Source organism: Arvicanthis niloticus, chromosome 20 (assembly GCF_011762505.2).
Source record: "Arvicanthis niloticus isolate mArvNil1 chromosome 20, mArvNil1.pat.X, whole genome shotgun sequence".
In the NCBI taxonomy this organism is placed as follows: domain Eukaryota; kingdom Metazoa; phylum Chordata; class Mammalia; order Rodentia; family Muridae; genus Arvicanthis; species Arvicanthis niloticus.
The window spans coordinates 41,048,096-41,189,236 of record NC_047677.1 but is presented as its reverse complement, the minus strand read 5'-3'; the positions used below and the strand labels follow the sequence as shown (position 1 = coordinate 41,189,236).

General features: G+C 47.8%; 6 protein-coding genes across 16 annotated transcripts in view; 1 reads left to right on the top strand and 5 right to left on the bottom strand.

Annotated features, from left to right (window-relative positions):
- Ftcd (formimidoyltransferase cyclodeaminase) overlaps positions 1 to 8,908 on the bottom strand; it is a 12,499-nt gene extending 3,591 nt beyond the window's left edge. The window contains exons 1-10 of the mRNA XM_034524672.2: positions 8,756 to 8,908; positions 7,792 to 7,975; positions 6,783 to 6,911; positions 5,340 to 5,428; positions 5,032 to 5,211; positions 4,136 to 4,273; positions 3,929 to 4,060; positions 1,965 to 2,026; positions 1,544 to 1,673; positions 1,154 to 1,315 (exon numbers count right to left, since the gene is read on the bottom strand). Of these exons, the coding sequence (XP_034380563.1) occupies positions 1,154 to 1,315; positions 1,544 to 1,673; positions 1,965 to 2,026; positions 3,929 to 4,060; positions 4,136 to 4,273; positions 5,032 to 5,211; positions 5,340 to 5,428; positions 6,783 to 6,911; positions 7,792 to 7,975; positions 8,756 to 8,809 (1,260 nt within the window). The 5' untranslated portion in view covers positions 8,810 to 8,908. The remainder of the gene's footprint in view (positions 1 to 1,153; positions 1,316 to 1,543; positions 1,674 to 1,964; positions 2,027 to 3,928; positions 4,061 to 4,135; positions 4,274 to 5,031; positions 5,212 to 5,339; positions 5,429 to 6,782; positions 6,912 to 7,791; positions 7,976 to 8,755) is intronic.
- Positions 8,909 to 21,005: 12,097 nt separating this feature from the next.
- Spatc1l (spermatogenesis and centriole associated 1 like) lies at positions 21,006 to 31,125 on the bottom strand. Its single transcript, XM_034524153.2, has 4 exons — positions 30,819 to 31,125; positions 28,131 to 28,478; positions 21,812 to 21,963; positions 21,006 to 21,541 (listed from the first exon to the last, which is right to left on the bottom strand). The coding sequence occupies exons 1-4, from the start codon at positions 31,018 to 31,020 to the stop codon at positions 21,215 to 21,217; spliced, it is 1,029 nt and encodes a 342-aa protein (XP_034380044.1). The 5' UTR covers positions 31,021 to 31,125; the 3' UTR covers positions 21,006 to 21,214.
- Positions 28,457 to 65,462, bottom strand: Lss (lanosterol synthase). 7 transcript variants are annotated; one of them, XM_034524152.2, is made up of 23 exons: positions 65,310 to 65,462; positions 64,965 to 65,133; positions 63,126 to 63,264; positions 61,527 to 61,635; positions 60,812 to 60,933; positions 58,523 to 58,619; positions 57,216 to 57,351; positions 56,578 to 56,686; positions 56,057 to 56,175; positions 55,100 to 55,197; positions 54,528 to 54,555; positions 53,081 to 53,137; positions 52,408 to 52,479; positions 51,449 to 51,499; positions 50,763 to 50,912; positions 50,172 to 50,268; positions 49,480 to 49,585; positions 47,138 to 47,203; positions 46,377 to 46,457; positions 45,411 to 45,581; positions 41,846 to 41,924; positions 41,165 to 41,300; positions 28,457 to 28,478 (listed from the first exon to the last, which is right to left on the bottom strand). In XM_034524152.2, the coding sequence occupies exons 1-22, from the start codon at positions 65,321 to 65,323 to the stop codon at positions 41,169 to 41,171; spliced, it is 2,202 nt and encodes a 733-aa protein (XP_034380043.1). In that variant the 5' UTR covers positions 65,324 to 65,462; the 3' UTR covers positions 28,457 to 28,478; positions 41,165 to 41,168. The 7 variants fall into 7 exon arrangements, with proteins under 7 accessions (XP_034380043.1, XP_034380041.1, XP_076772843.1 ...); XM_034524150.2 differs by lacking the exon at positions 28,457 to 28,478 and adding an exon at positions 38,204 to 38,397; XM_076916728.1 differs by lacking the exon at positions 28,457 to 28,478 and adding an exon at positions 40,297 to 40,481.
- Positions 65,463 to 70,638: 5,176 nt separating this feature from the next.
- Positions 70,639 to 117,290, bottom strand: Mcm3ap (minichromosome maintenance complex component 3 associated protein). The gene is made up of 29 exons (XM_034524216.2): positions 116,890 to 117,290; positions 115,129 to 116,448; positions 114,777 to 115,000; positions 112,313 to 112,391; positions 111,997 to 112,141; positions 108,089 to 108,279; positions 105,122 to 105,261; positions 103,328 to 103,525; positions 102,778 to 103,046; positions 101,158 to 101,320; positions 98,413 to 98,573; positions 97,369 to 97,610; positions 96,887 to 97,086; positions 96,042 to 96,142; positions 93,830 to 93,961; positions 93,271 to 93,384; positions 90,383 to 90,535; positions 87,345 to 87,542; positions 85,864 to 85,932; positions 85,646 to 85,780; positions 84,159 to 84,312; positions 82,651 to 82,909; positions 82,344 to 82,441; positions 80,956 to 81,346; positions 80,046 to 80,303; positions 78,928 to 79,057; positions 76,299 to 76,502; positions 73,716 to 73,866; positions 70,639 to 70,908 (listed from the first exon to the last, which is right to left on the bottom strand). Exons 2-29 carry the CDS (start codon positions 116,339 to 116,341, stop codon positions 70,750 to 70,752), a joined length of 5,931 nt encoding a protein of 1,976 aa, XP_034380107.1. The 5' UTR covers positions 116,342 to 116,448; positions 116,890 to 117,290; the 3' UTR covers positions 70,639 to 70,749.
- A 20-nt stretch (positions 117,291 to 117,310) lies between these two features.
- Ybey (ybeY metalloendoribonuclease) lies at positions 117,311 to 123,688 on the top strand. Of its 2 annotated transcripts, none has more exons than XM_034524448.2 (5): positions 117,311 to 117,396; positions 117,764 to 117,993; positions 119,512 to 119,640; positions 121,769 to 121,837; positions 123,055 to 123,688. In XM_034524448.2, exons 2-5 carry the CDS (start codon positions 117,784 to 117,786, stop codon positions 123,139 to 123,141), a joined length of 495 nt encoding a protein of 164 aa, XP_034380339.1. In that variant the 5' UTR covers positions 117,311 to 117,396; positions 117,764 to 117,783; the 3' UTR covers positions 123,142 to 123,688. The 2 variants fall into 2 exon arrangements, with proteins under 2 accessions (XP_034380339.1, XP_034380338.1); XM_034524447.2 differs by having other exon boundaries at positions 117,323 to 117,396; positions 117,733 to 117,993.
- An 841-nt stretch (positions 123,689 to 124,529) lies between these two features.
- On the bottom strand, positions 124,530 to 139,221 carry C20H21orf58 (chromosome 20 C21orf58 homolog). Of its 4 annotated transcripts, XM_034523734.2 has the most exons (9): positions 139,093 to 139,221; positions 137,482 to 137,568; positions 136,379 to 136,415; positions 135,251 to 135,324; positions 134,252 to 134,416; positions 130,145 to 130,256; positions 129,160 to 129,275; positions 128,576 to 128,858; positions 124,530 to 125,541 (listed from the first exon to the last, which is right to left on the bottom strand). In XM_034523734.2, exons 2-8 carry the CDS (start codon positions 137,542 to 137,544, stop codon positions 128,616 to 128,618), a joined length of 810 nt encoding a protein of 269 aa, XP_034379625.1. In that variant the 5' UTR covers positions 137,545 to 137,568; positions 139,093 to 139,221; the 3' UTR covers positions 124,530 to 125,541; positions 128,576 to 128,615. The 4 variants fall into 4 exon arrangements, with proteins under 4 accessions (XP_034379625.1, XP_076772588.1, XP_076772587.1 ...); XM_076916473.1 differs by lacking the exon at positions 139,093 to 139,221 and having other exon boundaries at positions 136,379 to 136,510; positions 137,482 to 137,781; XM_076916472.1 differs by lacking the exon at positions 139,093 to 139,221 and having other exon boundaries at positions 136,379 to 136,429; positions 137,482 to 137,781.
- Between the last annotated feature and the right edge of the window lie 1,920 nt (positions 139,222 to 141,141).

The window sequence follows — 141,141 nt, the reverse complement described above, 5'->3', positions numbered from 1 at the left end:
GACTTACACAAAATTCATTTCATATCATTTTATACATTCTCGTGTGCTTTTGATGTTTATTGACTCTGTTCTTTGCCAGCTTTCAATAAACTTTCATCTAGCTGACTTCAATAGTTGGCTTTTTTTGAGTATTCATCTCTTATTTCTTACTTTTAATTTGTAACCTGAGGGTTGTCTCTGAATTTCTAATGTTTATATCAAAACTTATTTCTCTTTAAGTCTGTCTCTGTGTGGTTACATCTCTGTCTGTGGCTGTGTCTCTCTGTCTCTGTGTGATTCTGTCTGTCTGTGTATTCGTGTGTCTCTGTCTCTCTCTGCCTCTGTAACTTGGCTCTTATCTCTCTGTCTCTACCTCTACCTCTCTGTGTCTCTGTTTATGTACGTCTCCGTCTCTGTGTGTCTATTGCTGTGTGTGGTGGTCTCTGCGTTTCTTTCTACGTGTGTCTCTGTCTCTGTAGCTCTCTCTAAGTCTATCTGGATATGTGTGTCTCTCACTTCTAATCATCTCTTTCATCTTTTCAGCATCAGGCCCTGGACCCTCACCATGTCCTCTAATCTGCTCACAGCCTGTAATTATTTCTCAAGATGGTTCTTCCACCTCCAAACTCCCCTTCTGTTTCCTGTGATCTTATGCCTGAGGGACTCTTTCCAGTCTAAGGTTCTAATCTCCAAGTTTGTTCTATGATCTCCTGGGAGCTCTGGCCTGCTGGGGTGGTCAGGAGAGGGGGTGGGGCAGCCCCTACAGCTTGCTCCTTACCGTGCCAGCCACCATGGTGGGCCAGATGATCTACAAGCAGTAGGCTTCCTTCCTGCAGATCTTAGAATCTAGAGTCCAGCTCTCACACATCGCTGGCCTGGAAGCCAAGATTCTGGCTGGCCAGCCTGTAAGAAGTGTTTGCTTGGGCACTCAAGGTTACCAGCCTGTATCCCTTCATAATCCCCAGTTCCATGGGACCCTCATTCTGGCATCCTGCCCTCCAAAGCTTCATTCCTTGGGACAATGTCCATGCTATTCAGGACTGGACCCTCAAGCTTGCAGAAAGTAGGGGCTCCTGGGATAGAGGCAGATCTTGACACCTCCCCAGTGCCCCTGGCCTCTGGCTGCAGATTTGCAGACTACTGTGGCTAGCAAGCTTCAGTTCTGCACACTCACCAAACAGGCAGCAAAAGCCTGGGCATCTGCATCCACCAAGGAAGTCAGCTGGGCAGAGGCTGCGTGGAAGGGTGGGATCAGGCGCCGCATTGTGGAATCCAGGTGATCAAACTGGCGCCGTCCATAAGTCATCTGGCCCACCATGGAAGCCAGGGCTGCACCCTGGTATGGGGAAAGGTTTGGAAGGGGGGATCCTGATCCAGGGACTGCTCTGTCCTTTAGCGGGGAACCCCAAATGCAGAAGGATGAATTGTAGAGTCTCAACCTGCAGGGCCCCCCACTATGGAGTCCCCCATCCTGATTCCTGCCCTCCAGGATCTCCTACTCGGACCCGCATGCCCCACCCCATCCTGGGTCTTGCCTTCTATAGCTCTTCCCTCAAATGCTCACCAGAGCTGCAACAGCTGCTGCTACAGAACCTCCTCCTGGGGCAGCAGAGCGGGCTCCCACCTCCCGAACAAAAGCGCGCAGTGACGTGTCCAGCAGGCTCTGTTCTGGTCCACTATCAGGGACCAGGTACCTACCCCGTGGGAGAGACTTAAAGAAGGGGAGACAGACACTCTTACCCCCAGCCCCAAGCGAAGAGCCAGGAGAGAAGAGAAGCGTGCAGGCCAGAAGGGGGCGGGACTGAAGCATGAGGGGGGCGGGGCGCAGAGGGAGGAGAGGATCAGGCATCAGGCTCAAGGTATGGGGACCAGAGATGTGAAGATGAAAAGAAATAGAAAATGTGGGAAGAGGGGTAAAGCAAGTAAAGAAGGGGCAGGAAGGGGACAGAGCATAGGACTTGGGGTAGAAAAACGTGAGGCCTCACTCGATGATCCGCTCCTTTGGATCGAAGGGCGCCAGGGAATCCAGGCCCAGCCGGTTCACCACCTGGAGAGCGGGCATCCCACCTTAGCCCACTGCTTAGCTTCACCTCGACTAGTTCTGCCCACATTCCCTTCCCAGGAACCTAACCAGTTCGCTTCCTGACAGGTCGAGATGCACACAGAAATACCTCATGTTCCCAGGGAAAACAAGGGAGAGAAAGGGGTCTCTCACTCTTCCCTCACAGAGGAGCCTCCAAGGCCATGGGAGGGGCAGGGGCCAACTAAACTGTCTCCTTGGGACAAGAATCTAACTCTTCTACATATGTATCTGGAGAGGGGTGGGGCAGGAGTGGGGGAGTGGGTGGAGGAGCACCATCATAGAGGAAAAGGGGAGGGGAAGGGGGAGGGGATCACGGGTTGTAGAGGGGTAACCAGGAAAGAGGGATATCATTTGAAATGTAAATAAATAGAATAATTAATATAAATAAATAAATAAATAAAAAGAAATTGTATTTAAAAAAAAAAAAAGAACCTAACTCTTTCAGAATCTAACCGAAGACGTGGGGATGTAGCTCAGTGGTAAAGCACGTGCTTTGCAGAATCTAACCGATTCTCAGTCAGGGACAGTCTTGATTTAACTCAACATAAATATGAGGAAAACTGTCCCATTTAAGATTAGAATTCATCTCACTGAAGACCATCCAACCCTCTCTAACGCTATACAACAGTGTCAGCATGCCTCTCGTTCTAAAAGCAGGAAGGGAGGGACACACACCTGAAAGACACAAGCCAGGTACACCCACCCCAAAGGTGGTTATGGAGATGGGTAAAAAATGCCACCCGAGAGTTGGGACACAGAATCGGCAAATGGTGCGGAATAGTTTCTCATGAAAGGATGAGAAGATAAAACAATATCCTTGGAAATACAGCCCCCTCCCCCAAGCAGATCAAAGATGCTGACTGAATTGACACCTTTGGTGTCATAGATTAACAGAAATGCTTTGGAAGAGAGTCATTCGTAGATGGGACCAGGGGAGGTATGTGCCTGGGACATATGTATCCAGATCCACAAACTGTCACGTATAGGGGTGTAAGGAACCTGACGGAGAGGGCTAGCAGCAGACATGGCTCCTCACAGGAGTGGCCAGCCTGGGATTTAAGAAGACAGGGAACATAACATTTATATAGCACAAGTCACAAAGGAAGCCGGGGTAATGTTCTAAATAGATAGTGATAGTGGAAACTCTTCTAGGGCTGGTGGTAGAGCTTGGTCACTGAAGTGCTCGCCACTCAAGCACAGAACCTTGAGTAAGATTCCCCAGGTCCCATATCGAAACTAAATAAACAGAGAAAGAAGGAAAGAAAAATGTAAAGCCCTGTCATGGTGGTAAGCACCACACTTGTAATGCCAGTGCCAGGGAAGTGGAGACAGGAGGCCTAGCCTACTTGGTGAGTTCCAAGTCAGTGAGAGACCATGTCTCTAAACAAAGGTGGACAGCACCTTAGAAATGACACCTGAACCTGTCTTCTGTCTTACATGTCTTACACATACACACACACAGATACACACCCACACACATATGCACACAGACACGCACAGACACACAGATACATACACATAGGCACACAGACACACAGATACACATACACATATGCACACAGACACACACACACAGATACACATACACACAGAGACACACACACAGACACACAGACATACACACAGATACATAATACACATATACACACAGACACACAGATACACACAGACACACATAGACACACACAGACATACACAGACACACACACACACACACACACACACCACACCACACCACACGTGCACACACTCAGATTTGGGATTTTGGGTGGACCCTTCTGGAGTTATCAGCTTGCTCCTGGGGCCGTTCCTCCAGGCCTCCCTTTGACATCTCCCTCCACAGCTCCCAGAACAATCACAGCCTACCAGCCGTAACCGGTGCTCCTCCTCCAGAACAAACAGCTTCTCCTTGTCGCAGTAGAAGGCTGCAGCATCCAGTAAGGCCTTCAGAGGCACCAGACCCACCAGCTGTGAGCCCACCACTGGGAGATTCAGCTCCTGGGAGACAGAGGTGAGGTCAGCGTCTCGGGGTTTCCGAGTGTCAGAGGCTGTGGGATGCATGCTCTTACCCACCTGAGCCTCTCTTCGGGCCTCCTCATACACTGTGTGCAGGGCTGTGACCTCAAAGTCCAGGAGGTTTGTGGACACCTGAGCCAGGTTCTTCTCTTCCAGGTACCAACCAATGCCCTGAACCTTTTTCAGACGGCCAGGCTACAAAAGAGATGCATCCCCCCGGGCCTGGGCTAAGAATTTCATCTCTGGATGGCTCCTGCCCAGCTTCCATAATGCCCGACTCTGAGAACCTCTTATATTTATGTTCTCTAGTCAGATGAGTCGGGCAAGGTGACCCTCCAGGTATATCTGTGTCACCTGGGTCTGATATGGACTCTGGAGAAGCGATGCTCCAGCTAGCTGGTGAGTTCTATGCAGACCTGGTGGGAAAGCTTCCCCTAAAACCTGAAGATTTACAGAGGCATTGTGTGTTGGGTGAGGGTGGGAGTAGGGACTGGGGGGGGGGGGTTCTTAGAGCATCTAAAAGGACATGAGGATGTGAAGACTTTTGGGACTGCTAGGCAGCTATTTACACAGAAGCCTGCCCCTGTCTGCTTCTGTGGTAATGTCTGTTAAAAAACGAGGGCTGCTGGGGCTGGAGAGATGGCTCAGTGGTTAAGAGCACTTGCTGCTTTTCTATAGAACCTGGGCTTCATTCCCAGCATCCACACGATGGCTCATAACCAGATGTAACTGGAGGCTCAAGGGACCCAGTGCACTTTCTGCACCGAATTCAAGCCAAACATATACAAATAAATATTTGTTAAGGGGCCCCTCAATTTCAGGCAGTGAACTCTGATTCTGAGACCCCCCCACAGGGCTGTAATACTAAGTTGAACAATTTCCCCAGGGGGTTCCGAGGAAGATCCTTGGGGGTCTGGGGGAGGGGGTGAGACAGCAAACTGGAAACTACTCACCTGGTCTTTCCCTCGGCCCTGCTCCCGCAGGTTAAGAGCAATCCGGTGGGCCTGTTCCTTGGTGCTCAGCAGGTTGATATTGAATGCAATGAGGAATTTCCGGGCACCTGTGACAGTGGCGCCCCAACTGGGGACAAAGGAGCTAGGGCCAAAGTCAGGCATCCACTCAGCCTGTTTGAGCTGTGGAAATATTCACCTGGGAGTGAGGGGGGGGGCCCTGTACCTACCCACTATCCCCAGGGAAGGGGAGAGGTGGAAATGGCAGGGATGGCACCCTCTCACACCCAGCCACATATGTGGGGGAGCACCTTCTCAGGCAGGGCCTCGTACTCTCCAGCCCGGATGGCCGGGAGGGTCTGCCGACTGGGCGTCTGAGCTGCCTCTCCATAGAGGTACACTGCAAAGGAACCCAACTGGTCAGGTGCTTAGCTGGGTAGAATCCAGTAGTCTCAATCCCACAGGGACCCAGGCAAGGTGGCTCCTTCCAGCTTCAGCTGAGGGTAGATCTTTCTCGGCTTTACTCACTGGGGTGTCCTACCTTCTCAATACTCTTAGAATGGGTTTTCCAATACAGATGCCTCCCGCCTACCCAAAAACCAGTGCCACTGAAGAACACACATACTTATAGGAGTTAGGGAAGAATGTGTGGGGAACACTGATGGAATCCTCTCGGGTTTCTTTTTTTAAAATGTTTGTTTGACTGTGTGGTAAACCTGTCCTCAGAGGAGAAAAGACAGAGCTTGCTGTACACATGGGTCCTGGCCTCGGCTGCTAGCTTGTATTTACAGCAGCAACAGGGCCTGGCTGGATCCTGCCTATGCTGCTGTCCGGACTGCCTACCCTAGTGTCTCTCTCCCCACAACACTATGCTATGCATTCTGTGCCTAGTTTGTCCCACATCGTTTTCTTGATCTAATTGGTTTCCCCAAATAACCCCTCCCCCATTTTCACACATGTATCATATGTATTGTGTGCACTTGTGTGTGTCTCTTCCTCCATTTGTGTGGGCTCACGTACATGTGTACATAGGAATGTAGAGACCCAAGGTTGACGTCAGGAATCATTCTTGATCATTCCCCAGCTCAATTCATTGAGACGGGTCTCTCACCCTGGTACGGCTAGCCTTACCTGCTAGATGATTCTGTCTCTGCCAGAAGACTGGCATTACAACTGGGTCACCACTCCCATCTGGCATTTACGGAGGTTTCTGGACATCTGACCTCTGGTCCTCATGCTTAAGTGACAAATGCTAAAACCACTGAGCCATCTTGCCAGCCCCCAAATTCTTTCTGTTTTACGACACATGGGTTTCTTTCTCTCCAGGCTCAGCAAGCTACACTGCTTCATCGTGTGGTCAGACAATGTCCAACAAGCAGAATGGGACATGCCGCCTACATGCTGCTGTGGTTATGATTCCGTCTGATACTTGTTTTTTTAAGATGCTGGGACTAGTAATGGGGCTTCATTTTTAGTATTAATCTGCATTGTTTTTGCTTTGTTTTATTTTGTTTTGTTGAGATAGGGTATGTAGCCCAGACTAGCCTGAAACTGGCTGGGAGCAAGCTGGCCTTGAACTCATTGAGATCTGCTTTCCTCTGCCTCCTTAGCGCTGACTGGGGTTAAAGGTGTATGCGCACACCGTGCTGGGCATGATCTGCACTCTTAAAAGGTGTCGAGCTCGGAGAGCCAGAGCGTGCATCAGAGCCTGGAATCCAGAGGTGCACCAGAGTCGATCCTCCCAGGACACTCACCTGGTACATTAAGTTCCTCTGCCAACTGCTGCCCAAATGCCTTGGCACAGAGCACACACTCCTCCATGCTGACACCCCTCACTGGGATGAAGGGACACACATCTAGAGCACCCATTCGAGGGTGCTCTCCTGCAGAAGAGGGGGCAGGCTGTCATCCTTACAGCTGACCATAGAGACCATAGAGAGCAGCCAGCCTCAAGTGGTTGATAGCAGCTTCAACCAGGGTGGCGTATTAGGGATGCCACAGAATGGGAAGACTATCCTTGTTGCTATGGCAGGCAAGAGAAGGCCCTTAAAGCCATGGAGAAAGGTTAGAGCTTGAGGAAGCTGGATGTATATGTATATACATATACATCATATAGATATACATAATAATATACATATACATTCATATATATTCGTATATATTCATATATATATATATATTCCTTTAAAAAATGACAAAACCAACTCTCTTAATGAGACCTTGCCATGCTGAAAGTATCTGGCTTGGAGTGCCCCTACCTTCGCTGGCAGCAGAGCATCCAATGCCATACCCAGAATACTGTGCCTGGCTCCTCCTTACCTTGACAAACCTGTTATCTACTCCTTACTGTGACCTCTGAAAACTGCTCCCAGAGAACAGACAGAGGCCATGGCCTTTTGCCAAGCTCTGAGCGTCCACTAACCTTTGACTCTGCCCACTCTGCCACTGTGTTTGCTTTAGAGGCAGTTGACAAGTTCGCTTCCTAGCAGAGTGTCCTTTTCTGGCTCCCCCAGGCCTTAGTCTAGTCAAGATCTTGGGATGAGTGAGCCCCTGTAGATCCACTGGATCCAAAAAGAGAGGTACCCACACTAGAGGGTGGTTGATCTCCATAGCCTATGTCCTAGAATCATCTCTCTGCCTTCCCCCCAACCTGTTCCTAGGACTAGGCACCAAGGACATACTTGACATATACCTCATGTCTATGCCCAGGGCCTGCCCCTCAACCAGAACACCTTGGCACGAGCTCAGTCCGAGCTGCCTCACCCTTGTGCTTGGTCATGTCAATGAGCTGCGAGGCTGTACGGGCAGCGTTGAGGGCTCCCTCAACCACACACTCCGGCTGCCCCACGAAAGTGTAGACCGTGCGGTTGGTGGAGGGCCCAGCATCGACGTCCAACAGCACACAGCCTGAGGTCTGGGAGATGGCTCGAGAAATGGCATCAATCACCTGGAGATAGAGGCCCCACACCATGCCTCAGTATCCACGTGGAAAGGCTGTAAACCCACCCCCACGTGTGATCTCAAGAAGGTATTTTGTTTGACCAGTCCTCCAAAGAGCTGACCTTCATTCAGTCCAAGAAACCATATGGCACAACAAGGAAGGCCCCATGGCAGTGGCTATGACCACCCCAGGCTCAGGTTGGCCCAGAAAAATAATGGGCCTGTTGCCAATACCCAGATACTCAGAGAGGGTGATGGAATGACAGCCCTTCCAGAGGAAACAGCCAGGGTAGGGACTGTCTGCTAAAATGAGAACAAAGGCAGATGAACTCTGAACCCCTAGAGGTCAAAACTGGAGCTCAGAGCTCAAACCCTATCCTGAGGACTGCTCTGTGCCTCAGTTTCCCTATTACGTAAGGAGGTTGATAATACTGCCTGCCTCTCAAGGCTTCCGGGGTGAGGCAGGAGTTAATACAAGTGGGGGATGACCTTTCCTGTAACTTTTGCCCTCTGCCTCTCTATTCAAGGTAATCCGTTTTCAGGTAGGAATATTGCAGTCAAAGGATTCACCAGGCCCCCACCAGGAGCACTCCAAAATCCCCAGGTCCACTGCCATTCCTCCAGAGTCCCCAACATCCATGAAATGTTCCAGAGCTGACAGAAATGGCTCCTGGGAGAGATCCTATAGTCTGTGGCTCTGCCTGTTCTGGGAAGACAACCTTCTCCCACACCAAACTCACTCCCTTCCTGGGACCAGAGCACCCACAAAGCCCTGCAGGAGCCTCACCTCCTGGTTGTTCCCCTCTGAGAAGTTGGGGACACATTCCACCAACTGAGACATGGCCAGCACTTGAGTCCAGAGGCTCCTCGTGAGAGGCTGTAGAGGGACACAGAGTAACAGCTCTCTGGTGGCCCTGGGGCCTTTATACCTTCCCACAGCTAGTTTCTTATTAACCAGGGACAGAGCGAAGGGAGCTGGAGAATGAAGGGGTGCTCTCCAGGATGAGATCTCCAAAACGCTCATGATCAATGTCAGAGGAGCACATGCTGAGGACCCTAGGAGGTCTAGAGGGACAAAGTTCAGGCTAGGGCATCAAGCCAACTTAAACTCAAGGCTCAGCTTGGGCCAGGGTTGCCTACTGACCCAGCCAGGTGACCCTGTATTGTCCTCACAGTGTGGCCTTTCTGGAAGAGGCCCCATGGGACTTCTGAGTTAGTAACTCTTTATATTGGGCCTGGTCCTCAGGGATGTAGGGGAGGAAAGACCATGTGTGAGGCGCAGCATAAAGCCTGGACCTCCCCAGAAGTCAGCTTAGCTCAGAGAGGCAGAAGAGAGGGTGGGGTGGGAGGAAGAATGCATTTAACCATGAGCATCTAAGTGTGTGTGTTTATATGTGTACAATTCATGGGTTGGGAGGCAGAGGCAGGTGGATCTCTGAGTTCGAGGCCAGCCTGGTCTACAGAGTGAGTTCCAGGACAGCCAGGACTACACAGAGAAACCCTGTCTCGAAAAACCAAATTAGATAGATAGATAGATGTGCCGCGCCGACCACCCTGACCAGCAGGGAAGAAAGACTAGCACACCAGTTCCTTCCAGAGACAGTTTTACTCAGGAATTGCCTTTCAGTTACAAGATCAAGGGGTGTGCCCCCGTGCCTCCCGTGAGTGCAGCTTAAGTAGCCTCCAGTGGACTGCCCATCAGCCCATACTACGTTTTGCTCCACCATAGGTTCACACTCATGACGAGAGATCAGGCTACCGGCAAAGTGCAACCTCCTCACCAAATAAGGACTTCTTCCCCCAAGAGGGCTAAGGCAGTAGGCACCATCTTTAGGGCGCAGCAGAAGCTTTCCACATCTCCCCCTTTTTTTATTTACTGCAAAAGCAAGCATTGCTTGATCAAGCAGGCTCCATTCCGTAGGAGCTCACGATCGAAAGCAAGCAGCTAAGACTAGAACACTCACTCTACTGGGTGCAATGGGTCAAACCCACCAGGTGCAAGAGCTGAGGTCTACACAAACAGGTAGGACACCCATCCCATGTGCAATGAGATCACAAGTCTCCAGGGGTACAAGGGCTGTCCAATCCTGAATATAAGGGGTTATAGAGAGTTACTGCTTCAAAGCCGTCAGCCAAGCTTGAGGTGAGACACCAGCCTCAATGGCTTGAAAGGCATGCACCACCAAGGCTCTCCCTCGTCTTTGAGATCTAGCCATACGACAGAGACAAAACAAGCAGAGCAGACAGACACCCACTAGGGCAACTGCTAACACTCCTATCCCCGCATACTCTTTCAGATGTTGAACTGCTTGCAGGATCAAGCCATCTGCCAATGATAGATCCATTCTGGTCGAATTCACCATGGTGATGGACACACGAAACTCCTGCATGAGGGAATCAAACCTCCTTGACCAATTTCCTAGCAATCACTGAGATAATTGTATAGATAAATTGGCATCTCTGGACATATTATTATAATGCAAAGGTCTGTCATTTTCCATTCACATCCCAATTGAGCCAACTGCCAAAGGGTATCTACTTGTTATTGTGGCAGCTGTTTGATTATACATTAATATAAATACTTGAGCATCATGCCTTATGGGCATCGGCATCAGGAATGCTGATAGGATCCCCCATCGCAATTCCGTCATCACAGGATTCACCAGAGGCAGCAGAAGCAGGAGAATCAGCAACATTGCACCAGCGGACCAAACATTCTGGTACCCACACCGGATCTTCACGGTCCTGCGGAAAAACGCAAACAGAGCCTCGGGACCAGGCCAACACTGGATCCGGGCCACACCATAGGCCTGTAAGCACATCCTTCCATTTAACAAGGCCTTGAGCTACAGGCTTCCAGGTGGCATGACGCTCCGCTGCTGAGCGGCCGTCCACACCTAGTTGCAAAAAATTTAAAGTAAATAAGGCAAGGGATAATCTTTCTTTTGGGGTGCGGCCATAGCCAATTCCCCCTTTCTGTTTTTGCAGACTTTCTTTAAGGGTGCGATGTGCACGTTCTACAATGCCTTGCCCTTGGGGATTATAGGGCAATCCATGTTTAAGATATACATCCATCTGTTTACAGAAGCTCATAAATTGCTGAGCTGTATATGCTGGGCCATTATCAGTTTTAAGCTGCTGTGGCTTCCCCCACGCAGCCCAGGCCTCTAAGCAATGATTTATGACATGGCGCCCCTTTTCTCCACTCAAAGGAGTTGCATGAATAATGCCAGAGCAAGTATCCACCGAAACATGAACATATCTCAATGTTCCAAACTCAGCAAGATGAGTCACATCCATTTGCCAGATTTTCAAAGGTAAAAGTCCTCTGGGATTGACTCCCACACCTGGGGGGTGGTGAAAAATCACACATTGAGGACAATTAAGAACTACTTGTCTGGCATCAGCTCGAGTCAAGTGAAATTTTTGCTGTAATGTCTTAGCATTAACATGGAAATCTTTATGAAATTGAACAGCTTGATCAACGGCAGAATTTAAAAATATACATTCCATTCTGGTCCAAGCATCTGCTACGGCATTCCCAGCACTCAACGGACCAGGTAAATTTGTATGAGCCCTAATATGGCAGACATAAAAATGATGTTGTCTCTGCCAAATCAACATTTGTAGTTGTTTCAATAAATTACACACTGTACTGGTATTTTTAATGGGACCAGCCAATTCCAAAACTTTAACTGCATTAACCACATAATGCGAATCTGAAAGCAAATTAAAGGGGAAATTACATTGTTTAAAGACCTCTATCACTATTTTCAATTCAACGATTTGAGGAGAAGTGATTTGAAACTGACATAAAACTGGTTTCTGACCCTCTACCATATAGGCTCCACAGCCAGTTTTTGATCCATCTGTAAATATGTTAGATGCCCCCTTAAGGGGAGCACTAGCTGTAATCTTTGGAAAAACAACAGGATGTTCCTTAAAAAAGGACAAAAGGGGATGTTTGGGATAATGATTATCAATATCACCATCATAACTACATTTTAATATTGCCCAATCATCTATTGTGGCACATAATACTTTAACTTGTTGAATGGAATAGGGAATAATTAAGCTTCCTGGTACAACTCCAAAAAATTGCACTCATTGTTGAATACCATGCATGGCCAAAGTGGCAACAGCTGTTGGATAATGTTCAATGGCTTTGCTTGGAGAAACATGTGAATAAATCCATAATAATGGACCTTCCTGCCATAACACCCCAGAGGGTTGCTGATATGTGGCCAAAATACACAACATAATTAATTGCCCTTCTTTGTATCTCTGTAAAAAGGCACCCTGCAACTTTTCCTCAACTTTAATAAGGGCCAATCTAGCTTCTGGAGTTAATTGGCGGGGGGAGTCCAAAGCAGAATCACCAATTAAAATATTATATAGGGGCTTTAATTCATAATTTGGCAAATTTACATAACCTCGTATCCAATTAATATCTCCCAATAATTTTTGAAAGTCATTTAAAGTTGTTAAATGATCTTTCCTAATTTCAACCTTTTGTGGTACAACTTTCATATTATGTATCCTGGCTCCAAGATAATTCACTACCTGATCTCTCTGTACTTTCTCTGGGGCAATATACAATCTTTTACTCTCTAATAATAAAATTAATTTTCCAAAAGCCAATTCTAGTACCTTTTCATTCGCAGCAGCCAACAAAATGTCATCCATATAATGAATGCACCTCATTTTTGGAAACTCTCTTCTCAATGGTTCAATGGCTTTTCCTACAAATAACTGACACATAGTTGGACTATTTGCCATCCCTTGGGGCAGAACCACCCATTCATACCGCTGATCTGGTTCTTCATGATTACAGGATGGAACAGTAAAGGCAAAACGTTCACTATCTTGGGCACATAATGGAATAGAAAAAAAGCAATCCTTTATATCAATAACTATTATAGGCCAAGAAGCAGGCAATGCCGATAACAATGGCAATCCCCTTTGCACGGGGCCCATGATCTGCATTTGTTGATTAATAGCACGCAGATCATGTAATAATCTCCACTTTCCAGACCTCTTTTTAATTACAAAAATAGGCGTATTCCAAGGTGATACTGATGGTTTAATATGCCCCAAAGAGAGTTGCTCTTGAACTAATTGTGTGGCAGCTTGTAACTTTTCAGAGGATAATGGCCACTGAGGAACCCACACTGGATCCTCTGTCTTCCAGATTATGGGAATGCCTTCCTCAGTGGCCCCTAGGAAAAACCCAGGCCCTTTCTATCATTCCTTGGGACATTTTCTATTGGCTGTGTTCTCCCTTGCAGATGTTTTCCTAAGCCCTTAGAGGGATACCACCCCATGTCCTGCATCATCCTTTGAGAAGGCAAGGAATACCCTTCATTAGTAAGGCGATAATTCATGTCTTTCAAAAGATCTCTTCCCCAAAGGCTGACAGGCAGTTCCAACACATAAGGCTGAAAACGGCCTCCATGTCCTTCATGATCTTTCCAAGGGAGCTCTCTTGCACTCATGTCCAGGGTCTTGGCATAACCTAACCCTTGCAATGTTTGTGAGGATGATTGAACAGGCCAGCCTTTAGGCCAATCCTTTAAGGCCACAATGCTGCGGTCCGCTCCAGTATCCAGCAATCCTAAGATTGCCTTGCCATTTACCTGAAGCTCCACTAAAGGGCGTTGATCCATATCGAGGCTAAGGAACACAGAATCTACTCCTGTGGATCCAAATCCTCGATTTCCTCTTTTTTGGTCTCTAGAAGGAAACATATCATGCATGCTGGGCAAAATGAGAAGTTGTGCAATTCGGTCTCCTGGAGATATTGCCGAAACTCCCCTAGGGGAGGAGACTAAAATTTTTACCTCTCCTTCATAGTCAGGATCGATAACTCCTGGATGAATGACTAATCTTTTCAGGGCTGATGATGATCTACCAATTAATAATCCTACTGATCCCGAAGGAAGAGGCCCCTTAAAATCTGTAGGGATAAGCTGCACTCCCATTTGTGGTGTTAATACGACTCTGGCGGTGCAGTGGAGGTCCAACCCTGCAGAGCCCGCTGTGGCCCTCCTCGGGGTTTCATATTGGGCAAGTTGCTCTCTGGACTGCTCTGATCTTCCATGGCCCCATATATTCGAGGGCCCTGAGGCCTGGGGCCCTGCATCCCGTTTTTTGAAACAGGATAAGTATTTATCTGTCCAAGAGGTTGTCCATTGATATCTTTCACTGACCTGCATTCATTTGCCCAATGATTACCTTTCCTGCATCTAGGACATAGCCCAGGAGGACGTGTCGTGGCCCCTTTTCCTTTATCAGGACACTGACGTTTCAAATGTCCTTGCCTACCACAGGAAAAGCAAGCTCCAAGAGCTTTGGTTTTGCTTTTAGAATGCTGCACTATCCCCTGTACCACTGCAGCTGCTAAGCCAGTATTAGAGAGAGGACCGCCCAATTCCCTGCATGCCTTCATCCAGGCTGTCAAACCTTTAGACTTCCATGGAGTTATTGCTTGTCGGCACTCTCTAGTACACTGCTCAAATATGAGCTGTTGTATCAGGGGCATAGCGGTATCAGGATCCCCAAATATTCTGCCTGCAGCCTCCATCATTCTGGCTACAAAATCTGAGAAAGGCTCTGTAGACCCTTGGACAATCTTTGTCAGATTACCTGATACTTCCCCTTTATTTGGTAAGGCCTTCCATGCTTTCACTGCCATAGCATTTATCTGTGCATATACTTGTGGTGGATATGCTGTCTGATTGTTCAGCCATTGGCCCTGCCCCATTAACATATCAAGGCTCCATGCAGCCTGACCTTGAGCTGCATTTTCTCGAGCCTGCTGTTGAGCAAATTCTGTATATAAGGACTTCCAATCAAGGTATTGTCCCATGGACAGGCAGGCCTTCACAAGAGACATCCAGTCTGTCGGTGTCATGGCTGAGTTAGTAAGCCTTTCTATCTGCGCCTGAGTAAAAGAGGCATTGACACCATATGTCTGCACAGATTCAGATAAATTTTTGAGAATCTTAAATTCTAGGGGCTCATAAGACCTCACATGATTAGCATCCTCAAAGACAGGGAAGGCGGCTGCCGCCTCCCGCCAGGTCTTGGGACAAAACGTACAGGATGACTTTGGAGCTGTCCAGCCTTGTGCACCTTCTTGTTCCGCATAAGGCGGCGGCGCACTCGGTTCTATCCTGTCTGCCCTGTCCCACCCTGCTTCCACTTTTTTCTTGCTAGGTGGCTTCTTCTTCCTTTTGGCTATAATATCCTCCATCTTAGCTAGCAGCCCTTGTACTGCCTCTTCTAATTTTTCTATTTCATCCTCTGAGCTATCCTCTGACCCTGACTTCAGGCTTGGGTATAGCCCTGGTAACTCTCCCTTTTCTCTCTCTTTTGACTGTCTTGAGTTGGTAGATCGAGTCTCTGACCGCATCTCTTTCACTTGCTCTAACGCCTCCGTTGTTGCTTGAATGGCAGGAACACACTCCTCACTAGTCAAGCAGGTTCGAATAACCCTCCAGATCCCTCGCACCCCCGTCTTTCCCTTTTTGTCCTGTAGAGTACTCTCCTCCCATGCTCGGTCCAGATCCCTTCCTAACTTATCCCAGCAGGCTAATGACAGGTTTCCTGACACTGCAAACCACGGAGCCACCGCTTCCACCTCGCTAAGAAATTGAGCCAAAACTCGATCTTTAAATTTCAAGCCCTTACTATCAAGAAGCTCATGAAGAGCTACCTTCACTGGGCAAGACGGCGAGGTCCCCATTTTAGTGGCTACGCTCACGGCGCACCAAAACCACAGCTAAGAAAAGGATCCCTCTTGGACTTTCACTTTTATTCGCCTCCTTCCGAGGACCTTAACAAATGCCGCCTCCTTCCGAGGACCTTGTCTGTTGATGGGCCCCACTTACCGGCCACTTACCGATCGATCGCCCTGTCTGTCCCTGGTTCTGGAACTCCGGGAACTCACGCAGAGAAGCTCCCCGTACGGGCCACCAATTGTGCCGCGCCGACCACCCTGACCAGCAGGGAAGAAAGACTAGCACACCAGTTCCTTCCAGAGACAGTTTTACTCAGGAATTGCCTTTCAGTTACAAGATCAAGGGGTGTGCCCCCGTGCCTCCCGTGAGTGCAGCTTAAGTAGCCTCCAGTGGACTGCCCATCAGCCCATACTACGTTTTGCTCCACCATAGGTTCACACTCATGACGAGAGATCAGGCTACCGGCAAAGTGCAACCTCCTCACCAAATAAGGACTTCTTCCCCCAAGAGGGCTAAGGCAGTAGGCACCATCTTTAGGGCGCAGCAGAAGCTTTCCATAGATAGATAGATAGATAGATAGATAGATAGATAGATGATAGATAGATGATAGATAGATAGATAGATAGATAGATGATAGATAAATAAAATTCATGGGTTAGATGTACATATGGGTGAACTGAATAGATAGTGGGTGTGGGTGTGTATACAAGAGCATATGGGAATATGTAGGGGTTGGTATGAATATGCATGAGGGTGTTAGTGTGCTCAGGCAGGTCAATGGTAAACCATATGCACCATGTGACTATTGGCATATATGTGGATGCTGGCATTTGCAAGTGGATGGATATTAATGTGCACATAAACCATAATGTAGGAAAGAGGGTGCTGGTGCTGTATGTGGGTGCTGATGTGAACATATCCATGATGTATATGTGACCTTGCTTTTCTGTTGCTTTGATAAAACACCCTAACCAAAAGCAACCCGGGGAAGGGAAGGGTTTATTTCATCTTACGCTTCTAGGTCCCAGTGCATCAGGAATAGGTCTGTCCATAATAAACTGAACCCTCCTACAGCAATCAATAAAATCAAGCCAGTTCCTGGCGCTGGAAAAAAATGGTTCAAGTAGTTAAGAGTACTTATTCTTCAGAGGATCCGGGTTCAATTCTCAGCACCCACATGGTGGCTTAGAACCATCTGTAACTCTAATACCAGAGGATCTGACACCCTTTCCTGGCTTCCGTGGGCACAGGCATGCATATAGTCCACGTATGTACATGCAGGCAAAATATCCACACACATAAAATAAATCTAAAAAAAAACAAACTTAACACAATTCCCCACGGACATGGCCACAGACCAGTCTGATCTGGACCATCACTCAACTGAGGTTCTCTGTTCCCAGGGGACTCTAGGTTGTGCCAAGGCAATAATAAAAAACTAACCAGCAGAATGTATATGTTACATTATTAGTATAGGTGCGGTGTTAGTGTGAGCGTGTGTGGGCATTGGGATGAGTGTTCATGTATGGATGTTAATGTTTGCATCTCTGTGGGTGTTGGTGGGTATCAATGTATGTTACTGTTTGTATATGAGTGGTTGTTGGTATGAACACATATGGATAGTATGTGTGTATATATATGTGTATGTGTGTATGTACATGTTATGTGTGTGTTGATACATATATACATATATACATCATATATACATCATATATACATATATACATCATATATACATATATACATCATATATACATCATATATACATATATACATCATATATACATATATACATCATATATACATATATACATATACACATATACACTTATACACATATACACATATATACAAATTTGAGTGAACATACATGTGTTTGCATTGATGCTGCATGATTGTATGGATGTTGGGGAGGGTGTAGATGTGAGTGTACACATGGTAGTCAATGTGAGAGTGTAGCTGGTGATGCTGTGTGTATATGATGTTGCTGTGTGGGACTGAGCTCCCCAGGGCAGGCAGGTGAAGAATTCTAGAGCCAAAACTCCTTATAATTTATAGCCCCAGCTGCATGAGAATGGCAAGACCCAGCTCATGGCTCCAACTCCCGGATGCCTCCTTCCAATTCTTACAAATTCTAGGTAGAGACAGGTGTATCCCTTCTGTATGTGGTCCACAGACCTTAGGACAGTCCTGGACATACATGAACATCCCTGTCCTAGAGATGGCACCCTTCTCAGGTGCCTTCATTAGCCACATACTCCACAAAGAGGCCCCCATACTCCACAAAGCCTTTGGGATATGTGAGTGTCAAGATACACCTCCCCACAGCATTGCTGGGCCTAGGTGAAGGGATTCCTGGGGATGTGGAGACTCAGTCTTCCTTGTGGCCATCTGGAAAGACCAAGAACCACTGAATATATTACAAAGTTGAATAACTGGAAGTGAAGTGCTGGGCCCAGGCACACATGCAGAGCAGATATCCAGGAGTCCGTAGATAAATGACAAATTGCCCATGCAGAAGCATCCCAAAATCATTCATTCATGCGGGCATCGGCCCTGGGCAGGTGACGCATGACTCCACCCCTCCAATGTGTGATGTGGCCACAGGTAACCAGTCAGTCCTAAAACCTGTACTCACCTCCAAGGGACTCAGCCAATTATACCACTATCAAAGTTTGCCTGAAACACACACACACACACATCCTTCATTAATGCCTTATCTTTCCATACGGGAACAACTCTCGAGCCTTCTAAACAACACACCAAACACCACAACCTGAGAGGAGCTGAGCCCCTAATCTCTAGGCACACTCAGAAGCCTGGGCCCACCATGTGCACAGAAGATAGTCAAGTGGACACATAACAGGCTGGGACCACACAGAGCTGAACTCAAGAGCTCAGGGACACCAGTACACCAATGTCCTCTGGGGTTGAGTTTGGAGTGTTCCCCAAAGGTTCATTATTGAAAGCTTGGTCTCAACAATAGCCATGGGAAAAGAAAGGGCTTTGGGAACATGACTGGATCACGAGGACTCTGATTAGGCCATTGATGAGTTCTCATTGAACTTGGGGGGGGGGGGGCGGGGGGGCAGGGTCTGGTTGGAAGAAGTAAATCCCTAGAAGTGAGTTTGCCCTCGATCAGAGTATAATTGCCCCATGACTGCATTCTTTGTTTCCTGGACACTGAAATGAGCAGCTTGCCAGGGTATCTCACGCCATCCTAGGCCCAGAAACAACCAAGCCAGCCAAGCATGGCCTGAAACCTCTGCATATGAGCTAAGTAAGCCCTTCCTCACTAAACTGACTTTCTCGGATATTTTGCCAGAGACAGAAAGCTGACTAACACACAGGCTTAGTCAAGTCTTCAGAGCCTGAAGCCTGGGGGTCCAAATCACTCTGTGCCTCCTGCTCCCCGGGTTACTTTTGAGTACTTATTTCTGTTTACTCTTTTATGACACCCTGACATCTTGGGTGCCTTGCTATTTAGAAAAACAACAACGACAATCTTTCTACTGTGAGCTAGCAACTCCTGGTGTATAAACACATCTCTGTTAGGCACAACAGAGGAGCAACTCAAAGCCTGCTTCTTCATTCAATTCTCTCCAAGCCAAGGATCTGCCCTCCAAAGCACACAGGGCAAAGCACTTGATCGGTAGAGACAACCTCCTCTATCATGGTCCAAACCTCTCCAAGTTAAACTCTGTTCTTGCTCATGCTTACCTACCCTGCTCCTCCTCCTCCTCCTCTTCTTCTTCATCTTCCTCCTCCTCCTCTTCCTTCTCTTCTTCTTCCTCCTCCTCCTCTTCCTTTTCCTCCTCCTCCTTCTCTTCTTCTTCCTCATCCTCCTCTTCCTCCTTTTCCTCCTCCTCCTTCTCTTCCTCATCCTCATCCTCCTCTTCCTCCTTTTCCTCCTCCTCCTTCTCTTCCTCCTCCTCTTCCTCCTTTTCCTCCTCCTTCTCTTCCTTTCTCATCCTCCTCTTCCTCCTCTTCCTCCTCCTCCTCCTCAATCTCCTTGAAGATTTCTCTCTCCTTAGAAGTATCCTGCTCATCCCCCACACAGCCCTGCGCAGAAGCACAGGATGTTTCCTAACTCGAATCGTGAGCAACACTGTCTCCTCTCATTCCATGTCCGCAGCCTGCCGTACCTGATGAAACAAATCTACATATAGATTTACCCTTACTCCTTACCTCATGTTTGCAGGAAGCAACCAGTTGCTGTCTTCCAAGAGAATTGGCTAGGACAATAGACACAGCTCCAGGCCTGTGGTCTGACAGCTCCTATTGCATGCTATATGGATGTGGTCATGCTCTGCCTCACCTTAATCACCCCAATGATGACTCCAAAAGGGGGACACTGATGACGGCAACACTGAACCAGACCATCTCAAGGACTTAGGCAACTCCAGGCTGGCTAGCCCCGTCCCCTGGTATCAGGTTTCCCTCTCCCTTCATCAGGACTCCCTTCAACAGGTAGGCATCTCAGAACTGAACAACTACACCAAGCAGAGAGGGGTCCCTCAAGGATGTTGCTCAGTTTTCTGGCTCCAACAATTTGGACCTAGATAGAGGTCCTACTCAGAACTCAGGGGATAGCACAGAAACCAGCTTGGGGTAGCTACCTGCACTTGCCTGAGCCACTTCCTCTCTCAAACTTGCCAAGTGTCATAACACCCTGGGTCATTGTGTCTGGATTCCCAGTCTCAACCCTATTGATTCGTTGAAGGTTCAATCCTTTTATTGTAAAGCTGGCTCTGGAGCTCTGTATGTGCACATGCTGTGGGGTCGGAATTGGTGTGAAGTCACAGTAACCTTGACACTCTGGTCAATGTCCCAGAAGAACAGGCTTCCTGGGTCCCAAGAACAAAGCCCCATCATCTCTTAGTGGCCCCTTCCCTATGTTGCTGCGGCTTCCGTTAACTCCTGCTCCACAGAGCTTATCCGTGGGCCCAGCACATGCGCAGTCCTACAGGCCAAACAGACTCGACACCATCCGCGGACATAGTCCAAAGTCCCCAACTTTGACCGCAGGGCCGTGTTTCCATTCTGATAGGCTCTGCTGGTTCCACGACCATACTGCCTCCACCTCTGCATTTGGGGACAGCCAAATTGGAAGAGGACTTACTGGCCCTTTCAAGGGGGGAACTGAGGTTTTCAAGGATGCTGTGCTAAGAAGCAGTCGCAGAATTCAGCCTGGGCAGCGGCTGAGCCCCAGGTTCTGCTCATAAACACCTACCCACAGCTCTTGCAAGCCAGCAGAGACCAAGACACCTCACCACGCCCTCAAAGAGCCAGAGGTAAGGCAAACAAATAAATAAGCTTTTAATAAGGCAACAGGTGCCCGGTGGCTGTGCGTAGCCCGGGCTGCTGGATGCCCTGGGCAAGCGCGGACATAAAGGAGGCCTCTCCCCACTGTAGCTGGGCAGACAGCTTTCCATGCGGGAGGACGCGGTGGCCCCCGGGTTTGGAACAAACACGTTTATTGCCGGAAGGGTGAAGCGAGCGGCTCACCAGGCAAAGAGTGGTTTACTGTCCTCCTTGGAGAGTTCACACAGGCAATTCAGCAGTAGCAGGGAGTCACCCAGGAACTTGGGCGGCACAATGTCAATGACGAGCTTGCGCAGCGCAGCTGGGCTGCTGTGCAGTGGGTTGGCCCGCAAGTCTGGACGCTGCTTCAGGATGCCGTAGGTATTGATGAGAAACTCACTAAACACCGGGTGCACCTCGCGGCTGTAGCCCAGCTTCTCCAGCCGTGCCGTCAGAGTCAGATAGCGATGCGTCAGTTCACGCAGCTTCTTCTCATCCACGGAGCCGTCTAGGGACTTGATAGACGTCTAAGGGACACAGAGCAGATGAAAAGAGGCACCGGGTCAGAAAAGACTCTGACCCAGTGGAGGTAGGTGGGAAAAGCAGGCTTGGAGGCTTAGGGGAAAACTGGACCCCCTTGGCCCCTTCAGCACTTCAGAAGGATGAGCCTTTGTCTCTTGTGGGGGAGGGGAAGGTTACACTTGGACCCAAGGAGAGTCAGGTGTCTGCAAGGATTTGCCAATACCAGGATATGCCTGTCCCAAGTACCAGGCGTGAGCTGGGGCAATAAAGCTTACCTGCTTAATTTTCTCAGGGATGTTGGACACTGTGAAACCGTAGAGGCGAGTCACCCCTGGGAACACATAGGCCAGGATACGCCGGTCAAGCTGGAACGCGATCTCACCAACGATGCGGCCATCCTTCTCAGCACCGGCAAAACTCTGGATCTCTAGGTAAGACCGGTATCATCCTGACCATTTCAAGGTACCAAGGTACCTTTGCCCCCACCCCCAACCCCCATTGCCAGAGTATAGGAAAATCTTTTTTTTTAAACTGAGGTATTTGGAGCCGTAGAGGGGGACCATCCTTCTCTGTTTGCTCTCAGCATGTTCCCCTGGGACCTGAGCACACAGCTCCCTCTCTGTCTGAGAAGCCAAAAGCCATGTGAACCTGCAGAAGACAGTTGGACCCCTGGGAAGGATGATACCCAAGTCTATCCAGAGAGAGTGGGGCTCTCCCCTGGTGTTCCCACATGCTGCTCTGCCACCCCACTAACTCAGCCTTCTCTATGGACAGCGGGGGACATCACAGCCTGGCTCTGGAATGAGCCAGACTCGTCCAGTCTACAACACTGCCACCAAAGACAGGCCAATGTCTGAAAGTTCAGTATCAACTCTATCTGCCCACATCTATGGAGAGGATGACAGACTGACAGACGATGCTCTTCTTCTTCAACTTATCAGGACTACCCTGAATCCCCCTAAAAACAGGCCCCAAATAACCCCTCTCCATATAACAGCTTCTGGTGTCATAGAAATCACTATTAAACAATGTAGTACATATGCGAATTCTTTCAAAACCTTGTGCTCTTTAGAAAAAGAACCTCGTCTGAATTTAAAAGACCTGTCATTCATGTGGAAAACACTGCTATATCTACAGGGACCCGCTGACCACTCACACTCGGATGAATGTAACCGAACAGTCCCTCTCAGTTCAATTCCCACATTACAGAGCACAGGACAGCAACACAGGTGACTTAGCCTAGGGAACCCCTCATCTCACATCCCACACCCCACATCCTACACCACACATGCTGCACCCCATATGCCACACCCGACACCCCACACCCCACACCCCACATCCCACATCCCACACCCCACACCCCACACCCCACATGTTACACCCCACATCCCACATCCCACATGTTACACCCCACATCCCACATCATGTTACACCCCACATCCCACATCACATCCCACATCCCACATCCCACATCCCACATCCCACATCCCACACCCCACACCCCACACCCCACACCCCACACCCCACACCCCACATCCCACACCCCACACCCCACATCCCACACCCCACATCCCACATCCCACACCCCACACCCCACACCCCACACCCCACACCCCACACCCCACACCCCACACCCCACACCCCACATCCCACACCCCACATCCCTCACCCCACACCCCACATCCCACACCCCACACCCCACACCCCACACCCCACACCCCACACCCCACACCCCACACCCCACACCCCACACCCCACATCCCACACCCCACATCCCACACCCCACATCCCACACCCCACATCCCACACCCCACACCCCACACCCCACACCCCACATCCCACACCCCACACCCCACACCCCACATCCCACACCCCACACCCCACATCCCACACCCCACATCCCACATCCCACATCCCACACCCCACACCCCACACCCCACACCCCACACCCCACACCCCACATCCCACACCCCACATCCCACATCCCACATCCCACACCCCACACCCCACATCCCACACCCCACATCCCACACCCCACATCCCACACCCCACACCCCACACCCCACATCCCACATCCCACACCCCACACCCCACATCCCACACCCCACACCCCACACCCCACATCCCACATCCCACACCCCACACCCCACACCCCACACCCCACACCCCACATCCCACACCCCACATCCCACACCCCACAACCCACATCCCACAACCCACACCCCACATCCCACATCCCACACTCCACATCCCACACCCCACATCCCACACCCCACATCCCACATCCCACACCCCACATCCCACACCCCACATCCCACACCCCACATCCCACATCCCACACCCCACATCCCACACCCCACAACCCACATCCTACACCCCACATCCCACACCCCAAACCCCACACCCCACATCCCACACCCCACACCCCATACCCCACACCCATCCCACACCCCACACCCCACACCCCACACCCCACACCCCACACCCCACACCCCACACCCCACACCCCACACCCCACACCCAACACCCCACATGCTGCTCTCATTTAGAGGCATCATTCCTCACCTGCATACTTCCATCCTGACAGAAGACATAGGACAGTATGCTAATACCTAGGAAAGACCTGAGACTCAGACCCCTGACAGGATGTCAGTTTGGGGAGGTCCTGTGGGTCTGACCCAAAGGCTTCAACAGTGTATGAATAGTGCCCACATGGCTCAGGAAGTCCAGGCCCTGTGTGCATTATGGCAGCTCAGCATCCATATTCAAGACACTGATAGCTGCATAGAGGTGTGAACCCTGGACCCCCATCCCTGCTGGTAGTGCCTTGTGACCTTGAGATTTTGGGTGGTGATGCAGAATGATTTGTTATCCTCCTCACCATCATGGGGACACGCCCAAGGGCTAGCTCTGCCTATATGACCTTGGTCAAGCAGTTGTCCATCAAGTATCAAGCCCTGAGCCAGGGTCTGTGATATACACTGACCAGGACATTACTGTGCTGAAAAGCATGCATAACTGTGAGTAGCAGTAAGTGAGACAACCAGGAAGAAGCTTGGATAGACAGGAAAAACAGGAACCCCAACTTGGGCTCACAGAATAGGGAATGGAGCAGACGAGAAGCCAGGCCATTGTTCTATATAATTGGGCATTTGGAAGTAGCATCAGCTAATACTTCCCTTGCAGCACCAGCCTTTCTCAAGTGTGCTTTCAGAAGCACTGACAATGCCGGTCAGTGCAGAGAGGTTGAGGACACATCTCCTGCCTTCCTGCAGAGTCCCAGGTGGCAGAAAAGACTTTGGGTTCTTGGTACCTGCAGAACTATACTCTCCCCAGCAGCTTCTGAGGGAAAACAACCAGTAGGCATAGACCAGTATAGAGAGTAAAGTTTGCTATTCTCTGTGACCTTGGCTCAGCTACTTGGAAGAAGAGATCTCTCTCTCTCTCAAAGAGAGTAACCGTCTTGACAGGTAATGTCCTTCCCAGCATAGGAAACTAGCAAGCAGCCAGGCCAACAGCCCTCAGATGTGGAAACTTGTTTCATTTCTTAACATTGGAACAGTCGGTTCGTCTGCGTGAGAATCCTTTGAGGGACCCTCGGAATCCAGTACAGCTGAGGCTGGGGTCACCTGATTGCCCAGCCAATTGAAAAGCCCTTACCAGACTGCAACTCACATACTATAAAAGCCCTCCCTCTCGATTCTCATAGAATCACGCAGCTGATTCTATGGTCACTATTATACACAGAGAACCATACAGCCATCACCACTATCTCTTTCTGGAAGTTTCCAAGACCTCCCAAAGCAAGCAAATGATGTCCTATTCCCAATCACTTTTCAATCTCCAGCCCCTGCAACTACCACTCTCATGGATTTATCAAAGATGGACATGTTACATAGGTGGGCACCCTTTTACGTCTGACATCATCCAGTTAGCATAACCTTTTCAGGGTCCTCCTTGCATGCCAGCCCTTCCTCATCTCTATTGACGTTTGAAAAATACCCCAGCGTATAAACAAGCACAAGCAACATTTTATTCATCGGCTTGTCAGTTGATGGGTGTTTGTGTTGCTTGTCTCTTTGAACTATTATGAGTGAAGCTGTGGCGGATGCCTGTGTCAAAGGTTCTGTGTGAACAGATGTTTCCGTTCCCTAGGATTTCTGGGTTGTAACTTTATGATCTTTTGAGGGATATGCCAGACTCTCTACCTCAGTCAGCCGCCTATCTTGCGTTCCCATCTGTGCTCAAAGAAGATCCCTTTTTCTCCTGTTTTACAGCCGATGGAGCTGGGACACGGAACCCCCTTGTGGTTCTCCTTACATTGTTAGTGATGCATATTGGCCGATCTGCCCAAGCCCTCTGCACATCTTTTAAAGACAGTCTTGCAGTGCAACCCAAGCTGGTCTAATACTAGAGACTTTTGTCTCCATCACCTAAGCCAACGGTTCTCAACCTGTAGGTCAAAGACCCCTTTGTGGTTAAACAAACCTTCCACAGGGGTCGCATATGAGAGGTCCTGCATATCAAGATATTCATACTGCGATTCATAACATTAGGAAAGTTCCAGTTATGAAGTAACAACAAAAATAATTATATGGTTGGGGGGGTCACCACAAACTGAGGGGCTATATTAAAGGGTCGTGGCCTTAAGGAGATTGAAAACCATTTTTCTAAATGATGGCAGTCCCGGGGTACACTACCACCCCTGGAGGCTTGTCCATTTTTAATTGGATTGTTTGGTTCTTTACTATTGAACGGGTTCTTCACTGTTGAACGCAAGGAGGTTTTGTTGTGTTTTAATCAGTTTATTTGTTTTTTTCAGACAGGGTCATATTCTATAGCCCAGGCTGGCCTAGGAATCACTATATAGCCCAGGCTGGCCTAGGAATCACTGTATAGCCCAGGCTGACTTGGAACTCAAGATGATCTTCCTGCCACAACTTCCTGTGACCTGAGATTATAAAACTGAGCCACCATATCCGGCAAGAGTCCTCATAAACTCTGGAAATATTCTTATACCAATACATGATTTACAAATATTTCCTACAGTGACTTTTCTGGTTTTGATGTTCCTTCAAGCCCAGGAGATTTTTCATTGGGCAAAGGAGTTTGGTGACTCTATCTTTGGTGGTTGCATACGTTTTGGGTATCATACGTAAAAACCCATTGCCAAGGCAATGAAGACTGAACCCTGTGCCTTTAAGTTTTATGGGTTTGAGGATTCTTAGATTTGTCAGGCATTTTCATATGCTTAGTTGATTTTTACATATAACATGAGGTATGGCCCGATTTCACTCTTTTTATGTACACCCCCATGTGCTCAGGAGTGTCCTTCCTCCACCAAATTGTCTTAGCAACATTGTAAGATCAGACTTCGAATGCATGAGCTTGCTGCTGGGCTCTTTTCCACTGATATGTCTGTCTATCCTACAATGAGCCTTATGACGGGTCTCGATTGCTGTAGCTTTATAGTAAATTTAGGATTGGAAAGTGTGAGTCCTTTGTTCACTTTTTAAAAGCTGTTTTTAACCTGTCTTAGGTCCTGTCTATTTCAATGTAAACATAAGGTTCTGCTTACTAGCTAGAATAAATAAACTAGCTAGAATTGATAAGAGTTGCGATGATCTGTTGGTTATTATTAATACTGACTGTTAAGCAATATTAAGTCTTCTAATCTATAAATACAATTAATTGTCTTGGCTAGTGAAAGTTTTATGCCTTTCGATGTGCTTCTTTCTTAGTCATTTTGCAAAGTTGTGGGTATTAAACGCCTGGGAATTGAGAACCAAGCTGGAAGCTGCCCTGATTGCTAGCAGTTTTTCTAGGGATAGAAAGTGCTATGCAAATCGCTAGGGGAGAAACCACCCCTCTTACCCAGCAGTGGAAACACTTTAATACTGACCTGCTAAGCAGGATGTGCCCATGATACCATAGTGGCATAATTTTTATAGGAGTAACCAACCACTTTCTAATTGGATCTGAGACTGGCTCCACAAGTAGGACGAGGACCGGCTTTTGATAAGATGCTGAGGTCGTGCCCTGAGGAAGAGCCATCTTTTCAAGTGTTGGTGCTGGAGTAACTTCTACATGCAAACCTCATACCACAGACAAAACCCCAAACTCTTGTCCCTAGTCAGAGAGCTAAATCCAAAACCTAAAGCTATAAAACTTCTAAAAGATGAAGGAGCATCTATAACCTTGGGCTTAACAGAGACTTCCTAAAGTAGACACAAAAGGCACAAACGACAAAAGAAAACTATCAGGAAATTCTACTTGACTATGTTCAAGTTTCACCCTGCCTGCAGCCAAACAGTAAACAGTGGAAAATGCTCAGACTGGGAAATAATACTTAGGGAACATAAACCCATAAAGGACTTAGATGTGGAACCACATGGAGAGATTTTTTTTTTTCAGCTAAATATTGAGAATGGGCTAGCATTTCCAGTTTTCCTTTTCAAAGGGCCAGAACAGACCTAATTCTGGACCCAGGCCTACCCTGGCGCCCCTCCCCACTCTTCCCCACTGGAGAAGCTAATCACAGCCAAGTCTCTGAAACATGGTTTTCCCACCCAGGGCCACCTGTGTGTACCATACCATTGAGGTAATAGGTCCTCCTGCTCCTATCCCCAGTGGGCAGGTTACTCTCCGAGAAGCACACCTTCTTAGGTCGTGAGATTTCCCTGGGCTCAAGCAGGGTTTTGTCAGCCAGGGAGTCCTGCAAGGGACTCAGGAGTGGGGTCAGCTTCCTGTCGGCAATTCGTGCATGTAGTTCTGGAGGGCTGAGGAAGGACTTGAAAGGCATCTGAGAGGTAGTTGCACAGCCTGGGGAGGCGTCGTCCTCACTGGAGAGTGGGGCGTGTGAGCATAGCAGGTCCTCCAGAGAGGATGTCTGTAGCTGGGGGGGGGTGTCAGAGACACTGGCAAACCTTCCAAAATCTGGACCTGGGGTGGAGAAGAAAAGAACAGTAAGTCAGACTGGAGACACTCATAGAGACACATCTGGAAGCATGGAGTTTGTGGATGCAAATTATCAGAGCTGTGCCCCTCCCCCTCCTCCCTGGCATTTCACCTGGAGATAGAGGGAGCCCCTCCCTGCTTCACAAACTCAACAGTAAGCATGTGGGCCTTGGTGTGCTCACAACCACACTCACTAGAGTGATGTCTACGTGATTTCCAAATTTGTCACAAACAGCACCCTTCTATACGTTCTTCTGCAAACGTAAAAAAAATTTTTTTCAGATTTACCCATATCCAGCCACCCGTGAATGACCTGGTTCCTCTGTTCGATGGCCCATGCACTTTCCACCTCATTTCAACATAAAAGTAAAGCTGTGACTGGGGTGGTGGCTCAGGTCCAACGGCCGTAGGACATTTGCTTAAAAATCATACCTTCAAATGTACATAGGCAGGGGCCACTGCTCTGCCCCAAAAGTGTTTTATAAGAAAAAAAAAAAAAATAACAACTTGCCAGCAAGATGCTACACTTCCCTGTCTGTCCTTGAGGACCCGCCTATCCATTATTTACCCTTCAAAGCACCAAAGAGCCTTATGTGTACAGCTGTACACCAGCTAGAAACGTTAATGACATTTTCTTGGAACCGGTGTCCAATGGCTCAGTAAGAAGCAGAGAACCAAAGTGGGCCCATAAACCAAAACCTAAAAATTCTTAAGAAAAGGGAATCTCTTCAACAAATAGTTCTGGGAAAAATGGCACCTCACATGTAAAAGTGCAAGACTAGAGATTGAGCAGACGCACTCTGCAACATAATGCAGTATCCTTCTGCATAAATACACAAAGAGTAAAGAATGTGTAGTTCCCGAGTTAAAGGCAACTATTAGAAAGCTGAAAACACTGAATGCATGTCCCATGTGATGTTTGAGTTGGGACGTGCTCTTGGGATTTTCGAGTCAACATTGTACTACCCGGCCAAATGCTTTACTCTTTGTGTGTGTATACAGAAGGTTACTGCATTATGTTGTTTGATGCATTTGAACTGTAATACAGGAGCTTAGTTGTACTATACAAAACAATGAAACGTGCATGGAACATGCATTTAGTGTTTTCAACTTTCTAATAGTTGCCGTGTTTATAAGATCACCACAACACATCATGTTACAAACGTCACACGTTCACTGCAGAATGTCACACGTGACCCAGTTGTGTGAGCACAGCCCCTCCAACAAACATTGCCTTCTCAGCAGCGTCGGCAGCAACTCTGTCTCCATCCCCCACTCCAGCTCCCTATGAGAACCCCCTATATAACCAAGCTCCCTCTTCAAGGCTGCCCTTGAGACTCAGTGATGGAGATGTGAAGGGCCCCTCTGGTAGGCTTTGCACCTACCAGACTCCAATAAGCTACAAAACACATTCTCGGTGCTGACTGGGATCAGAGGACAGAGGCCGACAACACTGAGTGACCATGACACCAAATGCAGGTTCTCAAAGTCTCCCTTACAAGCTTCTAGCTAACCTCAAAGACACCCCACAGGAGTGGGCTACAGCCTGGCCAAATCCAGTTTACCATTGCGCTGTTTGTCCCCTTAAGGACTTGGTGAGTTGGAACGTCTCTCTAGCCTCCCATTCTGGTCAGGTGATATGAACGGCAATCACGCCCTTCAGGAAACTGAACGCACTGGGTCAGCTAGAGTTCTCGGACATCAGAGATTGGGAGAGGGGCTCTGGCCACATTCCAGTCAAAGCCCCAGGTCACATCCACCAACCACATCCTGAATCGCACTATTGCAGAGACTCGTCACCAGCCCACGCTTGTTTCTCCCCCAACACCCATGCCCACTTTCTAAAAAAAAAAAAAAAAAAAAAAAAAAAAGCTACTGTTTGAGCCGAAACTATTTAGTAATCAGGTGGTGGCACCGTAAGCTTTGCCACCTACTGACACCCAAGAGTTGATATCAGGATCTCCCTCTGGGGTGGGTGTTGCACCCCTCTCCTGAAGCCAGGTTCAACCAAGTGACTCTTTCAACTGATGGCAAATGAATGTTGGCTTAGGTCAGTCAGTAGATACACCTGCACCTCTGCAAGACAAGACTGTACGGGACAAACTGCTACAAAGCAGAGGCAGAAACACAGAGATGGGGATGAAACCTCCCAGCCAAACCCAACAAAACAGAAATGACCTCAGCAGGCCTGGAGCCATGTGATCACAGCCTGCCTGGTTTAAGCCAGATGACGGTGCTTACCACCCGGCATATCCACCAGCCTATCTAAACCCTACAACCCTACGAGGGTAGAGCTGCCCTGGCCTGGCTAACCCTGCACCTCACCTCCATTCCCTGGGGAACAGGTCTCAGGGTAGCTAGGGACCTTAGGATAGAGCAGGTCCCGGCACCCTCGACTACAGCTCTCCTGGCAACTCTCCCTGAGCAGTCTCTTCAGCATCTGATTTTCCTTCAGGAGGCGCACCTGCTTCTTCAGGTCTGCGTTCTCACTCATGAGCCTGTTCATCAGCTCACTACCCTCCGCCATGGTGTCAAGTGCTCACATGTGGGCCTGTGGCCCCATGGAGGTGGAAATAACAGAGCCCGAAGACCCCCACAGAAACAGCCTCAGGCCACGGAGTTCCACGCTGCCTGGCCTTCCACAGCCTTGTGATGTCGTTACCCTTAAAGAGGCAGCACCACAAAGCCAACATCCTTCTTCCTCGTCGGCTCCTCTGCTCCCAGACATCTCTAGTCCAACCTGGGCCTGGTGACACACAGAGAAGCCAGATCCGTACAAGTATGTAGGCATGCGCCTCAAACCACAGAGGGATTGGGTGTTCATAACATTGACTCGTCTCTGGACTGTGAAGAAAGGAGGGTGGCCTTCTAGAAGGCAGCCTAGCTAGACAGGGAGGACAGACCTTTCTAGCACCTTCCAGAAGCAGCCAGAACAGGGCATGGGAGGGCCATGCTGTCCATAGCATGTGAAGCCCACAGGCCACAGCGGCGACTTGGCTGTCATCTCAATGACTATGTCATCTCAATGTCTCTTCTCACGACATGTACCTATGAGGTTAATCTCTCATTACCTGGCTCCACAGGACCGCAGGCCAATGGGGCTCCCAGAACCTACAGAGGATATGAGATGCTGTTTTTGAGTAAGGAAAAGGCCATGAGAACAGAAGAGGTGACCAGCCTAGGGCAGCACCCCACAATTGCCCCACAGTCCCAAGGAGATTCTAGAGGAACCCTGACAGAGCTAAAAATGGAGGCCACTTACTGGTCATGTCACACTTCCCTCATAAAAAGACTTCAGGCAGCACGTTTGTGTCCACCGCACACACTGAGCCCACATTGGAAACCAGACTCCATGTAAAACACTGGTTTAAGCAGGGATGAGGCCCTATGAACCAGTGACCATGAGACTGGTGGTGCTACAGTAATCAGATAACGTAGCATCTGGGAACTCACCGGGGAACCTGCTTTTCCCACTGTACAAAGTGAATGAGCTGTATCTCTGAGTCAGGTCTTCCTGTACTGGCTGCTCAGAGACACCAAGGGTTGCTGCCTGGTCCTCCTTGATGAGAAAGGATGCAACCGGAAAACCCCAACCCAACTTCTACCCGGTCCTCTTCTGCCAATGTCTGGGGCTCTCTGTCAATATCTGGGACACTCTGTGCAGACATTGGCATGGTCCCTGAGTAAAATTTTTTATATTCAGTCCAGGCAGCCATATTAGTATAATTTTTCAAATGCAGCAAGCTCGGATTGTGTGGAGAAAAGAGATTCTAAACACCAGAGGCTGGGTCAATTGGCCTCTCTCCTCAAACAAGGGCAATGGGAACCTGAGTGAGAGCCGCCAAGAGCTTTCAGTAGCCTCCAAAGACAGTGAGTAGGGCACATAAAAGCACTGGTCAGAAGTCAGTCAGGGGCTGAAGAGATGGCTCAGTGGTTAAGAGCACTGACTGCTCTTCCAGAGGTCCTGAGTTCAATTCCCAGCAACCACATGGTGGCTCACAACCATCTGTAATGGGATTCGATGCCCTCTTGACTGGTGTGTCTGAGGACAGCTACAGTGTGCTCATATGCATAAAATAAATAAATCTGAGAGAGAGACACACAGAGAGAGAAAAGCCAAAAACCAAAACAAACAAACAAACAAAAAGAAGTCAGTCAGCTATTCTCCGTTCCCAGTTTCTGGGATCAAGTTGCTTCAATGGCTTCCCCCTCCACTAGCTAGTGTGTGTGTGTGTGATTTTTTTTCCAGACAAGATTTCTTTCTGTGTACCCCTGGCTGTCCTAGAACTCACACTGTAAACCAGCTGGCCTCCGAACACAGAGATTTCCTGCCTCTGCCTCTGAGTTCTGGGATTAATGGCATGTAGAACCATCACCTGGTCCCCTAACCACACTGAAAGACCACCTCTTTCCCAGGGGGGGAAAAAAAGGCCATCCAGCCACCAGCCTGTCAACATTCTGTTTACTTATTTATCACGATGCACTATCCTTTTCATTTGTCACCGGACTCAATTTGTTATTACTCTTAAGTTTAATTTCACATTTGTGACAGATGTGATCTGAAGCACCTTTTCTTATGTCTTTAAACTTTATTAATTTATTTATTATAAATGTATTTGCCTGGGTGTTTTGCCTGCATTCATATCTGTGCACCTGGTGCATTGCCAGGAAAGGGTGTTAGGTTCCCCCCAGAACTGTAGTTACAGACAGTCATGAGATACCATTTGGGTGCTGGGAATCCAACCCACGTCCTCTGGGGGAGCTCTTAACCATTGAGCCATCTTTCCAGCCCCTGAAAGCCTTTGGTGCCTTTTTGTTTGCTCGTGTGTGTTTGTGTGTGGGTACACACCCATGTCATAGTGCACACGTGACCATCAGAGGACAACTCTCCGGAGTCAGCTCTCTCTTCGTATCTTGTGGGTTCTGGGGGTCAAATTTAGATCATCAGGACAGCAGCAGCCGTCTTTACCCAGGGAGGCATCTCAGAGGCCTCTCAATAGCATCTTGACCTGATTTTTACACCATCATGTTACAAATGAGTTGCCAACTGTCCCGACTCAGTGCTAAGTTATTTAAATTATTAATTAAGTTATTTTTCTGCAATGTTAGATGGAAATTACCAGGAAAGCCATAGATCTTGATGTCTTCTGGGGATGTTTTAAACTTATAATTAAATCTTTAAAATGAAATAAAACATGAAAAATAGTATTTAGATAGGATTTCATTATGTAGCCCAGGCTACCCTGGAACTCTTCCTCTTGCCGAAGCGATTCAAAGCTAGTTACACATACCTGCTCTGTGAGACAATTGTCTTCTAGAGTCTTACAACCAGTCAAGGAAGCTGTCGGATATCTGTCCTCAGGAGCCTAATTTAAGGTACCCAGCAGGTCTCGAATCTCCCACAAATAGATCAAGCCAAAGAGGAAAAACAAAAACAGTATGGGAGAGCATGGTTGGCAGGGGTTTTAATGGGGCGCAGCAAGCGGAAGAACTGGGAGCTAGGCAACCGGAAATGGAACAGGCATGGAGGGCAGTGTGCCGGCAAGGTTGAGCAGCAGCTGGAGAAAGCAAGGTAGACAGAGACTTGCCGTCTCTGGGATCTGTGGTGATAGGCCCCTTGGATCTCAATCTTCCTAATGCTGCGACCCTTGAATACATTCCTCATGTTGTGGTGACCCCCCAACCATAAAATTATTTCATTGTGACTTCCTAACTGTGGTCTTGCTACGGTTGTGAATCGTAATGTAAATACCCGATATGCAGTATATCTGACCCACAGGTTGAGCCCCGCTGGGATGGGCGGGCAGGTGTTTTATTGTTTATGATCCAAATCGTTTCCTTTGTTTTTACTTAGCAGACTAGAGTCGGGTTGATCTTTCCAGCGCCCTACCCCTTGGATTCGTTCAGCTTCTTTAACCTTAAATTTAGATGTCATTTTCATTTTCCTTCAGCTGGAATTTCTCCTGGGCCTTCAGCATCGCTTTCTTTTAAAGCCTTTATTTTTTAATACGTTTCACATTTACACGATTAGGAGGTAGCGATCACCTTCACACCCCTTGCTCCCACGCACTCGTACACTCTCCCCACCATCAGAGCCCTGCACCCGAGGGTCCGATTGTTGAACGTGACGTGTCCCTATCGCCCGGTGGGTACTATGCGTGCCGCTTCCCTCTGGGAGCTGCGTGTTCTGCATGTTTTGGACAAATGTATAATGGTGGCATCTACCCACTACCGTGTCCTATACAGAGTAGTTTCTGTGGCCTTGAGGAGCCTGTGCACTTTATCCTTTACCCTGCCAGAACTGGATTCATGCAGTGTGCAACCTGATGTTCATATAAAGCCCTCTCTCTCTCTCTCTCTCTCTCTCTCTCTCTCTCTCTCTCTCTCTCTCTCTCTCTGTGTGTGTGTGTGTGTGTGTGTGTGTGTGTGTGTGTGTGTGTACTCATGTACCTGTGGAAATCAGAGAATAACTTTTGGAAGTTGGTTCTTACTTTCCATTTTGAGAAAGAGGCTCTCTGTCTCTGTCTGTCTGTCTGTCTGTCTGTCTGTCTGTCTGTCTCTCTCTCTCTGTGTCTCTCTCTCTCTCTCTCTCTCTCTCTCTCTCTCTCTCTCTCTCTCTCTCTCTCTCTCTCTCTGCTACTGAGCTGCAAATTCCAGCTAGCTGGCCCCAGCTTCAGGGTGAATCTCCTGCCTCTACCTCCCATTTTGCTGTTAAGGGTGCTAGAATTACAGGTGGATGCTTTGGCATCTGGCTTTTTACCTGGGTTCTGGGGATAAAACTCACATGTTAGGCCTGTGTTTCTAGTAATTTTACCCTCTGAACCATCTCCCTAGCCCCCATATCTTAAAAATAGAGGGTTTTTTTTTTTTTTGTTTTGTTTTGTTTTGTTTTGTTTTTTTTTTGACAAAACTGAGACAAATTAGCCGAGCAGTGGTGGCGCATGCCTTTAATCCCAGCACTTGGGAGGCAGAGACAGGCGGATTTCTGAGTTCAAGGCCAGCCTGGTCTACAGAGTGAGTTCCAAGACAGCCAGGGTTATACAGAGAAATCCTGTCTCCAAAAACAAAAACAAAAAAAAAAAAGAAAAAGAAAACTGAGACAAATTTATAAACTTATAAGTATCCTTTAAAAAAAAAAAAAAGCAGAAACAGTATGTTGTGAACAAATAGAAATTAAAGCCAAACAACTAGACACTGGTCTTTTTAGGTACTGGCATTGGCTAGAACACGTGATCAGGCAGATCCAAATCAAAGGCCTGGGGGGGCAGGGGGTGGAGACTACAAATGGAACAACGATTGGCCACATCACCAAAGCTCACCTTCCCGGAGTCATAATCTAGAAACCCCTATAGAGGGCTCACAGAGCCAGAACCGCCAACCAGAGAGCCTGCACAGGACTCACGTAGATCCTCTGCACATGTTATCGTTGTGTAACTTGGTCTCCTTGTCAGGCTCTTGACAGCGGGAGCAGGAGCTGCCTCTGACTCTGTTGCCTGCCTTTGGAACCCTTTTCTTCTACTGGGTTGCCTTGTCTAGTCTTGCTTATAAGGAGAGCTGTATTGTAACTTGTTATTTCAGAGCTGGTGGAGATCCATGGGAGGCCTGCACTTTTCTGAGGAGGGGAGGGGGAGGGGACGGGGGAAGGACTGGGAGTACAGGAGGAAGGGAAAACGGCAGTCAGGTTGTAAAATAAATATATAAATAAATACCCCTAATACAAGTAATGTCTTGCCTTCATCTTGCATAATCATTATTTAGCTAGAAGGGTGCTGTCTAACTCCCAAGTTTGGGGGTTTTCCAAATCCCTTCATTTCTCATTGAACTCCATTATGGCCACAGAATATACTTTTTTGTTCCTAAAGAGTCTCACGCCTAGGATGATGAATGATGCAGAAGAACCTGAATGTGTTAAGTCTCCATGGTTTCAGATAAAGCATTCACAAATGAGCTTGTGACAATGCCAATGAGTTTGTCGGTTGCTACTAGAACCTGCTGTTCTTTTTTTTTTTTTTTTTTTTTTTTGGTTGGTTGGTACTTTTCTTTTGTTTTGTTTTGTTTTGTTTTCGAGACAGGGTTTCTCTGTGTAGCCCTGGCTGTCCTGGAACTCATTCTGTAGACCAGGGTGGCCTCGAACTCAGAAATCCACCTGCTTCTGCCTCCTACATGCTGGGATTAACGGCTGCGTGTGCCACCACCGCCCGGCTAGAACCTGCTGTTCTTAACAGGCTGTCCTAGTTTGTTTATTCCACACAGTATTACCTCTGACCAAGGAACCCTACAGCCGGAGTGTGACAAGAACCATATAGGGTTGCTTGCTGGCTTGCAGGCTTCCGTGCCTGCTCTCTATTAGGTAACTTTGACAAAATAAACATGACTTGGCATTTTTAAAGGTCGCCAGCAGGGCCACCACATCTTTACCACATCTTCACCGCTCCTTATTTCTGCCAGGCCAGTTTGCATTTAGGAGAATGTACGTGCCCATTTCATACCTTTGCATTGGGTTTTATAATTTTAATTGATGTATGGACACACAGAGACAAAAAAAAGCATACAAAAAAGGAAGATTTGAATCCAAGCAGTGCCAGTTTATTTATGTCATTGCTACCTAATGTGCAGTGTTCAAATGTAAAGAAACCCAACTTTGAAAGTGTGACATAGCTCATTCAGAATGACTTCTGCCTCAGAACATGAGATAATTTACTGTTACTTTTTTATTAAGGCAATTTTTAATAATTTTTTAACCATTTTATCTAATGTGCATTGGTGTGCAGATGTCAGATCCCCTGGAACTGGAGTTAGACGGTTGTGAGCCACCATGTTGGGTGCTAGGAATTGAACTCAGGTCCTCTGGAAGAGCAATCAGTGCTCTAACCACTGAGCCATCTCTCCAGCCCCGAAAGCAATTTAAAAAAAAAAAAAAAAAAAAAAAAAAAAAGGCAATGTTGTTTTCCAAAACTGTGTACTTGTCTGGTTGGCTGTGTTTTTCTTTTGTGCTGGGACAGGTTGCCTGCCTCCTTATTGTCCACCCAGTCCTCCTACCTCGGGAGCTAGGACTAAGCGGTTATTTCTTTTGAGGATTTTTTTAGTTCTTAAATTTTAGTTCTTAAATTTTATTGCTTGTCTTTGATGATAGGTGTCATCGGCATTTCATAGTCTCAGACAGCCTTGCTGCTCTGAGAAGTGTAGATCCCAGTGAAGAAGATTAGAGTCCTAAGAGAAATGTGGTCTTGCTCTTGTTTCCTTTTTAAGAAGCTTTGGTATGGTTGGGTCTACACATCCTAGAACACGCTGCTTTGTGTTCTGAACACCTCCCCATCCGTGTACCTGCTAGCATATTTACCATTCCGGGTCTCTCACCTCTTGATATTTCTTGCATTAGTTGACAAATAGTTGACAGTTCAGTCAGGAGGGGAGGGGGAAGTCTGCTGTTAGAGATGTCTGAACTGAGTACCATACACATCTGGGTCAGATTTGGGAAATATAACCCCGATACATAAAACAAGAGTCAGTTAAATATCACATAGTAAGCCGGGCGGTGGTGGTGCAGGCCTTTAATCCCAGCACTTGGGAGGCAGAGGCAGGTGGATTTCTGAGTTCGAGGCCAGCCTGGTCTACAGAGTGAGTTCCAGGACAGCCAGGACTACACAGAGAAACCCTGTCTTGAAAAACAAAAACAAACAAACAAACAAAAATCACATAGTAGACGATCATTACATTATTAAAAAATTGATTTATAAGGACCTTTTGTACAGATTTTTAAAAAAATATTTTGATGTACACGATTGAGAGCTAATTCTCAGCTCCACAGGTACTGCAGACTTGCCAGGTGACTTTCTACCAGGTCAGGATGACTGTAGTTTCCTTCCTAGGACTTACTGGTAAACGCCAAAAAGCTGTTTTGGAACTGTACATTTGATCACACTGTTAGCTTTTTCTGTTCTATTTCTTCTGAAAACCATTGAATAAAAACATCTGAATCTTTAGAAAAACAGTAATTTATACTACAGCTAGTAGTAATATCTATATAAAATACAGAGATAAAATAAAGTTAAAATAAAAATAAATCAACTTGAAAGTCATGTGTCTCCTAAAGGCATGTGCATGCCTTTAATCCCAGCACTTGGGAGAAAGAGACAGGTGAACCTCTGTGAGTTGGAAGCTAGCCTGGTCTACATAGTAAGTTCCAGGATGGCCAGAGCTATACAGTAAGACCCTGTCTCAAACCAATTAATTAGTTAACTAATTAAAAATAATCAAGTTGATTAACTATATATCACCATACAGTTGTATTTGTTAAAACAGAAAATGAGAAAACAGCATCCAGCAAAAATTTATTTAAAAAAAAGAAAAGAAAAACATCTTACTAAATTTAATCCTACTTAGCAATAAGTCATATCTTAGAAGAAAAAATACTTTGTCAGAGAGCCATAGCCATCAAGGCCTCCAGCAGGGGATGGTAACACACTTCTGTAATCCCAGCACTCAGGAGGTAGAGGCAGGAGGACTACCCTCGAGCTTGAGGCTATCCTGGACTACATAGTATCCTTGGGCTTGAGGCTATCCTGGACTATATGGTGAGGATCATGTCATATAGTAAGTACTACAGAGAAAAACTGCTTCGCGGGGGGTGGGGGGATAATGTCAACATTTCTTACTAAAGAATCCCTCAAAGCAGAGTGTTGAGGTTCACGTCACAGATAACAGAGGAAATCTGCTACGACTCTATCATAGGAGAAGCCATCAGCACATTCCAAATTATCCCTGACAAGCTAAAACTTTCATGTCAAGAATCCTTAAGAACTTCTTCTGGACAGTTATCTGGTGAGTGTCCCCCACCAACTCCCCATGGTGCCCAGAGAACTCCCTAAACTGGGGCTGGTAATCCAGCACATCCTGAGAACTCTGCAGCATGACCCGCTACAGCCTAAAGCAGGTTTCACCAGCTGTCTGTTTGTTAAGGGGACTGGTCCTGCAAATGTACAGTGATCTGGTACAGTGATTCCCAGCAGAGACTAGAAGTCAGTGCTGTTCACAGCACAGGCCATGATCTAAGGCAGGAAAGCCCAGTGAGTCACAACACAAGGTGCTGATGGTGGGAGCCAGGCAGGAGGCAGACAGCACAAAGCCTCAGGGAACCTGCACCATGACAAAGGGCTGCCCTAGAGGGTCCTGCCCAGGGAGAAGAGGATCTGACACAGCTCTCTGCTTGTCCAAGGGAAGATGATGGGCCAAGGAGAGGTTGGAGCTACCAGTGTAGAAAGCACCAGGGGTGTGGAACATGAAAGGGGAATCCAGCTGATCCCTGCTCACCATGGCCAGGGAGAAAAGGAGCAACTTCAAGGAGACACATGGGTTCTACCATGAACTCTGCCTGCATGCTGGCCAGACACACAGTTAGAATTAGAAACTTAGAGCTCACACCCAAGGATTGCCTCAGAAATCTGGTCCTCACTTGGACTCAAAGCACAGTCAGCATAAGGGCTGATAATGGTCTTTGGGTGTCATGGGCATTTTCCTGGCTGGCTCGGTGGGCTAACTGGTGAGCTAATGTGACCAGCTGTCCTCACTCCAGTGCTGTCCCCTGGCAGGAACTGCTACAACCGCTATCTACCCTAATGGCTTCCCATCTGTGCTTTTCTATCTCAGCAAGAAGAATGAGAAGCCTGGACATCAGGATGCTGGAATCCCAGAAACCAGTGAGATGTGTATAAGCTTATAATCTAGGGCAGAATTGGATGCTACGTCTGGCTCCTTGCCACACAGACTCAGGATACTCCAGGATGAAATGTCTCGGGAAGAGGAGTTGTTTTGTTTTTAGTATTTTATTTTCAAGATTTGTTTTATGTGGATAGGTGTTATGAGTGTATATATGTCTATGTACCATGTGTGCAGTGCCCACAGCAGCCAGAAGACGACACTGGGTCCCTGAGAACTGGAGTTACGTGTTGTTAGCCACCAGGTGGGTGCTGGGAATCAAATCCAGGTCCTCTGAAAGAGCAGCCGATGTTCGTTACAACTGGGCCGTCAGCCCAGTGTCTGTTTATTAAGGGAGTCTGTGGTCATTCAAATGACTTTCAGTAGCATTTTTAGTACAAAGCGAGTTTGTATTTCCTTTCTGGAAAACTGGTATTTCATACAGTGATGAAGTCATGAGTGGTACGTTTCTGGGGACAACAGACACTGCTCAGGGCACAGTGAGCAAAGGACCTGCCTCACTAGTCACTGAGCCTTTCTCTAAGCGTACCTGCACCATAGGCTTGCTCTAACTCCCCCAGCACAGCAAACACAAGTCTGTTCGAGGGCCCATTCCACACTCGACAGGGGAGGAAGTGAAGAAGCCAGCTGCTCCCTCACAGGGAATTCACTGATCATGAAAGCTGTCTAGCCTGGCTCCCTCAAGGAGGATACCCAGGAGCTTCGGAGTACACTGTGCCTCTCTGGATCTCAAGGTTCACCTTCTTCCTTTCTTGCTGAAGCTAGTCCCAGAACCACGCACACACTGACAAGCATCTAAAGACACCAACCCTGACCCTATCCCCAGTCTCGTGTCTATAGAAATGGAGAACAAGGCCTAGGTGGAGCTAAGAAGGCTCTTATCACCTAGCCAAGAAACCGGGCTCCCCTGGACCTGGACGGTAATGATGCTGGCCAGGTGCAGCACTGGCACACACCTGTTCAAATGTGGCCGGTGAGGGTATTGTCAGGATACAGGTTGGAGAAGCGGCCCAGGGTCCAGATGGGGAAGATATTTCTGTAACTTGTGTAGCTGATGGCACAGGACTTGTTGAAGACCCCAGAGATGTTCTCCTGGAAAGACATGGAAAAATGGGGAGTAAGGAGCTTGTCCCTGAATGGTGGTCCTAACTACTGAACTTCCCAGCCCTAGGGCAAGTCTGCTTGGGGAAAGCCGATGAAGCAAAGACAGGCAAGCAAAGACAGGGAAGCACAGGCTGGCAACAATACTGCTCTACTTTGGTCCCAGCTCAGAGACAGCTTGAAGTAAACATTCTTCCTTGGACTAGTAGTCTCTAGCAATCCCTATAACCACAGGGACACATGGAAACCCATCTGCACATCTTCTTAGTGAGGAGCCACACACAAAAAGCACATGGAGAGCTGAGTTCATGCAGGAAATGTCAACTCTCCAGTCCTTCCCCAGCCAGTTCCCTTCACAGACAGCAAAATGTGCTCAACACATCTCAGCTCTACAGGCAGGACAAGCCTCTGCTTGGCAGTGTCCATATCCCAGGTCTCCGAAGCCCCCTCAGAGGAACATGGGCATAGGAAAGCATGTGCAAACTAACGGGCAAGTTGGGAATCAATGGAGGAAGGACTGTGCATCCCTCACACACCTGAGGCCAGTCTCCATTGGGGAGCTGCTTCCCTAGCAGACATCTGATTCCTCTCTCCTGAGCGGTGATGTCTGGATGCCTAAGGGGCAAGAAGACAGGCGTGAACCATGTGGTATAAACGTGCATCCAAGGACAACAAAAAAAATCTACATATCCCATGATGATGAGAGCTGTGGTTTGAGTAGGAATGGGTTTGAATGCTTGGCCACAGGGAGTGGCACTGTTAGAAGGTGTGGCCTTGTTGGAGTAGGTTTGTCACTGTGGGTGTGGGCTTTAATACCCTAGCCCTAAACTGTCTGGAAGTGAGTTTTCTCTTAGAGGCCTGCAGACAACGATGTAGACTAGACCTCTCTGCCCCTCCTGCACCATGCCTGCCTGGATGCTGCCATGCTCCTGCCTTGATGATACTGGACTGAATCTCTGAACCTGTAAGCCAGCCCCAATTAAATGTTGTCCTTATAAGGGTTGTCTTGGTCATGGTGTCTGCTCACAGCAGTAAAACCCTAAGACAGAAGTTGGTACCAGGAGTGGGGTATTGCTGTGATAGGCCTGACCATGCTTTTGTTTGGAAGAATGTGGATTTGGGGACTTTGGATTTAGAAAGCTATGGAATGCTTTAAGTGGGGCTTAATGGGTCATCCTAGTAGGAATATGGAAGATGGAGGTACTGAGGGTCATTTGAATTCTGTAGGCCTCCTGGCCTAAGAGGTTTCAGTAAAGAAGAACTTTAATATGTGGCCAAGAGACTGTTTTTGTGATATTACGGTGAAAAATGTAGTTGCTTTTTGCCTTTGTCCAAAGACACTATTTGAGTCTAAGGTAAAGATATTTATATTAATTACATTGACAAAAGAAGTCTCAAAAAAGCCCAACAGAGACTTTGTTCTCTGGTTAAGTCTCATGAAAAGCGTTTTGAACAAGCATAGCAAGCTGAGAAAGGAAAAATACAAAATATATGGTTCAAGTATCAAAAGGGCACTAGGAAGTAGAATGGAGCTGAATCCTGTGTTCTAAGAGACAGCAGATTAAAGGAGTGAGACCTTGGGGCAAGATCCCACCCAGCTAAGTTTAGGTCCAAGCATGGTGCTACACACCTTTAATTCCAGGATGCAAAAACAAGCAGATCTCTTGAGTTCAAGGACAGCCTGTGACAGAGCAGTTCTAGGTGAAGAAAAGCTAAAATCCAGGCATGGTGGTACCAGAGCCAGGAGACAGAGCCATGCAGCTCTCTGAGTTCAGGGTCAATCTACAGAGCAAGTTCCAGGACAGCCAAGCTTAGGTAGTGAGGGAGTTAGAAAACAAAAAGCTGGTGAGATAATAAGGGAGACAGGAAGCAGAACTCAGCAGCTTTAACCAAGGGGCTCTGGCTTTAGAGTCCAGAATAGAAGGGACTACTGGGACAATTGATGCTGGTTAGCTGGTGTGGAGAGATTAGTGGTGATTAAGAAGAGACCAGCGGCCGGGCGGTGGTGGCGCACGCCTTTAATCCCAGCACTTGGGAGGCAGAGGCAGGCGGATTTCTGAGTTCGAGGCCAGCCTGGTCTATCGAGTGAGTTCCAGGCCAGCCAAAGGCTATACAGAGAAACCCTGTCTTGAAAAACCAAAAAAAAAAAAAAAAAAAAAAAAAAAAAAAAAAAAAAAAAAAAAAAGAAGAGGCCAGCGTCACTGAGGTGAAATCTTCTGGGAAGTATTTTCTGAGAGCACAAAGAAGTTGTGTTCCGGAGATAGCCAGGGCTGTACCTCGTGCTGCAGCTGGGCTTGGTAATGTGTAAGAGTCACCCGAGTGGTACTGGTTTTGAAGGCCTGAAGCGGTCATGAACTACAGCTGAGGCTCGGCACTGTGAGAGGCCACGGAAGGCCACTGGTGAAGGTGCAGTCTCATTTGCAGTTGCCGGCCCAGGAATGAAGGGGTCAGGCAAAGGAGCTGAGGCTTGGCACCATGAAGAGAGCCCATGAGAGGCTATTGCTGAAGCCCAGTGGCAGCAGAGACCTAGTGTATTGGAGATGGCAGTGCCATGGGATGATCACCAAGAACAGCAAGAGCGGTGGAGTGGATCAACCTGAGCTAGAGTACTACAGAGGGCAGAGCTGGAGAAGTGACGCCAGCCCTTTGGAGGAGCCCAGAAGATCATGTGTGGATCCCAGACATTGAAACAAGAAGTTGTAACATTGCAGTTGCCTTGGAGACCCCAAGATATTTGTGATGCCAGAGCCATGGGCTATCTGCTGAGGAAAGCTGCTAACAGGGAGTGGAACCTGCCCAGGAGAAAAAGTTTGTTACTGTCAACAAAGATAAAAAAAAGGAGTTGGAGATCTGAAGACAGCTTTGATATCAGCCTTGAAGTTGTAGAGTTAGGAGTTTGTCCAGCTGGTTTCCTGTTTTGCTTCGGGGATTACAGTTAAGTGATTGGATGAATCTCAGAAGAGACCTTGAGCTTTGGACTTTAACATTGTTGAGACTGCTTTAGACTGTGGGGGCTTTGGAAGTTGGACTAAATGTATTTATTATGCTATGTTTAGGTACAGCCCCCATAGATGACCCCCATAGACTCATGTGTTTGAATAAGCCTATGGGGGGCAGGGAGTGGACTGTGATGGTTTGAATATGCTTGGCCCAAGGAGTGGCACTATTAGGGGATATGGCCTTGTTGGGGTAGGTTTGTCACTGTGGGTGTGGGCTTTAAGACCCTAGTCCTAGCTGCCTGGAAGCCAGTCTTCTCTTAAGAGGCCTTCAGATGAAGATGTGGAACTCTCAGCTCCTCCTGCACCATGCCTGCCTGGATGCTGCCATGCTCCTGCCTTGATGGTAATGGACTGAACCTCTGAACCTGTAAGCCAGCCCCCTTGGCCACCTGCTGACTGGAAACCACAGAAGCTATGTGCTCTGATGCACTGAGGGTCTGACAGAAGCAAGGCCACCAGTCGGGGACTGAGTAGGAACAGACTGACGACTCTCCTGTCCTTGGGCTCCCTGTACACACTGACTATGGGGATTTTAGGACGATCTCCCAATGGCTTCAAGTGTACTGCAGCAACACAGGCTAAGACAGCAGGTACACCTGTGTGTCTGTACTCCTACACCTGTGTGAACACATATGTATATACCTAAACATATATATATGCACTTGCATGTGCATCCAGATACTTATGTGGACCTGTGTACACTAGTGCAATACATGTGGCTCAATTCGAGTTATGGATACAAGAGGGTTAAAAGCAACTGCAGCCCTGTGCTCTGGGTACTGAGGCAGTGCTTTCAGTTCCCCACCACAGCCTCAGGCCCAGATGTTCCTGCTCTGCCAACAAGCACTGGCTACCAATGAATAGGTGGACCATGTCTAAGAGAGGAGTGTCTTTGCAGGTACCCTTATCCAGACGGGTTGCCACCTAGCCTAGGAATAGGGTACATGGTTTCTGAAGCTATCTCCGTCCAGTTACAGAGGAGTAATGGTTCAGTCCTGGGGCTCTTTTGGCATCTTCCCATATTTGTCCATGCCCTAGGCCACCTCCTCAAAGCTGACTGTCCCTAGTATACACTCCCACGGATGGTTCCCATTGCCCTTACCTGACAGCCATCAAACTCATCAGGGCCCAGCATGTACTGTGGACCTGGGACCTGGCACTCTGCACATACCGCCGCTGTTCACAGGACTCAAAGTCCTCCCCCCAGCCTCCATCCGCCATCTGCCGGGACAGGAGGAAGTTGCAGGCCTGAGTTACTTCTGCACAAGCAGCCCTGTAGAGAGAGCAGGAGGTTTGGAACTTCATGACTTGAGTGAATCTATGTCCTCTATATCCTACCCTGACAGGCTGCCTTAGGTCATGGGGCGGCCTGCAGAAGTGAGTGGATATGGGCGCACATGTCTCACAGAGCCGCTGGGCACAGACACATGCAGCCTGGGTATGTGGGTACACAGAACTAGGCATCCCTGGGTTGCATCCGCCTCAGCACAGCATCTCTAACTCCCCAAACCCACTAGGTCTAGAAGCGCTGGCTAGGGCAGCCAGAGACAGGGCCTGAACCAAACCCTCTTTTCCTGAGTTCCTAGGCCTTAGTCCTTTCTCATCAGGATGAGAGATTTGAAAGACACTGAGGTAATGCCTAGGCAAGGCTTATGAGCCAAGAAAATACGTCCTTAGAATTCCCATTTTCTGAAATAGTGATCTTATCTCATCGATTAAAAATATTAAAATAAAATCAAATATCAAAGGAAAAAGACCACCACGGCAGAGCCTTACTGGCCTGCTTAGTTTTACTGTCAACTTAACACAGGGTCACCAGGGAAGAGAGAACAATGGAAGAAAGTGGGAGGGTCCAGCCCACTGCGTACGAGAGCTGGCTAAGTGGGGTTTCTGCCTCAGTTCCTGCCCTAACTTCCCTCAAGGATGAACAATGACCTGGAAGTATAAGCCTAGAGCAAACTCTTTCTTCCCCAAGGGGCTGTTGGCCAGTGCTTTATCACAGCACAGCAAACAGAAGAGTTACCATGGCAATGCCCTTACCCGCTATCAGCCTGAAGGCCACACTCACCCGTCTTGGTAGGTATGCCCCATGCAAGCGAATGCTTCCAAGCCAAACCAGGTGCCGTAGGTGAAACAAACCCCCCAGGAGCTGGAGGGGACAGAAGAGAATGTCAGACTTGGTCTTCACTCTGAGTGAGAGACAGGTACTCTACCCAGGTATTGGGACAACCTCAGTTAGAGAGCACAGAACTAGACTGCAGCATGGCGGTCCATTCCCAGTACTGGGCTAAGACAGGAGGATTGCTAATTTAAAACCAGTCCAAAACATACAGCAGAACGCTGTCTCACAAAACCAGAGAGAGAGAGAGAGAGAGAGAGAGAGAGAGAGAGAGAGAGAGAGAGAGAGAGTGTGAAAGAGAGAGACAGAGAAAGAGGATGGAGGGTTGGAAAGGGAGAGGAAAGGGGGAGGAAGGGGCTTTGGCATTGGCACAGAAGTGCTCACACACATCCCAGGCGGCGGGAGTGTGACCTGCTGAAGATGGTACTGTTCACCTGGCTCAGCCACAGCCTCCTCCAATCAAGGCACACAAGAACTGACAGTGTGTACAGCCGGTAATCACAGGGTAATCCCAGGGTAATCCCAGGGTAATCCCAGGGTAATCCCAGGCCACAGAGCACTTCCAACACAAGCTCTCCACGTGATGAAAGAGCAAGCATCAGCCAAGGAAGATGACTACCAGGAAGCCCCAGCTCCCCAGGCTCCCGGGACGAAGGCAGTAAGGACAGACTCCCCCAGTGCATACCACCTTCCACCTGCTGTCTACTCACCCCTCCCAGGAGCCATCAGCTCTCTGCTTCTTTCGGCATAAATCCAGGCCTTGATTGAGGGTCTCCCTGTAACACAGGCGGTTAGCCTGGTGACCACTGCAGATCAGATTACAAAGCCTTCCCCAATCCTGCCCACACAAGGGTCTCAGGACAGTGAGAAAGGCCTCCCTTCAAACAGATCAAAACACACGTTGGGGTTGGGGGTGGGGTTCCATGTTCAGGGAGTGGGGGGGAAGCAGCTATGGGACACAGTAGAGAATACATGCTGTCTTTGAGCACAGCCTCGGCTCCTGCGGTAATTCCCTCCTCTAACTGTGCATCTGTGTTTGTGGCCCATTTGCCCTTATTCATTGTACACCTGCCTATGAACAATCACTAAACGCATTCAGCCTCAAGCAAGTTCTTAGAAGGCAGAAAACGGCTCCTGTCTTTGCTAAAGTATCACAAGAATGCTCCACTGGGGGCGTAGTTCTGTCTCCCAAGTTCCTACTAGGATGGGCCCTCATCTACAGAGTTCAACTACTTTTCTAGTCCAGCGTTACAAAGCCTTCCGCATCCTCCCCAGAAGCGTGCTTAGGACTCTCACGGCAACCTATCTCGGTACCAACTTCTGTATTAGTTACTCTTCTGTTGCTGTGATAAGACATCGAAACCAAGCAACTTGCCAAAGAAAGAGTTTAATTGGGCTTGTGGTCTCAGAGGGGGAGATGGAGGTACTGGGCACGCCTTGTTTCATGGGGACAAAGGAGATCAGTCTGAATGCTATTAACTGAGCCATCTCGCCAAGCCTTATCTTTTTTTTTAATGTGTACTGTTTTATTTATGAGTTCTTGGTGAATGCTATGAGTGGGCTACCTCCCTAGGAGCTATCAGACAGGCTCCTCAGACCGTAAGGCCCTTGCCAGTCTTTTTGGTTGCAAAACAAAAGTAGATAGTCCCTACTGTTTTTTTTTTTTTTTTTTTTAAGAATTATTTATTTGTTTTATGTATATGAGTACACTATAGCTATCTTTAGACACACCAGAAGAGGGCATCAGATCCCATTACAGATGGTTGTGAGCCACCATGTGGTTGCTGGGAACTGAACTCAGGACCTCTGGAAGAGCAGTCGGTGCTCTTAACCACTGAGCTGTTTCTCCAGCCCAATAGTCCCTACTGTTAAAGACACCATATACTTTGGCAAAATTAGGTTAAGACTAAAGCAGAAACTACTTCCTTGTGAGCTGGCTTTCATACTGAAGACAGCATGTAGGCTGTTGGCGTAGAACTGTCTCCAACAGTCCAGCTCAGCTATGGCCCCTGCTTGTTACAGCAGAAACATCAGGTAAGATGCACTCATTTAATACAACAGTAACACAACATTGATACAATAGTAAGAAAATGCAACTCTACTGCCTCCTGCTATGATGTAAAGCCCCTCTGGAGGAAGAAACTCACATGTGATATGTAAGCCAGGGCAAAGGTCATGGGTAGGAACATCATAGGCCCCCATGAGGAGGCCATTGCCATGGCTTTATTAAATAGATATGATGTGCCCCTTCTAAACATTTGTGTTTATACCTTACATTACTGCCGCCTTCAGCTGTCATCAGTCATGGATGGTAACTTTAATAATGAGAGGTGTACCACAAAGACTCATAACCAGTCAGGCTCCTGAGGTGAAGTAATTGTTGCTATGTCAGAATGGCCCAATAGTCAAACATAGATGGAGAAAATGAACAGATATACGACCTCTCCAAGACTCAAGAAACATCACAAACAAGGCAGACCAAAAGAATGCATGAGCCAGCGCAAGGGACGGACTGTTGTGTAGTTACTTCCACCAAATGGAACATCCCCTGAACTTCCATGTAAATAACAGTAAAAGGAGCCAACACGTGCCAGTGTGGGACTCCACCAAGGCAGGTTCAAAGAGAGCCACAGCAATCCATGGCTAAGAGGACAGAGGGCAGTCCCTTCATGGGGGAATGACCGAGGGGTGTAAATCAGCTGATGTCAGGGTCCCCATGTAACAACCCCAAGAGCTGCTGACCATCCATTGGCTCTCAACATGAAAGGACACTTAGCAGCTATTTACCTGGACACTGGTGGAGAAGCTAAGTATGTGTGTTCATTTTAAAACAAGAAGATAGGAAAAGTAACCCATTCTTGTGTTACAGTTGCACTGTCTTTCTCAGACCTACACAGACACACACACACAAACCTGATGGATCTGTAGGCATCTCAAACTGTCCCTGTATGTACTCAAGCCAGTGTCCCCACTTATCTTGTTGCAGAACCATAGTCTGCTGTCAGGGAACACTGAGCTGTGGCCCTACTCAGTCCTGCCTGACCTTCCTTACCTGATCTCTTCTGTCCTGTGGTCTGGGAAGCATTCATGGAAGTGCTTCAGTGCCTGCATCACTGCAGAGGTACACTCTACATACGTGTAGTCGATCATGATGTCTCCTAGAAAAGAAGGAGGCACCTGAGCGCTCTATGGCTCAGGCCAGACTGTGGTGAGCAAGGGTGTTGAAGCATGCAGGACTTACACCCGGATGTTACTCCAAGATCAACCTGGGCAGTGTGGCCACAACGGGCACAGTGAGACCTGCACACCTAGGCTATGAGACACACACAAAACAGCTGAGCTATTACCACTGCCACCCCACCCCAAAACCCCACGTGTATGACAGCTCAAATCATATGATAATTAGACGGCATAAGGGAAGGGGAGAGCAGGCGCCAGAGTCAGTGAGGAGACAGTTTGCCCTGACAGAATAGAGCTTTAGTGACAATAGTCATGGCCAGGGAGCCCTTGACATAGGTCCTTACAAGTGCTGGGAATCACTGAGCGTCTGCAGTGCATATGGCAGTCTCCACACAGCACAAGGCCCGGTGGATAAACAGGAGAATGTAACCCCAGCCTAAGGTCTCCATGGCCTGAGACAGAAAAATGCAGGCATTGTATACTCTGGGGCTCCTAGAGGGTTCTACATGGACCTGCCAGCGTGCCAAGCCTGGTCTACACAGCACGCTGCTGGTCAACACTTACCAAAGACCTCTGAGGGGTTCAACATCTCCAGCAAGTGTCCCCCACGCTTAGTCTCATAGGTAGCAAATCCTCCATCAGAATTCCTCATGCTTAACAACTGAAACAAGAAAGGACACCCTGACAACTGAGCAGACAAGGACAGCATAATTTTGCCGAAGCACCACTGGCAACCGATTGGACAGGAAGGAGGGATAAGAAGCCAGCTTTCATGGTTGATAGGGGCCCAATGCAGCTGCACAACATCTGGAGACACAAAAAGCAATGTGCCCAAAGGACTTTGACAAAGATGAACAGACATTTCCAATCCTTTGGACTTCTGGCAAAGACCACCAACCCTCCCAAATGAGACCTGCAGAAATTGCATCACAAATGTGGGCAGTTCCCTGAGCCTCAGAAGCCTTGGGGACCATACGGCCTCCTTGTAACTTCTGGGATAGGCTAGGCACCGTATCTTACAGCGCAGAGCCTTCGTACCCAACCAAAGTTCCAAGGCTCTATTCCAGGGTTCAGTCTCAGACTCTGATGTCCTACAACTCAGTCTGAGCCTGCTACGACACAACCTCAGAAGCAAGCACGAAGGGAGATGCTCACCACTGCCACAGCGTCGCAAAGCCGCTCTCGGGGGATGTGCTCGGTGATTGAGGGACACTGATTCTGCAGGAGCAGCACGGCCTTCAAAGCCTCGGCTGTACAGTCAGCAACGATCCAGCCACAGTCCAGTGTGCTGAAGGAGAAGCCGCCCTACAGAGAGAGAGTGCAGCAGTGCTCCTCCCTACAGAGCTGTAACCTCCAGGCAAGGCCCAGCCACCACCGCACAGCGGCACCTAAATTGGGCATAGTTGAGCAGACTTCGGCTTCAGCACAGGGACTACCTAGGACCTCATGCCCATCTGGAATGCCCTCAGATCTCAGCAATAAAACGGGTCTGGAACCTAACAGCAGCACGTGCACCCCAGGGACCCCACTATGTCAACGTGGCACCCCACAGCCTGCATCTATCAGCAGGCCCTTACAGCAAAGGAGGCTGATGCTGGCTCTGAGTCCCTTATAGCCTCTGCCTTGAGTTCAACACTCCAGCTCAATGCTCCACTCTTTACTTAGCATCTGTGTGTGCTAGATACCTGAAGCATGGCCACGGGTACAGGCTGCCTCAAGGGATAATGAAGCCCCTGACACAACGTATCTACAGATGAGAAGCTAGACAAGCAACCGAGAGCCCTCCTCAGAGGGACAGAAGACAGCTGGGCTTTGGGCTTGGGTGGGCTGCCCATACATACCTTGTGCATATGGCGATAGTACTTCTGATAGTCAGGGAAGTTGTCTGGGATCTGGATAGCAGCAAGGAGCATATGTGGAAAACAGAAACGTGTTGGTGCCTGGGACCCTGTGCTGCCATCTGCCATCCACAGTCAGTGCAATGACACCCATGAGCCCCATATGACCTCATCACTACTGGGAGTTAGATCATCCACAGAGGGCTGAACAACCTACTCCCCTGTCCAGCTTCACGGGCACACGGGCACGGGCAGCTACTCCTGAGCTGCATGACTCAGTTCAAGGAGCAAGCAAACAGGTCTGCATGTGCCGTGGGGTCCATTCAGAAGGGCTTCTGAAGGCCCACCACTCAGTGTAGGCCCTGCTATGGAAGACACAGTGCTGATGCACTCCTAACACCCCAAACATGGGCACCAGCCTCATGGAGGATCCCGAGGAAGCTACATCCCAGTGGGATCAGAGGACAGGGGAATAGGAACACGAGGACACTCAGAGGACAATGCCAATGGGATCAAGGCCTGAGGCATCCAGTGTGTCTGCGGCAGGGTATGCAAGGCCAGCCTAAAAAAGTGGGACAGGATGGGGGCTCTAGGTGGATTTGGAAAGCAAGTATAAAAACTGATCTGGCAAGCCAGATGGCTACACATGGCCTCAGGGACGGCACCCACAGGCCTGAGGCACCTCAAAGATGGCTAGGATGTGAACAGGCTGTGGCACTCAAGAATACAACTCCTGACTGTGCCATGGGCTGGCTTTGGCCCTCCGCACACAGTTGTTCCAGTATCAAGAACAGAAATTGCCAGCGAGTGATAAGCCACTGCAGGCCATGGCTGGAGCCACCTCAGGGTGACTAGGTGCACCAACATCAACATGGTCTCGGGCAGGGCAGAGCAGCGCAGAAGCAAACTAAGAAAGCCACCTAGGGGAGTCAGGACGGACGAGGAAAGAGCATGGGCCTCACCTGTGAGAGCCGCAGGAACTCGTGAGCCTTCTGCAGGCAGGGCAGAAACTCAGGTCTGTGGTGTGCACGTGCCTAGAAGGCAGCAGGGTGGCACAGCTGAGCCAGTCCTCCAGTGTCCTGGCGATATCTTGCCACCCCACCCCCACCTCCAGAAACTGACGAATCTTAAAGAGTTTTCTAGGTTTCCTAACGTTCTCAGCTTTAAAGACAGAAAAGACAATGAGACATGACTAAAGACTGGAACGGACAGAAGAGACCACCCTGGACAGTTACCAGCCTCCCGCTCTCCTGATAGGCCCTACCTCCGGCAGCTCAACCTGGCCTAGGCCCTGGGTCGTCCAAAGACACCCTCAGGATTTCACTGTTCTCACCCCACCTGCAAGGAAACATCCTTTCTCTCTAGCTCAGGTAGCAGCTAATGCTCTAAGAGCCTCAGGCCCACCCAGCCCAGGGGCCACCTGCCCTCTCACTCCCTAGGCTACTCCCAAAGCTCTAGTTTAGCATCCGGGTTACCAAGTAAAGCCTGTACTTGCTTCGGATTATCACCAGGGGACTGGGAGACAGGCAAGTGACAGAGGCATGGTGAGTCATATCATATTTTTCAGCGTGCATGTGTAGCTTATGCACACAGGAAGATCACGTGGGGGCTGCACAGAGAAACACAGCCACTTACCTCCAACATTGCTTGGATAGCAAATGCAGTGTCCCAGATCTGTGATCCATTGGTGCCCTGTCACAGAGACGAGCTGTTGGAGCAACCCCCATCCACTGACTCCTCCCAAGACCCAGCCGTCAGAGAGTACCCAGTTAGCACCCTACAGCAGATTCGGGGCCCTGTGCACCCTCGTAGCTGACAAAGGAGTGGAAGAACACTGAATCTTGCAGGCAGACATGGGTCGTAGACCCCCACCGCCTTTACAGGCCCTGGCAGAACAGCACTTTCTCAGGACAAACTCAGAACCGTGTGTTCCCTTGAAGACTCCTCCATACCCCAGGACAGCATGGTACCCCAGTCACGGGACAACTAGAAACAAAGCTCCCCCCCCCCCCCAATTTCCAAATATGGTTAAGACGTCAAGGACCCAATTGACACATTACTGTGGCCCTGATAATAGCACGGAATGTCCCTTCAAATCCCACCCTGGAAATCTGGTTTTCTGAACAGCCATCTTGGGTCTCAGTATAGAAAATGGATGATCCAGTCCACAGTGGGTTTTGTTTAGGAATCTCTAAATATCTGACAGAAACCCCAGCTCCCAATCCTACAGGATGATCAGACCTAAGCTCTGTAGGGGCCAAAGATCCCAGCTAAACACATGACCAGAAAGAAACATATCCACTGCCTACCCTTTGGCTAGAGCCCTAGAATGATCTAGGGAAAGCTGACCATACATCATGTGCTATCACCAACATTGTATCTCCAGCAAACCACTTCCTGCTTGTTCTGAGCAACCGCAAATATGCCCTCCTTTACCACTAGGTACCATAGAAAGGAACAGTTTTCAGGCCTGGGCCCACCTCTCTGACCTGGAGGCTCCTCCTGTACTGGCGGCTAAAGACTATAATCTCTAGGGTTCTCCTGCGAGCTGAGAGCACACAGCTCTTACTGGCCTGCCACAGGCGCATCCAGACATCCTAAGAGAGACGCCACTACCACCCAGAGCCACTTCTCCATCACAGTAATAGGATAAAGGTTTCTGGAGGGTCTGAGTCAAGCCTGGATCTGTCATGGCTTAGTACGCTCTGAAGAATGACCGCAGAGGGACATGTGAGGACACAGCAAACCAGAGACCAGGAGGTGCCCACAGCCCCACAGACATGAGGGTTAAAGGTGACTAAGTCCCTCCTCCTCTTTTACTACAAGAATGGTATTGGAGAAGTTTTTTTCTTCTTCTTCTTTTTTTTTTTCTCATGGTTTGTCACTCCTGACCTACCCCCAACCCCTCTTTTGATTCAGAAACAGGGTCTTGCTGTAGAGCACTGTCTGGTAACAAACTCAGTCCTCCTGCTTTAATCAACTACAGGTAAGTGCCACCATGCCTGACTGTCACTTTCGAATCATAATCAATCTAAACAGATGGTTACAAAGAGAGCCAGCAGCCTCCGTCCTACGCCCTTACCTGCATTTTCATGCCATCGAGGCCCAGCCTATGGGAATAAGAAAAAATTATGTCAGGGACAAGGTGTAAGCTGGAATTGCAGATGCCCATCAGGAGCTACACACAGGCAAAAGAGCATACAGATCCCCCTGGGAGCATCCTTACCCACCTCCCCTCCATGCTGACTTCAGTGCTGCCCAGCTGGGCTCACAGCACAAGGGCTACATCCAGCAGAAACAAGACAGCAGCTTACCCAGGGGCACTAGCCTGTGCCGTAGGCTTCTAGAGCCGGTCTACCTAGCTATCCTATCTCATACCACCACAAGAGAAGCTGGCCTCTATAAGTACAGGGCTCCCTTCCCCTGTGACAGTCCCCACCTTGGGTACAGTGTCCCTAGGCTTCCTGGCTCTGACTCTGAGAATCACCCATGGTTATTCGAGTTACTTCCCAGGACAGTCTAACTGGTGATGTTCCTGATTCCATAAAACATTCTCAGAGTTCGCCCCCTGACAAGATGGGGCCCAGCGCTATAGCTGCGTGTCTATGGGGAGCACTCTGCCCCACATCCCAGCGACTACTTAGCCACACTCACCAAAGGTAATCCTTGATCCTAGAGACGTGCTCCTGGAAGGCAGGGGAGGATGGGCCATCCACTGACCAACGAACAAGCATGTTGATGGTTTTTGAGATCTGTAGGATATGTGGCCATCAGGTCCTATGCAACTTTACCGTGGGCTGGGGCCTCATCTGTCCTAAAAGGAGCTTCCTAAGTATTCGCTATACATTCGTGGCCCTGGGAACAGACTCAAACTAAAGCTAATAAGAATCTGGGCGAGCTTAGGGTGAGTCAAAGAAGGACCAAGAGTCCACAGAGAGAGAGGAGGAAGCTCAGCACTAGTTGTGTTTATCCAGAGAACCTATAGGCAACCAACCACAGTACAGTGACCAGTGTCACAACCCACATCCTGACTGTCTCATCGATGAGGACATCTTCCTCACTGAGTCTCTAGTAACTCTAGCCAACAAACTCTGACTACAGCCTTAGGCACGTGCTCCTCAAGGGCCCTCAGTATGGACACCATTGGCCAGGTCCAGGAAGCAAAGCAAATCAGAAAGTTGCCTGGCAACTCCAGATAGATGAGAGAGAGACCAGAAGCTGGACATGAGAATCCTGCTCTTCTCATTGCCCCTAGGCACCTATAATCCTGCCACCTATAAGGGGTGGAAGGTGGATTGTCTAGGGTGGGATCGGTGAAGAGTAGAGGGGTAAACACCCTACCCAGTTGGCCAGGAAGCTCAAGAAGTAGTCTTCCAGGAGGTATTCAGACTTAGACAAAAACCAGGCAGGACAACGGGAGGAAGAGCTTGCCTGAGCCCAGAGAATAGTTACAGACGGTGCTTCAAACGTACTGACCCAAATGGAGATGTGCCGGGATCTGGGAAATAAGCCTGCCTCACTCCTAGCTCCACAGAGCCTAGCTCCTAGGGCATCTGAAGGACCTCACTGCCACCAAAGCTGCTCTAGGGAACGGAGAGGAAGGAAACTGACCGGGCCAATGCTGATGCATTTAGTGAAGCGATCATCAGCTACAATGTGTTCATACAGCATCTGGATGGCCCACTGCCGCAGGCTGGTACTATGGAAACGTTCATAGAGGTTGAGGACTCCTGCAGGGGAGAAGACATTAGTGGGTACCTGGCAATAGGAGAGAGACATGGGGCAGGCTGCACCCTAGTCATTCAGATGGGAATGGGTCCTTCACAGTACAGCATCTGGACCTCTCCTCTCCCCTGGGATCCCTCCTCCTACCTCATCTGCGCTTCCTCCTTCCCATCTAGGAAGGGCTGCTTCCTATCTCCCACCATGTCCTGCCCTGCTTAGGCGATGCTGAGTGGGTATCACTGGGCAGGAGCTGGTTCTTGTTGGGGGACCCCACTCCAGCTCCCACTCCAGGGCCCAGCACAGAAGTCATTTGTTGCAGGGACAGAGCGAATGAATTACTGTGGAGAGCCGAGCAGCATCTTAACTGTGCACTGCCCAGGCTCCCCCAACCCTCAGGAGGCACCCACCATACACCACACGCAGCAGCCAGCTGTGTGGCGTGTACAGGTCATCGGGGGACACGTTGTTCTTCTGTGCTGGCCAATCGATGCTGGCATAATCCTCCACATAGAGTTCCTAAAGGGCAGGGCAGACCTGAGTGCCTAGCAGAGGCAGCAGACACAGAAGGTAGACTAACTCTAACCAGGAGTGGTCTCCAGCTGCACGCTCTCAGGGCTCTGGGTCATATCTTTGCTCCTGGGTAGGGACACCCAAAAAATTATCACTACAGGGTGTGAGGTCCGGCTATTTCATTTATACCAGGGCTAATCTGAGGAGCTGTCCCAGCCCTAAGAGCCTAGGTCCCACTCTAGTGTAAACCCTGCTCTCCAAGTCCATCTTAGGGCTATTTTCCAAGAACAGTCACTGCAAGCACAGGCTAGGACTGCGGCTCCTGAGCACTCTGAGTCCCACCGGGACACTGCGCAATGGCAGATGCCCTTCCCAGAACAGATCCCTCTGAGCAGTTTAAGTTTGCTTACAGGCGAGACGGTGGCGACTCCTCAGGACCCCCACAGTACTGAGAGGCAGTTAAGCTCCCAAGGCCCAAGACCCCAAAGGCTGTGTGCCATCTCCTCACAAGGTCCCTAGAGACCACAAGGCTTACCTGGCGGAGGCTCTGAACCAGTGGGTCCTCTGAGGCACTTAGCCGAGTGGCGTAGCAGTAGCTCATGGGAAGATAGACCTGCCGGCAGTGACACCAGAGAGTGGAGGGGTGCGCAGGGAACCATTCAGGAAACAGCCTGGAAGCCGCAGGACAGAAGAACATAAGCCTACACTGTTACCAGTCCTAAGGCCTTGGGCCTCTCCAAGCACGCTGCTGTGAGTCCCTCCATCCATTTTGTGTGCACTTGCATCTATATCCCAAGCCAATTGACTGTGGAGCTAGTTCCACGTATGCAGAGTCATATGAGGAGCCCGACAGTGTAGGGACACAGACCAGGAGCCTCAGGCTTTCGCCCTCCCCCCCCACTCCACCCTGACAAGGCCTTCCTCTGCCTGCACCTCCCCAGGCAAGTCTAGCCGCTAGCTAGGAGAGCTTCCAAGGATGGACCACTGGATGTTAGCACAAGTCTAATATACCTCCTCACTTCAAGTAACAGTACACCCATCCTGCCCCACACATGGCTAGCTCTCTCCACACCTCTCACTGGGCCAGGCATTTGCCACACACTTATCCCACTCAAGCAGGCTGTAGAGCAACGCCTTCTAGTTCTTGTTTTAGCACCTTGCTCTCCTTCCCAAGTAGTCTCTAGCATCCTGTCTCTCTGCATGGGAAATTTTATACCACAGGAACCCTCAACTGTGTCTTCAAGAGGATAGCAGGCTCTGCATGAACTCTGTATAGTTCTTGGGATCTTAGTGCCTAGTATGTGTAATCTGGGGGTAAATTACATAGGCATTACATATGGCACCAATGCTTTTATAAGATATTCACAAAATAGAAAAAGACAATGACCATAGGTTTCAGTTAGTAAGGAATAGGCATTGACTCTGCTGGGTAAATATTGGAAAAAAAAATTTAAAGATGCACATTGGTGAAACTGCTCATTGGTGAAATAATATGTAGGACTTCCCAAACATTTACCATGAATTAGTGAAGAAAAAGAGATACAGGGATGGGGGAGGTCCTTTCCTTTTCCCCTATATATACTCTGAGTTTTTCTAGTTACCAGGTATGATCTGTTGTCTGTTCCCACAAAGACCAAGCCACACAATGGGTTCTGTAATTACCCTGCAGGGCCCCACGGCCTGCTACAGAGCTGGGTGGTCTAATGCCTTGCTTTTGCCTAAAAGAGTCCCCTTTCTATATATCTATAGAACACATCAGGGCCTCTAGTGAGACACTAATCCGCCCCATTAGGTCCCACCACTCTATGAGAAGGAAGTGCAAGAGGCAGAGGGCAGGCATACCACATCTCAGGGAAGAGGGTATTGAGTCCTTCCCAGCTATACACATTCAGGACAGCCAGCCAGAACTTCCCCCAGGAAGGGATGCCCACTGCACCACCTGCAAAGAGAGAAGGAACGCTCAGCTACCATCACAGTGAATGCCGACTTGCAGCTTTCTCTTGTGCCCCTTCCTGCATGAACTAAAGGCCAGCCTTCCATGAGTCCTGTAACTCCCGGATGAGAAGACATATTCCATACCTGCCCAAGACACCGCAGCCACTGGGTAGACACAGCAGCCGAGAACAGGTGTGTCCAACCTGCAAAGAGCTGTTCATACCCCTGTCCCCAAGCAGGAACACATGAAAGCAACTACTTGCACCGGTAGCTCAGAGAGGGGGGCTCAAATCCACACAGTGGCATGAGCCTGGAGAAAGAGGGAAGACGGGAGGTTGCTTGGCTGTTCTTTCTCCAACAAGCCCACGCTGCATATCTGTGTACTTCCATTCTGCAGGCAGCCTAGCACACGTGACTGCAGGACAGTCTAACATGCAGCCCCATGTTCAGAGCCTTGTGCAACACAGGGCAACACTGATCTACACACATTTTATGAGTTCTGTCCTAAATCCAAGTGTGTCAAAGACAAAAAGACCAAGAAAGCTAACTAGTTAAAGCATGACTCAAGCACATTCCTCTTCTGGGCAAGCATTAGAACAAGAGAGCAACAGGAGAACAGAAGGTAACTTTGAGAGTACATGAGCAATAATGTACTGATGGCTGCTGATGACTTACTTAATCACAACGGGGCAGAGACTTCAAAGAAGAGTGCAGAATTTCATAATGCATACAGAACACTTCACCTAGCCTGGGAGGTCAGAAAGAAATCCTAAAGGAGTGAAATGTAAGACACATTTGTAAGTGTGAAGGGGAGTTTCCAAGACAGTCAGGTGAAGGTGGAAAGTGGGGTGAGGGGATAGGGTGCATGGGAGCCCTGAGGCAGGAGACCACTTTGACAAAATGAAAGGAGGCCCTGGAACAAGTAGCAGAGACAGAGACAGGAGCGTAGGCCTCAGAGGGGCAGAGTGCAGACCCACAGGAGGTGCTGCAGGAGAGCAGTACAAGCTGTGTTCTAAGAGCAGCCGGGGCCGTGCAGCCTGCTCAGGCCTGGAAGGGATTTTAGAGCCCACAGGTGAGGAGAGAAGTACTCATGCCCAGGCTCAAAGATGACCAGTGTGGAGGGGATGAGCAGAACTCCCTCACTGGGGCTGCTAACCTGGAGCTCAGCTGCCTCCAAAAGGCAGACTGCATGGACCATCCCACAGGCACTGTGTTAGCATGCTGCTGCTTTGAAACCTTTAACAATTCATGAAGAAAGCAGACTATAAAATACCAAATTGCTTTAAACTGAATATAGAATATAGCTTGACGGGTAGACAGCTTCTCCCACAGGCACAAAGCCCTGAGTTCAATCTGTCCCCAGCACTACATAAACCAGGCATGGTAGTGCATGTGCGTAATCCCACCCGGCACTCAGGACCCGGATCAGGAGGTCAAGGCCAACCATGGCTACATTGTGAGTTCAAGGCTAGCCTGAGCTATATGAGACCCTGTCTCAAAACAAACAAACACCCCAAAAAAAACCAAAAAAAAAAAAAAAACTCAAGTTGCAGCTAGTCTAAGTGCACACCCATCACACAAAACAAACACACACACACACTAATTAATTATTTAATTAAAATAATAAGATTAGGGCTGGAGAGATGGCTCAAGAGGTTAAAAGCACATATTGCTCTTGCAGAGAATCTGAGTTCATTTCCCAGAACCCCCCAGGTGGCTAGCAACAGTGCCTGTAAGCACTGTTCCAGAGAAGCTGACACCCTCTTCCAGCCTCCATGGACACTGCTGCACGTGGTACACAGACGTACATGCGGGCAAAACCAGCCATACACACAAGAATAACTACCTCTTTCAAATAGTTAAAATTAATAATAATTATTATTAAATGACTCCACAGCTTCCACCCTCATGTGTTTTTCCTAGTGTTCCAACCAGAGATGCATCTTACTAATTCCCATTCACAAGGGCTCGCCACGTAGCCAGGCGGTGGTGGCGCACACCTTTAATCCCAGCACTTGGGAGGCAGAGGCAGGTGGATTTCTGAGTTTGAGGCCAGCCTGGACTACAGAGTGAGTTCCAGGACAGCCAGGGATATACAGAGAAACCCTGTCTCGAAAAACCAAAAAAAAAAAAAAAAAAAAAAAAGAGCTCATCACGTCAGCGTGACGAAAACCCCACATGCCATGCAGGACGTACCTTTTTTGTGAAGAATGTTCCGAGCGCGCACTACGTCAGGGTCATCAGGCCCAACACCCAGGATTCTGAGAGCCACATAGTTCAGGGCGGTCCCAAACACTGTGGACTTGTCCTCAATGTGCCTAGTGGAAGTATAAGACTGATGAGGAAAGGGTTTCTGCCTGTTTCATTACTTCTAAGAAATGAAACAACACTGGCAATGAAGTGTACCTGACAAAGATTGCTGTAACACCCCCCCCCTCCCCAGCATGACAGAACAGAGAGCACACTTCAGGGACACCCAGGGAAAGTTCAGTTCACTCAACAGAAGACATCCAAATGTTTCAAAACCATCTGGGTTTTGAAAACCTGCTCGTCTACTCCCAGAGTGTGGACCACATCAGGAAAAGCAGACTGAGAAGAGTCTGTGGGACCCTCTACATTCACTGCCATCTCTGCTGCCTCCATAGTTTTAAAATATGATGGCTTTAACTTGGCACGTGAGTCCCAAGAAGCTGCCAACCACAAGAGCCACTCACAACAGCAGAGGTAAAACCGTGGCCAGGCTATGCATACGTGCCAGCCTATCCTCCTCCGGCCAGGCTTTCACCTGCCCCACCCTAGGTCCATGGTTGCAGTCACCCCACTTCTTGGCAGCTGCCTGAAAACCCAAGCATGAGAACATAAAACACACACAAGCACACACATGTATATATGTGCTGTTAAGCATACTCACAACCCCCAGCCGCCATCAGGGAGCTGCACTGACCGCAGGTACCGTACCATCTCCTCTTTGTACCCAGCTGGCAGAGGGATGCATGATATGTGACATGTAATCAGGAGACCTGCGTGGTGACAAAGATGCTCCATACTAGTAACAGGTACCCAGTGCTGCTAACCCACACCCTTCGAGGACCTTCTCCCTGACACAGACCAGCTCTGTGGCTTTCCTTCCCATGCAACCAAGTCCAGGAAGGCCATTCTTCCTAAGCCCAGTGGATGACTTTGGAAACAGGAAACACCAAGAAGAATTCAGTTAACACTCCCAGGCCAGGGCCTGGAAAGCTTAAGCGATTACGCCTGGTACATTACCATAGTCTGGGTCAGAGAAACACTGCAGAGCCTTTAAGAGGCCTCCTACACACGCCCTGAAGGCCTAAGAAGAACCAGTTTTAAGATCAGTGGGGCCATAGCAGGCAACCAGGTCTTGCTTTAACAGCTGCTTGGGACTGGAATACTAAAATGGTAATCCTGGACAAGATAATAGCTTTTGTTTAATTGGCTGACTGATTGATTGATTGGTTGGTTGGTTGATTGACTGAGTGAGTGTTTTCGAGACAGGCTTTCTCTGTGTAGCCCTGGCTGTCCTGCAACTCACTCTATAGACCAGGCTGGCCTTGAACTGCAGAGATCCACCTGCCTCTTTCCCAGGTTCTGGGATTAAAGGTATGCACCATCATCACCCAGCCAGGATTAATAGTTATTGCCTAGATTGTACTGTTGTGTTTTATATAAACTGTTTTTACGTGTGTGTACTACTTTGCATATGGGGAGAGGTGATACTATACAAGAAATCTTCATTCCAAGCCTGGTCTTTGGGCACATGGCTATCCTCACCAGCCACAGAACAGCTGCGTATTATACATTCATGGCATGGCACAGGCAGGGGCAGCTACTACAGAAACAAACCCAAATGCTAATGAGAATTCAGGCTACTGAGATAGTAGAGTTATGACTCAATGTGGAAAGGGGTCTTGATACATAAATATGAGTTTCTTTAGAAACCAGGCAATCCAAGATGGAAAGAGCCTTATCCAGCCAAACTAGATCAGAGACTAGTGTGTTCAAATCCAGTCCCTCTAGCAATCACCAACCTGGACCTGTGGTTTCCCAGCCAAAACTCCCGCAGCCATCCTTTGGCAAGTCCACAAGGGATATCATAGTTCTCAAACTGCACATGCATGGTTATCAGCTCCTCATCCTTAACCTTGCCCCTCGACAATACCCTGGCACTGGTTGGGCCTCTACCTTACGGTAGTACCCTTTCCATCTTGAACTGGGATTCAAAAGCATCCATTCCCTTCGTCTCAAGAATCCTTTGCTTCTATTATTAGAGTACTTGCCAGTCTAGCCTGGGCTAGCTGTGCCCCACCATTGTTCCCTAATCCTGGCAGCAGGATGACTGGGATACAAGATCACCCTCCCCCAGAGCTTTTCCAGTGAGCTCCTGGGTTTTAACCTGCTTGATCATAGGTCAATCACACACACCCCAAGTGTATGCCCTGACAATCTAGAACAGCCTTTCCCTTGGATTGAAGTACCATGTTCCTCCTACCTGGTAAGAGGAAGAGTGGACCACCATAATCACCAGCCCAGTGTCCATCCTCAGCCTGCAGCTTGGCATAAAAGGTTACTCCATTCAGGGCTCCCTCTCGGGCTGTTTGCGCTTTAGGTAAGTCTGTGAAATAACTCCTCTGTGAAAGGAGGGAAGAGATTGAAAGATGTAGGTGCTTGCTGTACCAAGGAACCCTCGTCATTCACAACCCAAGTCAAAATAGTGAATCTATATTACTTTAAATTTTTCAACTGTTTTGTTTAAAACAAGATAGAATGATGACAATTTTACTCCGTGTGATGGTTTATATATGCCTGACCCAGGGAGTGTCACAATTGGAAGTTGTGGCCCTGTTGGAATAGGTGTGTCACTGTGGGTATGGGTTTTAAGACTCTCATCCTAACTGTCTGGAAGTCAGTGTTCTGCTAGCAGCCTTCAGATGAAGATGTAGAACTCTCAGCTCCTCCTGTACCATGTCTGCCTGGATGCTGCCATGCTCCTACCTTGTTGATAATGGACTGAACCTCTGAACCTGTAAGCCAGCCCCAATGAAATGCTGTCCTTTATAAGACTTGCCCTAGTCATGGTGTCTGTTCACAGCAGTAAAACCCTAAAACACCCCATGTACAATAAAAAAGCAGTTCCATGTTATCATAATTTACCTTCCAGCCACTGATCTACAAACTTCTTCAAAACTTCCAAGTCATCTTAACTAAGCCCAGCACAGAACACAGGGCAGGGTACTGATACCCAGATGATCCTGGGACTCTTCCCTTTCAGAAGGGACCCACACAATAGCATAGTGCTTGCTCAGAGATCTTCCCAGCGGACGGCCAGGACACACAGGAAGCCTGTTAGCTAACCAACTTCTCCATGACTACCTGTACCTGATCCATGCACAGATACACACAACCAGAAAATCGGGTCCTAAGTATTTCATCCTGTGACTCCAAACAAAAATCACACCCATCTTTGTAATTCTCCTACAAATCAAAAGTTATGTATCAAAGTAGAGTTCTCAAAATCAAACCAAATTAGGGCAACTTCTTCCACAGGTCTCTGAGGTGGAGGGACTTAAATAATGGGGCTGCTTCAATTCTTGTCTCTGGAAGGAGGCGCTGCCCTAAGCCACCACACTTTTTGTTTTAGACTGAACTGAGGCAAACATTCACAGACACTGACCTACATCACCAGCATTCTTGTTTGCTTATTTATTTGTAGTTTTGAGATGGGGTCTCACTACATAGACCTAGCTGGCCTAGAATTTGCTCTATAGACCAAGCTGGCCTCGAACTCATAAAGATCTGTCTGCCTCTGCCTCTTCAGTGACTATGATTACAGAGATGCCTGCCGGGCCCAGGTTCACACCTGGTTTTTTTTGTTGTTGTTGTTTTTGTTTTTAGCATAAACTTTCTTATTTTTAAAAACCTGCAAATAAATAAAAACATCGCACTCCAAAACTAACTAGACACAAAGTCTATTCAACCTAATGACCCTGGCATTTGAAAAGGGAGACTGTGAAACTTTCCGTTAAATTTTATACTTTCAGTTCCCAAAATATTTTATGCATTAATCCATCACACAAACCCCATGGCAGAATGAGCCTTACATCTTCTTTCATAACTCGTCAACTTTCCTGACCCCCTTCTAGTCAGCTTTTCTTCCTATCACACTACACCCACGTGTACACTGGTTTACATATATGCTTATATCACTGGCTACACGCCCGCTTTTTGAACAAGGCTGTTTCAGAGCTCTGGCTCAGGAAGGCATGGTGAAGGCTGGTCAGTGATGACTTCCAGCCTTGGGGTGAAATGGTGACTGAACCACGTCACTTACTGTGTCCAGTCCCAAAGAGTGGGCCTCTAGCCCGGTCTGTTCTCGACCAGGGTCTTCCTCCGCTTGATAATACGTCCATCTCTGCCGACCCAACTCATTGCGGAGCCGCCAGCGGGTGAGATCGGTGGCGGGCTCAGTTTTATAGGGTCCCCCACGACGCCGCAGACACCTGAGGGGACCAGCGAGAGAAAGCAGCCTTTGTTAGGCTCCGCCCAGGTGGGGATGCCTGCAATCCAGGCATGCAGAGCCACCAGCCGTGCCACCCGGCAGTCCAGGCACCTTCCCTACCACCGCCCTGCAGCGTCCCTCGCAACACCCGCCGGAGGCCCAGGGTCCGCGACTCACGTGCCCTCAGTCATGACAGCACTGCTCTCTGCCAAGGGCTTACCAGCCCTTTACCTGACTGACAACCTAGCGCACTGCGCAGGCGCGAGCCTCGGCCGACCGGAACAACTGGGTGGGCCGATGCGAGCGCGGCCAATCAGAGCATCACCAGGTGGGTACGAGAGACGCACCGCGACCACAGTGGTTGGACGCGGGGCCGCGCGACGCCGCGAGGGCACCAGGGGGCGTGGTCTGTGGGGCGGAAACGCTTTGGAGGCGGGGCCTATGGGAGTGGCGGGCCTGTGAATGAGGGCGGCCTGTGGGAGGGGCAGCCTGTGGGAGGAGCAGCCTGTGGGAGGGGCAGCTTGTGGGAGGGGCAGCTTGTGGGCGGGGCAGCTTGTGGGCGGGGTAGCCTGTGGGAGGGGCAGCCTGTGGGAGAGGAGGGGCGGGGCGGGGCGGGGCGGGGCCAGCGGCCCGTCTAGAACATTTTTCATAAACAGCCTTGGACTTCTGGTTTGGAGGATCCGACATCTGCAGGAAAGAGGCCGCGGAAACCTCGAGTGCTTCAGAAGGAGGAGGCTAGAATGGCCTGAGGTGAAACTAGCGTTGATTGATAGTTAACTGTGGCCACGCACGACAGACCGTCATGGGGCAGGGAGGAGGAAACTATGATGACACGAGGTTGGGAAGAGGGCCAGAGTAGTGTGCTCGGAAAGCCGGCACAAGCTTTTCATAGGGACTAGCTGAAAAGTGGGGTAAGGCTGTGTCCTGACTCCCAACAACAGGTAGAGCGCCATCTCCTTAGCCGCAGGACTCTCAGGATACCTGGAACTTGGGGCTCTACAAGTTAAAGAGAGGGAGTCGGGGGTGGGGGGAAGGTCTTGATTATGTTTGAAAGTAGAGAGGGAAGCAGGAAAGCCTGTGGTATACCGGCAGACGCTAATAGTGAAATGCAATGGAGAACGTTTGAAAGACAAATAGAGAATATTGGGATTTTCTAGTCAAGAACACTTTTTCCTAGCCCAGCTTAGAAACGTATAAAGATATAAGACAAGTAGGCATTTTAACTGAGCCTTGCCTCAGACTACTGATTTGGGGGCTGGAGTCCAATACTTAAGTCCAGTGCTTAAGAGCACTTGCTGCTCTATCAGAGGACCTGGAATTGGTTTCCAGCACCCACGTGGTGATTCACAGCCATCTATAACTCCAGTTTCAAAGAATGCCGTCTTCCGACCTCCTCAGTCACCAGATATGCCTGCGGTGCACAGGCATATATGCCGGTGAGACACTTGTCCACATTTTTTAAAGTAAATTTTAAAAATTCACAATAGAAAAGTTGGTTTGAAGGTAATCAACAGGGCTAGCTATCTGCTTCATAATGACTGCCTTTCCCTTACATGTGTCTCAGCTTCTGACCCAGGCGAACAACTGAAGCCTTTGGGAGCTGACCCACCAAGTAGCATGTAAGCACAGTGTGCCAATAAAAAGACTGAAAAAGGTTGCCCCGGGAAGCCCAGCACACTGGACCCTGTTTCTTCTCCCAGATTCACTAAACAAGTCACTCTGTTTCCCTTGAGAAAGAAGCTGTAGGTTTTTCCAGGGAAGTTTTTTTTTTTTTGTTTTGTTTTTTTTTTGTTTTTTGTTTTTTGTTTTTTGTTTTTTGTTTTTTTGTTTTTTGTTTTTTTTTGTTTGTTTGTTTGTTTTTATGTCAAAACATGCAAAGCTGGAAGAAAAAATTCTGGTCCGTATGGAACCTCAGACTTGAACGGCAAAGCTAGACAGATGGCAGAGGTATCAGGTGCAAAAGAGTTAGGTTGGTATTTTACTGAACTAAACATCTTATGAATCAAGTGATATGCTTTCTGATATCTAAGAAGGAAAAGTGTGAAATCCATCTGCCAGTTCACATAGATAAATTTCCAAAGACAGTCGTTAAGAAATGTTTGTCACGACTTGTACCGCGTTTAGCTTATTCTGTAAACTAAATACAGAAGACTCTTAGGTTTGGGACCTGGACAACTGGGTATAGAGTGATCTCCATTGAGAAGGAAGGCAATACCCATGTTACCTCCTTAGCTATGTGAAGATTGGGAAAGCCTTGGCTAACAAAGACCCTGGAGCCTAAGGGTTTCAAGACAGACCAAGGGGAAAGGCCTTAACTGTGTGTAGAAGTTAGGAGAGATCAGAGGAGCTTGGGACATTCACTGAGAATACAGTTTGACAAATATTAGACATCCGGGAGGAAGTTTTAAGTAGACTGGTATTCAGAAAAGAGAGCAACACTAGACAGAGGCATCTGAGAGTCATTGGGGTAGTATTTGAAATCATGAGCTTTGATAAGATCGACTAGAAACTGACCAGAGAAGCTCGAGTTTCCTGGTCCATCCAGGAGGAAAACTAAGGGTACAGGATCCAGGAAAGCAAGTGAAGACTTAATCTGACTGAAGCCCTAAAGGGATTACAAAATGGAATTGATGGAAATTGCTGATGAGATGTGCTGGGGACGGGGGATGATTAATTACTGGCTCTGGGGGGATTATAAAATGGGGTTGATGGTAATGGCTGATTCCATGTGGAGGAAATAATTAATTACAGGCTCTGAAGGGATTACAAAAATGGGGTTGATGGTAATGGCTGATTGGACATGGAGAAATGATTAGTTAATGACTGAGGAGCTGCCTTAGGAGACAGAGATGACAGGAAAAAGATATTTCCACTTAAGAACACCAGATGTTGACGTCTGTTTCCTGTCCACATCCCAGTCCAAAGACAAAGACATAAAAACCCACCACAGAAGTGAAAAGGAACGGGGCGAGGGGATAAGAGAGGAGCGCGAAGGGAGGGAATGAGGGGTGGGTTCAATCAAAATACATTACATGCATGTACGAAGCTCTAGATTTTAGAAAAGATTTTAAAGACAGAGAAAAATCATACATAGGAAATGTATAAAGGCCTGAAGTGGATGGAGGAATGACTGATCCAGCAAACCAGAGAAAACAGAAACCTCTAGGTTTAGATAAAGGCAGCAAGAAAATGACAGTTCTCACCAGTGAACCCTCGAAGTGACAGAAGCTGGAAGGCACAGTGAAAACCTTGAAGGAACATTATCATAATTTTATTCTCCTGCCTGGTTGGAAGACTGGAGCAGCCGAGTAAAGAGCAGGTGAGGACTGGGCATGAAGCATAGCTGGGTGTCATTCAAACCAGAAGGATTGAAAGTTTGCACTCGTAGGGGAGTCCAGTCCTGCCTCTCACATTCCAACAGCTACCTCGAAAACAGGGGTCAAGATTTCTCTAAGGCAACTGGTCTGTAAGGCATTGGGCATGGTGGCACATGACTGTAATTCCAGCACTTGGGAGGCAGGAGAATTGTGATATTGGCCAGCCAGAGTTACATAGCAGGATCACGAGAGAGAGGGAGAGAGACAGTGGGGGGAGGGAAGAGAGAGAGGGAGGACAGGGTGTGGGCTGATGAGATCGCTCAGTTAGGTGCCTAGCTCACAAGCTCAGGGACTAGCATTTGGATCCTTGTCGTCAGCAAACCGAGTGGCACAAGTCTATAAACCCAGTGCTGCAGGTGTAGAAACAAAACAGTTCATTAACCAGCCAGCCTAAAGGAGCTGGCAAGCTCAGGGTTCAGTGAGAAAGTGAGAAACCCGGTCTCAACACACACACACACACACACACACACACACACACACACACACAAAACAGAAAACAAACAAGGAAGACCTCATTGTCCACATCTGACCATCATACACATAAGGATACACACATATATCCCACACGTACATATATGCACATACTCACATGAACACATACGCACACGAAAAGAAGAGCTACAAGCATGCATCGGGAACTGGGAACTAGTAGAAAAACTAGAGAAATCCTCAGTGAGCAGACTCTACTCAGTGACTCAGAGCTCCACTGTCAGTGAGCAAGCAGCAGAGGAAAACGAAGCAAGAACCCCTCTGCCGGCCATTTTCTTTTGTCTTTTGCCTGTGGTGTAGCTGATCTACTTTCTGAGGGATTATGTCTAATTCTGTTACTCCTGTACCTGGGAAAGTGAGAAATGTTTTCTTTTTCATTTTTCTTATTTTCTGCTCACTGGCAGAGAGGCAGCTGAGTCAGAACTCCTGAGGAGAACATCTACACTCGAGTGACTCTGCAGATTTTCTTCTCACATATTTTTGAAGCCATCAACCAAATCTCTGGAAACAGACCCATTGCTTCAATCAATAGTAACCCTATCATACGTCATGATGTTTCCCTTGGCCAGATATGCACTAAACTATCTCAAGACTCCAAGCATTCTGAAAGTTGTGGGAAGACAAAGCCATTCAAAGTCCTCGTCAGAATTAGAGAAGTGACCATTGCTAAGCCTATCAATATGTCTTCCATTCCTGAAAATTGCCATTTGATATATTTATGTGTATGGGTGTTTTGCCTTCATGTTTTTTGCATGTGTTTTGTACCAGATGCAGGTGTGGTGCCTGTAGAGGTTAGAAGGGGTGTCAGGTCTTCTGGAAACCTGTTCTTAACAGGTTCTTCTCCAAGAACAAGTATGAAGTGACAAGCTATCTCTCCAACCTCTTCCACATTATTTTAAAAATAGGATCACATCACTTCTCTCTCACGTTTGTCCACAACTAATCCCCATGGGGATTAGTGTAGTGTGAGCCTGCTGGCCTGTTCCTTTCATTTGGCCGCACAGTCAACTGGTGCCTCTAGGCTTTCATCATGCCTGTTCATGTATACTATTACATTCTATGTATACTACTACTACATATGTATGTATGTATGTATGTATGTATGTATGTGTGTGTGTCTGTTGGCTCTCCTGATGAGCAAAGTTGACCTTGCAGTGAGGACACTGTGTCTTACTTGTCCCTGCATTTCTGATAGCTAAGACATCAGGGACAGTGACTTTACTATAATCATCTATTACAAGCAGTATTAGCAGTCAATGGATTACCAAGGGAGGGAGAATTGGTTTTTTCCAGGTATTACATCTCTGATAGGTTCTCCAATCCCATATGGTCATCCCTAAACACGTATACATACAAGCAACATTCAACAGACTCCATAGATGTATGTACATGTAACAATTATAGAAGAATAGGTCATGAATCCCAGAGTGTGGAGGGGTAGGGGTAGAAATGTTCTAATTACAGTACACTCATACATGAAATTCTCAAAATATGTGGGCATAGAAAACCAGAAAGTTATAAAACCTCCCTCTGAGTATTTTCTGCTGTGTGTGAGGGAAGAGAAGTCTAAGAAGATCACAAAACAAATACTATTAAAGACACCGCAGAGCCTTTCATTCAGAAAACCAAGAAGGCTCTCAAATGATTTGAAAGTTTATTTGCATAATTAATAGTCACATTTCCAACAGCATCTATAACACAACTGAACACAGACAAAGCACGATGAAGAAAATCCTCTCCTGTCGGACAGCTCATATGTCCACCATCTCCAGCAGTGTAGAGAGGTGCAGCTCAGAGGCTGCTTCTTCTGCCCTTGAACTTTGGATCAGCCTTTCCAGGCGCTTCAGCTTTTCAGTCAGAGATGTGTCTGATACCTCTGAGAACCGCAAGTGGTCTCCTGTTCCTGCATTCTAATTGAATAAAAACAAAACAAAACAAGAAGTAGTTATCACATCTGATTCACGTTCACATCCCTTAGAGCCTCTCTGGCTCAACAGAGCCCTCGCCTGGTATCTCTCCTCCATCTTGGCAGCCTCATCCACTACACACATACAGCCAGTATTCTACAAGAGCTTAACCAAGCTCCCACCTTGGGTCATTTATTGATTATAAATATAATCAATTCCATTGTGAAAACTTTTGTACACTAAATTTTGTTAACTATCTGGCAATGTCTTTAGAGAGAATTAGAGTGTAAATTTGGGGAATGGGGTAGAGTGGGGTTGAAAAGGGTGGAATATCGTTTGGGAGGTCCTCAAACTTGCTACATAGTAGAGGCTCGCCTTGAACTCCTCATCTTCCTGCTTCCATCCATCCCCAGTGCTGGGATTACCAGTGTATCCCACCATGCCTCACAGTAAGTCAAAGAGAAGAGTGTTTTAAAGGATTAACCAAACTCATCAATGGAAACAGCGTGCTGTTGTACTTTGCATTCCTTCTGCAGCTTTCCTAAACCATTCTCACCTGCCCCATGGTATGTTCCCTCAGTTAAACTGTTTCTGCTTCCTTATCAGCCAAGAAAAACATAGAGAGGCTTTGGGGCCTGGAGATTTGCCTTTGAAAACACTATTCTAATGTGAAATTTACGTCTGTGAACTCACCTTCTTCATTTATTTATTTTCCTCAGGGAGAGTTAGTCCCAGAACTGAGTCTGGTCAGTGTCGAGGTTCAGACAGTTATGTGGCCCCACAGATGAGAGCTGCTGTGCCTCCATGTGCTGCTGTTTGTTCTGTTTTATTTTCTGAGGCAGAGTTTCTTTGTGTAGCCCTGGCTATCCTGGAACTTGGTTTGTAAACAAGGCTAGCCTCAAATTCAACTGCCTGTGTCTTCCAAGTGCTGGGATTAAAGATTCATGCCCCACTGCCTAGCTGTGCTAGTTTCAAGCTAGGTATTACTGTGGAAATGGAAATCTCAATCGAGAAAATGCCTCCATAAGACTGGCCTGAGGGGCAAACCTGCGGCATGGTTTGATTAATGTGGGAGGGCCTTATTGTGGGTGGGACCACCCCTAGACCAGCTGTCCTGGGTTTTATAAGAAAGCAAGCTGAGCAAGCCATGGAAGCAAGCCAGTAAGCAGGACTTCCTATGGCCTCTGAATCAGTTCCTGCTTCCAGGTTCCTGCCTTGTTTGAGTTTCTGTCCTGACTTCTTTGGATGAACTATAAATCCTTTCTTTCTTAAGTTGCTCAAGGTCATGGTGTTTTATGATAGCAGTACAAACTGTAATTAAGAAATCCGTTACCGGGTCTTGGGGCATTACTGTGACAGACCTGAGCATGTATTACAGAGGATTATGCATGGACTCTGAACTTCTGACTAGAAAAGCCCTTGAGTGTTCAGAGTTGAATGAGTTGTGGGAACTCAGCAAATAATGAGAGTAGTGCAGATGGTGGAGGCCTGGCCTGTGAGGTTGGAGAGGGAAATCTTGAGTCCCTCAGGTACTCTAAGGCTGTTTGTCTAATACAGTGAAACCTGTGCTTTGCTGAGACAACTGATACTGGTCAGCTGGGAGCTGCAGAATCAGTCCTGATTAAGAAACCAGCAGCACTGAGGTGAAATATTCTGAGGTGTTTACTCAGGATAAGCACATAGAAGCTCATGGCCCAGAGGCCCAGAGGGAGCTGAAGCTGCATCTCACGTTGACATCTGAACTCAGAAGTTTAAGACTCTCCCAGGTTATACTGGTTTTGAAAGCATACAGGGGTCATGAAGAGCAGCATTGGTGTTCCCCACTGCAGCAGAAGGCTCGGGATTGAAGGGGTCATGGGTGAAAACACTTGGCATCATGTGGCAGTAGAGAGTTCCTGAAGAAAGCAGTAGAAAGTTCCTGAAGACACTATTTTAACAGCCCAGCTGCATTGGAGATGGCAGTACCATGACGTGACCTGACCACAAGGGGTCGCAGCAGCTATGGCATGCAGACAGCCTGAGCCTAGAAGGCAAGCTACATGTGCTGCAGACAGCTGCCGGCCCAGGCAATTTGAAGGAGCCCAGAAGAGGGAGAGTCTGACACCGGGCTTTACACTGCTGGACTCTGGGTTCTCGAGTTGACTGACTGTGCCCTTATTCTCCTTCTCCTTCTTAGAATAAGAACCTATGTAACTTATTTCTTATTTTACAAGTAACCTTTCAAAAAGACATTGAAATTTCAGAGACTTTGGATATTTTACAGACTTTGGATATTTTAGAGAACTTTTGGATTTTTTTTTCTTTTTCTTTCTTTCTTTCTTTTTTTTTTTTTTTTTTTTTAGTATTAAAGGACATTTATTTGGGGCATGAGAAGAGGAATGAGAAGGGAATATGGGCACAGAAAAAAGGGGATACAGAACAGGAGACAGCAGAGAGAAAGAAGGGAAGAGGCTGACTGGGAACATGGGGGGAGGACAGAGAGGAAGGGGCAGGCAGAGAGAGAGACAGAGAGAGATAGGTGCCAGAGAGAGGATAAGGACAGAGAAAAAGTGAACTTTTTGGATATTTTAAAAAGAACTTTTAAGGTATTTAAAATGGTTTTTAGTTTGGTTTTTCTTTTTTCTTTCTTCCCCCCACCCTACACCTTCATTTTTCAGGACAGGGTTCCTCTGTGTAGCCCTGGCTATCCTGGGACTCACTCTGTAGACCAGGCTGCCTCACACTCACGGAGTGCTGGGATTACAGGCCTGGTCTGCTGAGGCTGGCGTTCTGTCTTTAACTCTGGAAGTGTCAAGGGTACTCGTTCTCACCTGAGGACTTGTAGACGTTTTCACCACAGTCCGAGCTTTGAGAGCATCAGGAGAGCACACTAGTGCCTGAGGGAGGTAGAGAGGAAGGTGAGTGGACTCTGTGACTGTCTGCGAATCTTGCGATAGCCACTGCTGAAGTTGATCTTCAAACCTGAAACAGTATGAGACAGAAACTGAGGAACGGAGTCTAAGAGCTGAACCGGCACTCACTTCCTGTCAACTCCTTGTTCCGAGTGCCCATGGGTGGATGTGGATCCCTTGTGGAGGTCAGAGGTCACTCTGTGGCGTTCTTGGATTTATTAAATCCTTGAAGGGACTCGAAACAAGGCTGACAAGTTGGGGGTCACTGACAGGGCCAAGAACTCGTGAGCAGACTCAAGAGTGCAGGCTGCAGAGGGCCAAAGGGCCACAGTGACGACTGGAGATGCATGGATGTGGGGTGGAGGGCTGTGAGAGGCAGTGGGGTCCCCATTTGAGTCTGCTTCGAGTGGCCCTAATGGGAAGATAGGAGTTCGGCCTTGCTTCTGGGCCCTGGTTCCTTTCACTTAGCTTCAGCCATCCACAGCCCCTCCCAAAAAGGGTTTGTGGCCTCCGGTCACATAGCACAGGCAGAGGGCATGACTACAGGCCTCAGAGCCTCAAGAGATCTCCATTATTAATGAGATACCTAAAGGCCAGAGGAGGTAGCCAATTAAGCATTCCTTCCCAGACCCTCCTCCTTGTAAAAGGTATTTAACCTCAGGTCTATCCTGAGGACACAAGGTACAGCTTCATTCACTTACTGCCATGACAATAAACCTTTTAAAACCATGGGCTTCCTTGTGTCTTTGGGGCCCTGCCGTGGAGAATCTTAGAGGGTGCCTTCAACCAATGAGCCGCCGCCTAATCTCCAGCTGGAGTTCTTTACATTCCAGCCATGGAGGCCTGTCAACTCAGGTGAGCTAGCCGAGCCAGCCACGTCCCAGCCAAGCAAGTCGCCTCAACCAAGGGTCTACCCCACAGGGCACCACCGAAGCTTCTACCCCTCGTCCCTCTCAGCTGCTGGCCGGCCCAGCCCATATGCTGCACCCCCCACCATGTCTCAGTCCCAGAGACCCCCAACCCAAAAGCTCTGTCCCTGCGGGACATCAGACTAAGATCTCCCCATGCCTGGAGCAGAGTTCTGCGACTTCTCACAGCTCAGTCAAATTCCCGCACTTCTGCTCCCAGAGTCTCAGCTCCAGCCACCTGGGGGACAGACTAGGGAACCACAAAGCAGCCCAACAGGACCCATGCCCATGTGTGAGCCACAGCCCCACAAGAGACAAGAACTTGTGAGAAGACTCAAGTGTGTAGGCTGCAGAGGGCCAAAGGGCCAGAATGATGACTGGAGGTGCATGGAGTGGCGACTAGACAAAGGAGCTGCATCAGAAGCATGTGTTAGTTAGTATGTCTACAGTTTGTGTGCTGACTGCATGACCTAGTCGAGGGAAGGGCAATGTCTCAAGAGAGCACTGAGGGTGGAGCACTGAGAGTAGGCTGGGGGAGAGCTGACCCCGCCTACACAATAGGAAGGAGGGGCATACCAGAGCAGCCTAAGTCCTCAGTGCTAGAAAGAGTGGAGGGGCAAGGCAGGGGTGGTGGGAAGACAGCCTGGACCAAGTTCTGTCTTCCCAGTTCTATTTCTCAGTGTGAATGACCGGAAGAGGAAGGTACAAAGGAAAGGAAGTTGGTTAAATGGAGGAGGGTCTATACTAGCTCCTGCCCACCTAGTAAGAAATGACCCACTGAAGCCTCAGGCTTCCCAAGGGCCAAGAGGCAGTGGTGAGCCGTGGAAGACCAAGCTAAGCAGACTTGGCTACACATATTCCCTCCTCTAGAAAACTTAATAAGCAATGAAGCCAATTTCAAATGACAAAACTTAATAGTCTTTTTGTTTTGTTTTGTTTTTGTTTTTTCAAGACAGGGTTTCTCTGTATAGCCTTGGCTGTCCTGGAACTCACGCAGTAGACCAGGCTGGCCTCGAACTCAGAAATCCACCTGCCTCTGCCTCCCAAGTGCTGGGATTAAAGGCGTGCGCCACCACCGCGCAGCTAGAATAGTCTTTCTAGAGCATAGTCTATCTCTTAAGAGCTTATACTTTTGAAAAGTTATTTTTAGTTATGTACAGGTATGTGTATGTGCACATCTGAGTATGTGCACAGGAGTGCTCACAGAGGCCAGAGGGGTCAGATCTGTGGAGCTGGAGTTACAGGTGCTTGTGAGCCAGCCACCTGCTGTGGACGTGGGAACCAAGATGAGGTCCTCTGGAAACTCAGCAAGTGCTCTACACGCTGAGCCATCGCTCCAGCCCCACGCTTACACTTTAGAAGTGTCCTCCTTCCTTCCTTTTCTTCTCTTCTTCCTTCCTTCCTTCCTTCCTTCCTTCCTTCCTTCCTTCCTTCCTTCCTTCATTTCTTTTTAACAAAGTCTCATCAGTATAACCCTTGCCAGCCCAACTGCCCCTCCTAGCATTGGCTGTCTTGACTTGACAGAGCCATGGTCAGTCTCCTCCTGCAGGAAGTGGAAGGGATGCATGGATACACAGGAAGGGGACAGACAAACCTCTTGCTCTCTTCTCTCTCTTCCAGCAGACTGTTGGACAGACTCTGTGCCAGGAGCTCTTCTGCAGAAGCCCCTCGCATCAGGTCCTGTGCACTGAGGCTCCCCTCTCGGCCACTCTCTTCCCTTTTCTTCCCTTTATGGCGCACATGAAGCAATGGAGTAGGGAGACTGCTTGTAGGAGGATGAAAAGACTTCATCCCTGAGCTGCAAACACAAGTTCTGACAGTCAAGAGAGGCACAGAGAAGATGACAGCATTGTGCACAGCACACAGACATGGCTGGACACGTGCTCACTCAATGAGCAAAAGCCTCAAGATCCATGTGCTCTGTTGGGTAGTTTATCCTCATGTCAGTCCTGGGCCTGCCTCAGCTTCCCTCAAGTCAGGGAATATGGCAACAAGAGAGTGCATTCTCATACTATGTGCTATCCAGTGATTATCACACACAGAAAGAAACACTGTTGGTCAGGCTCCGTGTCATGTGCCTTTAATCCCAACACTCTGGAAGCAGAGACAGAGACAGACAGATGTCTGTGAGTTCAAAGCCAGCCAGGGATACATAACATAAAAGAGAGGGAAGGAAGAGGGAAGGAAGAGAGGCAGGGGAGGGAGGGAAGAAGGAAGACAGACAGACAGAGACACAGAAAGGACGGCTATTGCTTCCAAACATTCTACTTTCTAGAGGCACTGGGCTCTCAGATCTGCTTTAATCCAGGCCTTTATTTCTTATACTAGTCTGTCTGTCTCTCATGTATTTTAAGATTAATTTTATGTATGTATGTTTGCCTGTGTTGAATTTATGTGTAGCACAAGAATACAGGAGCCCACGGAGGCCAGAAGAGGGTATCAAATCCCTAAAAACTGGGAGAGCAACAAACATTAACCACTGAGCCACCTCCTCACCTCTATATAATAAGGGAAGAAGCAAATCTTTTTTGTTATTATTTTAAAGGTTTATTTTACATGTGTTTGGCCTGTGTGTGTGTCTGTGTGTGTGTGTGTGTGTCTGTGTGTGTGCGTGCCTTGTGCCCAAGAAGCTCAGAAGAGATTACCAGATCTATGGAACTGGAGTCATGGGTGGTTATGAGCCACCATATGGGAGCTGGGAATCAAACCTGGGTTCTCTGCAAGAGTGAGCATTCTTATCTACTGATCAATCTCTATATTTCAATGACGTGAGAATTTCTGAAACGTTTAAGTCACTGTCCAGTTACCTTGCTGAACCCTGGACTGTCACCAGGGCTCAATGTTGATTCTTTTGATCTGGTAGTTGTACTGTGTGGAATTCTCATTTTTGATATTTATGCCTATCTATTCTGTATCACTGGCCATCAGACAACATTAGGGACAACCAAGACAGCACAGCCTGGTTCTGGCCTTCATGCCTAATGCTTTATGGAAGAACATGATGTTTTGTTATTATTGCTTTTATTTTACTGGGGTCTGTTTTGCATTTTTGTTTTAGTAGATTTATGGTAGGTAGCTGTGGTGGTTAGTTTTAACTGTCCGCTTGAACACAGGCAGAGTCCCCTGGGAAGGAGGGCACAATGAGGGACTGTCAGATCAACTTGGTCTGTAGCCATGTCTGTGGAGGATTGTCTTAACGACATTAGTAGATGTGGGAAGACTCGAACCACCACATGTAGCTGCCATTCTCTACAGAGGCAAGCAAGCCTGCACACATTCTTTCCTCGCTCTGGACTGAGACTAGCTGCTTCAAGTTCCTGCTCTGACTTCCCCACAGTGAGAAACTAACCTGGAATAGTAAGCTCAAACCCTCTCCCTCAGGTTTCTTTTGTCAGAGTATTTTGCCACAGCAATAGAAATGAAACTGAGACAGTAGCCTAGTGCCACAGGTAGTGCACAGAGAGTGGTCAGAGAGCACTTCTGTGAGTCTGTTCTCGCCTTCCAACTTAAGTGGATATACCAGGGTTCAAACTCAGGTTGCCAGGCTGAAACAGGAAGCACCCTGACCTGCTGAGCCAGCCATCTGACCCTGAGTTTAAGTTTTAAGAAGTTCATGTTGGGAGCCGCAGAGCCAGCTCAGCCTCTGATGGCACTGGGAACCACAGAGCGGGCTCAGCCGCTGATGGCACTGGCCGCTGCTCTTCCAGAGAAGCCTATCCCACACCTGCATGCAGGCTCACAACTGGAACTCCAGTTCTAGGGAATACAACGGTGGCCCACAAGTGGTGCACTGACCTACATGTAGGCAAAACCACCATATATAGAAATAAACACTTGATATTATTTCAACACTTACTGAAATGAACACCTGCTTTTATACTGCAGCAGCGAATGATATTAATAGAGTTCTCTTACTGATACTGTTTCTTCTGGGAGAAAGGTTACTGGGGAAGGTATACAGGTGCTGCACTGGGGATCCATGAACTAGGTTTATGAGATGAGACACCAGCTCTTTTACCTGCCTTCTCCAACTAGGGTTGACCTGAGCTCATCTGAAAAATGGAGAGAGGTGCCTGCAACTGCTCTAAAAAGTGTCTCTGCTGTGGGGACAACTTGTGCTTTGCAGGGTTGCCAGAGCTGGTCCATGACAGGACATGTGTAGTGGCCCAGATGTGGCCCAGCACAGTTTAGAACAGAGAGAAAACAGTCAACATGGACCTCACCGTCCTTGATGCAGCTGGAGCTCCTTCTGGGTCTGGATTCTGGCCTGTTCCCAAGACAAGGGAACATGGTATTTTCGTAAATGTTTTTTGAAAAAATAGACACATATTTGACCGTCTTCACTCAGCGCCTCTGAGAAAATAGGACAGGAGATTTTTAGAAATCACACATGTAAGGAGCAACAGACGACCACTTGATATTTCTCAAGCCCACCTATGTAAGGGCAAACCTCAGTAATGTGACTTCCATGCTTGAACGGGACTCACATCCGTGCAGACTGAGGAGGACTAGGAATAACTCTCAGAGCTGCAGAATCCCCTCTAAGAGCTAACCTAGGAGGCCTACTCCAGGGAACGGACTCTCTGCTCTCCTAGGACCTTTTCTGGACTGGCTTTTTGTTTATTTGGTTGTTTGTTTATTTGGTTAGGTTTTTTTTTTTTTTTTTTTTTTTTTTTTTTTTTTTTTTTTTTTTTTTTTTGAGACAGGGTTCTCTGTGTAGCCCTGGCTGTCCTGAAACTCACTCTGTAGACCAGGCTGGCCTCAAACTCGGAGATCCGCCTGCCTCTGTACTCTTAGTGCTGGGACTAAAGGCGTGCACCACATACCTGGCCTTGTTTGTGTTTTTTTTTGAAATAGGGTCTCTCGATATAGTCCTGGCTGGCCTCAAATTCACAGAGATCCTCCAGAGCATAGGGGTTAAAGATATGGACCACCATGCCCTGTCAAACTTTAATGCTTCACAACGTTTCTTTTTGCTTTCTTTCTTTTTTTTTTTTTTTTTTTTTTCGAGACAGGGTTTCTCTGTGTAGCCCTGGCTGTCCTGAAACTCACTCTGTAGACCAGGCTGGCCTCGAACTCAGAAATCCGCCTGCCTCTGCCTCCCAAGTGCTGGGATTAAAGGCGTGCGCCACCACCGCCCAGCCTTCACAATGTTTCTAAGACTTTCCTGGTCTAATTTTAACAGAAGAGTGGAGATGGCTTTGTTTGTTTGGCTTGCCAGAGCTATATAATGGGACCCTATTTAAAACTAACTAGCTAACTAACACCCTACTCCCCTCTTTTGGTAAAATTAGTCTAAGAAAGTCGCATGACTTTCAGCCCCTAAACACTGAACAACTACCTAATGTGACAGGGAGCCTGGGGGGTGTCCAGTCCCTCAGCTTGTGATTGATGCATAAGGTGATGATGTCATCCCACGGAATCTCAGCAACAGGAGGCCCCAACTCCTGGCCTGGAGAGAGGCTCTTCTTCTTCCACTTCTGGTATGTTCTGCACAGCAGGCTCTCCACCTGGGACTGGAGGACAGGCTGAGTCTGGCATGAGCTGGGAATCTGGGAGGTATACTGCATGACCATGGAACACACAGGGAGCCAGGGGGCTGCAGAGAAAGTTACAGGTTTGACCAAGAATCAGTGAACATGAAATATTATTAATGCTGTTTTCTTAGTAAAGGCTACTATGTGTAAGGCCACAAGCTCTCTCTACCAGCTAAATCGTAACCAGGCTCCCTCCTTCCCAGTGCCATTAACATAGGAAAGAATGGGCACCTGCAGCACCAGGTTTGAGTCAGCCTTGGCTACCTGTGGAGTCTGCATCAGACAGCCATAGGCCCACCTCCAGGCTCAGCAGGCACAGCCGGACTTGAAAGGAACCCTGACCTACATCAGCACTTAAGTGCTGTGGTATCAGCAGGGAGGGTCAGGCTCAGACAGTCACAGAAGCCTCAAGCGTTTCAGCTAGCCTCTCTCTTCTGATAAGTGGGGCCTCTGGGACAGTCTCAGGTAGCCTCTCTCTTCTGATAAGTGGGGCCTCTGGGACAGTCTCAGGACTGTCCTGGGAAGAAGGACAACTGTTCCCACTCCGTAAGATCCTGTTTTATCCTAACCCAGAAACCCAAAGGCTGACGCAGACGGGTACATAGTAGAAGTGGACTGTAGACCGCGCACCAGAACCCACCCCTGGCAGAGTGTCTCTAAAACAAGAAGAATAGGAGGCTAGCCCTCCACTCCCCCCTCAGGGTGGGTACGTACCCCCTGGGGGTGGAAGATCCATCTGTGGAAGCTGGAACCCAAGCACAGCTTGCTTCAGCCAAGCTAGATGCTCCGGTGAGTTCCAGTGCAGGTGAGGAAGTAGCTGGCTGCCTCCCACCTCAGCAAATTCCGTGACAGGCCAAGAGATGTCACACAACTGCTCAGAGGACACCACAGAGGCCAGGAACTGCAGCACACTGTTGAACAACTCAATAATGGCGCTAGGCTCCTGGGAGGCCAGGCTACCCAGGTGCCTCTCTCTTCTGTCACGGAAAAAGCGACCACTGAACTCACGGCTGATCCCATCCTCAACATACTGAACAAGGGTCTGGCAGCAAAGGTCTAGGGCTTGAGGGCATCGGGAGATCAGCCACTGGACTGCTCCAGAAACCTGAGGGTCAAGACGATTGGGAGAGATCTGCTCAAACAATCCACACCCATTTTAAAATGTAGTTTTCTAAGGGGGCTTAGCACTGCCCAGGGCTGTATTAGGAAACTGCCCCAAGAACAAACTCTCAGTCTCCACAGGAAAGGGGGCACAAGCCCCCTCTCTCTGTGCTTGAGTCTGGGTTTCCCATGAGTCTCATAGTAAGAGGAGCCTGAAGAGCCCCCTCCCCCGGAAGGACCTAGGACCTCACGAGGGCTTCCTCACCACCCATGGAAGCAGAGCCACACAAATCAGATGTGATCTTATCCCTAGAAGTAGCAGCTTCACTCAGTGCCGGGAGGCTTCTTCACACTCTACCCTTACCTCTTGCTGGACAGCTTTGGTTCAGTTTTCATACAGTGCTGGAGATATAACCTAGGACCTGTACGTGTCAGGTGGGAGTGTACCCTGAGCTGCGCCCTCAGGCCATATATAATCCCTGCCCTTCTCTTCCTAAAACGTTTTCAGCAGGCCTTTTCAGAAAGTCTTAGGCAATATCATTTCTTTATATTTTGTAAAAGCGACCATTCTAAAAAAGTAATTAGGTAAATCTGACATTCAGCTGTAAGATATAAGTGGTCATTTTAAATTCATAAAAGCAAAGCCAAAAAACGTATTTAATTTATTACTGAAAGCATAACATATGGGTGTTTTTTAATTTTTATTTTTGTTCCTGCCTGTATCTTTAGAAAGTTATGTATATGTATAAAACATAAGATTAAAGTGGAAATCACAAATATAAGCAGGACAGGCCAGCGCACACCTGCACTCCCCACAGACGAGGGAGATAGCATCACCCCTAGGTCACCTTGACTGCCTAGCTAACCTGAGATCAGCCTGCCCTATACGACACCATCTCAAAATCCCAACAGCAATAATAACCACTGACATAAAATTCAAGCTGATCAGAAGAGAAAGCAACAAGTATCTTGACAGACCTTTAAAAAGGGTGAAACCTTACCTTTACTGTGCCTTGTAAATCATTAATGGAATCAGGAATCTCGACAACAATGTAATCTGAAATCAGCTTAGCCGAAATCAAATCTTGTAACATCAGACCTTTAAGAGGAACAGGAAGACTCCATGTAATAATACTCACTTGCACATGTAACACATCCCAAGCTAGTCTTGGCCCTCCACGCTGTGGACAGAACAAATAAGGCTCTAGTCCCAAAGTTCCCCACACTGTTCTGCTGGCCATCCATCACGCTCAAGCCCCACCCACTTCTTAAAGGTGCCGGACTGGGGACAGGGCTTCCCTCACACACCGTCCTCCACTGCCTTCCCCGAGGAGTCTCCTCTGGAGCCGGGCACGAGGACCACCAGCGGCAGGGCGGGCTGGAAGGGCTTGGCCTGGAGAAGCTGCTTGAGCTGCAGGACGGCCGACAGCCAGTGCAGATCCTCCTCCGCTGCATCCTCAGTCTGCACTTTGGGGGGAAGCAGCAGCATGAGCCCACTGGCTCCCAGCAGGTCCTTCCGGGTCTCCACAGCATCAAGGGCGCTGTCGGTAAGGGTGCCGCGAGCCACCTGCGGCAGAACCAAACACATCAGGGTGAATGGACCGGGACAGGACAGGACAGGACAGAGGAGACATCTGCCTCAGCAAGGACAGCTGCGGTGAGGGCTCCATTCACCATGCGTTCACAAAGAGAGAGAGAGAGAGAGAGAGAGAGAGAGAGAGAGAGAGAGAGAGAGAGAGAGAGAGAGAGAGAGAGAGAATGAGAATGAATATAAGCGAAGAATACTTTCAGAGAGGAAAGGAACCAGAAGTTCCCCTCCCCCCATGTCCTTTCTTCAGAATCTAGAGGACACATGTCAGGCAAAGGACTAAAGGAAGAAAACGTACTGTTAGTATCCCCAACACCAACATCAGATAAGTACCAAACGTCTGCCAGCATTGTTCCAAGACCATATGCACAAATTTATTTCAAACTCAAAGGCCCACTAAGGAGAGCCACAGCACAGCTAATACATGGTGCCGGGAAATTTCATTATCTCTCTGGGTAAAAGGAAAAAAGTAAGAATATTGTGTTTAAGTGGCATAAGGACTAAGAAACCTGTCAAGATCCAAGAGCTAGAGAAGTACAGTCCCAGGGAGGAGTGCTCCCAATCACACAGAAGGGATCTAAGGTACGATGTCTGGACAGAGGCTGCACCTTGAGTCAAGCAAAAGATAACATAGAAAGGAATTTTGCAGACTATATCACATTCTCAGGGAGGTGTGTGGCAGCCAAGGCTCAGTGCTCTCTTTAGTCTCAAGAGCCAGCTTGGCCCCAGCTTGGCATGACTGGGAGGTGGAGGGGCACTGAAGAGGTGGGGTCGTGGAGATCTGAGGTCACTGAGGACATGCCTTTGAAGAACTGTGGGATGGCAGCCTCCTCGTCTGTGTCCTGGCTGTCAAGTGCACAGTTTTGTTTCTGTTATGTGCTTTCTCAGAAAAGCAACCAGGCCAATCAGTCACGGACTGAAACCTTCCATACCATGAGCAAGTGTAAACTTCCCCTCTTAAAAACTGGATTACACCTGCCATTTGTAACCACAACAGAAAGCAAAATACATTGTTCTCCGAGAATACAGACTAGAACCTTACACCAAGTAGATGCCTGCAGTACATTAATCAAGATGTAAAGAAAAGTAGACAATGGCATTTACTTCTGATCATCTCAGAATCATTTAAAACCACTTTTGAGAATAAACAGTAATTTGTAATTTTAGTGACATCTGATGAGAAAAAAATAAAATCTAGATATAAGTAAATGAAGTGACTGTCACTCACCTTTATACACACGTTGACAGAAACTGTTTCATTCCCTTTACTACTGAGTGTATTAGAGACTGAGAGGGTCTGGATGTCACCAGCATTATCTTGTGTGTCATCTGCCAAGCTGTCATCACCTGTGAACTTGACCTTTAACCAGTTTTCTAGTATCCTGTAGATAAAAAAACATTTGAGGGAATGTCTAATTTTAAAATGACTTAAAAGTCATCAGGAAAACAAGAGAAATACCATATGGACACAGAGTCCCAGACACCAAATCTTATTGTGAGGCTCACCTGCACAAAACTAGTTATTATTTTAAAGTGGAGTTTGGACCTCTACCGGGTTATTTGTTTGAGTAAGTGGAAAGGACAGTCATGAGACTGGCTCATTCTAATGAGATTTAAAACTGTGAACCGAGAAAAGGACCCTGAGCAACAGAAGCCATCATGGAGTTACAAAGATCCACTTCAGTAAGGTGTGTGGATGGACACCTTTGATGTCAGCAATTGGGAGGCAGAGGCATCTGGATCTCTGTGTTTGGGGCCAGCATGATCTACGCAACGAGTTCCAGGACTACGCAACGAGTTCCAGGACGGTCAGGGTACATAGTGAGACCTTGTCTCAAAACCCACCACCACCACCAATGAACTATTTTACAGAATCAAACTTCTGATAAAGGGCCAGTGAGATAGCTCAGTAGATAAGAAGACACTTGTGGCCTGTCAGCCTGAGTTCTATCCCTAGAACACAGATGGTGTAAGGCAGTGGTTCTCAACCTATGGGTTGCAACCCCTTCAGGAGGATCGAACAATCCTTTCACAGGGTCCCCTAAGACCATCGGGAAACACAGATATTTATGATTCCTGACAACAGCAAAATGACAGTTATGAAGTAGCAATGAAAGTAACTTTATGGTTAGGGCCACCACAGTGTGAGGAGCTAAAGAGTCACACACCAGGAAGACTGAGAGCAGATTTCTGCGGGTCTGTCCTTTGACCCCCATACTCTGTGGCACACAGGTGCACACGCAAAACAAACAAATATTCCTCAGGGCTGGAGAGATGGCTCAGCAGTAAAGAGCACTGGCTACTCTTACAAGGGACCTGGGATCAACTCCCAGGAAACACTGGCAGCTAACTCCAGCTCCAAAGGATCTGATGCCTTCTTCTGGCCTCTGTGGGCACTGCAAGCACAAAGTACACAAATACATGCTGGCCAAAATCTTAAATAAAGTACATACTAGTCAGGATGCCATACCATAGCTTTAAATATCCTCGACTCTTAAAGCTTCTGGACATATATGGAATAATGCATTGTATATGGAAAAATGATAAAAATCTAAATAAATATCATAAGCAAAATACACTGAGACATAAACCTTTAGTGTCCACACATACAATGAGACAAACACCCCCAACAAAAATTCTGCCAGCCTGCAATTCTCAATAGAGAAGTCCTTCTCCAGACCACCATCCATACTCCCCATACAGAGAACCTCTGACCTGCCAGAACTCTCTGGGGTCTGCTCTTCTCCCTCAGGCAACACTAGCACCAGTTTCCAGAATATTTGCTTCTGCTTCACAGGGAGGTGCTCGGCCACAAAGGATGGCAGGTCCAGAGGCGCCCATGCAGCATTACTGGAAGGGGCAGATCACCATGGGTGAGCCAATATACAGTACCCAAGCAGGACCAATTCACACAGTGAAACTGACTGACAGACCTCAGCAGCTGCTGGTGGAAGTGCTGGACCTTTATCTGGTGAGCTGTCTTGTTTCTAAGCCGCCTCAACCTACAAATAATAATAATAATTAAAAAAAAGAAAGACACAGGACTACAAACGGTGACTTTCAACCCACGGAAAGAAATTAGTAGTATTTACTTCCTCCAGTAGCAGAAATGGATGACAGACCTCAGGCTCAGGAGTAGCTGACCAACACAAAACAGACCTCATGGGGTTTGTTTTGTTATTGTTATCTTTTGTTTTTAAGAGAAAGAACACGAATGGGTTAAGAATCTGGGAGGGGTTAGGAGAGAGGAAAAAATACAATCAAAATATACCGTATGAAAAATTTTAAAATAATAAATTTACTGATGTTTCTGAGTAAAAAGTAATGTTCAATGTTTCCTGGGGGAGAATATTTACACTCTGACAAGATAACGGGTCATCCAACCCCATCACGTATCTGCTGCATTACTCACTGTGAGCTGGCTATGAGAAACAGACAAAATCCCTGCCCTCCTAGAGCACGATCTCATGAGAGAGAAGAGCCTCTGTGATGACTAGTGTGGTTCGCAGAACATGCGTATATCCCTGGCATGGTGGCGCACACCTTTGATCCTAGCACTTGAGAGGCAGAGGCAGGTTATCTCTAAGTTGAAGGCTGGCCAAGCAGCCAAGGCTACACAGAGAAACCCTGTCTCGAAAAACAAAGAAACTATAGCTTCAGGAAGTGAGACTGTGTCACAACAGCATGGATCAGAGTAAAGCCCGTAATCCCCGACTTCAGAGTATAGGCCTGACTCTAATCCCTGTTTGCATACGGCACAAAGATGAGCATGGATCTAATGGACCAGACAAAACCATAGGAGAAAATGCTCATCGAGACCCTCCTGTGATGGCCAGAGGAAGAGACATACCCCATCAGGTAGGCTATGGCACCTCCATATTGTTTCTCTAAGGCCTGCCTACTGGGAGGCAGATGGCTGTGAAAGGCCCTTGTAGAAACAAACAAACAAACAAACAAACAGCATTGATTCTGTGCCTACAGAGAAACAGCAAGCCCAAGATGCTATGATTGGACAGTTTGGGCCTCAGGAACTGGACTGCACAGGGAGACTGGGAGGAGCAGCGGGGAGGGCCTGGCTGAGGGTGACACAGAAAGAAGGAACACTGCCAGAGGAGGTGGAGGTGGATGTGAGGAAGCACAACTGGAACAGTGCCTAGAAGCAGAGTCGGGCAGGCTCAGAGATCATCAGTCTACCAACAGAACCAAGCCTTTCAAGGTCATGCAAGACTTGAGCCTGTCTTCCTAGTGGTGGACCGCTCACACATTCAGAACTGTGAGAAGCACAACCTTCAGATGCATTCCTATGTCTGTCCCTACTTTCTGGTTCTACCCATCTTCATCCACAGTCATCAGTCTAACTCACGCTAAAACTAACTGGGGCAAGGAGCCCTGAGGACATGCCACTGGGACTGACCTGGTACAGGAGATGCCTACTTTCCCCGCATGGCCCAGGTCCAGAAGGCCCCTGGCCAGGTTCTCCTCAGTGATGGGGCACTCTGCACTGGGCACTAGTGCCTGCAGCCGATCATTCACATCCACACAGCACGGTGCTGCAGGGAAGGCCCGCATCTGACGCCGCAATTTCTTCCGGGCTGCAACAGCTTCCTTCCACCTAGAAGACAAACCAGCATATGGTTATTGGACGGCGTGTTTAAGGCTCATCCACAGGGAAAAAAAACCCACAAAGCCCAGTATACAAATATGGAAATGTGGGTTTTCTTTGTTATCATTGTTTTAGATTGATTTATTTTCATGTATGTGAGTGGTTTTTTGCCTGTGTACATGTATGTACACCTTGTACATGACTATGGACGGTTGTGAGCCACTGTGCTGGTGCTGGTGCTGGGAACCGAACACACGTCTTCTGCAGAGACAGCAAATGTTCTTAACCACTAAGCCGCCTTTCCAGCCTGGGAGTGTGGCATTGACAATCTATTTAAGTTTTGTTTTCAGCAAGAGTACTTAAAATGAAAATTAATCTCAATTAAAATGTGGGTGTGACAAAAAACAAAAGCAGTGAGCTCTGAGGTGCCGGACAGAACCTCTGAAAGGCAGTCTGGATACAAATTTAATACGTAGTGACCCCTCAGACCAGCAAACAGGAATGTAGGTCCCAACAACATGCATGTAAACAGACATGTAAAATGTTAATACAAGAGAGGTCACTAAGGCACTGTCACAGCCACAGAGAGCACCGTGTGACAGTCACTAGAGGGTCAGTCCCTTATGGCTCAGACACTGCCAACTGCATACTGCAACACTGTTATAGCAGTAGCAGGAGAACCTGACACCATGCTACAAAGGTCGGGCCTCCACCTTTAATTGGGTAAAGTTTCTAGAGGGGGACCAGTAGCCACTACTTCTGAAGAACGGACAGCAGTCTGTACTAGGAAGTTTTCTCCTGGGTGTGTTCCTTTTTATATTGTTGCTACTGTCAGGGACATTATTATTTGCTTTAAGTGTCAGTATAAAATGGATCACCTGACAGCACACACAACGCACACCGGGTGCCCCGATACTGTCGGAAAGCCACAGCTAGGCTCATCCACCTCTGGGCTCCCACTGTGGCTGGACTACACTCACCGTTTCCCAACCTGAAACAGGCTATGCTCTTTAGTTTGCATATAGACTGTTTATACATATTTCTTTATAAATTGGTCATTTTCTACTATGGAGAGAGAAACTCAAACTTAATACCTGGACTTTTTTTTTTTTTTTTTTTTAACTTTATGACATTACCAAAGTGATATGAATTCATTAAAACAATGGACTTCAAATTTAATTTCCTAGCTTAAGATTTCTTAAACTTTTTTCTATTTACAATCCCTTTTCACCCAAGAAATTTGTATAGAACCCCTGATACAAAGGTATATAAAATAGGTATAGAAATAAAATATTTACTCATAATTATAAAAAGATGTACTTAAAACATTTTTTGGTGTATATACACCAACTTTTGGTGTATATAATTCTACTATATATTGAATATGAACACAAATTTGCATACTAAGGACACAGATATGCTTGTTTGTCTAACATAATACAATCCAAAGTTATACCAATTTGATAGCTGCTGAGGGATAATGATATTAAAATATTATGGCTCTGGAGCTTTTTCATGGGCCAGAGAGATGGCTCAGCAGTTAAGAACACTGGCTGCTCGTCCAGAGGACCAGGGTTCAATTCTCAGCACCTACATGGCAGCTCCCACAGTCTGTAAGAAACTCAGGTTTCAGGAAATCAGAGTCTTCCTTTACTTTTCCTACACTGTCTGTGCACTGCATGCACATGACACACAGACACACATGCAGGCAGAACATCAACACACATAAAATAATAAATGAATCTTTAAAAAAAGAATCAAGATTCTAGTTTTTTCCTTAACTAAACTGTTCTATTTCTATAATACAAAGCTTTGTCTGACAATAAGGGCACTTTAGGTCCTCTACGGAATGACCAGTCTTGAGTCACAGACAATGTTCACTCCTCGTATGACGGACAGCACAGCAGTGGAGAGGCCATGTCCTATGCAGTGAAGTATCACAGTCCTTACACACTGGATTGTGAGCTGACCTTGGTCACTGCACATTCAGAGCCTTTTACTGTTGTCTTATTTTATTTCTCTGCAACCCTCACGGTCAGTTAGAGAACCCACATTCAAGAAGGTCTGTACTAGACTTGTGATATGTTATACAATACTTTCTCAGTATCATGAGAAACCCTTCTATACCTAGCTACTACCCAGTCGGCCCAGAGAGCAATCGGCCGACACTGTGGACTGCGTTCTGTTGCTGAGCTACGGCACAGGGAAGGTCAGGGGTAGTAAATGCATTTTCAGCTCACAGTGAGTTACCGTGAGGTAACAGCATCATAAAAAGTGTCACTATGAGGAGCTGGAGAGTTAGTGCTGTGGTTAACAGTACTTGTTGCTCTTGCAGAGGACCCAGGTTCAATTCCTAGCACTGTGACAGCTCACAACTGTCTGTAACTCTAGTTCCAATGGATGTGAGATGTCTTCTGACATCCTTGGTCTCCAGGCATGCATGTGGTTCACAGTCATGCATGCATACAAAACACTATATACAAAAGAAGATAATAAAATTAATCTAAAAAATACATGGTTTTGGTTTTTTGTTTTTTTCGAGAGAATACCAGTTTTTTAAAAGAGAATATCAGTCTAAGAGATTCATTCATGTTAGTGAATCTATCATGAATTATTTATTTAATGTATTCAAAGACATTCCTCTGTACAACCTAGTACAGCCAATAAATAAACAATGAATAAAAGCAAGCACTCTATAAATATCTGTTTAAATACTGAATATTCTAAGTCTACTTCAGATCTCCATCCTTACGAATCTGTGAGCCTTTCATCTCTGGCTAATGGAATTGACAGCTCACATATAATGAACCCGATAAAAGACTTCTGTGTAAGTAGACTTTAGAACTAACCGTTGTAGATACTTGCAGAAGCACTGGAGTTCCTGGAGTGTTTCCTTTGCAATCTGGAAAATTTCCTCAGCAAGAAACAAATCCACCATGTGTGTACAGACGGCTTCACAGCAACGGGTTATGCGGGCCTTCTGGTCTGTTTCTACTGCACTCCTACAACAGAGAACAAGTATCATAGAAGCAACTACACCAAAGGTTCTGCGAGTCTGGGCCAGGAATATGGTATGTCAACTTGACACAGCTAGAGTTAGATAGAAAGAGAAACCTCAGTTGAGACAAGGCCTCCATCTGATTGCCAATAGGCAAGTCTGTAAGGCATTTTCTCGACTGATGATTGATGTGAGGGGGCCTAGTCAAATGGGGCTGTGGGCTATGGTGCAAGCAGTCCTGGGGTATAAGAAAGGAAGCTGATCAAACAAGGAGAAGGAGTCAACAGGCACGTTCCTCCATGGCCTCGGCTTCAGCTCATGCCTGCAGGTTCCTGCCTGAGTTCCTGTCCTGACTTCCTTCAATGATGAGCTGTGATAGAGCAGTGTAAGCCAAATGAACCCTTGCCTGTCCAAGATGCTTCAGTGTGTGCCTCACATGTGTAAGGCCCCGGTCCTCACTGCTGCACCCACCCTAAAAAAAGCTGCAGTCTGACTTCATATAGAAATACAATAACATACACAACATCTCCACTGTAAGAGAAAGTTCAAGACTTTACTTTTACTTAAAAGTAGCACAGCTGGGAAGGTAAGAGGAAATGTCACATGGGTGCCAGATCAAGTCCAAGCAGGCCACTGTAACGACCCGGAAATAAAACTTCAACTCACAAAGGTGGGAGCCTGTGCTAACTTCCTAACGCCCAGGAACCTGAGGTGAGAGCACCACTTGAGCACAGCAGCTGAACCTAACAAACCAGGAGCCCACACCCAATGCCTACACACACAAACTTTATTCTATTCAGTAGGCAGGAAGCTTTAGTGCACCATGGGGACATGTGGAGGTTACAGGACAATGTCAGGAAGTCAGTTCTCTTACTCCACAAGGTGGGTTCTGGAGACTGAATCCAGGTCATTAAGCTTGGCAACAAGTGCCTTCAAATTTTTATTTTTAAATGACCACTTAGATAACTCCAAAGTCTCAGCAGCAATATGTGCTATCTACAATTAGAAGTACCTTCCACACATGATAAACACTAGTGACCATTATGAATGGCTTCTCCTGGCCAGACCATGGTTGCCCTCAGATAAGTCAGGATCTCAGACTTTGCTCTTTTTCATAGAGATTCTCACCAGTTAATCCCAGCTGACCCAAAATTTGCTTTGTAGCCTGAGGTGGCCTAAAACCTGTTCTTTTCCCTCAGCCCCACAAGTACTGACTGGGATGACAGGCATGTACACTGTACCCAGATACAAAAAGAAACAATGTTGTGTGATGCATGTGTGTAGGTCACATGTGTTTGGAAGCCTGCAAGGCCAGAAAAGAGCATCAGACTCTCTGGAGGTGGCATTGCTCGTGACTGTGAGCACCCAATGTAGGTACTAGGAACCAAACTCGGGATCTCTGGAAGAAGAGCAAGCAGTCTTAACCGCTGAGCCATCTCTCTGATTCCAGAAAGAGAACTTTAAAAAGAAAGAATTCTATTAAACAAGTCAGCAGAAAAACTACCAGGTTAAAACGGAAGTAATCATAAACAGAGGAGACTCATTCCCAGTAACTCATCTTTGCAGGTGCCAGACACATTCCAGACTGAGCCAACACTAAGGTACCCAGAGCTGTCGGCACTTACCTCACAACTCATCTAGCCCTGGGTTTTTATTTGGAATTAAAAATAAATTCATGGGGCTGGAGAAATGGTAGAGCACTGACTGCTCTTCCAGAGGTCCTGAGTTCAACACTCAGCAACCACATGGTGGCTCACAACCATCTGTAATAGAATCTGATGTCCTCTTCTGGTGTGTCTGAAGACAGCGACAGCGTACTCATATACATAAAATAAATAAATAAATCTTTAAAAAGGGGAGGGCATAAACTTCCCTCTCCTTCAAAAAAAATAAAAATAACAATAAACTAAGCTCAGTGGCTGGCACGGTGGCGCACACCTTTAATTACAGCGCTCAGGAGGCAGAGGCAAGTAAGTGGCTTTCTCTCAGTTTGAGATTACTCTGGTCTAAAAGTGAGTTCAAGGCCAGCCAAGACTACATAGTGAGGCTTTGTCTCAGAAAACAAACAATATACTAAATTAATCTAGTACAAGGGAGGATGACAGGAGAATAACCCGAGTTATTATAGGCCAACACGGGCTATAAGTAAGTGCTAGGCCATTCTGAGCTCCAAAGTCTGTGAAATGTCATTCACAGACCCTGCCTCAGAGAACGACATTTGTCATCATTTTGTGAGATCTCTTCCTTATAGCACCTAGAGAGACAGGCTCCCAACTAAAGGAACAGAAGAACATCACTGAAAACATGCTGCCTCTGTGTGGCAGGAGCGCTGACCTACACCGTGCCCCACCAGCCTCATGCAATCAGCAGAACGTAAACACAAGGACAGACTTTCCTTCACAACCCACACGCTTCCTTTCCTGAAGTTCAACAGCAAAGAGGTTAAAGCTCTCCAGTGAGAAGGCCAAGGAAGCCTCACACACACGTTTTAGAAAGGCCCCCTTACTTGAAGAACAATGGCATATGGCCTACCATAGCAAGGTTCTCTAGTAAATCTGCAAGCAGACACGTCTCAGGCGGCTGACTCAGAGGTCTCCCTACTAGAATGGCATGTTACATCTGGCCGCCTAAAAGCCTTTAATGGCAGCACTTGGGAAGCAAGGCAGATGGAACTGTGCGGGTCTGAGGCCAAGACCAGCCTGTCTACAGGACAGCTAGGGGACATAGGACTCCACTCACTTAAACTCCTGAGAGCAGGTTTCCCACACACACTCTGTCACCATGAGTTCTGTCAGCTCCGCAGCCAGGCCCTCGCTCAGCTGAGTTAACATCAGTTCTCTCTCTTGCTTCAACCTAGGGGTAAATGGGAAAAAAGCACAAAGATAATACTTAAGAATAATAAAATAGATGTGGGTTGGAGAAATGGTTCAGTGGTTAAGAATGCATGGTGTTCTTGCAGGTGCAGGTTCCAGTACCCACATGGCACTGCTCACAACTGCCTGTAACCACTGCACCAGGGACCTAACACCCTCTTCTGGCCTCCACAGGGACCTGCACTCACATCAGTGTGCCATCCACCACCCAACACACACAAACACAGATACACACACACACACACACACACACTACATAACACACACACACACACACACACACCACCCCCTTCCCTTAGTCATATCATGAAGGTGGTGAATGGCCCAACAGGATCAGATGGCAGGAGGGACATCAGAGGTCAGAGGTCAGGGGTCAGGGCTGGCAAAAACTGACTTCCATGCCCGTCTAAAGGAACAAGACATACCTTTCCTCTTCAGCCCGTCGCTTCTCTTCCTCTAGTCTCTGCCTTTCCATGGATACTTCCTCAGCTGCGACGTGCCTCAAAATGCCTGTGGTTGCAGCTGTAATCAGCTCCTCCACAGCAGCACTGGAAACGCTGAACAAAACAGAACAGATGGCATTTAAACCCAGAGAACAGCGAGCCAGTCCCTCTTGCCACATGAGATTTGTTCTGGAATGCAGAGAGCTCAACACATGAAAAACAATCACAGGCAGGCAAGATGGCTCAGCAGTAAGGCTTGTCATGCTGTGCTAGCATGGTAATCTGAATAATAATAGTAATTAATAATAAATAAAATTAAAGTTCTTTTAAAAAGAAGCATCTACAATAAAGAGATACAACTTATTACCTTACAAAGCTGCAATTGTCTTAATACTATACACATATATAGTATGTACTATATATGTATGTATGTATATATACATATATACACACACACATGACGATTCTGTGACTTTTGAAATTATATAGCTCAAAAGATATAATTTACAATGCGATTCAAAGAGTAATCAAGTTTAAAAACCAAGTAAAAATATAAGAGTGGGTTTATTATATCTCTTATCGTAAATAATCTTATTTTTGTAAATGAAATGGTAAACTAGCTTCATAAGCTATATTGCTTAGATTCAGGAATGAGAGAGAATCCCTAACATGTTAAACTAAGGACACAACAATTTGAGCTACAACCCCAGGCCCTGTCAGTCATCTGAACATCTCCAGGACAGCCTGGTCTACATCCTGAGTCCAGGCAAGCCAGGGCTCCAAACTGAGACGCAGTCTAAATAAACAGAAAACAAAGAAAAAAACTTAAGCTCTAAAACTAGTAGAAGAAAACACGAATATTTTCATGACATTGGATTTGACAGCAATTTCTTAGGTAAGACCCTAAGAGCACAGGTGACAAAAGACAAAGTACAAAGATAAGACCACATGACTGGTCCATGCATTAGAGACACTACAAGAAGTGAGGAGATAGGTCTCGGGGCCAGGGCTCAGTTGGTAGAGTGCTTTTCTGTCTAACATGCCGAAAGGCCTGGTCTCAGGCCTCAGCGCTGCAAACATCAGGCATGGTGCTACCTGCCTACTGTCTCTGCTCTTGGGGGATAGAGGCTAAAACAGAAAAAGGGGAAAAAAAGACAACTCAGAGAATGAGAGGAAAATACACACACATTTTGTGTCTGATTAGCATCCAAAATATAAAGCCGCTCCTGCAAGTCATAAATAGCTCAAGTAGAAAGAAGCCAACAGCTTCTTTACAGTTCCAGGAAAAGTACATAAACGTGCAAAAAGGACACGAAAAAGGAGCAACATCATCAGCCATTAGGGAAACACAAGTCAAGTCCTTAGGGAGATGCCATGCTGTCACAAAGAATGGGGGACACAAGAACCGCCACTCCTGGATAGACAGACAGACGAACGGACAGACGGATGGAAGGAAGGACGGACAGATGTGGCAGTGCGCTCCTGCAATCCTGGTGTTCAGGAGGCTGGGGATGGTGACTTAGAGCTTCAGTCCCAGCACTAGGGGGAGCAGAAGCAGGCTGATCTCCATGAGCTGGAGGCCAGTGTGGTCTACACAGTGAGTGTTTCAAGAGCAACCCCCCACTACCAAAAATTACAAAATAAAAGGCTAGGGCTGGAGAGATGGCTCAGCAGTTAGGAGCACCTAGTAGTCCAGAGGACCTGAGTTCGAGTCTCAGTACCCACACGACACCTCACAACCCTTTGTAACTTCAGTTCCACGGAAGCTGATGCCTTCCTCTGCCCTCTGCAGGTTCCAGGTATGCATGGAATACACACATCCCTGCAAGCAAAACCCCTTAACACATAAAATAAGTAAACTTTGAAACATTTTAAAAAGTGATGACAAAGGGAAATCCCATACTCATGAGAACTAAAGGTCAGAAACAGGAGAAACTGTACCTCCCTCAAGCCCAAAGGAAACGTTTAGGCCTTGGAGAGGTGCAGAGTCCCTGAAACTGTCACTCCTCGAGCCCAGAGGAAACATTTGGCCTTGGAGAGGTGCAGAGTCCCTGAACCTGTCACTGTGGGTCCTAACCACATACAACCGGGACTAGCTGACCAGTGAGAACAGCCTTATTAGGGAGGACATGATTGTGCCCAGAAAGCCAGTATCAGCCAAGCAAAAAAGGCTGGCATGTTAGCTGCCACTCACCCCAGAGCTGCGGCTACGTAGGCTGCCCCAGCAGAGCTGACTTCCTCACAGTCCACTTGCAGAGTCTCCTGGATGAGCTCGTCCACCACCTGTACCAGGTCCTAAGGAGAGACCAGCATGGGATCACACTAGGTACTCTGTTAAGGCAGACATCTTGGGCTAAGACTTCTGAGTGACATTTGTGATTCTCAGCAAAGCACAGGGACCTTAGTGCAGGGTCTGTGCAGCTCTTTAGGAAGACCTCTGAACAACAGAAAGGTGCCTTCCATGAGGGTTAGGACGAGCCTGCGGAGGACTGCCCTGTAGGTGGTCCCAACAGCACCTTTATCCATTATTTCGCATGCACATTAAGATCTTCAGTCCCTGTGACCTTTCGGCTTTCCCTCTAGACCCTCTGACCCTCCAATAGGGACAGTGTCCAGCATCTGCCTGAGAGGCCAGTGAGACACAATCAAGTCCCTACTTGTGCAACAAACAAGATCTGCTCAAAACAAAAGCCACCCTCTGTCTACAGGTACAAAGCAGTGTTGTGAGCCTACCACACTAGTCAGCCCGTTTGCTGGGTGTCATACACGAGCAGGTACTGACTTCAGTCAGAACAGACATGCAGGTTCCGCTTGGTATTATGGGAGAACCAGTCAAGTGTAGCTCTGACTGCTATGATGAAGATGGGCCCTGAAGACAGTGGCCCCACCTCAGCCACCTGAGGCTATGACTCTGAGTAGGTCCATCCTCTCTCCCTTACCCGCCTGACTCTGGCTTCTATCTAACGAGACCAAGCAACACAGTGCCCTTACACAGAATATTTACAGACCTCATGAAGCTTAAACATGCAAGATCCCTACCGAATCAGAGTACACGGGCGCAGGCTTTGGAAGCAGCACCTCAGGCTGCGTGGAGGCCTGGAAAAGGCTGGGTGCCACGGCTGAGGTCAGTGGCTGGACGTGAAGCACTGGTGTGGCTGAGGATGCAGGAGGAGGCTGTGGGAGGACCGCTGATGGCGGCACATCCACCTCTGCCTCATACTCCTCTCCTTTCCCACCACCTAGAAAGAAACACACGGGTGCTGAAGACACTTGTTGGCAGAGCACATAACTACAATCTCTACGAAAGGACACAGAGCCATCCTGACAACCATCCAAAGGGACACGGCACAGGATGTCAGATGCTTTGTGTGGAAACTGCATCAGAGTATCCCAACCTCTAACAAGGACTTCAAAACTCCAAATCCAGGCAAAGTAAGAGATATTTAAGCATCTGGCCAAGACAGAATCTTCAGGTGACAGGGAGGCTACCAAGAGAGAAAGCGTCCTACGACTTGACTGACCTGCTGAGTCTCCACCAGCTCTCTGGGTGCTGATGGGCAGCTCTGTGGTCAGACTCTCTCCAACGTACTTATTCTGGGAGTTGAAGCTGCACACTGGTGTATGGCGAGGAACGGGAGGCAGGGGCCCTCCATTCACAACTTCTCCAACTGACACCGTCAGCTTCCGGCCAATAAACACTGACTTCCTGGCCTTGAACAGTCCTTCTGGTTCCAAGAATGCCGACCGATTCAGCTCAACACAGCTGCCCAGAGCACAAGGAGTAGGGACGAGTCAGCAGGGAAAGAAGACAGCTACACCTCCTCAAATCCACCTACTGGATCCCCTGATCAAAGCAAGACTGGACAGGTATGAGACGAGAAAGCTTCCAGTCTCGGGAAATCATAACCCAGGGCATTACCAGCCATGCATGGAATGGCACAAACATGACACTGCTCCTCTGTCAATGCTGGTGGCCCACTCATTCAAAGCCTCAGCACATGCCTGAAGACAGAGCTAGAAGGAAGAGCTCTGGGTGGGCTGAGGAAACAGACAGAGGGTGCCAACTGTTGGGAGAGCAGTTCGTGAGCATCACCAGTCTCACCCTGACTACAGGGACAGAATACACTGACGTGGCCTACTGGTCTCCCCAACTCTTCTATCAGGTGTGCAGGGACCTAACGTGGGTGAACAAAGGCAATCTTTAAAGAACAAAATAGAAAAGTATTAATCTTTAAGTTCTCTGGTAACTGATGAAAAACGATGACTTGGGAATAAGAAAGAACTTGGTCTGGTTTCTCAGTCCCAAATCCCTGGTTGTGCACACCTTTAATTCTACTACTTAGGAGGCATGGGTAGATGGATCTCTGTGAGTCTGAGTGAGGCCAGCCTGGTCTACACAGGGAGACTCTATCTCAAACAAAAAAGTGAACTTGATCTGGCCCCATATGTCCGTTGGGAATACCCTTATTTTCACAGCAAAAAAGCAGCACACAAAAGCAGAAGAAAAAAGGAAAAGGGGTAGGAGCAGAGAATAGGGAAGGCCACAGAACAGGCTCAGCTCTTACCCATCAGCTACAGTGAGCCCATGGTAATTGAGGAAGTTTGTCGCTTCTTCACAATCTTTGAACAACAGCATGCGGACAACACCATCCAGGGGGAAGACGGTGGAGCGCTGTGTGCTTACAGTGTATGCAACGTTGAGGGCCCGGAGGGCATCCTTCCGGATCTGAAAGAAGCCGTGTCAAAGCAAGCTCAGAGAGAAACCAGAGACAGCCAGCCATAATCCTGAGCTCCTGCTGCAGCTCAGTTCCTGTGGAAGCAATCAACCCGTTAGGAACCCGGGCCTACAGACACTCAGATGCTCATGAAAAAATACTGTGGAATGGTCCCAAAGAAAAACATGGTGCGGGAAGTTTTAATTATAAGAAAAACTAGAATGCATCTACCAAGGAAAGGGCATGAAAATCAAGTGTCCAGCATCCCTGACCCAAAAGTAGCTTAGGTAATGAAACTTGGGAATCTATGGAATGCAGGAGAAAATGCAAGACATTAAATTAAGTATGAAAACGGAACGGGTTCACAGTAGTGTAACAAAAACTAACAAGACAACCAAAGAAAACAGGAAAATCCTAATGAAAGTCTGTTTAGGTTTCGGGGCCTCTGGGTGCCTATGTTGTCTGTTTTCTCCCAGGAGCCATTAGTTGCCAACAACACTCCTCAAGAGCGCTATGTGCCCGGCTGTATCCTTAATGCTCGGACTACAAGGCAAATAAAACCAACAAAGCCCCCATGTGCACACTTGCTAGAGCAAAGCTACGTAAAGACCATTTAACAGAAAGTATGTGCACCGAAGAAGAAAGAAGTCTGAGGGAACATGAGCACTGAGAGAGATCAAACAGGAAGGCACTGTGGCAGCTGGAGCTGGGCTGAAAGAGCAAGGAGAAGGAGCCTAGGATTCAGGGCCAGGACAACCACTGCCAGTGGAAAGGTCTTCTTTAAAAATCCAGGTTCGGGCTGGAGAGATGGCTCAGCGGTTAAGAGCACTGACTGCTCTTCCAGAGGTCCAGAGTTCAATTCCTAGCAACCACATGGTGGCTTACAACCGTCTGTAATGGGATCTGATGCCCTCTTCTGGTGTGTCTGAAGATGGCTACAGTGTACTCATATATATAAACTAAATCTTAAAATATACATATATAAAATTCTAAAAAAATACAGATTTTACTTATTTGAAGTTACCTACAGTAGCCAATATTACAGTAACGCTACTATTTAATGACTAACCATCTGCTTCAGTGGTCACCCTGAGAAGACAACAGTATAAAAGACACAAGTTTGGGAAAAGCTCGCCACAGTGTTCAAGACAACACCATGTCATTTGGATTGAAAACATTTGGGCAGTGGAAGGACAACTGCCTCTGACTTAAGATTCTCTGGATTATGCAGAGACAGTGCTTGGGAGACAGGAAACAGAAGTTACCACGAGGAAAGCGGAGCTTAAAGGGTTGGGGCTGGGATGGACAGGCTGCAGCTGGAGAGTGAGAGAACCTGCCTGCCTTCTTCTGCTGTCATGGGTGAATGTGCAAGGAGAGGACACAGGCACTGTCATGACACAGAGAAGGAGATGCACAACTCCCAGGTAACCTCCATGAAGACGCAGCAGCACAGCTGGGTAAACATGAGCTCAACAGGACGACAACAACAGATGTGCCAATGCGGACACGGGAGCGCCCAGGAGACCTCGACCCTACACAGAGAACAACAGGCAACTAAAGAATGCTGAGAGTGGGAGAAAGAGTCTTCCCCAGGGAAGAGCACAGTAAATGGTCAGCCCCGAAAACGTACACACAAGTAACATTATCTGAGCATGGTGTCCTTATATTTAGAAGAGAGAGAGTGTGTGTGTGTGGGGGGGGGGGGGGGGGCGTGCAGACAGACAGACAGATGTACAAATACATAAACACATACACATAAACACATATACATCAATGTATGAAGAAAGAAGCTAGGAAAGAAGAAGGACTGGAACATGGGAGAGTTTAGAGGGGAGAGAGAGATGATATAACTGTATTATAATCTCAAAAACTAAATAGTTAAAAAATGAAATATAACTTTTGAAAGTGAATTCTTTGCCTAGAATATGGCTGTGCTAATAGTGACCATTTACAGGACTTGGTGTGATCAGAGAGAAGAAACCCGGGCGTGCAGAAGCGCAGGCTGTGGTAACTTCCAAAGTCTCTCCTGTTAGCAAAGGCCAAGCAGAAGCGCCCAGGCCCAACTGAGGCCGCATGTCATGGGAAGGGCAAGCTCTGGGGAAGGAAGAGTCTGCTGGTCATTCTCATTACACAGGAGCAGGCGGTCTTCTGAAGGCCTCTGTAATCCCAAGCCACCACAGGGCAGAGTGGAAAAACACAACTCAGGTACTGACTGATGACTCTGTCATCAGCAGACTCACTCCCAAAAACTGTTTTTCCAGAGTCTTTCTATGTCACTGTTCTCTCAAAAACTTTATCAATACTAACAATTTCAAAGTTAAGAATTTTGTGGTTTGGGGTTTGTTTTCATGAACTCAACCTGTCATTCCAAAGATTTCTGTAAGCCACAGAACCGTGTTTGCACTGCATGGCCCCTCCTGGGGGAGGTCCGTGGTATCCTATCATACAAGATTACAGCAGAAACACCTTGCTGGGCTGTGTCGGTCCCAGGAGTGACAGCTGGCTGCCTTCTGGGAAGAGTGCAGACAGAGATGCACTTCAACACTACAGCAGCTACTGCTCCTGTTCTGACCGACGAGCAGGGGCTCTACTCACCTGATTAAAGTAACAGTGTAACAGGCATGCACTCAGGTAAGAAGCTGACTGCACCAGTTTGAAAAATCTCACGAAATTATTGCTATTCAATGCAGCAAAAGCCTGGACAGCGAAGTTCACCTCTGGGGAGTTCCTAACATCAGGGTGAAACTGCTGCACTTCTCTGCAAGTTAGAAAGGCAAAGGGTCAGAACAGCTGGTCTTAATCAATCTGATAAATAACTAGGGTTCAGCAATACTGTGACAGCCAGTCTGAATGGTGACACAAACCACTGAAGTCTAAGTTCCATAATCAGAGCTGCCATTCTCACACTCAGTTGGTACACTACGGTCTTCATCCATCTGTCCGTCCCACCCATCCAGCCACTCATCCATCTACTCATCTACCCACCCATCTACTCATCCACCCACCCACCCATCCATTCACTTGAGACAGAATCTTCTGTATCCTAGATGAGATTCAAGTTCACTATGTAGACAAAGATGGCTTTGAACTTGTAACAGAATTACATGTGTGGTTTTAAAAGTGTTTCTTTAAAAAGATATCAAGCTGTGGGGGGTGGAAGGATGGCTCAAAGGTTGGTTAAAAGCACTTGCTTCTCTTGCAAAAGACACAAGTTAGGTTGCCAGCACCCATGTCAGGTGGCTGACACTGCCTGCGACTTCAGCTCCAGGACATTAGACATGCTCTTCCAGTCTTGACAGGACCCTGCACTCATGTACACACACCTACACAGACACATGCTACACACAATTAAAAATAATACTGAAAACAACTTAAAGAGATGACAAACAGCTGGGCATGGTGGCATGTGCCTTTAATGCCAGCATGAGCTACAGAATGAGTTCAAGGACAGCTACGGCTACACACAGAAACCCTGTCACAAAACAACAAAATAAATGAATAAATGACAATTTGAAAGGATGATAAACAAGTTTAAAAAAAAAATTTAGCCATCAATCATCAAAAAATTATTTCAAAGTAATGCCAACCGATTTACAGCTGTTTAGCAAAACAGCCTGACAGAAAACATAGCTTGTGTGTATTCATATGCACTCACACATGTACACAGGAGGAACTTGTGTGTATGTATATGCACCCACACATGTACACAGGGGGAACTTGTGTGTATGTATATGCACCCACACATGTACACAGGGGGAACTTGTGTGTATGTATATGCACCCACACATGTACACAGGGGGAACTTGTGTGTATGTATATGCACCCACACATGTACACAGGATAGATGGCTGTCTGGCCTCTTCCTGCATCACTTCCCGTTAGTTTCTCATCTATAGGTCTACTGAAATGTCAAGCCAGCATTTCAGATCCATTCACCCCAATAACTGATCTACTCTGACTTCATGTAAGTCTTCCTTCTAACACATGCCACCAACAGAGCCTTCTGAAAGCTCACCTGCCAACAACTCTAATGGGACTTCCCAGCTGACGGGCCTGTCCTACATCACTGAAAGGATCCTTCTCAGGAGACAGACGTGGAGGGCTTACACACGGCTCCCTGGTCTCAGTGCTTGCTCCCAATGTTTACTCCTGACTCTGCTTGCCAACCGCACTACAGAGCTTCAGCACATCAAAGCCCAACTTCTGAAAACATACCTCAAAATGTCTCCTTTGTTGAGATTGAGCAGGACATTGTAGCCCTGGAACTCTGCTTCACTGGCACAAAAAACCCCCTTGTTCCTCAGGTCCTGGTACATCTCCTTCAGACTCTGTAGACACTTGGTCATGTTCTCATTGTTGATCTTGGCATCAAAGGAGGACATGGGCTCCTCACACATGAAGTGGGCACAGTGGATGTGAAATCGGGTACACTTCTCGATCAGAGACACCGTCAGGGGGTCACAGAGGTGCTGCTGTGTGATGTCCTGTCCAAGGTTAGAGGGGAGGATTACAGACCACACAGGCACTGACCACACACACACAAAATCCATGAAGAGTCAACTTGAGAAAAAACTTATGCTTGTGAGATGAGTGACATTTAAACTTGAAACTAACCCAATGAAACAATCAAATACAGCTTTATAATGGCTCAAATAAAATTATATTTTTGTTTTAGATAAAAATATCTGTGTAAAACGAAAAGTTAGAAGTTCACTTTGTGAATATACATGCATTTCCTACTCATCTGACTGGGGGGAGCAGATACCTTCCGTATACCCCGTGTGCGGTTCCACACGAAGTCATACCAGTCCCGAAGGCTGCCTTCCTTTTGGTCCATGATCTGGGTCACCAGGTAGTCCATTGTCCTGCTGAGAACTGCTGAGGGCCTCAGCTCATGTGGCAGGGGCTCCTCCTGATCCGCAGAGGACCGGCTGTACTCCTTCACAGCTGCTGCATGGTCCACCTGGGGGCAAGAAGTACAGACAAACTGCTTCATGGCAGTTATTTGGACCTTAAAATGCAGGAGGAAATCACATACACATTGTGGTAGTTTGAAGGCTTGGCCATAGGCAGTGGCACTATTAGAAGGCGTGGCCTTATTGGAGGAGGCAGGCCCTTGTTGGAGAAGTACATCACTGCCGGGTGGGCTTTGAGGCCTCCTATGCTCAGGCTCTGCCCAGGATGGAAGAGACCCTCCTCCTAGCTGCCTAGAGAGAGAGAGAGAGAAAGAGAGAGAGAGAGAGAGAGAGAGAGAGAGACTTCTCCTGGCTGCCCTCTGATCAAGACAGAACTCTCAAGATGTAGAAGTCTCCTTCTCCAGCCCCATGCCTGCCTGGACACTGCCATGCTTCCTGCCATGATAATAACGGACCTCTGAACCTGTAAGCCAGCCCCAATTAAATGTTGTCCTTATAAGAGTTGCCTTGGGCATGGTGTCTGTTCACAGCAGTAAATCCTAAGACACGCATCCACGAGATCGATGATTGAGAATGTCATTCTTAAATGAAAACGTTCCATTAAACGTGAGACAGTTCAAGGACAATAAAAGCTAAGACACTTGAGTCAGGCAGATATAACAAAGTGTCAAGAGGGTGGTACAGGAGCAGGAATAAAAGACACATCAGCTCGTCCCAAAGCACAACTGGAACACACGGGGCTTCAGGCACCAGGAAAGATCTCCGCTGTGTTCAGATGTCAAGTTAAACCAACACACCATAAATAAACCAGAGATAAGGAGTGAGAACCAGAAAGGGTTAGGGCAGGGCCCTGTGGGCTGAGGCCTGATGAAGCAGGTGCAAACCTCCCACAAAGGGGCTGTAGCGCCGCCTCCCACTTGCAGAAGAAAGCTGCAGATGCATGGACACAGACGATGGCAGATGTGTGCAAGTGTGGAGATGTGGGCCCTGCTTATCGGCTGGCTGTTCTATGGATCAGCCCTGGGTCTATGGTGACACATATTGTTGGGCTGGGGACTCTGGGTCGAACAAATCTGAAGGGCACAAGAATGCAGACTGGTGCAAATTCTTGGCAAACAACTCAGAACACACACTAACTCAAGTGCAGGGGAGGCTGTGCCCTTCGACACTCATTTAATAGGATCTACAAGAAGGAAAAAAAAAAAAAAAACTAAATTCAAAAACAAAAACAGTGCTGGGTGGTGGTGGTGCACACCTTCAATCCCAGTGGTCAGAAGCAGAGGCGGTAGATCTCTGAGTGTGAGGCCAGCCTGGTCACAGAGTGAGTTCTAGGCCAGCCAGGGCTATATAGAGGGACCCTGTCTAAAAAATCCAAAACCAGAAATAAACAAAAGAATAGAAGCCCAGTGAGATAGCTCAGTGTGGGTGAGGGCACTTGACACCAGTCTTGACCACCTGAGTCCAATCTTCAGACAGTGGAAGGAGAGAAGCAACTCGTTTACATACATTCTTTGTGGAACACATGCACAAGTGCGTGCACACACACATTTGCACTTACAGAGTAAATAAATACAGTTTTAAAAATCAAAACAAGAAGAAAAAAAAAAAAAAAGCAGAGATCGTTAGGATGCATGGGGCTCTACCTGGTCAGTCCCTGGGACAACTTCGAAGACGCTCAACTGGCTCCGGGTCTCCCGCAAGTACCGCTCCTTCTCAGGACACATGTCAGGACACGTCCCAACAAACGCCCTTGCTTTGTCCAGGTCTGTCCTCTTCACCCGAGCTGAATGACACCAAGCCAAAGGTAAGGATGCATGCCCACAGGAGGACTAAGAACTCAAGAAGTGTACTTTCATAAAACAGGAAAAAAAATCTGCCTTATAATTCCAGCACTCAGGAGGTTGAGGCAAGTGGATCCTAAATTTGTGGCCAGCCTGGGCCACATGAGTTCAGGCTAGTCTAGAATATTATGAGATCCCGTCTCATCTGTGCACTGCCCCTTAAATAGTCACTCACAAAAAAAGAAACATTTCTTAAACCTTAGGCCTCTGAGATAGGCCTTGTTGCCCATCCTGCTAGGAAATGGGTTTCTTGGCTCACAAAAGCCCTAGCCAAGGCTTCGCGCCTCTCCAATAATCAAACAAATTAACTACAGACTCAAGATGGAAGACAGGAACTGGAGAGATAGCTCAGCGATTAAGAAAGTTAGCTACTCTTCTAGAGGACCTAGGCTTAATTCCCAGCACCCACGTGGCAGCGCACAACTGTGTGTGACTCCAGTCCAAGGGGATCTGGCCTTCTTTGGCACCAGGCTTACAAGTGGTACACAGACATAAATGTCGAGAAAACACTCATATGTATAAAATAAGAAGAAATTTAAAATGTTAAAGGCAGAGGGAGCATGACAGCACTGTCACTTAAAGAAGTGTGCTCTGCTGGCATTCCCTAAGTCTCATCATGACCTCAGTGGGAAAATCATAATAATAATGCAGGAATTTAATCAAAAAGTAAATCTGCAGGCTGGACACCAGTAGCACACACCTTTAGTCTCAGCACTTGGGAGGCAGAAGCAGGCAGATCTCTGTGAGTTCAAGGCCAGCCTGGTCTACAGAGCAAGTTCTACAACAACCAAAGCTACACAGAGAAACCCTAGGGGCAGGGAGGGGTCAAAATATCCCAGTGTCCTGGGATTCTGTTTGAGCATTCAGAATTGCATAATGAAGTTACACCATTACTGAGAATATCCGTTACCTCAGTAAGTAGACCATTCTTTTTACTGACAGAATGAAAAGCTTTAAGCAAAATGTGTCAAAATAGCATATACATGTTTTAGCTATACTTTTAGAAACTTCAATCCTTCGTATGAGCTTATTCGAATTTGTTGGTTTTGGTTTTTGAACAAGGTATCACTATACAGCTCGGGCTATCTTGGAGCTCACTGTGTACCCCAGACTGTCCTGCTTCCACTTCCAGAGCACAGGCTACAATTCTGCCAGCTGCTGCAACTGTGGGTAGTGTGACTGAGCCAGGTTTTCCTTGTAGTAAGTATACTGGATATTCTTATGTCAACTTGACCTAAAGTCATCTGAGAAGAGGGAAACTCAATTAATAAAATGCCTCCATAAGGCCCAGCTATAGACCCTACAGTTAGTGCATCTCAATTAGTGACTGATAAGGAAGGGCCCAGCCCACTGTGGGCGTGCCATCCCTGTGCTGGTGGTCCTGGGTTCTATAAGCAGAATGAGCAAGCCACTAGAAGCAATCCAGTAAGTGCCATTTCTACATGGCCTCTGCAGCAGCTCCTGCCTCCAGGATCCTGCCTGCCCTATTTGAGCTCCTGCTCTGACTTCTTCAAAGATGGACTATGATCTGGTAATGTAAGCTGAATAAACCCCTTCCTTCCCGACTTGCTTTTTGGTCACAGTGTTTCATGGCCGCATGAAACCCTAAGACAGTACATTTATTGGAAATGTAAAAATCACCAAGTCTATAAATGACAGAGGCAGTTTTCATTACTATGCTAAGAAAGCTCTGTGATTACTACAATAATTCACAGCTTTTAAGTAGCAAATCCTGCCAGGTGTGATGGATGTGTATAATCCCAGGAGGGTGAGAGAGAAGAATTACAATATCAAAGCTAGTATGGGCTTAATAGCTGCAAAGAAATTTCATGCAGCTGAAAATTAAGAAAAAACTTGTAGGGGCTGGAGGGGCGGCTTAGAGGTTAAGAGTAGAAACTGCTCCTCTAAAGACTCAGATTCCCAGCACAGCCAGGCAGTGGTGGCGCACGCCTTTAATCCCAGCACTTGGGAGGTGGAGGCAGGCGGATTTCTGAGTTCGAGGCCAGCCTGGTCTACAGAGTGAGTTCCAGAATAGCCAGGGCTATACAGAGAAACCCTGTCTCGAAAAACCAAAAAAAAAAAAAAAAAAAAGATTCCCAGCACATACATGGTGGCTCACAGCCATCTGTCACTCCAGCTCCAGAGGATCTGACACCCTCACACAGACAGACATGCAGACAGAACACCAATGCAAGTGAAATGAAAACACATTTTTAAAAACTGTAGAGATGCCGGGCGCACGTCTTTAATCCCAGCACTTGGCAGGCAGAGGCAGGTGGATTTCTGAGTTCGAGGCCAGCCTGGTCTACAGAGTGAGTTCCAGGACAGCCAGGGCTACACAGAGAAACCCTGTCTCGAAAAACAAACAAACAAACAAACTGTAGAGAGAGTCCATGGATTTTCATACGGACTGTGTATTTGTAATGTTATTTTAACATTCTTTGAGAGTACTGCATTCAGAGTTTAACATTCTGAAGGGGAGCAATGCCTGACACGGAGCATCCCTTCTCGCTCTGCCTTTCAGCGCCTGCTCCTCTCTACCAGGATCAATCAGTCAATCCCCTACACCCTGCCATACACACAGAAACATACGTAGTCATCACACACTGGCTCACACAGGTCACATCTCCAGAAGACCAGGGCACAGTAACACCAGGCACAGCACCTCAGAAATCCCAAGAGTCAGTGGTGGTAGAGCCGAGGCTCCCCAGAAACTGCCTCGCAACACCCTGCCAGGGAAGCCGGAACTTCCGCCTCTGTGCAGCATACCTTGCCGCATGATGCGGTCTCTCTGGTCCAGAAGGCGGTACTTCTCCTCAGATGTGTCAGCCACGGTCCCTATCAGGGCGCTAAGAGATGACACGCAAGAACCAAGGCCCTCAGAGCCCTCAGATCCAGAGTCAAAAGGATCTGCCTCAAACTGGTGGATCTTCAGAAGACTTGGCTTCTTCACTGGAGAGCTAAAGAGAAAACAACACATTTGGGGCCTTTGTATCATTTCTACTTCTTAATCTGCCAAGACATTTTGGTCCTCTAAAGCTAAGAAAATACAGCATTAAAACCAAAGAAGCCAGCCAGGTGTTGTGACACATGACTGTTAATCCCAGCACTGGAGAGGCAGAGACAGGAGGATTTCTGAGTCTGATGCCAGCCTGGTCTACATAATGAGTTTTAGGACAGTCAGAGATATAGGATAAGACCCTGCCTCAACTCCCCTCCCTCCAAATAAAACAAATCAACAAGAACAAAGCCTAAATAAGTGAGTTGTTGCCCTAACAACTCAGAAGACTGACAGAGGATTGAGCCAGTGATCTGAGGCTAGGCAGAGGCGGAACAATGAGGAAGACGTTAGGGAAGGAGGGCAGCACTGAGAACAAAGGTGTGAGATTACTGACTTCTTAACAATTCTGAAATCCTTCATACCTTAAAAACACTGACATGAGGGATCAGAGATGGAAGTCCATTGGCACAGTGCTTGCCCAGCATGCACAGAGCCCCGGGCTCACGCCTCACCCCTCGTACAGCAGGTGTGGTGCACTGCAAGCCTAGAATCCCATTACTGAGGAAGTAAGAGCAGATGAGAGCTCAGAGTCACTGGCAACTCCACAGCGAATTCCAAGACAGCTGGGTTCAGGGGAGGCCCTGTATCAAAAGCGGTGGGTATGTGGGGTGGGTCTGGGAAAGACAGATGCTACACGGTCAAGAGTATGTGCTGCTCGCACAGAGGACCAAGGCCAGTAACAGAGAGAAGACCTCGTCTCACAACACAAAACAAAAGAAGGGGAAGGGTGCTGGAGATGGCTTGGTGGTTAAGAGTACTTGCTGCTCTTACAGAGGACCCAGGTGTGGTTCCCAGCACCCATATAATGGCTAATGATTGTCTGAAAACCCCAATTCAAAAGGATCTGTCTGACAACCCCTTCTGGCCTCCTCAAGCACTGCATACATGTATCTCATAGACATATATGTAAACAAAGCATGTATACCTGTTTACAGGCAATTCAAAACTAAGGCCAGAAAGATGGATCAAGACATAACAGCACTTGTTGCTCTTCCAAAGAACCCAATTTTGGTTGCCGGCACCCATACCAGGTAGCTCACAGCTCTCTGTAACTCCAGTTCTTTTTTCTTTTTTTTTTTTTTTTTTTTGATTGTGTAGATTGTATGCTTAGGTTTATATCTCAACATACAAATACATACACACATAAATACATACATACACACATATCTCAACAATTGAAGAAAAGAAGACCCCGTGAATTTGAAGGAGGTTTAAGGGGTGAAGGAAGGACTGGAAGAGGGAACATCGTGTGCTGCTAGTGTTGTCATCTAAAGGAGAGACCCTCACGTAAATGCCTCCATAAGATCAGGCATTTTCTTAGTGACTGATAGATAGGGAAGGGCCCAGCCCACTGTAAGGTATGTCACCCCGGGACTGGTGGTCCTAGGTTCTATCAGAAAGCAAGCTGAGCAAGCCAGGGGAAGCAAGTAACATCCCTCCGTGGCCTCTGCATCAGCTCCTGCCTCCAGGTTCCTGCCCTGTGTGAGTTCCTGTCCTGACTTCCTTCAATGATGAACTGTGATCTGAAAGTATAAGCCACATAATCCCTTTCCTCCCCAACTTGCTGTGGTCATGGTGTTTTATTGCAGCAAAATGACCCATAATATACATGATGTAGTGATATTTTAAATTCAGAAAATAAAAGAGCTATAGTAAAAACTTTTTAAAAGGGAAAATGAATAGCACATGTGTCAGCAGGTGCCTGTGAGCCTGGCATTGGGGACACACAGATATGCCATTCTTCGTGCTGTTCTCCCTATATCTGTGAGATCTGTGTTTAGTAGGAAAGTACCTAATGTTGACCTCTGACCTCCACATGGACAAGTACTGACATATATAGGCACCCTATTACACACCACCCCCACCCCCCACACACACACTTGAAAAAAAATACTATGAATAACAAGCCCAAGATGGTTGTTTTGAAGATGATATAGTTTTAAGCACATGGGTGACACAGAGTTTGGTAGATGGAACATTTCTTCTTGTGTTGAAATGAGAAGGCTTTTATCTCGCTGCTTCAGATACTGTCCTTTAGATGACAGCCCAGCCTCGTGCTCTGAGAAATGGCTCTGACCCAGTCTGCTCTGAGATCCTGTCCACAGTTAATGAATGCAGTTTACTCTGGTTACTAAAGGCTGGGTGAGAGGCAGGGTGACTCTGGCCAAGGGACGGCTAAGAACTAAGTCGTTGTGAATGGGTTCATCCCCTGGGGCTCATCAGTAGCAAGTTCCGACAGCAGCAATGGATCTGTGGACTTTGATGCTCTCTTCGGACCTGCCCAGGTGCCCGGCATGTACATCGTAAATACACATGCATGCAGGCCAACTTCAAACACATAAAAATAAGAAAGTAGACAAAGAGTGAGCAAAGGCGGGCTGGCAGCTGAGCTGTGGAGGACAAACTAAAAGTGAGAGAAACAAGGTCCTGGCCGAACGACAACAGGGTGTAGAGAGCTGCCACAGTAGGTCAGAGTGAGAAAGAGGATGGGCCCTGTATCTCAGACCTGTCTAGCTTCTGTGTGGACAAAAAGGCTACGTTGACTGAGAAACACCAGAGACAGAGACATCTGCTCTACTGAGATAAGCCGTGACTCCCTGATGTCCTGCAGAAACCACAGAACTGACTGTCAGGGATGTACAATTTTTATAGCCAGTGAGTTTGGTTTGTTTGTTTGTTTGTTTGGGGGACAATGTCTCATGTAGCCCAGGCTGGTCATTGACTTCTGATCCTCCTGACTCAACCTCCCGAGTGGCCCCCACCACAACCAGGCTCAGTTGAACATGTGTGCATTTACGAGCCAGGGGTGTGGGACTGAAGGAGACAAGTGAGGAGACATGTGTGGAAGAGAACAACTCACATGGGACACCTCATTCCATGAACACCACGGCACGGGGACAGACAGAACCTCTGCTGTGCTAAGTGGTGTATACACACACGTGCAGACACACTCATGCCCATAAAATAAAAGAGAAATGGTGGGGTTTTTTTTTTTTTTTTTTTTTTTTTTTGGTCTGTTGTTTCTCTGTATAGTCCTGGCTGTCCAGGAACCTGCTCTGTAGACCAGGCTGGCCTGGAATTCAGGGACCCACTACGTCTGCTGGGATTAAAGGTGTGCAGCACCACCACCCAACTACATTGTTTTTTGGGTTTTTTGTCTTGTTTTTAATAAATAAAGAACTAGCCGGGCAGTGGTGGCACACACCTTTAATTCCAGCACTTGGGAGGTAGAGGCAGGCGGATTTCTAAGTTTGAGGCTAGCCTGGTCTACAGAGTGAGTTCCAGGACAGCCAGGGCTACACAGAGAAGCCTTGTCTCAAAAAACCTAAATAAATAAATAAATAAATGCCTAGAGCAAAAATTATAGTTCTGTGATAAGGTTTTCCCTAAAAGAAAAAAATCTTTAGTTAGTCCCACACTAAATAGGGCTTTTTCAAAGACTAGGACCTGGGGAACTTCAGAATAAAGCCAAGTCACCCCTAAAGCTGGCAAGCCACAGACGAGCTGTCCCAGAGCCCCCACTGTGAGGGCGGGGGTTCAAGAGCAGCTCCTCATGTGCTGTCCCGAAGCTCTCCCCTGCTTCTCCATGAACAGTTCCTAGGAAGACAAGTCCTACCTTTTGTTCAGGAGGCTGCCGGCTGCAGGCCTCACAATGGGCTTGCCTAGAGGCGAGTGCTGAAAGGGAGAGTCCTCTTTCCCTTGGCTGGTTTCACTGTCACCAAGCTTCTTCTCCTTCAGGGGAAAGGGTTTCTTGCTGGGACCTGAAGACACAGGCATCAGAACAAGGTTTGTAAAACTCAAAGGAACAGCTGTGAGATCCAGGATGCAGCTGCAGCTAGCCGCACCACTGGCCTTAGGGAAAGAACCCTCACCTGCATGTCAGAGGCCCTGCACAGAGTACCAGACTGTGAACACAAGAGTGGAAAACTCACTTATTTTCTTCTTATGCCAAAAGATAGCCATGTCCTTATGCAGACCTTTCCCTTTCTTCCTGGCCAGGGCTGCAGATGCCTGAAAAAACAGTTCACAACACAAAGTTTGAGGAAACAGAGACCAGAGACGATGTAACCAAAGTGCTAAAAACTGAGCAAAAGAAAGGCCAGCAAGAGGCTGAGTTGGTACCTGGTACCGTGCCACAAGACCTGAGTTCAATCTCCTGCACCCATTGAGTGGAAAGAATGGACCCCCAAAAGTTGTTCTCTGACCTCCAGATGCACTCGCCATGGTACACTAATGCCCCTACCCCTACATGCATACACATTCACAAGCCCAGAATGAAATGAATATGGTAATCTCAGGGACTAAAGAGATGGCTCGTGTTAAAGAGTGCTTGCTGCTCTGCTCTTCTGGAGGACCCAAACTGGGTCCCCAACACCATTACCAGATGCCTCACAACCCCTATAGTTCTAGCTCCCTTCCCTGTCAAGCACACATACATAGACACATACACACAAAACTTTAAAGAAAGACAGGAAGAAAGAAAAAGAAAGAAAGAAAGAAAGAAAGAAAGAAAGACAGACAGACAGACAGACAGACAGAAAAGGCTGGGTGTGGCATAGCGAATCCACAGCAGTACGGAAGCCCAACGCCTTGCATCCCTGTACTCAGGAGGCAGAGGCAGGTGGAGCCATGTGAGTGTGAGGCCAGCCTGGTCTACACAGAAAATTCCAAGACAGCCAGGACTATACAGAGAGAGAGAGACCCTGTCTTTAAAAAGAATAAAACCAGAGAGAGAGAGAGAGAGAGAGAGAGAGAGAGAGAGAGAGAGACAGAGAGAGACAGACAGAGTGAGAGACAGAGAGTGAGAGAGAGTGAGTGAGTTCAAGAACGTAGCAAATTCGAAGCCAGCATGGACTACATAAGACTGTCCCCCAAACAACAATCATTAAAATACATACAGACACATACACATAACATGTTAGATTTTACTTCTTTTTATTTCTGCACATGACTGTTTTGCCTGCACTCATGTATGTAGGTGCACAGTTCATATGTAATGCAGATACTGGATTCACTGGAGCTGGAGTTACAGGAGGTTGTGAGTCACCATCTGGTGCTGGGAACTGAACCTCAGCCCTCTATAAAAGTGGTGAGCACTCTTAACTCCTGAGCCATTCCTCTAGCCCCATATATAACATTTTTTAAAATGTGAATCACAGCCGGGCAGTGGTGACGCATATCTTTAATCCCAGCACTTGGAAGGCAGAGGCAGGAAGATTTCTGAGTTCGAGGCCAGCCTGGTCTACAGAGTGGGTTCTAGGACAGCCAGGGCTACACAGAGAAATCCTGTCTCAAAGGGGAAACAAAGTACTATGTGTCTACAGTGACTCTAGGACCTTTCAGAGAAACCAGACTCCACAGGCATGGCTCAGCCCTCTCCTAGAGCACCATACTCTCCAGGGACCTCAGACCTGCACACTCCCAGGTTAGGAAAACAAACAATGCCAACCAAACCACAAGTGAAGAAGAGATTCTTTTTTGGTTTTTCGAGACAGGGTTTCTCTGTGTAGTCCTGGTTGTCCTGGAACTCACTCTGTAGACCAGGCTGGCCTCGAACTCAGAAATCCACCTGCCTCTGCCTCCCAAGTGCTGGGATTAAAGGCGTGTGCTACCACCGCCTGGCCAAGAAGAGATTCTTAAAAAATGATTTCAGCAAGCATGCCTAGGAGTGGGTTTCCTATGGCATTTCATGCGTATGTAGATGTCATTATACCATACTCTAGTTGGCTCCCATCCCTGACATCATGCCCAGGCTCCTACTGGGTATTTACATACGCCCCAGCCTCCCCTCTGTTTCCTCGTCACATGTCCATTACCCTCTTTATCACCCGCCCTTAGGATCTTGTCCTCCTCTCTCGTGTTCCTTCTCTTTCACCATCCATACCCCCACACACACAAATGTTTGCACACATATATAATTCTAAACCTAGAATGAGCTACTTGAAGGGAAATAAAAATCTACTTGAGTGCTTTTCCCTACAGTCTATCAGGCAAGCAACCTATGGCTGAAAAGGGAAAAAGAGTTTGTAAATGACAAAGGTAGAGCTGGAGAGGCAGCCAGCAGTTAAGAGCACTTGCTGCTCTTCATCTGGATTTTATTCCCAGCGCCCACATGGTGCTCACAAACACCTGTTACTCCAGTTCCAGGGGATCTGATACCCTTTTCCGGCCTCAGTGGGCATCCAGGCATGCAAGTGGTACACAGACAAACATGCAGGCAAAACATATTGATATACAAAAAATAAAAATAATTTTAAAATGTTTTTTTTAAGTGGCCAAGTTCAGGACTCAGAACAGGGGCTCAGTGGTAAGGTGCTTGTGTATCAAGCTCAAAGCCCTGGGCTTGATCCTCTGCGACACAGGAAACGTAACAGGAGGCAAGTTGGGGGTACTCACATGATCAAAAAAATGAATCACTGCGAGCTTCTTGCTGCGCCTGGTGAAGACCCGCTGTACTTTAGCAATTTTGCTGAAGTGGTTCTCCAGGATGGCTCTGTCGTTGAGGTAGTCGGGGATGTTCTTGCACTGGATGGCTGTGAGCTCTAAAGAAGACACGCCCCCGAGGCTGTCTGTGCTCTCGCTCCGAGTGCTTTGGCGCACAGATGTTCCCCTGAGAGAATCTGGAATTCGGGAAGCAGACGCGTGAGTCCACCAGAGACAACAAGCAAAAGGAGCCAGGACAGGATAGAAAGCAAAACTCATGGGACCACGAGGGACACTGTGTCTCATGGACACGGTTAGGACGCACCTTCTTTTTCATCTCTACCTTCTGTTTCTTCCTCTTTACTCACAGCTGGAAGCCGGGAAGGTACCAGGGTGGACTGACTCCCTCCTGGGACGGCCACGTGGTCACTTTCTCCAGATTCTACGAAGCTGCTCTCCTTCTTGGATTCCTTGCTGCTCAGGCGGCCTGCTTCTTTATTGCTTTTGAAGACCTCCTGTATCGTCCGGCCAAACAAGGTGCCTCCCCGGGGTCTGTTCAGGCGGACTGGCCGTTTATCTGGGGGATGGTCGCCCCTGGAGAGGGGGTCCGAGTCTTCTGCTACCTCGTGGCAATGTCTCCTTGGGGAGCGATCCTGGTCTTCCTTCCTCTTTAACCCCTTCATGGGGGTGGGAAGGGGCTCCACCAGGGACACAGCTTCCTCACATCCTTGGCGGATGCCTGCTTTACTGGGTGGGAAGGGCTCCCCCAAAGACCCAGCTGCTGCTGTGGGGAAAGAACTGAAGCTACTGTTCGTGCTCCCAAACGCTGACTTAGGTCCCCTCTTCTCCTCTTCTACATTTTGGGTAGACAAAGCAGAGGCGAAGGCAGACGTATTACTGGTAACTGGTTTCGAAAAGATAAAGTTTGAACTCGTCGCTGAACTATTTGTCACCTGCGGGAAAGAAAAAGGGGTCAGGCCTTCAGACCCGCTACTCACGGGGTGGGAAAACGTGAAGAATCCAGAAGCAATTTGGCTCTGGGTTTTCTCCGGCTCTGACTCAGCCCCCAAGATCGGTTTGAAGACTGCATTTTCCAGAGGTTTAAACTTGAATTCCGTCTTCCTGAAACCAGAACCTGCTACTTCTCCAGTTTCCGGCCCAAAAGTAGAGCCACTTGGGAAAACCCCGACACTAGAGGTCGACTTAAAGTTGAATGCCGTACTTCCGGGCACAGACGAACTTGAAGGCACAGAAGTAGCTGCAAAAGGTGTGGATTCGAGACCAGAGAAGAGTCCGGCACTTGAAGTTTGGGTGAGTCCAAACGCTGGCAAGGAGGAGGAAGAATGACTTCCTCCAGAGGGTGTTGCAAAGCTCGGTACTTGTGAAAATCCCAGGTTCTTGCTGGCTGTGTTGTTCTGTCCAAAAAGGGAAGGCTGGCCAAATCGAAATGGTGACTTAGTCTGATATGTTCCCGTGGTGCTAGAAGACACTGCAAAAGCGCTGGACTGCTGCCCACTGAAGGGGTTCACAGGGTTCATCTTTGACCCCAATTATCTGAAAGCAAGAAATATGGTCTGTACACAAGTAGCTCTCTTCTTTAAATGATCTGTTGCCTGGGGAAGCTCTCCTTCATCCTCAGGATAACCTGGAAAACAAAAGTTTACAACATCACAGCTTGGTTTGCTGCAACCCGTAAGTCACAGATATTCTAAAGAATAATTTAAAATTATTTAAAAGGCAAGGGCACAATGGACCGCCAACCACTCACAGAACCAACAGGTTTTGGACACTGGGCATGAGAAATAAATTATGGTGTAAGGGGGCGGGAGTTAAAGTTTTTTTCTTTTTCTTTTCTTTAAAGACACGGTCTCACTTAGCCCAGGCTTGCCTCAAACTTACTACAGTCAAGCACAACCTTAAGTTCCTTTCTCCTGCCTCGACCTCCCTTCTGCTGGGATCACAGGTGTGCTCCATCAGGTTTAGGTGAGGCCTGATCCGTTAAGATTAAAATAAAAACCATTTTATTCAATTGATAACTTCTCGGGAAAAAAAAATCTCAGTAGTAAGACGGGAAAACATTACTTACCAGATTGTTGCGATCTCCAAGGCCGAAGAACTGCAATGTAAGGTAAAATGCTACTGCTCTGATTCCCTACCATCTCATTTTTCTCCCAGTAATTCGAGCTTGAGATGCCCTGGTCTAGAACTAACAGCTTTTTTCCGACGCTCGCAACAGTCAGGAAACCGGCCGCTAGGCTAACAGACGCCTTCGAGAAAAGATGGTGAAGCCAGGCCTTCAGCAACTCGGCCAGAACACAGAGAACAACGGAGGCCGAGGAAGGAGCAGGTCCGCCAGATATCGCCACAGTCGCAAGCGCTCGTGCTCGCCCCACAGTCTGCATCCGATCGCTACCGGTCCCAGCGCACCATAACACACGGGCCGCTGGGGCGGGCTCGTCGCTGTGTGCTACGGACGTTAAATTCGTAGGACCAACTTCCGGTCTTCCGCATCCGGCTTCCGCTCTCGGGGTGTGCTGCTGTTGATCTTCCGGCAGGCGGTCTGCCGGGCTACCGGCCTTCAGGGTTTGCTTCGGTAAGTGCGCGACGATTCCCTCTTGTGCGGCGTGGAAGCAGCTAGTTCGTGCGTGGATCCACCCACCAGAGTGCCCGAGAGACGCTGGACCCACAGCGACCCCATGTTCTCACCCACACTCCTCCTCACCCGGTCCTACACCATTGCAACCGCCCCAAACCACCTACCTTCTGCACATTGTGCCCAGTCTACCCTGTTCCTTAGTTTCCTATGGTAAATGTAATTTCCCTTAGAATTGCCACCAAATAAAGTTGTTTTCTTGTGAGCGCGTGTGTATTTTTACATAATTTATTACTTTCTAGTACTTACGGGTCTTCTCTCGAACTTTACCCACAGGTTCCTTCCAACCATTTTTTTTTTTTTAAAGGGCTGAGTGTCCTTCCCGAAATGAGTTTGGTGATTAAAAATCTGCAGCGGGTTGTCCCCATCAGAAGAGTGCCACTTCGCAGGAAGATGGATTTAGTCAGGAGTATCTTAGGCGTGAAGAAATTTGACCTGGGGATCATCTGTGTTGACAACAAGAATATTCAGAACATTAATAGGATCTACAGGAATAAAAATGTCCCAACTGATGTGCTTTCTTTCCCATTTCATGAGGTAAAAAAAAAAAAAAAATGTTCTTCTTGTACAGCTTACCTTCCATCCAGAATAGTTTCTGTTAACTATATTACAGATATGGTTATCTTTGATTTTGAAATTTTCTGAGAATGCATTGAAGTCTTGCCTGTTGTGACTGTGCATGCCTTTCAGCCTATTTACTCATGAGGAAGAGGCAATTGAACCATTGTGAGTTCAAAGGCATCTGTGGTCTGCCTGGTTAGTTCAAGCCAGACCAGAGCCCCTTTCTCAGCTGGTGGTGGTGGTGGCACACACTTTTAATCCTAATGCTTCGGAGGTAGAGAAAGGCAGATCTCTGAACGCAAGGCCACCCTGGTCTTACTGAGTGATTAACAGAACAGCCAGGGCTACACAGAGAAACTCGGTCTCAAGAAACAGAAGTGAAGCAATATGACCTATACCCCCATTAAGTATGGCTATCCCTAAACATCACAATTCCTCTACGCAGGGACCACCCTCACTAATTCAGTGCCCTCAGGGAATTCAAATAAGGGCCTCTGCAGTTTTAAGTGTACCTCAGAAGTAAATGCTTGGACAGAAAAGTAAAAACTGGTAAGAAGCATGCTCAACAAATTCCCTGGTGATAGCTACAAGGAACCAAACTGTCTAAATAGCTTCCCCCATTGTTAGCAGCGGAAATGGGAATAACCCTGTTGGGAAGTGAATTGATAGCAAACAGTGCTTCAAGAGACTGTGAAAGCTGGGCGGTGGTGGCACACACCTCTAATCCCAGCACTTGGGAGGCAGAGGCAGGCGGATTTCTGAGTTCGAGGCCAGCCTGGTCTACAGAGTGAGTTCCAGGACAGCCAGGGCTATACAGAGAAACCCTGTCTTGAAAAAAAAAAAAAAAAAAAGACTGTGAAAAGAGCATATGCCATAATCCACTGGTGTCACACCTACAGAGAGAAATCCAGACTGTGAAGAAAGCACAGTGTGAGAATATGGTGGAGTGTTTGCCTTATTACTTAACAGGAAAAAAATGGCAGACAGACAAGTGGGAAAGACTGATTGTGTCCATATGCCAATTCAACAATATTGAATGTGACTTTGAGAGGGATTCAAAAGAGGGGGCTGGAGGGGAAGGTCTGGAAAGATGGCTCAGTGAGTAAGAACACGGACTGCTCTTCCAGAGGTCCTGAGTTCAATTCCCAGTAACCCCATGGTGACTCCCAACCATCTATAATGGGATCCCATGCCCTCTTCTGGTGTATCTGAAAACAGCTACAGTACGCTCATATAAATAAAAAAATTAATAAATCTTTTAAAGGGGAGTGGGGGGTAGGAAGTAGATAATTTGATGAAATCAAAGCACATGAGGGCCATTGTGTGTGATAACTATGGCTCCCCCCCCCCCCCCGACTCGCTGATGGTTCTTAGCCTCCATGCTGCAGCTTGAGCACCCTGTGGTCGGGAATCCCGTGCCCTCTGTTAAACAAGTGAGCCTAGTAACCCGTCTACTGTTCACCGAGGCCTCCGAGTTTGTTCTCTCCTTTTCAGACTCTGAAAGCGGGCGAATTCCCTCAGCCTCTCTCACCGGATGATTATAATTTGGGAGACGTTTTCCTGGGAGTGGAATATATCTTCCAGCACTGCAGGGAAAGCGAGGATTACTACGATGCTCTGACGGTAAGTGGGGTGCAAAGCCACACGTACACTCGCGAACAAACTTCAACCATAGAGAAGGCTGAGGAGGAGACTCCTGTGTACACACGAACACACGGGCATCCACATGTACCACTTGTATTGATGAGGAGAACTTAAAAAGCAGAGACAGGAAGCTCTGGGCTTGAGGGAAGAACACACTAGGAAAAACAAAAATAACAAAAAAAAAACAAAAACAAAAACAAAAACTAAGATTTCCCAGGGACCTTTTCAGCTTTTATCTCTAGAAAAGAGACCATGTTTCCCTAACTGAAATGTGCTGGGTTCGCTTGTTATTACATTACGCAAAATAGAACAGGAGCCTCCACTTTTCAGAGTTTGAACAGGGGAAGGGGAAACTCTGACTAGAGAAACATACCATCGTTCACCAGAAGCACTCAACTTCGGCAGAACAGCTACAGCCTCGCTGTCTGTGAGCCTCCTAGAATTTAAGAGTAACTCAAAGCAGGCCCTGGAGGTGACCCAGAGTTAAGGGCTTGGGCTTGATTGTGTCCCTTGATCTAGGGTAGTGCAGCCTGTGCTATAAGGAGGGGAAGTTGTAATTCTCTGTCGTGAGGGAGGTGGCCCAGAGCCAGCAGCGAGTGGCACTGCCTGTTGACACAAAATAACAGCTCTGCTTTAAAGGAAACAAGAAACTAGTTTATTCTGAGCCAAATATGAGTGGCTACTGAGGCCAAAGAACAGATTTGGGTTACATGTTAATAACATGGAAGGGGCTATGTGATTTCATAGTCCTGGAACAGACAGAAGGCACAAGTCAGTGCAGTCACCAGTGACTTTGACTGCTGACCTCAGGTAGACAGGATACCGGGTGGTGGCGGCAACTCTGCAGGTTTCCCATGTGACCGCTGAGTGTCCCTGGCTTGAAGGGATGGTGGAAGCTAAAAGACTAACTATACTTTCCAAGAGGTGGTCTGCCCAACAAGAGGATATTAGGGCAGATACCAAGCTTGGTAGTAAATGGTTATTAGCAGGGGCTAAAGATTGCTCCAGATAACTTTAGCTTGGTTGGCAGTAGTCCTCTCTATAAATCTTAGTGTTCTGGTTAGCCAAAGCTAGACAGCATGCAGGCTCTTCATTAGCTATGGCCCCTTCAGACCTGCTGCAGACCTTCAGTCCCCTCCACTGGGCTCTGTTCTACCCCGCCTTCTGTATGCATAGCCCAGTCTACAGTTAGAAGCAGGCCACAGTGATTATCCCCATCCAGCCTCTGCCTCCACCCACCTAGAATCCTATCCTGTCTCCCTGGTCACTATGCCCACTCTGCACAGATGCCCTGACCTTGTTTTATGCCACAATCACAAGGCTTCACGTCCCAGGGTTAAGCCAGCATCCTTGGCTCTTTCCTTCTCTCTTAGAGTCAGCCCTGCACCCATCTTCCCTTTTCTTGTGTTTAGCCTCTCTTGCTGTTTAACATTTTTTTCTTCTTAGTGATCTAGGCTCAGGCTAGAGGGATGGCTCCATGGATAATAGGAGCCACTGTTCTTCCGGAGAACCTGAGTTCTCTTCCCAGCACCTATGTCAGATGTTTTACAACTGCCTGCAACCAGCTCCAAGGTATTAGATGTCCTCTTCTGGCCTCAAGGACGTCTGCACTCATGTGCACATACACAGACACATGCACACAATTTAAAAAGAATAAGTAAATAACTGAAAAGACGTAGACTCACTATACTGCCCAGGTCTTGAACTCTTAGATTCAATCAATATATCATGGCAATCTTCTAGATCTCTGAGACTACAGCCATGAGCCACCCCTGCTTAATTCTAATTAGATTCCCAATACTGCCCCGCCAGGGACAATCAACTCTCTTTACCTGGCCCAACCCCAAACAGTGTTGCTCGACACTGATTAAGCGGACTAAGTGAATTGTTCGTTTTAGATAGGAGGTCGGGATGCAGCTCCCTGGTACCACTTGCCCAGACAAGAGAGAACTGGGGAGCGTTAACTCTTGCCCACTGCAGCATCTGTGTATCCTGCCCCAGTGTCCTGACATAGGACAGCTCAGTCTTACAAGGGTACTCTGTGACTCTGAAGGGGCAGTTTTCTGGAAGATTAGCCCCTGAGCTGACTTCTCAATTACTCCAACAGGTGACAGCCACCCATGGACTCTGTCACCTGCTGGGCTTCACCCACAGCTCCGAGGCTGAGTGGCAAAAGGTAGGAGTGGTACCTGTGTAAGGGGCTGTGTGCTACCCCCAGATACAACTTTAACCCCTAGACTGCTGTCCCCCCACCTTCCCAACCCCATCCCCCATGGTAAGAGACAGGAACTATAGCCTCCATCTATCCTGTCTGAAAAGGTGAGGTCTTGGGGCTGGAGAGACGGCTCAGCAGTTAAGAGCACTGACTGCTCTTCCAGAGGTCCTGAGTTCAATTCCCAGCAACCACATGGTGGCTCACAACCATCTGTATTGGGATCCGATGCCCTCTTCTGGTGTGTCTCAAGGCAGCTACAATGTACTCATATACTAAAATAAATAAATCTTTTTTGTTTGTTTGTTTGTTTTTGGTTTTTGAAAAAAAGTGAGGTCTTGTTTTGAAGGATCTGGCTCCTCGTGATACTCCTGAAAGACACCTGGACAGGCAGATTAAAAGTTAAACTGTCTGAATGATAGCTATTGTTGATGAGGGTCAAGGAACACTTAATGTTCAGGAAAACAAACAAACAAAAACCCTTACCCATCAAGTAATGCTAAGTAGTGGTTTAGTTATTTTACCGGCCGATGGATACCACACTTAAGGCCCACCGCCTTGTCCGATAGGCTTGGGTCATGTTTACAGATAGCTCGGAGTGAATTTTTTTTTAAGATTTTCTGTTTCTGAGTGCGTAGCTTCATGACTTTATGGACACTGTGTGTGTGTGTGCTGGTTACCTGTAGAGGCCAGAGGTGGAAGTCGATCTCTTGAAACTAAAACTACGGGTGGTTGTTAGCTTCCTGATGTGGGTGCTGGGAAGCAAACTCAGGTGATCTATAAGAACAGTGAGTGCCCCCAAAACTGCTGAGCCATCTCTCCAGCACCCATGAATGAACTTTTTCTTTTTCAATTAAAAGTAGATCCCCATCTGGTTCTGTTACCACCCAGCCCTGTCTATGGCCACGCCCTACCTGCCCCACACTTCCCTGAGCCCCGTGTGTACCCCAGCTTCACCCCCTCCTTTGGGAGCCTACTCCCCACTGTCCTGTCCTTTATATCTGCCGTCTACCCACAACTCTTTGAGTCTTGGTTCAGGTGCTGCTGATAGACTTGTGCAGAGCCTGGGAGGGCCGGGGATTAGGGAGGCCTCCAAAGAAAGTGAACCCTGGGAGGACTCTGATTCGGGACAAGGGTCCCCAGAGTCCCCTTGTCTCAGCTTGTATGCTGCTGTGTTCCAGATGTACAGCCAGGAGAAGCTGGTGCTGGAGGAACTGAGCCGTTACACCGGAGCTAGGCTCCAGCCCCTGAGCAGGGGACTCTACTGATGCCTCAGAGCTCTGAGACAAAGAACTTGATGGGCAGAGTCCTGTCTCTCCGCAGTGGATCTCTGCTGGTCCTGAATCAGCCCACACTACAGCTTCATTCTGTGAGCGGACATTGGCTTCGGAAAGTACCAAGGAAGTGCCTGTCGGCCCTTGCTCTGATTAGAAGGCTGTGCGGACTGTTGTCAGCAGAATAGGGCATGCTAAGAAAAGAAACATGGATGCCCTTATGCTTCTTTGGGTTTGTAACTGTAGAGTCTTGGTAGACTGCCCTGTCTCCCTGAAGTGGAAGGAACATGCCAGAACACTGAACTCTGTTCTTCCTAGGAGGATAGGCACTGCAGAGCAGCAGGCCCAAAAGGACAAGGTTCGGGCTGGAGAGATGGCTTAGTGGTTAAGAGCACTGACTGCTCTTCTAGAGGTCTGAGTTCAATTCCCAGCAACCACATGGTGGCTCACAACCATCTGTAATAGGATCTGATGCCCTCTTCTGGTGTGTCTGAAGAGAGCTACAGTGTACCCATATAAATAAATAAATCTTTTTTTTTTTTTTTTTTTTTTTTTTTTTAAGAACAAGGTTCCCACCCAACCCTCAGGAACTTTGTGACCTGAACTTTGCTTTCTCCACTCCAGAGAGCCACCTTGTGCCTTCCCCTTTCTTAAGCTGTTGGTTGTAGAGACGATAAGGCAGCCCACTGACCCACAGATCATGTCTCCTGGGGCAAGAGAGTCAGGTGTGTCCCCCCATCTGTGTTGCTGTTTGTAACTGTTTTAAATGACATTTATTTTATTTGGTGCATGTGTACGTGTGTGGGTGCACATTTCCCACCAAGTAGATGTAGAGTTCAGAGCACAGCTGGCAGGAGATGGTTCTCTCCTTCTATTATGTGGGCCCCAGAGAAGGAGCTCAGGTTGTCAGCCATGCCATCCCACTGACATCCTGTGGGCCTCTGTGGTCCAGTCACCAGGGCTCCCCCTATTGGTTGTTAGAGGCATGGTGATTCTGTCAAGGCCCGGAATATGGAATTCTGGATGACCTGAAGTCTAGCTCTACTGGACATGCTGAATTCCTATGCAAATCTGAACCACACCACTTGTTGCAGTAATTATTTAAAATGGCGTTTTCTTGGGCCGACTATCTAAGTAGTAGTGGCTCTGCTTAGCTCTGTCGCCGTGTTTCTGCAACCAGAGGCCCATGTGCTAGAAACGTCCAGAGGCCATGTGCGTGCCACAGCTAGGAACTGCCAGCCAGAGACACCGGCTCTGCCACCCAGGAGATGCCAGCGTAGGGGATGGCTCTGCCAATCTTCCACACTGTCTCCACATGGTTGAGCTGAGCCCAGGCCATCTTGCCATCCACCCAGTACCTGGTATGAATGAAACTCTAATGCTTAAAGATTAATCAAAGGCTTTATATGTTTGGTAATGCTCAATAACAATATGCCCACACAATTAGAGGTGTTTCCCAATTAACTAACCTAAATATGTCTTCCCAGCATGTAGCCAGTGACCTTGATCCTAGTTAGGGTTTCCTGACCCCTCTACTGGGTGTACCCCCCATATACGCCTATGCCAGCCTGTTCCCTTCTTCTCAGCCATCTAATTTCTTGGCCATCTCAAGCTCGTTGTCTTTGAGCATCCTTGGGAAATGACTGCTTCTGTGCCACTTTTTTTTTTTTTCCATTTCCCTTTTTCTCTGCTTGGTATTTCTGGTTTGGTGCGGTGGGTGGGTTTTTTTGTTTTTGTTTTTGTTTTTGTTTTTTTGGTTTGGTTTGATTTGATTTTGCAGCACTGGGGATGGAGTCCAGGGCTTGGCGAGCACTCCGCCACATTCCTAGCCTGTTGCTCTGCTGCCCTAAATCTGTGGTTTGGCCAGCAACTGTATCTCAGTCCAGCCACACTGTCATAATGACTCCAAGACTGTGGGGGCGGGTTCTGTCCTGTTCCAGAAGGCACTGCAATCCTTGATACTTCACTGTTTGTGTTTATTCCCGATTCAATCTCTCACTTCCGTGAAGGACCTGTAATCTTGATGAGAGCTCCAAAGAGACTCTGTGGATTGGCTGCTCACACACTTGGGCCATCTTTAAGATCTCTGGGACGTGCTGTGTACAAGGGCTCTCAGTCCCTGTCACCACTGTTAAGGGGCGTGGGCAAGAGAAGCTTTTCCCTCAAGTCACTGGGGACCCCTAAGCCCACTACAGGGCCTGCTCAGACTCTCCAGTCTCCCACACGTGGGCCTCAAACAGCAAGCTTGAAAGGGACTAGAAAGACTGTGTGTTCATGCTCACTCCCTGGTGGTGCTCCCAGAGCCAGAGTGCTCCCGGTGCTAGAATACTTCCTCCTTGTTTAGACCAGCATCACCAGGCCATTCGAGACAAACATCTGCCAAATATCTTCCCTCTATCAGGTTAATAATTACATGAGAGAAAAAGCATGTTAGAAACATCATGAGGAAAGGAAATTGTGCACATTCCTTAGCTGGCGCTTTTTTAAAAAAACCAAGTTTCTCTGGAATCACACCCCAGAGTGCATGGAAAGACAGTTCCGCGTGGAAGCCAGGTCTGTCACAGGGAAGGTCCGCAAGTGGCTAACTGGCAACTCTGAGCCATCCTGCCTCTGATCTATAGGGTTCCAGGGATTCTAAAATAGGGACCAGCTTTTTGGTGAGGCACTTAGCAAATGAAAAACTTAACCTTATGCAAATGAAAGCTTACTATAATTCTTGGAGAAAAAAACACACTAACTATAAAGGCAGGTGGAACGTAGCATTTGGTTTCAGACCTGGAGACAAAGAGCTGAGGTGCATATTTTGCATAGCAAGGCATACCCTTGCCTCCAGGCTCTCCCAGCATCTCTCAGTCCCTACCTGGACTTTTCTAGCCCATGGTCTGGGCTGCCTTTCCTCCAGGGGTTCTTTGCTATATAGCCCAGATATTTTGATCTCCTTGCTCTTCTCTTCTCTCTGCACATGCTATTTCTGTCCCCCCTCCCCTCTCTCCTTCCCTATAGCAACTTCCCTGGCCTCCTTACTTGGGGCCAGTGAACTCAACTGCCCGATAAACCTGCGGTTTCCCAAAAATGTGTGTTTATGTATATTTTAATCTGGCTTGAACTGGCTCATTTCACAGGCGGAGGTGGAGAAATAACTTACCATGTAACACTCCAGTGATCCCAACTCGTAGGGAGACTGAGGCAGGAGAATTACAAGTTTGAGGCTAGCCTTAGCAACTCAGTGAGGTGCGGTCTCAAAAAAAAACGATAAGAGGACCATGGCTGTTAACTTAATGGAAAAGTACTTGGCTGGTGTGCTCGAAAGCCTGGGTTCAATCCCATACCACAAGAAAATCGTAAATCTTTAAAAATAAAACGTTAAGCCAGGCTGGGCTATTCCAGAGCTGAGGAGGCAGAGGCAGATGGATCTCTTAGTGCAAGGCTTGCCTGGTCTACATGGAGACTTCTGGGATAACCTGACCTGTCTCAAGAAACAAAAAAACCAAACAAAGCTAGGTGTGGTTAGACACGACTGTGATGGCTGCTATGGGAAATCAGAGGCAGGTGGAGCTCAGAGTTCAAGGTCAGCCTGGTCTGCATAATGGTGGCCAGTCAGGGCTGCAGAGCAAGACCCCATCTCAAACAAAGAAACAAACAAACAAACATACAAAAAAGGAGTCAGATGTGATTGCAGAAGTGTAACCCTAACAGCAGGCAAGCTAAACAGAAGGATTGTCAGCTGTTGTCAGCCTGGGCTCAAAAAGCAGCTAAATAAATAAATAAATAAAATTTAAAAAAAAGGAAATCAGCTTTACCGAAACGACAAAAAGAGACACCAGAAAGTACAGGAAGCATGTACATGTATAGAAATTCTTTTCTACCTGGTGGGCCGCGGAGAAAGCAATCACAAACCCTCCCGGAGCCAGGCCTGCATCTGTGTGGCTCCTGCAACAATGCATCCACCCATACTTACAGAGCCTGCAGGGCTGTTGCATGCCTGCGTGCGTGTGTGCGTGCGTACCTCACACCTGGGTCTTGCCATTTTTAAGATTATAAAATGTATGTATGAGTGTCTTGCCTGTATGTGTTTATGTGTATCGTGTGCGTACGATGCCCTTGGAAGTCAGAAGTGGACATTGACTGCCCTGGAACTGGAGTCACAGATGTGGATTGCCTTGGGTTCTCTGCAAGACCAACAAACGCTCCTAACTCTTAGCCATCGTGCCACCTCTCCAGCCTTTTCTTGTTTCTCTCTCTCTCTCTCTCTCTCTCTCTCTCTCTCTCTCTCTCTCTCTCTCTTTCTTTCTTTCTTTCTTTCTGAGACAGGGTTTCTCTGTGTAGCCTTGGCTGTCCTGGAACTCACTCTGTAGACCAGGCTGGCCTCAAACTCAGAAATCCGCCTGCCTCTGCCTCCCAAGTGCTGGGATTAAAGACGTGCGCCACCACTGCCCGGCTTTTTATTTATTTATTTTTTTTAACATTTTTTTCCTTATTTTACTTTTAATTACATTTAACTAGCCACGGGGGCTGGGGTCTATGCACACACTATGCAAAAGTAGAGGCCAGAAGCCAACCTGCAGAAATTGGGCAGCCCACCACCACCACCCATGCCCCCATGTCCTGAGAATAAAACTCAGTTATCAGACTTGACAGCAAGCACCTTGACCTGCTGAACAATCCTGTTGGCCCTGTATATTTTAACAGAAGTCACATCACAAGCTAAATTCTTCAGCTTGCTTCTTTCACATTAAAATGAAATGGTCATTCCAGGTATGACCAAAAGACATATCTTCCCCAGCTACAATATTAGACTTCCCCTTGCTTCATGTGTGGGCGTGTGTAACCCATCAAGGGTATAGCACAGAGCCTCACGTGTTCAACGAACTGTCTACCACGAAGCTATATCTCCAGCCTCAATGTGACCCTTATTCCAGTCTTCCATAGGAATGCCTAAATGTGTATGTAGCTGTAATGATCTATTCTGATCTTGAGTTGTTTTTCTTTAGTCTTTCATAATAAAATGTTTGTATTCTGCCTGGGTGAGTCATACCCAGAGAGTAACTGAGGTTGGCAAGGCCATGATATTTCCTGAGATACATGAGTGAGTGGTCCCACATACCTGGAAAAGCAGCACATTTTTTTCAGTGCAGGTCTCCGGGATGGACACCCTATGAGACCAGTCCTGCTGGACTGTAAAAAAAAAAAAAAAAAAAAAAAAAAAAAAAAAAAAAAACACCCTAACACATAACTTTCCCAGAGGGTGACAGAGACCTACATGGCCTGGTGACTGGGACTGACACCTGCAACCTGCAACCCCATGGTGGACTGAAATATTTTTCTGGCTCCTTTAAATTAGACAGAGCGCATTGGCCTGACCGCGGTGTACGCATGTGCTCTTCAGAGTGTGGCAAAGACAGGGGACCAGGCCCATCTTTCTGCTTACCTGCTGCAAGACACTAGCTTTCACCCTCCACACTTGCGCGCTAAGGATAGCTAGGGAGGGAGGTCGATGGCTCGGTCAGGTGGCTCACAGTGGGCAAGAAGCTGGCTGCGTGTGGGAGCACAGACGCTGCAACCACTGGAGGCCACCCGGCATAACCTGAAGGGGCGCCAGCCATGGAGGCAGCCTGCAGCTGGGTGGTGGGCGCGTAGTGATGGTGGTGGTGAACCGGGGGTGGCTTCTGCTTTTCAGCTCTCGGGACTCCATGGTGCACCCATCGTTGGTCCTGGCAAGAGTACACAGCCAGATCAGGCCTTCAGCATCCTTTCCCTGGGCCCAAAGTGGTAGGAAAGGCAGCAGAATGTGTTGGGTCCTACCTGGCCTTAGAGCTCTCTGGACCCCAGCTGTATTACCTGTTCCTCATGCAAAGGACTGGGGAACATTACCTTCACGGCAAACCAGAGACATCCTTGCTCAGGTTCTCCAGAGCAAAGCCCTGCAACACTCCGCCCCGCCCGGCCCCGCCCCTGCCTCCACCCACCCACCTTCCCCTAGCCACTGGCTACATTTCAGCACCCCAAACCTACCTGGAGGGCAGCAGCACGTGACCCTGTGGGCCCGGGTGGCAGGGCTTTGAGCATCATGTTCTGCATGAGGATCTGGTGCATCTGTGCGTTCTGCATCAGCATCATCTCCACCATGTCTAAAAGGAGAGTCGGGTACTTATTCATGAGTTAGCTGCTCCTTACGTTCCTTAAAAAAAAAAAAAAGGGGGGGGGGAGTGGAGCCTGAGAGCAGGGAGAACATCCCAGCATTTGCATCCCAGCAAATGTATCTGCTTTTATTAAAGAGGAAAGGGAAGATCAGAGGGAATGGGAAGAAGCAGAGGAGACTGTCCCCAGTATCTCAGGGAAGGGAGCCCTGCCCAGCACTGGATTTCCAGGTCTGGCCTCCAGTAAGACCAGCTGGTTTTAGGCCACCCATGTGGGGGACTGTGTTGCCATAGCTCCAGCATGTTTATCACTCACCAACAAAGGTACCTGGCAACATTCTCATTTCTGACAGTGTGATGGACAAACGTCAGGTTTTCCCACAGCAGCTAAAGACAGTGCTGGGACTCTTGTCAGTTTCCCTAAAGGAACATCCCCCAGGGCCACCTTCTCGGTCAAATAACCAAGCCCAGAGTATCAAGTATCAGAGGGGCTCAAACAGAAGCACCAGGAACTGGTCATCCTAGCTGCCTGGAAGCCAGTCTTCTCCTAGCAGCCTTCAGATGAAGATGTAGAACTCTCAGCTCCTCCTGCACCATGCCTGTCTAGATGCTGTCATGCTCCCGCCTTGATGATACTGGACTGAACCTCTGAACCTATAAGCCAGCTTCCAATTAAATGTTGTCCTTTAAAAGACTTACCTTGGTCACGATGTCTGTTCATAAGAGTAAAACCATAACTAAGACACCTACTTAGAAAATATTCTCACTAGGAAAACACCTACTTAGGAAATATTTTCCTTTCCAGTATTAACTTCACAAAAGGAAAGCAATATCAATATCAATCTGAAGCACGTACGCACCTTCCTTAATACTTCCTGGTCTCTGAGTGGGAAAGGCCTGAGGAGGAGAAATCTGTGCAATCAGTGGCTGCTGGGGTAGCTGCTGAATGATGGTGGCAGGAACCTGGGGGGCCTAAGAGAGCCAAGTTAGTTAGCTATCTAAATGCACTGTCTTTCTAACTATTCCCCACCCATCTACCTACACACTTGACCAACCACCCATCCATCTGTCCACCTACCCTGTCATTTATCCATCTACCCATCCCATCCATCTACCTGTCTGTCTACCTATCCCTCCATCTACCTGTCTGTCTACCCATCCCCTCCATCTACCTGTCTGTCTACCTATCCCTCCATCTACCTGTCTGTCTACCCATCCCCTCCATCTACCTGTCTGTCTACCCATCCCCTCCATCTACCTGTCTACCCATCCCTCCATCTAACCTGTCTGTCTACCCATCCCCTCCATCTACCTGTCTGTCTACCCATCCCCTCCATCTACCTGTCTACCCATCCCTCCATCTAACCTGTCTGTCTACCCATCCCCTCCATCTACCTGTCTACCCATCCCTCCATCTAACCTGTCCATCTACCCATCCCATCCATCTACCTGTCTGTCTACCCATCCCATCCATCTACCTGTCTGTCTACCCATCCCTCCATCTAACCTGTCCATCTACCCATCCCATCCATCTACCTGTCTGTCTACCCATCCCATCCATCTACCTGTCTGTCTACCCATCCCTCCATCTAACCTGTCTGTCTACCCATCCCTCCATCTACCTGTCTGTCTACCCATCCCTCCATCTGGCATCCATCTGAAGAGAAGGTTAATGGTTAACACTGTAAGTTAGCATCGATGATTGGATAGAAAAATATTTACGTCCGGTTATCATTAGGAAATGGTTTTGTTATGTTTTGGAGACGAGGTCTCCCCGTGTAGCTCTAACTGGCCTTGGGATTGGTGGTGGTCCTTCTGCCTCTGACTCCAGAGTACGGGATGTAGGTACATACCACCACATCCAGCAACTACATGGTATTTTTAATGTTCCTCATATTTCCTTCAGGAGGGTAGTTAATGCCTGGCTAGTTTTGCTTTAGTAAATTTAACGTTTTATGTGTCCAGTCTTTTAGCTGTAATGCATTTTAACAGAAGTATGGTAGGATTTCCTAGTGTAGGGAGTCTAGGGTTAGATACTTGCTTTTGAAAGTCAGGGGTTCACAATTCTTTCCAGTGACTTGGCTGCTGTGGCACCATTACCAACTTTGCTAATTACCACAGCTCTACCGTATATGGCAGGGCATATCTGGCCCTCGTTGTTCTTTCTCTTCATAGAGTCAGTGGCCTAGGCCAGACCTGGGAGCTTTCTCTATAGGGTACAGATGATGAATTGTTTGGACTCATGGGACACATGGGCTCCGCTGAGGGTCTGCTCTGCTGTTAAAAACAGTAACAGTCGCCGGGCGGTGGTGGTGCACGCTTTAATCCCAGCACTTGGGAGGCAGAGGCAGGTGGATTCCTGAGTTCGAGGCCAGCCTGGTCTACAGAGTGAGTTCCAGGACAGCCAGGGCTATACAGAGAAACCCTGTCTCAAAAAAAAAAAAAAAAAAAAAAACAAATAATAATAATAACAACAACAACAGTCACCAACAGATGTTAACACATGTACTATAGTAACTATAAGTAATTATTTCACGAAAACCAAGATGTGCATCTTCTTGTATTACAAGGCATGATTCCTCTACTTCTTCAGCAAACATTTAAGAACGTGAAACCAGCCAGCCAGGTGCTGTGCTGCATAGAAAATCTCAGTACTTGGGAAGCAAAGGGCAGAAGGCTCTCTGTGAGTTTAAGGTTAGCCTGGTCTATATAGTTCCGGGCCAGCCAGGGCTACATAGTGTGACCAACCAGACATTAAAAACAAACACAATGGGGGCTGGAGAGATGGCTCAGTGATTAAGAGCACTGGCTGTTCTTGCAGAGGACCTGGGTTCAATTCCCAGCACCCACGTGGCAGCACACAATGGTCTGTAACTCCAGTTCCAGGGGATCTGAAATTCTCACAGAAACATACATGCAGGCAAAGCACCAAGGTATAAATAATAATAATAATAATAATAATAATAATAATAATAATAATAATAATAATAGATACAATGGTCCTGACAACAGGAAGGAACAGCAGCTGGAGTACCTAGAACCTGGGTACAGATAGCTCACCAGCAGAAGGGATTCTGTGGGATCCATTTCCTCTGCTAAGTACTGCCTCTCTCATTTCCCTGCCCAATGAATAGATATCTTCCAGATCCCCCTGTGCCTTTTCCCCTCGATTTCCTGTGTTCCTTCACATTGAGTCCCAAACAAAGACCTCACCCGGACCTCCTACCTCCTCTGCTTTAGAACATTTTTCTTGATGGCTTAGCAAATAAAGGTGTTTGCCAGGAGGCCTGGCAACCTGATCCCCAGAACGTATATAACAGTGGGAAGATGGCAGCTACTCCACAGTATGGCTCTCTGTCTACATATTAGCTGTGGTGTGCATGAGGCCTACCTATGCATCTCACACACTGTGGTAGTTTCACTAGGTTTGACTCATGGGAAATGGCATTATCAGGACCTGTGGCTTTGTTGGAGGAAGTGTGTTACTGTATAGGCCAGCTTTGAGGTCTCTGAGCATAGGCTCAGGCTCCGCCCTGTGCAGAAGAGACCCTTCTAGCTGCCTGGAAGCCAGTCTTCTTTCTGCCTTTGCACAAGGTGTAGAACTTCTGGCTCCTCCAGCTCCACATCTGCCTGGATCCTGCTATGCTTTCTGCCTTGATGATAATGGACTGAAACTCAAAACCTATAAACCAGCCCCAGTTAAATGTCCTTATAAGAGTTGCCTTGGTCATGGTGTCTGTTCACAGCTATGGAAATCCTAAGACGTGCACACAATACTAATACATACATTAAAACACATATACCATTTGGTTTCTGTTGCTCATGATTCAGGATGCTGTGTGGAGGCCACACCACGTGAAGTTCTCAGAATGGTATACTCCGCTATTGTAACTCTGTCCCTAAGCGAAGGTCTTAATCATCCCTGGTCACCGTGAAGTATTAAAGGGCGGTGCTTCTCTGAATTCAGGGACCACTGATGCTAACCTCCCCTAGTTCTTCCAGTGCAGCTGTTAGGTTGGTCTACTAGGAGGTGAGTCTGTCCTGAGAGTTGGTCATCCCCAAGCCTAGTCCTCCATGTATTTTCCCCAATGACCCAAGGTGTCATGGACAGCAAATGAAGCTGCTCTTGTCTCTTAGCAGAATAAACCTCTCCAGAGCACCAGCATCCTACTGGAGACTCCGAGAAAAGAGAGAGTCTTTGGCCTCCCTAGAAGGTAGGGGGGGAGAGAAATGCCTCTGCTCAATATGGAGACAAAGTGTGGGATAGAAACTGGAGGAGGGGCTGTCTGGAGACCATTCCACCTGGGTATCCATCCCGTGTACAGTCACCAAAGGTAGACACTGATGTGGATTGCAGGAAGTGCATGCCTACAAGAGCCTGATATAGCTGTCTCCTTAGGGGTCTGTCAGAGTCTGACACATTCAGAGGCAGATGCTCACAGCTAACCACTGATCTGATCAAGGGGTTCCCAATGGAGAAGTTAGAGAGAAGACTGAAGGAGCCGAAAGGGTTGGTGGCCCCATGAGGAGAGCAACAATACCAACCAACCAGAGCTTCCCAGGGTCTAAACCACCAGCCTGGGATCACATAGGGAGGGACCCATGGCTCCAGCTGTATATGTAGGGGAGGACGGCCTTGTCGGGCATAGGTGGGAGAGGAGATTCTTGGTCCTGTGAAGGCTGGATGCCCCAGTATAGGGGAATTCAAGGGCAGGGATGTGGACGGGGGTTAGGTGGGGGCACATCCTCATAGAAGCATGAGGAGGGGGTATAGGATAGGAGGTTCCTGGGTGCTGGGGGGAATGGGATAAGGGGATAAAATCTGAAATGTAAATATAATATCCAATAAAAAATTTTTTTAAAAATGCCTCTGCTCTCCCTGATTGGATAGCCTGCTGGCAACACTGTGCCCTTTCGAATTGCTGTGACTTCTACCCCACCACAAGTTACCCAAGAGTCCTCCCTACCGGGTGCTGGATGATCCTTGGTGGCTCTGGGGGTCGGGGCAAAGGTTGGGAGGTAGCAGGGAAGACATCTATGGGAGGTGCCTCTGAGTTCGGGGTTGGCACCGTGGTTCTTCCGTGTGCCCTCCAGGCATGGGCTGGGGAGTGTTCGTCCATCAGTTGCTGCTCCTAAAAGGATGTGAGCCTGTTGGCTGTAGTCCGGCCATCAGCAGAGGTTGCTGTTCAGCCTGTGACCCTCAACTGGGTGAATAGACCCTCCCCAGCACGGTTTTACCACGCCTCACCCCTGCCAGGGAATATGACACCCAAATGTTCAGTGTGGAGTCCTTGGAACTAGGGATCTCTGTCTCGCTTCCCAGAGTGACCATATTCAATTAAACCATCCTTTTCTTCTTTCTGCTGTTGACTTGACTTTGAATTGGCTTGCTGCAGACAGGTGGCCAGACTGGGCACAGGTTGTGACCCCCGAGGTCAATAGTATTCCTTGCTAAATACTCGGAAATTCTCTCGAATACGTACCAGTTACTTGTTGAATTTCTGGTTGCCCTTAGTGTTTCCCAGCCAACTATCTAATGGTTCTTCATGCATTTCAGCATCTACCTCACTGTAGAAAGAGCAAACCTCCTGTCTCCTGTCTCACGGCAGTGTTGGGATAACACCCATATAGATGCTTCTAGGCAGGGCCACTTATTGCTGGAGGCCAGTTTAGCTTAGGTGAGCTCTTCCTGGGGAAATGGGCCTTGACTCATTGCCTTCTCTGCTGCCGGCTACCTAAGCATACATACTGTGTACACCTGATGTTCTACATTGTCTGATTTCCTCAGGGAAGTGATGGGGTGGGAGTGTTCGTCTTTTAAATGCTCAACAGTTCCGTCGTTACCCATCCTCAATTTGCAAACATAATTGACCCCGAGAATACAGACTGCCCATGTTGGTGTACACTGGCCTGCGTATTAGCCCATGGGGAGTTAGGCCCATGTTTGACAGAGGGTGCAAGCTTACCCAGAGCCTTTGTAGAAGGTCCTTCCTTCTCCTCAAAGCACTCTGCAGGGCCGTGTCTGACTTTTCCTGCTGTCCTGCATAAAGAAGGCACACACCAATGAGGTATATAAGCCTGGCCGGTGGGCCTGGTACAGTGCCCCAACCTCCCTGCATCCTGGGGTTCAGAGTAGCCTGGAGCCTTTGAGCTCCTGAGCTCAGGTCTCCCTCATAAACATCCATCTTAAAGAAGGAAGGACCAGGGTTGAGGCAGGGAGAGCAGGGGCTACGGTAGAGAGAGAAAGACTTGATTAGAGTCAGCCTAGTAGATTTTCTTGGTCCTGTAAGGCAATGGAAATCTGTAGATCAGATCTCCCTTGATACTGCCACACTTCTATACAGAAGGAGGCCTCCATAAGCCCAGTTATACCTCCATAGCCCTGGCTCCAATGCCTGGGAAGGACAGGAATGCTCACCAACAGGAAGGAGAGGGTCTCACTCCAGAGAAAGCTCTGGAAGGGATCTGCTTGCCCTGGCATCCTATTGGAGCTGGGATTTTGATGACGCCTGGGCAGGCTTCTCTGGAAGCTTTACTTGGGATATCCTCTGGTACATTTGTGGCCATTGGGTGGTGTGTAGGTCTCCTGGGTCATGTGGCCTGATGTGGCATTTTCCATCTAGATTTGAGGCGCCCAGGTTTGGCCAGCTGCCCTCAGGGTTCCCAGAGTTATTCATAGCCCCGGATGTTCTATGTTCTAAAGAACATGACATGCTCTTCTGGCCTCAGATGCTCACTCAGATGTCTATGAACCTAGATTCTGGTCCCAGGTACTGAGAAGGATAAGCTTGAGCCCCTGCCCCACTCCTGCAATCAGAGTAATGTGATTGACAGGCAGAATTTCTGCACTGAACAACCTGAGGTAGGTCACCTGACCTCTCTGTGCCATGTCTTCTCATCTATAAGATACATTCCCTTTAGGAGTCTGTTGGCAAGGAGTCTGGTGCAGCACCTGTGTGTGTGCGTGCATGCGCATGTGTGAATGTGTTGTTCTACAGATGAAAGCAAAGCCAGGGCCTGCTCTGCCTGCCCCTCTTCTTGTCTGTTCCCCTTCCTCCCTGGATGTGTCCACGGAGGCAGCTTTCGGCTCTTACCTGCTCTTCCCATGCTCTCTCGTTCCTGCTCCAGCATCTAAGAGGAAGAAGCTGCGATGGTGACTTGGCTCCAGGTTGGTGAGTGGAGTCTGCACTGCCCACCTGCCTGTGGTAGCTGATATGCCAAACGCTCTGGGAGTGGTCAGCACCCGAAAGGAATTATGGGAGGCAAAAAGCACTTGGAAAAGTGAATAGATGGGGGCAAGGATCCCCATTCTGTTAAGGATTATTCTGGTAACGTTCTCAGACATGACGCACACTCTCCATCATAAGCCCAAAGGGGATGATGATACCCCAAGGAGACCCCCAAGGTGATGTGCTGCCAAGACACAGGTAGGACATCCTGATGCACAGCATGGGGTGCCCTGATGGGCCTCAAAGTGTTTCCCCTACTGGGGCCCAATGGGGACACAGTGAGGGGAACCAAGATAGATGATCTGACTTTCCACAAGAGGGCTCTTTTATGGGTTCCAAGGATAACCCTGAAGGACCTGAGAGAGATGCTCCGGGAAGATTGCTGAGTAGCAACCTTGGCAGAGACTATCCTCAGGGTCTATCCAGGGCCACCTGGGCCACTAGGGACTCCAGGGTTGGTAATAGATAGTAACCAGAAGAACAGCAATGCAGGCAGAGCATACAGAGACGGTGCCCATGGGAATTATGCTTAGTTGTGTGCACGGGCAGGCACACTGGTTGTGGATCACTCCAAATTTCGTAGATGGTGGGAAAGGCGGAGAAGACTGGGGCGTGAGCAGCTTTTTCCCTGGGGAATTTTGGCTCAGTCGCCACATAAGAAGATCCCTTTAAACACCAGAGCCTGAAGGTGAAGAAGCCCTGTAGGGCTGCACCCTAGAAGTGCGCTTGCTGGCGGGCACAGCCTGCCTCCTGACTTTGGAAACTGCTAGAACCTTATGGGTTCTGCACAGCACAAAAAAAAAAAAAAAAAAAAAAAAAAAATCAAGAAGCCATAGCTGTTCTTTGGGAAGCCAGACGCAGGGAAACGGTTTGCTCTGGAAGCAGGGACTTCTCCTGGCCGTCTGCGGAGGTGGGAGATTTGAGTGAAGTGACAGATTAACAACAACAGTGGAGAGGCTCTGTCTTACCTGTTCTAAGAGCCGTAACCTCAGCCGGGTCATCTGATCTGCCACTGAGGAGTCCAACGTCATGACAACTTATCAATGATAAGGGACCTGCAGAGAAACAGGAGGCTGAAGTCCTCACTCTGCCTTGGTCCTTGGTTATGTGCAGCAAAGAGTCCCGTCAGGGGTCATGGTGCCTCAAGATTGACTTGGTGACTCAGATTGACTGGTCGGTCCCTCCCTGGACCACAGCATGGGAGCCTGCCCTAGAGTCTGTCAGTTGCTAGCCTGTGAGGAAGGGCCGTCCTGGGTTGCCAGGACACCTCTGAGAGTCCTCCCTCAGCTCTGTGTCCTCAAATGGGTTACCTGTAAACACTGACACACGGGTGTTGCCAGGTACAGATCAGTGGGGAGGTAAAAGGCTGGAGAGACATATTTCAGATTCCTCCAGATGCTGCTTACCCAGGGAAATAGTATAGAAGAATCGTGGAAGGCTTCTCATTACCCCTACACCCACACCACACCACTCTGGTCACTTGCTGCTGCCTCTGGGACACTCTTGCCCTTCTTTGGAACCCTCAAAGTAAAAAAAGTAGTGTGGCTAGATACCCAGGAGGACCATCAGACTCGAGCTTCCTGAGGGTTTCAAGAGATATTTTTGTGGCAGAAACTTCGGCCAGAGAGGGGTCAAGGGCAGCCCCTGAGGGGACCCTGGGACAGAGGGTGCACTGTCATAGAGAACACAGACAAGAATAAAGGAAAGGGGGTCACATATGAGAGTTGAGGTTCTAAACTTGATGGAATGTAAGTCAATCACCCTACGGACCTAAGAAACAACTAGGGTAAGGTCAACACCCCCCACCCCCGGAACCTAGGTAACCCCGGAAACTGCGTCAGATTGAACAAGAGTTAGAGGGACCTATGTAGACAAGGAAAGGAAAAGCAGACTCCTTGAGATGGCTACTTGTTCCCAGAAGGCATTGCTAGGAGGGATAGCAAAAACGTGAGAGTGGGTATCTAAACAGGGCCAATAAGGGAAAGGGGACACTGTACCCAGTTGGGATATTTGATGACATTTTCTCTCTGTTTGACTAGGCTTGGGGCTTTCTGGGAATTAGTGTTTTTCTTATGTGGTATTGGAGGTACCATCTATCAACACGCCTTATCCCTGTGATGCTGGCCCTGGTCTCTTGGCCCAGAAGCAGCTAACCAGCTTCTCTGTTGTGAAATGCTCGTCCTCGTTCTGTACTGACCTCTTGGGCAGGCAGTTGCTAGGCACAGTAAATGTTTACAGGGTAGGGAGCCATGTCCACTGTGAGAGTATCTGTGTTCCTTACTTCGACAGCTTTTAGTACTAAAAATAAATTGAAATAAGATCCAAGAACTATACTTTGCAGAGTTTCTCTCGAGTTTCCACGCCAAAGATTTTTCCTGAGGATGTTGGTACAGGCAAAGAGCTGGGCACGTGCCAGTTGTAAAAAATCGAAATGCATAAAACCCGAGGCTCAGGTATGTATGACTCCAGGCTCTTGCTATCTTTCTGGACCCCTTCATCTAACGAGCCTAAATCCCTCTCTCGTTTGCACACAACGCCCACCCGATTCTGAATCCAGGAGTCAAGAAGTCTCCGCTCACCAAAGAGGACCATGACCTGGCGCAGGGTTGCTGCTTTGCAGTATCCAAAACCTCGTTAAGTTTTTTGTTTGTGTTGTGGTCACTTAGCTGCATGGCTTATCCCGAGGCTGCCTGACAAGTCCTTTGATAAAGTGGGTGAGTGAAGGGAAGGAATCGTTACTGCTTTTGTTCTGAGAGGAAGCTAAGCCCAGCATGCACTCCCCCACCCATGCCCCCTCCCGCCCTCGTTCCCAGCAACAAGCAGGAGGTGTGTTCAATTGGAGGTGTGGGGGTGGGGGTGGGGGTGGGGTAGGTAAACGGAACAAAGAGCGCTCAGACCTCACTGATGTACTGCCAAGTAGGCACTACACTACACTCAGATAGTGGGGTTTATCTGAAGAAAGATAAGAAGACAATGCCCAGGCCTGTCCCGCTTTGCCCCTATCTTTCTTCCCAAGTCATCTCCTAGCTACAGACATATAGAGAGGGGGCTGTGCTCTCCTTACTGGCTTCACCAGACAGAGCTGTAGCATGGTTGAGTTTTGGGGGTGTTTACCCTTCTCCACATGGGGAAACCATCAGAGATACTGAAATAGCTTATGAACCGTCAGGTTGTCACACCTCTTCCCTTAGGAACTACATTTTCCAATAAGTAAACGGCCACTGCAGCAGGTGTGATGTGATGTGTCTACAGACCTTTGACTAAAAACAAAACAAAACAAAACAAAACAAACAAAAACAAAACAAAACATATCTTCCATTGTCTCTGGCCCAAGAGTCTTTCCAGGCATAAGCCTGCCCTTGGCCAGTCATTTAGAGAACTCAATAGTCTCTCAAGTGACTTTGAAACTTTCTCTAGCGGATAATTTCAGCACAACTGCTCTGTATTTCCTGTTTCCCATTTGTTCCCACCCATGCTATTCACAGCCTCTGTGTGAGGCGTGTGTGTGTGTGTGTGTGTGTGTGTGTGTGTGTGTGTGTGTGTGTGTTTTAAGGGGGTATGTTTGCAGTGGGAGGAAGCATGTAAGTGGGACAGCCTTTAAGTTAGAGTAGTGGGGTGTGGAGGGTCTGGATCGTTTTGTGGGTGAGGAGCCTGGGAGCTCGTGATAAGTGTTACAGGTATGTATTATTGATAGAAAACTAGATACTGCATTACTGGGGATACAGCTGGAGAGGTGGATAAGGAGAGCAATGAATCTTCTAGACTAACAGAAACCCGCTTCACAAGTTTATGGGAAATGGTGATTTAAGGCTAATGTTATTTATTATTTATTTATTTATTTATTTATTTATTTATTTATTTATTTGTTTGTTTGTTTTTTGAGACAGGGTTTCTCTGTGTAGCCCTGGCTGTCCTGGAACTCACTCTGTAGCCCAGGCTGGCCTCGCACTCAGAAACCCGCCTGCCTCAGCCTCCCAAGTGCTGGGATTAAAGGCGTGCGCCACCACCGCCTTTAATTAGCTAAAGCTAATGTTTTAAACCACTAGTAATCCTGTTTACTGGTCAGAGTCCAGGCTGAGCTATGCCTGTCACTTATGGCATTGACAGTGGTACTGCTATGTTGGGGGGAAAGGAGGGGTCCACTTTGGACTTAGCATCGATGTCATGAGACTGCAGACTCAAGGAGATGACAAGAGGAAGCTCTTTTTTTTAATTAAATTATTATTTTTTTATATTTTATTTACATTTCAGATGCCATCCCCTTTCCCCATTTCCCCTCCCTACAAAACCCCTATCCCATGCCCCCTTTTCCTTTTTGCTTTTATACATTTTTTTAAAAATGTTAATCAAAGGCTTTATAAATTTGGTATTGCTCAATCAGAAGTGTAACCCAATACCCAACCTAGATATATAAACTATCTTTGACTGGTGGAGACACATGAACATCTGCCTCCATGCCCCCCCCCCACACACACACACTTCTTGCTCTCATCACCTAGCTTCACCCTTCCTGTTAAAATAAAACTTTTAAGAGGAAGCTCTTGGGTGCTAGGTTTAAAACTTTTGTTTGGCCGGGTGGTGGTGGTGGTGGCACACGCCTTTAATCCCAGCATTTGGGAGGCAGATTT

Bases quoted from the DNA above. Each gene is read 5' to 3' on its own strand.
- Spatc1l (XM_034524153.2), bottom strand. From the start codon at position 31,020: ATGGCGGAGGGTAGTGAGCTGATGAACAGGCTCATGAGTGAGAACGCA. The intron at 28,479-30,818 runs GTGAGGTGCAGG...TCTCCACCCCAG, and splicing joins CTGTTCCCCAGGGAATGGAG to GTCCAGATTTTGGAAGGTTT. The intron at 21,964-28,130 runs GTATGGTACACA...GGTCTTACCTAG, and splicing joins GAGGACCTATTACCTCAATG to AGATCCAGAGTTTTGCCGGT.
- Lss (XM_034524152.2), bottom strand. The intron at 55,198-56,056 runs GTCAGTTTCCTT...CATATCCTACAG, and splicing joins AATGCATCAGCATTGGCCCG to ATCTCAAAAACCATCAACAT. The intron at 53,138-54,527 runs GTAAGGGCGTAG...TCTCTGTGACAG, and splicing joins TCGATGGCATGAAAATGCAG to GGCACCAATGGATCACAGAT.
- Mcm3ap (XM_034524216.2), bottom strand. From the start codon at position 116,341: ATGAACCCTGTGAACCCCTTCAGTGGGCAGCAGTCCAGCGCTTTTGCA. The intron at 115,001-115,128 runs GTGCGTCCTAAC...CCCGAATTCCAG, and splicing joins AGGTAGAGATGAAAAAGAAG to ATTCTCTCAGGGGAACATCT. The intron at 76,503-78,927 runs GTGAGGTCCATG...TTGTGTTTGCAG, and splicing joins CTCCAGCTGCATCAAGGACG to CTCAGGGATGAAGTCTTTTC.
- Ybey (XM_034524448.2), top strand. From the start codon at position 117,784: ATGAGTTTGGTGATTAAAAATCTGCAGCGGGTTGTCCCCATCAGAAGA. The intron at 117,994-119,511 runs GTAAAAAAAAAA...TCTCCTTTTCAG, and splicing joins TTTCTTTCCCATTTCATGAG to ACTCTGAAAGCGGGCGAATT. The intron at 121,838-123,054 runs GTAGGAGTGGTA...GCTGTGTTCCAG, and splicing joins CCGAGGCTGAGTGGCAAAAG to ATGTACAGCCAGGAGAAGCT.
- C20H21orf58 (XM_034523734.2), bottom strand. From the start codon at position 137,544: ATGACGTTGGACTCCTCAGTGGCAGATCAGATGACCCGGCTGAGGTTA. The intron at 134,417-135,250 runs GTAAGCTTGCAC...ACATCCTTTTAG, and splicing joins ACCTTCTACAAAGGCTCTGG to GAGCAGCAACTGATGGACGA. The intron at 129,276-130,144 runs GTGCGTACGTGC...CTCTCCTTTTAG, and splicing joins ACCAGGAAGTATTAAGGAAG to ACATGGTGGAGATGATGCTG.